The sequence below is a fragment of the Tiliqua scincoides genome, chromosome 8 (genome assembly GCF_035046505.1).
Source record: "Tiliqua scincoides isolate rTilSci1 chromosome 8, rTilSci1.hap2, whole genome shotgun sequence".
Taxonomy (NCBI): Eukaryota; Metazoa; Chordata; class Lepidosauria; order Squamata; family Scincidae; genus Tiliqua; species Tiliqua scincoides.
In genome coordinates, this window is record NC_089828.1 from 3,406,988 (window position 1) to 3,540,392 (window position 133,405).

At 45.6% G+C, this 133,405-nt stretch overlaps 1 protein-coding gene and 1 pseudogene across 1 annotated transcript; both read left to right on the plus strand.

Moving 5' to 3' along the window:
- Nucleotides 1-2,555: 2,555 nt before the first annotated feature.
- On the plus strand, nt 2,556-91,316 carry CHSY1 (chondroitin sulfate synthase 1). Its single transcript, XM_066635910.1, has 3 exons — nt 2,556-2,854; nt 12,972-13,467; nt 89,030-91,316. The coding sequence occupies exons 1-3, from the start codon at nt 2,556-2,558 to the stop codon at nt 90,620-90,622; spliced, it is 2,388 nt and encodes a 795-aa protein (XP_066492007.1). The 3' UTR covers nt 90,623-91,316.
- On the plus strand, nt 52,004-52,124 carry LOC136659799 (5S ribosomal RNA; annotated as a pseudogene).
- Nucleotides 91,317-133,405: the final 42,089 nt, after the last annotated feature.

The following is a 133,405-nucleotide window of genomic DNA, read 5'->3' on the forward strand; positions in this document are numbered from 1 at the left end:
ACACAGTGTCAAATCTAGGAAGAAACTGGCCTGTTACAGTAGCTCTTTGGTGGCGTGTGGATCTGCTAACCGTGAAGGAGTGTATAGGAGCTCAGGGACACAGCTGCGGGGCTACAGCTGCTGCAGATGTAAGTTCTGGTCCACACAGGACACTTTCCGTTCTAGTGGGAGCCTAAATATGATGGTGCTGATTTTCTGCAATGATTTTCTATATTTAAAATATTTTAGAGAGATATGGGAGTGTGTTTTCCATATGACTGTATCTAGCTGCCAACACCACACAGATAGGTAGACGTGGGCTCTGCAGTAGGTCTGGGCTCCAAATAGCGCTCTGGCTGTTGCCACCCTCTCCGTGTCCTGTTTCACCCTCTCCCTTTGGAAAGGGGACAACAGAAACTTTGTGCCCCATGATAAAATTGTTGTCTTAGAGGCTCTGGCTATTGCTTCTGGCTTGCAGCAATGAATATTTAGCAGTATGTCTATGGTCATGAGCAGTGGCCTAGCTGGACACACCATGAACACACCTGGCACCTGAACACACCATGCAAGCAGCCCCTGACTCCCTTTGGAGCCATTCTGGGTGGGGAGAGCAAAACAGAGGCATTCGCCTCCCTTGCATTGAATGTTCAGGCACCTGCCAAACTTAGTGCAGTGCTTCTCAATGTTTGTCCTCCGCCCTACCACGTCACATGGTTCACCTATTTGAAGTACCACCAGAAGTAACTGGTGATGACATCATCACCAGTTACTTCTGGGGAGGTCAGATGTGATGCAACAAACATCGGTAAGATGTTCAGGGTGGACAGGAGGGCTTTTTTGAGCACAGAAAAGCATGCTTTGGAGCTCTGCCTGCTGAGCCAAGCCTCCCACCACTGTGTCACATTCCTGGCCTTGTGCGCAACGGGTCCCGTGAGTACCACCAGACACCACCTCAAGTACCACTGGTTGAGAAACACTGACTCAGTGCTTCACACACACCCCTCTAGCTACGCTCCTGGCTCCTTGCCACAGGATGTGGTGATGGCGACTGGCCTGGACACCTTTAAAAGGGGATTGGACAAGTTTCTAGAGGAAAAATCCATTACGGGGTACAAGCCATGATGTGTACGTGCGACCTCCTGATTTTAGAAATGGGTTATGTCAGAATGCCAGATGCAGGGGAGGGCACCAGGATGAGGTCTTTTGTTATCTGGTGTGCTCCCTGGGGCATTTGGTGGGCCGCTGTGAGATACAGGAAGCTAGACTAGATGGGCTTATGGCCTGATCCAGTGGGGCTGTTCCTATGTTCTTAACTACAATTCCCAGGAAGCCTTGCAGGTCTCTTGTTATCTGGTGTGCTCCCTGGGGCATTTGGTGGGCCGCTGTGAGATACAGGAAGCTGGACTATATGGACCTATGGCCTGATCCAGTGGGGCTGTTCTTATGTAAGACTGAAGGTGGTACAGAACCCTCTTGGCAAACAGCTTTGAATAGGTTAGAACCCCAGCCTATGCCTGTCTGCTCAAAAGTAAGTTCCACTCTAGTCCATGGAGCTTACTCCCAGGTAAGCGTGGGTAGGATGGCAGCCTGAATCCTCTAGCCTTGGCGAATCCTTCCTTAAGCCAGTCAGGTTGCCATTCTAGTCCCACTTTCCCCGAGAGTAAGCTCCACTGAACACTGGGACTTGCTTCTGAGTAGACAAGCACAGGCTTGTGCTCTCAGGGCCTTCAAACTCCTGACCTGCCTAAGGTGACAATCCTAGCCACACTTTCCAGTCATTATAACGGGGTTTACTTCCCAGTAGACACATGCATGGAACTGGGTTTTTAAGACTGCCATCCTCTCCACCCTTTCCTGGGAGGAAGCCCCATTGAGCAGAATGGGACTTACTTCGGAGTAGACACATGCATGGCCCTGGCCTCTTGGGCTGCCACCCTTTCCTGGGAGTGAACCCCATGGACTGCAGAGGGGCTTGCTTCAGAGTAGACAGGCCTGGGCTTGGTGCGGCCCCGGGCTGCCTTGGGGAGGGCTGAGCGCTGCCGCGCCAAGGCGCAGGGCGGCCGCGGCCAGGCAGGGGGCGGGGAGGCGCGGCGCTGGGCAGGGGCTGCTGCTTCCTCCTCCTCCTCCTCCGCTCCGCCCCTCCACTCCGCTCCGCCGCGGGCCCCCTCCCTGGCGAACTGAGCGCGGCGGGGATGCGCGGGCAGCGTCCCCCGGCCGGGCAGGAGCAGCGCCAGCGCCGAGCGGAGCCCGCAGCAGCAGCAGCGCCCGAACAAAGCGCGCCTCCCCGGCACAGCAGCGGCAGGAGGCTGCCCATGGCCGCGGCGCGCGCCCGGAGGCTGCGCTGCCCTTCCCCGCCGGGGGAGCCCGGCCTGGCCGGCCAGCGGGGCTGAGCCGGGGCCGCGGAGGCGGGAGGGAGGAGCGCTCGGCGGGGCGCCCGGGACGAGGCTCCGGCAGTGCAGGCAGACCCCCTCCGGGGGCCCCGAGCGTGGAGGGCTCCCCGCGTGGGGGAGCGCAGGCTGGAGCCCGGGCGCTCCGGGGGTCAGGCTGGTGGGGGGCGCCGAGCCAGGGGGTGGGGCATGGCTGGCCGAAGCCGGCGCTCCTGGCTCAGCGTGCTGCTGGGACTGGTGCTGGGCTTCATCCTGGCCTCGCGGCTCATCCTGCCCCGGGCCTCGGAGCTGAAGAAGGCCGGGCAGCGGCGCAAGGCCAGCCCGGACGGCTGCCGGCTGCGCGGGGAGTCCCGGGGGGCTCTGCTGTGGCGCCCGCAGGACCCGGCCGGGGAGCGCCCAGCTGGCGGCCCGCCCGCCAAGAACTTCCTCTTCGTGGGGGTCATGACGGCGCAGAAATACCTGCAGACCCGCGCCGTGGCGGCCTACAGGTGAGGACCTTGCCCTGCTTGGGGGGCCCATCTGCAGGCACCCATCAGTTGGCTGTCTCCTGCCCTGCCCTGCCCTGCCAGCCTGCAGTTCACTTCCAGCCTACATTTCCTCCACGCCACAAGTGGGGTCGGGGTACCCCAAGCCACCCCATTGCGTGGCACGCCTTCCTCACTGCTGACTGATCTGGGCTCCTGGTGCTCGGGGAGAGATTCCCCCGCCAGCCTTGTTCTAGCCTCTCCCGCACCATCCAGGGCTTGTCTGCTCCTGTTCTTTATTCCTCTGTCGAGGCATGAGAGCCACTCCTCCTCTGCTGCCTTTTGTCAAAGAGAATTTTGTCCCTCCGATTGGGAACTGCTGCTTTAAGTTCAGTGCAGACCCCCCCCCCGCCCGTGCCCACAGCTCCCTTTCACTTGCTCTCTGTACAAGACAATTCTGTTGCCTGTCAGAAGCGCTACACACCTTCCTTCTCCAGGTGGCAAGGGGGACTGAGATCTGTGGAGGGAGTGGGGAGATGTGCTAGGCAGTTTTTTTCCTTTGTATATACAGCTAGCTTTCCATTTGTTAAGAAGATGAAGGCTTGTGTTAAGGAAAGAAGGAAGGGGCTCTTGCTGTATGTCTCCCTCCCCCTAAGCATGTCAAGTCTGGGGGTTGGGTGGGTCTGACTGCATACCTGCTGTTGCTGGTGCTGACAGATGGGAGGGGGGCTTGTCAGGACTGAGGGGGCCTTCTCTGTGTCCTGGTGTCTTAAGTGCTTTCCAAGCAATCTCTGCTTATGTGATCAGTATCCTAAAAGTTGTTGGAAAGGAGCTCATGGGTGCACGGCCCTTATTTGAGGCTTAATACCCCACCCCTTCTCTTGACTCATCTTTTAGTCTTGTTTCCTGGGTGTATATGCAGTGCTGTTTAATGGGAGGGGGGAAGTTCCCCGCTATCCCATTTGCACTCCCAAAGCTGGAAGGTTGCTTACTGTGATGTTCTGTAAGGCTGTTCGTGGATGTCTGCCTTTATGATGGGCAGCGTGTGTGTGGGGTGGAAAGCTCTTAGGTTTAGGGTTAGGGTTAGGACTAGGTTCAGTTAGGTTACTGAAGGTGTCTGTTGGTGGATGCCAGACTATCAGCTGTCAGTGGGCATATGAAAGCACGATGCTTATGTCAAATCAGTCTAACTCCCTATTGTCTGCACCGACTCCCCACAATTTCAGGCTCAGATAGGGCTTCCCTAGCCCTACATAGAGATAATGGAGCAAACTGGTGACCTTCTATATGTAAATCAGGTCTGCAACCACTGAGCTTCAGTGGAGTAATGCTGAATTAGACCATGCTCCTCCCTTGGAATAATGCTGAATTAGAACCATTGGCCCACCTAGCTGTGACTGGCAGTGGCTTCTCCTTGTGTGCTTCTGTCACCAAACTCCTCAAGCTTTGGTCCTCACTGTAATGTTGACCTGCAGTGCAGTACTTGGGTTTTGGCAGCCATTCACTTATATGGAGAAATGAATGGTAGATGCTCAAGGACACCAGTCACTTTAGACTTGTTTTTTGGAGGGGGGGGGGGGCTAATCCATTCAGAACCCAAGCAACTCCTGCCTGTATGGCATTGCTTCCTGGTTCTGTTTCTTGGGCACACCAGCACATAACGGAACATTGGCCATGTTGAGTCTTTGATTATATTGATTCGTCTTCAGTGCAAGATGTGTTTGGGGCTTGCTGCACCATCAGCCTTCCCCAAAAAGGAAGGATGGGTGCTATACATCAGAGCAAAATCAATTATGAGAGCAAAAATGGTGCCTTGTGATGCTTGACTGGCATTATAGTGAGGTGAGGTGGAGCATTTGCTTCAAGGGGTACGTTTATTAAGGTGGCACAATCTGCCACTCCTCTCTTGTTGCACTTTGCCATCAGCAGCCACCCGCAGCTTTCTGCAGTGCTGCTTCTACCCTGCCACGCAGAGAACCCCAGCAGAGACCAGCAATACCTGTGCCAGCAGCTCTCTGCGCATGTATGCCAGACCGGCTGAGTGGGGGAAATCCAGGAGAAGTGAGTGGGGTGTTTTTGCTGTGCCTCTCTGACTGGACATCAGCAGACAACACCTCCTTCCCTCCTCCTTCCTGGATGAACGACAGCACCTCCCAGAGTTCCTTTCCATGTGAGCAGCCAGATTTGCATTGATAGGATGCTCTGCTTGGCGTTCTTCATCATCCAGCACCCTTCATTCTAGAACTAGCCTGGCCAAGACAGAGGATAATGGAGTGGCCCTGCAGTAGCCATTGCTACCTCTCTGCACTGAGCATGCGCCTTGCCACTCTCTTGGCCAAATCTGGACCCCCTGAGATAAATGGCTTGAGGCAGGATGAGCTGCTGGTGAAGGGCTTGCTGGCTCACTCTCTGGGTGAGACCCTGCCAAGAGAGAGGGTAAGTGAGCATACCTCCAGCAGCCACCATCTCCAGGCTGAGCTGGTCGTCATTACTCCCAAACCCAGTAGTCTCTTCCTTCTTCTCCACGTTCTCCAGGAAGCGTATAGAGAGACAAGGCAGGGCAAGAAACTGTGGGCCACCACCTCTCTCCTCTTCCATATACCAGCAGGAGAAAAGAGGTGCTTGGTGGTAGGCTGGTGGGGGAAGAAAAGGAAGAAGGCATTAACACAGGCACAAAACAAAGCCAGCCAGAGGGATGGGCTGCTTCCCCTCCATCTAGGCTTGAGCTGGCATGGCTGCAATCAGCCAGCAATTTAAGATGCTCCTTCCCAGCGGATCACTTATGTGGCACCGATTAAGCACCCTTGTTCTTGATGAGTTTCGAAACAGCTAATGACCCTGTACTGAATTATAACTTTTGGCAAGGATTCTGGCACAAATGAGTCCATAATTGAAAACAGCGTGTTTTCTTTTTTTTTTTCCTTTCTAACAGACTGGAAGCTTTTAAATGTCATTGATTGGGAAATTGTTTGGTTCCCCACCCCCACCCCTCACCCCACTCCGTACAGAGAGGAAAAGACAGACTTATAGAGAAGCAATAACTGCTGGCTAAAGATTTTTTTCATGAACCTGAAATTGTGATGATGAAAATGAGGATTTCCATCTTTACGTCAATATGCTACAAGACTATTCACAGTGCTGTGCATAGAAACCTGAAGCTGCCTTAGTCTATCTAGCAGTGCTGGACACTGTGACTGTCAGTGGCTCTCCCTCCACGATCATCAACTGGAGATGTCCACGGTTGAAGGTGCAACCTATTCTTGCAAGCTGTGCGCTCTACCGCTGAACTTAAACTCTTCTAGTGGCCTGTATTAATACTCGATGGGGCCCATCAGGCAGCCTGTTACCGCCTGTCTACCACTGAAGTTTTCTTTAGGATTTACTGGCCCTGTGGCATGTTCTGGTTCTTTGGACATATACCTGTAGACCTGAACAGCGCAGCAGATCAGCCCCATGTCCTAGGTCCACATCACCTGATCCTCCTCACTTCCTGCACCCCAAGATAAATGTTGCATCGTTCAGTTGCTGCTCCCTCTTCAAATGATTTTTTATGTTTCTCGTTAAAGTGCTATTTGTCATCTTATCATTTGGAGGCGCAAGAAGCTGCCTCTCACTGAGTCCATCTAGTTTAGTATTGCCTGCATGAGCTGGCAATAGCTGTCTAGGTTCTTCCAGCACAGCGTGGAGATGCTGCCAGAAATATAACCCGGAACCTTCTACGTGCAAAGCTAGTGCTCTGTTGTTGAGTTGCAGCCCCGTTCCCGGGTGTGTGGTACTGCAGTAAATGCCTTCCTCTCTCCATCCCACCTCCTTAGTCTTCTTGGTTTGATCAGTAGTGTAGTTGAAACCACTTCATCTTTTTTCCCCAAAGGACAACCACATTATGTAACTCTTTTTAACGTCAAGTTTTTAGAAAGCACAGTCGGGAGATAGTTAGATGATTGTTGAAGAGCCACAGGGGACAAATGGATACAACTCTTCTTTCAAAGAAATATAACTGTCAGAATATGACCACACAGACCAGTGTGTGGTTGGTCTGTGGAACTCATTGCCACAGGATATGGTGATGGCATCTGGCCTAGATGCCTTTAAAAGAGGATTGGACCAATTTCTGGAGGAAAAATCCATTACGGGTTACAAGCCAAGATGCGTATGTGCAACCTCCTGATTTTAGAAATGGGCTATGTCAGATGCAAGGGAGGGCACCAGGACGCAAGTCTCTTGTTACTGTTGGTCGCTGTGAGATACAGGAAGCTGGACTAGATGGACCTATGGCCTGACCCAGTAGGGCTGTTCTTATGTTCTTATGACCTGAGCCAGCTAATGTTCGCAAGAACAAGCGCAAATGGCTTTCTCCAGGGTGGCATGCCTTACTTCTGTCCTGTTCGCTATATGTGGGGAGCGTAAGTGCCTTGTGTGCTTTTCTTCCCATAGGGAATGTCTTGAGCAGGGAAAGCACATGTCAGTACCCAGAGCTGCAGTTTTAAGATTTTTTTGCACAAGGAAATGCTTCTTGCATCTGCCTCTTCGTCATGCAATTCCAACAATCTGATTCTGGGAATCCTTCTGCTAATCAGCTCATGATTTGCATATGAAGGTGCCCTATCCTTAATTAGACCATTGGTCCATCTTGCTCAGTCTTTGACTGCACTGGTGCAGCTCTCTAGTGTTGAAGATGGAGGTATTTTGCAGCCCTGACTGGAAATGATTGAACCTAGAACCTTCTGCATGCAAAGGATGTGCTCAGTCACTGAGCTGTAGACCCTGCTCTTGGATCACAGTTGGCTTTTTGTCACAGAAGGTTCCCATGTGAAGGAAAAGCAGTCAGAGGAAGGGTTGCAAGTGACTAGGTAGAGGCTGGCTGGATCAGACCATGATATCCTTGGGCACTTCCAAGCAGTGCATGAAGACAATAGCCCTCCTTTGTTGCTTGTTTCCTGCACCCAATTACAATTGGGTATACCATACCTGTTAGGTATGATACCTAAACGGAAATTCCAGATACAGTCTACTGTATATGGAATTTCAGTTTAGGTATCTTACCTAATAGGTCTGTCCTCCATTAATTTGTCCAGAAACTTATTTAAAAGTTTCAAAACTAGCCCTCACCACAACTTGTGGCAGTTAGTTCCAGCATGAGGTTGTGCAGATGGGGGAAAGTTTGTTGGTCCCAAACCAACTGTCGACCAGCTTCAGTGGATGATTCCAAGGTGGAGTTAGTATTATGAGAGAGAGAGAGAGAGAGAGAGAAGGCGCAATCTTCATTCTCCCTCTGATGTGTGGGCTGAGTTCCAGACCACCTTCTTTTGTGTGTTTCTTGTCTCCAGCTTGGTAAGCTCTGATGTGGGCAGACAAAGAAGCCTGCTGGGCTGGCAGTGCCTGGGCGGGGCAGGGAAGGCAGAATCTCCTGTGGTGCTAGGGCAGTGGTTCAAGTCCAAGAGATCCATCTCTGGGCAACCGGGAAAAAAAAAAAAAAGATGAATGAGGCAGGAGCCAAGAGTATCGATGGCAGGCAAAGAGCAAAGGTAGAAGCGGAACACAAATTTGAGGACCTGGCTGACAATCACGTGCTTGGAATAAGGAGAAGGAGCAGAAGAAGTCACATTTCAAAGGAAGATGGTGCTGGGGGGAGGATTGTAGTTAAATGTCTTAGGGCGCAATCCTAACCAACTTTCCAGCATTGACCTAGCTGTGCCAATGCATCCTGCAGTGGGGAGGCAGTCAAAGGGGCCTCCTCAAGGTAAGGGCATGTTTGTTACCTTACCTTGGGGCTGCATTGCGGCAAGGTTAGTGATGGAAAGCTGGTTAGGTTTGTGCCCTTAGTTTGCCTGAAAATTTAGGGTTCTGGTAGGAAGGCAGTGATTGATCTTGGAGTGCAGCATGGCCTGAGAGGTGATCTTCCTCGCCCCCGCTACCCTTTTCTCCCAAGCAGACATAGGCAAAAAGGCTCTTTAAGTTCCTCCTCCCCAAAGCTGATAGTAACAGAGACCCTGCCAGAGTTGCCCTGGTGCACCTCAGCTGCTTACTACCACTGGTGAACAAATAGGAGTGAGCCGTTGAGGGAGGACGAGGGTGCGCTCTGCCGGAATCTCTGTTGCTGTTCATACACACATGCAGGGGTATGTCTGAGGCTGGCTTTCTGGAATTCTGGGCTTGCTCTGAGAACATCAACAAAGCAGGGAAGCTTCTCTGCGTGGCACAAATGAGGAGAGTTTTGGATGTGTTCCAGGGCATGCACTCATGTGGGGCAATGGTGCCCTGAGTCTTATTTTTATAATACCATTTTTAACTGTGCGGAGCACTTCATGTGTATTAATCTTGGAGTAGTAAGGTAAGGTAAATATAATTATCTTCATTGGAAAGTCTGAGAGGCTTGCTTGAGCTCACCTGCTAAGTTTTTAGCAGGGAGCAAGTATTGAAGACAAGGAAGGCCTAAGTCAGTGGCATAGCTAGAGGGGGTGCAAAGCACTAAGTTTTGCAGGGAGCCTCAGTACAGTGTGCAAGCGGCCCATCCCCTTTGAAGCCATTCCAGGCAGTGGGAGCAAAACAGAAGTGTCCGCCCCCTCCAAAGGGGAGGAGGAGGGGCTGCTTGCATGCTGTGGTGAGGCTCCCTGCAAAATTTAGTATTTGCACCCCTCTAGCTACACTACTGGCCTAAGTCATAGCTCAGTCGTATAGAGTGCAATCCTATGCACGCTTCCCTAGTCAGCTTTATGGAGATTTGAACTCGGGTTCTCCACAGCCATAGTCTGATGCACTAACCACTATGCCACACAGGCACATGAGTGAGTTGAGAGCCCACCCTTAAAGGTGAGGGTCGTGTGCAATCTCCTGTGCAGCATACGTACTTTTAGAAAAGGTTCCCCAAGGCAGGAACTTTGAGAAACGGCTGCCTTTGCACAGTACAACTGGGCGTCTGTCCTGCCTGCCTCACTGTCATGACTTGCAGTTAATCTTTCATGATGTGGGGAACAAGTAAGGCAATTAATTGGCTTTCTGTGAAGGGAAGTCATTAAATGGGAGTAGCTGGGAGAACCTAATCTTGCCACTTTATCAGATGAATCTTTTCTGGGGGCAGGGAGTGGGGGCATTGCTGCCTCCTTCAAGATGAAAGTAGCTTTACAGGGACGGATAAAAAAACCGTGGGATGCTCAGCCACGGATTATGGAGGATTCTGTTTTAAAACTGTTTAGAATTTGGATGCCAAATTGATCAGAAGTTCTGGCTCCCGGGGCTTGGTGGTAGGGAAGAAAGAGGAGGCATGTCTTGGTTCTGCTTTAGTGCTGGGAGTGGCCAGGAACTTATTTCATAGATGCGACCGCTGAGGAATGAATGAAGGATTCTTTTGTCTGGTTGCTTACTGTGAAACCAGAGGTGTGTCTGTCTTGCTTTAAGAGTAACTGGCAAGGGTAAAGAAAGGGCAAAGGGATAGATACGCATTTTCTTTCTTCTCTGAAAATATAATTGGGGAAGAACAACTAGGAAAAAGAAGGGATGCCAGTGTGCTGTTACTCTCTTTGTTTCTCCCTCGAAGGAGAGAGCAGCCCTTTCCTCATCAGACTATTGTCTAACCTTGCTTTACAGTCCCAGGTTCTGGACCTTTAGATTGCATTTCATTCCAGTTTCAAAGTAGCTTCACCCTGAGGGAAGGATTGCTTTCTGGATTTGATCTGAAGAGGGAACCTTGTCTCAGCCTTGAGGGTTTGAGGAAGAATTAGACTGGGATCTTAATGGGTGGGGTACTTCAAGCAAGTGGTGTGCCCCGCATCTGCTGCCTGGCCTCGTGGTTGAGCCAGTACTGTCAACCCTTGCCTCTGGAGCGCTTGGCCTGCTCTGAATACCCTCAGCCTGGAGAGCAGAGCTGGGCCTTCTGCTCATCAGGCTTCGGGTTCCAGATTTTAGAGCTAGACTAGAGTATGATCCTGGACTGAGCCTGAGGGACTCATCCTCCAGGTTCCAAAGGCCACTCACACCCCTTGTTAAAAATGAACGCTTGCAGCCACAGTTTGATCCTGCCCCTTCTTAGTTGGCCTTCTCAATAAACTGTGTTGACCTGCTCACTAAAATGCTGCCATGATAGATGGAAGCATGTCAACTAGCTTGCTTCGTCAGCCACCTCTCCTTTTAGGAGTCAAATTTGAACATGCCCACTCAGTTTCTAAGAAGCTCACCAGATCCTGTGTGTACATCTGGACCAACACTTTTCAACCAGTGTGCCATGGCACATTGGTGTGCTGCGAAAGGTTTGCAGGTGTGCCACAGTTTTTTGGAGTGCAGTGGTTGAAAATAGTTGAAGAACTCTTCCAGGTTCTGCAGCTCTGTTTCTAGGCCAGCAGTCTGTAGTAACAAGTTGTCCATCCCTCTTCCTTACTGGTAGAACCTGCAGAGCAAAAGGGACAGATAGTTCAATTACTGCAGACGGTTGCCCTAAAAATAGAACTGCGGAACTCACAAGAGGCGAAGACCATAGTGTGCCATGAGTGGTTGGTTGGCAACCTTCAGTCTCGAAAGACTATGGTATAAGCCTACAGCACCCGGTATTCCAAGGCGGTCTCCCATCCAAGTACTAACCAGGCCTGACCCTGCTTAGCTTCCGAGATCATGGTATAATCATGGTATCTGATTATGTCAGAATGCCAGATGCAAGGGAGGGCACCAGGATGAGGTCTCTTGTTATCTGGTGTGCTCCCTGGGGCATTTGGTGGGCCACTGTGAGATACAGGAAGCTGGACTAGATGGGCCTATGGCCTGATCCAGTGGGGCTGTTCTTACGTTCTTAAGCCTACAGCACCCGGTATTCCCAGGCGGTCTCCCATCCAAGTACTAACCAGGCCTGACCCTGCTTAGCTTCTGATAGAAAAAGTTGAAAATTGCCGATCTGGAAGGCAGATCAGTTAAATAGATCAGATCCGTTAGTTAAATAACTGCACTTTGTTCTATTAGGCTTCAGGTTAAAATATTATTATAAAAATAAAATGTTTTCTTTATTTCCTATCCGATTTGCTTGTTGTCCAGCTCCTTAAAATGGTTTGAGTTAGAAAATGGACAGAAGAAACCATTTTGTGCTTCCTTGATTTGCATTTAAGTTTGTATTCATGCGGGCAACCAAGATAATTTTTCCAGCTCCTCTGAAATAACTTTTTCAGATCCTCTGAGATTGATACAAAGCCCCTCCTCTACCCATTTTTCTAAATGAATCTGTAGTTTAAATGTGTGATTTTAAAAAAAGAAATCTTATGTATGAACATTTAAAATTCCACAGGTTGCGTAAAACAGCCAGACTTTTCGCCTCTTAATGCGTGAACAGATCCGTTTCTTGTCTGAAAACATCAGTGAGTTCCCAGTATAAAATGTCAAGGGTGCCTTTTAAGGAACTCTTCATTTTCACACCTCAGGAGTGTTTTCAGATCAGATTCTGTGCACAGATTATGCCTGGAACAAAGATACCTCACATGAATAAAAATGTGAGACCTCAGAGCAGGGAAGGAATAAAATCATCCAGTGACTGAGCAGAGTCGTCCTTTTCACACCTCCTCCTGCCAAAAACACACTTTTTTTGTTGGTGGCAATTTGAGGAAAGAATCCTGGATAGTTTGGAGTTTGTGGCTTTGAAAGCCCAAGTGTGAAGCCTGAATGTGTGCCTTGGTGATAATTGTCCCCTGGGTGACGGAGTTTGGGGGGTCTGGCTGGAAAGAGGCGTCCCGTGGCATACTTGTGTTATGGGGGCAATGGCTGTCTGGTACCATCTAGTTTAACTTGGTTCTGTCATTGCTGAGAATTTCTTCAGCCACTGGTGTACCCCTATCCCCTCCACCAGCTATTTTTTTCCTCCTTCTTAGAAGGCTTTCCGATGGCCAGGGGTTGTAATAATAAAACGGAGTTGGGCTTGGAGACCTGGCTTCTCCCTAGATCACTTTATAAAGAATTGCTGTGTAGAATTTGCCACTTTCTAGTTGTTCAGTAAGGAGGCTGGTTTTAGGGACAAGGTGCATGATTTTTGCATTTTTTTTTCTGTGGCAGGGAATCCCATCTGACCATGGGCACAGTTGCTTCTTGTCTCCTGACCTTCAGAAGCATTGTAGTTGCCGCCGATCAGCCAACAAAGCATCTTCCTAACAGGTTTTGGTGTTTTGTTCTGCAGGACATGGTCCAGCACAATCCCCGGAAAGGTTGAGTTCTTCTCCAGCGAGGGCTCTGACACCTCTCTTCCCATTCCCATTGTGTCACTACCCGGCGTGGATGATTCTTACCCACCACAGAAGAAATCATTCATGATGCTCAAATACATGCACGATCACTACTTGGACAAGTATGAATGGTTCATGCGGGCAGATGATGATGTTTACGTCAAAGGGGACAAACTGGAGAACTTCCTTCGGAGTTTGAATAGCAGTGAGCCCCTCTTCCTCGGACAAACAGGACTGGGCACCACTGAAGAGATGGGAAAGTTGGCCTTGGAACCTGGAGAGAATTTCTGCATGGGGGGTCCTGGAGTGATCATGAGCCGAGAAGTGCTGCGGAGGATGGTCCCTCACATTGGAGAGTGTCTTCGGGAGATGTACACCACACATGAGGATGTGGAGATTGGGCGATGTGTCCGAAGATTTGCAGGCGTTCAGTGTGTCTGGTCTTACGAGGTACGTTGGTGAAGGGGAAAACTTTTAATATGTTGAAGCACTCTTGCTTTTTTTGTTTGTTTGTGGCAAGAAGTACTGGCTTTCTGAGAGAAAATTCACATTTAGGCGACACAGTCATCAACAAATCTGTTTTTGTTTTGAAAGTCATGAATGTTTTGAAAAGTTGGGCTGAACATTTGTATTCTTCAAAGCAAGATGAACACTTGATGCTCAGCTTGCAATCAAAGCTGATGCTCAGCTTGCAAGTTTCGTTGGACCTGCAACGAAAATGTTGCATCTAATGCCCACCTCCAGGGTACTAGGAGCTATAAGAGGCCCACATAAGCCAATTCCCACATCTCCCCCCCCCCAATACTCCTGTGGTTTTTTCCCCCCTAATGGTCACCTTCATCATTCTTTGGCTCTTGGGAGCCATTGAGCATTCTAAGTCCTTGCCAGGTTACTTTTTTTCTTTTAATTTACAAACATGTTCTTTTGAGCATCTAAGAAGTCTCTTTCCCCCCCCCCCCCCCAATGCATGCCATGGTATGTAGAAACCACTTCCTTATCTGGGGTAATTCTGTTTTTAGGCAAAGATTGTTCTCCAGCCTAGTGGAAAAAAGATTTTATCATTCACCAACTGTTTCCCCCCCCCCCCCCGGAGCTTTTGCTCCTGGTTGATAAGACTGTGCTTCAGGCAAGAGTTCATTGCAGCTTAATAAGTGCCTAGATTGTCTTAAGCTTCTTAGCTTTCAGGCAAAACCCAGAGGATAACTGAAGGAGAAGCGGTAGTTTTGAAAGGTAACAACTCTGCCACTCGATAAGACTTTAAAATGAGTAATCAGAAATTCAGATAGAAAGTTTAGAAATGAAAGGAAAATTCTGGAGAATCCTCTAGGGCAATTCTGCCATGTTTGGCTTCTCTACCCACCATAGAAAATTCATCTCCAGCATTGCTAATAGAAGGACCCTGAGGTGGGCAGTCAAGAAGCTTTCAACCCAGGCAAGATCCCATGCTGAAAGCAAAATGCTTCTTTCTTTCATGGAGGGAACTTCCTCTTGTGGGTGGTTCTGGTAGAGAAAGCACTGTGGGATGCCACCGGGGCTTTTTCAGTTGTGGTGCCCACATTAGCTCCAAGGAGTCTCCTGAATGAGGAGCTTGGCATACCTCTTCTGGGAAATCAGTTCCATTTATTTATTTTATTTTTCACATTTTTATACCGCCCTTTCTCCAAAGAGCTCAGGGCGGTATACATAGCTGCTCCCCTCCTTTTGTCCTCACAACAACCCTGTGAGGCAGGTGAGGCTGAGAGAAAGTGACTGGCCCAAGGTCACCCAGGAAGCTTTGTGGCTAAGGGGGGATTTGAACCTGGATCTTCCAGGTCTAAGTCCACCTCCCAAACCACTACACCACCCTGGCTCTCCATTGCCATGGTGCCATGACAGAAAAGTCCACATCTCTCCTGCCTGCTAGCCTTGCATCTGTAGGTGAGTGGTGAAAACTTGTCTCTTTGGGAAGGTATTTGGAGTGGATTATAATAGGGCTGTAGTTGGTCTGGTTTGGGCTGGCTTTTTATGTCCCAGTGCGTGTAGAATTTCTTCCTTTTTTGATGCAGCTAGATTTCTTTTAAAGATTACGATAAGTTGTTTTAAAGTATTGTTTCTATGCTGCTTTTAATTTTAAGCTGTCCTAGAGGTCCTTTGGGACCAAACGTGTGAGATATTACAATATTGGGATGCATAAAAGCGTTTGGAGCTGTAGAATGAGGGGTGGTAAAGCGTAGGAGTTGGAGAAAGACATTTCCATGATCATCTTCTGACTATTAAAGTAAGACAGCCCATTTTTACACACACAGGGAGGTGTGAAAAAGAACTTGTCTGCTGGTAATGTGAGACTGGTAGATGCTAGTGTTCTGAAATAATTCACTATGGGCGAGTGAGAGTCTGCTAAGAAATGTCTGCCACTGGATCTGAACATAATGCAAGAGATGGCAGCAAACAGATGCCCCCGAAGTGCCATTTTGGCAGGGACCCATAATATCATTAGCTGGCAATTGCATCTCATTCAGCCAGCATCTCTGAGGAAGCAGTTCCCCCCCCCCTTTTCACTTGCAGTGTTCAGATAAATTGCACAGCTGCCCTTTGAGGTGGCTTGCTCTGCAGAAACCCAGCAGTGCCACTTTTGAAATCCTCCTGCTGTCTTGAGCGTGACCTTCATGGGCTGAAAGTGGGGAGGACAGAGCGCAAGCCCCGGCCAGCTTTCGTGAGAAGATGTGCAGTTAATCTGCTTCTACTTAGTTAGATGACCCCTCAGTTAGATGACTGCTGCTGGCTATTGAAACAGAGGGTGTCGGTGTGTATCAGGCAATGGCTGTTGAATATATTGGTCATGATCCGGTGCAGAGAAAAATAAAAGGCACTTTGCATTGTCTCTCCAATTTCCTTGAAAGTAGGTTTTCATAAGGATCCTTTGTCTTTGAATATCAGGAGCTTCCAGGATGAGTAATGTTCTTGCGTGTGAATTGGCAAAGGCTAATCTTGGCCTGCTTTGTATAATGAATTCAGATCAATGCTTAATCTCATTGTAAGGTTTTTGTTTACTAGACCACTCTGGTGCGAATGGGAGGGTCTTTTTAAGCTTGTGAAAAGCTCATGCTGGAGCTCTGCGGATTGAGCTGAGCCTTCTGCTGCTGTTTGTCGCAGTGCATTGCTGGTCCCTCTGGTGGTCCCCACCTACACCACCAGACGCCACCTCGAGTACCACCAGTGGTCCGAGTCCAACTGGTTGAGAAACACTGCTGTAGAGCTCTGGTGTCTTGAAGAGACTCTGGCCTCTCTTCTCTTCATATGAGTGCGTGTGCTCTTTTTACACGTTGAGTTTTTAAACTTGAAAGTGTTTTGTTCCTATTTTTGTATGCTAGATGTCTTCGCAGCAAGTACCTGTGAATTTTTTAAAATGTGTTTCTGAGGTTGAAAACAGAAACAAAAAGCTGGAACTCAAAGTAACCCTCAGTGCAGCTTTCAATTCCATTTCATAGACAAGAATCTTCTCTGCAGCAAGTGGCCTCAGTGCTGCGTGTCTGGTTTTTCAAACTCTTCTTTTTTCACTAACTGAAGAGGAGAAGCTGCCTTATGACTGGGATGGAAACTCTTGAGCATATCATCTCCTGCAAACCACAGGAAGCCTGCCAATATAATCCCATCCGTCAGTCTGTACCCATTCAGAATCCTTCAAGATTGCTTGTAGCCTTGGATAGTGATCTATTAGGTGCTGTTGTGTCAGGAGCTTAGAGCCAGAAACTCAAACTTCTGTATCCTTCTGCCTCTCAGAAGTAAGCCTAGAGAGTGAAGGTTGTAGCATTTCCTTAGGAGGGCAAGGAGTCCATTCATTGAAAATCTGAGGCTGGTTCTGGTTCATTGATTTTGTGTGTGTGTGTGTGTGTGTGTGTGTGTGTGTGTGTGTGTGTGTGTGTGTGTGTATATAACTCTCCTGTTCAGTTCCATTTGAAGGACTTGCTTTAAAAAGTGAACAGACTGAACCGGCTCTGATAGATTTCCAAGCAGAATCTTATCAAACTCATTTGCTTGTAGTACAATCCCATCCAATGGATTCAATATCACTTTTTAATTTGAGAAAAACTATTTAATTTTGGATTTTTAAAAGTTATTACAAACAAAATACATACTAAAAGATAATAAAATAGAAAAAAAGTTTAATCCAGCAACTAAATAGTAGATGTCTCCTTATCTTGAACTTTTGGTGCATGAGGGTTTGGGCTAATTCAACTTGAAGGTTCAGTTTTTGTTTCAGTTCACTAGAAAATTCCTCTGAAGCAGTTTTGGGTTCAGGTTTTGGTTTGACTCCTTCTGAGAATGTGAAGCCTTCCTAGGCTCTTAAGTGGTATAGTGGTTTGAGAGTTGAACTTAGCAATAAAAAATCCAGGTTCAAATCCCTGCTCAGCTTCCTGGGTGACCTTCGGCCAGTCATTCTCTCTGAGAATCACCTATCTCACAGTGTTGTGAGAACAAAAGGAGGGAACTATGTACACTGTTCTGAGGTCCTTGGAGAAAGGGTGGTGTAAACATATAAAAAATAAATATTAAAATTAAGTGCCATATTTTGCATCCAGCAGTGCCCAACCAGCTCTTGACCAGGGCATGAAGACAGTTAAGAGTGCAAAGTTAATGACCAGCTTATAATTATTTGGCGTTAGAAGGCAAGAAATGCCTATTGAACGATCTTAGCCAATATTAGACTTGTCCTTCATGAATTTGTTGCCTGCACCAGGTGCTTGCAAGGACAAAAGGGATGACAGATGTTTCTGTATTAACATTAACAGAGGGGTGTGAAAATCCAGGTGTGAAGGAGCTTCAAAAGACATATGGAGTGGGTATAGTGGCTAGAGAGCAATGCTGTTGTTGAACATGGGGGCAACATGGAATTAGGGAATGGGGCAGAAGATGTCTGGGGTGCTTTGGGGAATGGCCAGGGACTTTATTTCCCATCCCATGTTGCCTTTCAAGCTTGATGATGTTTTTAGCTAACAAGAAATAAGGGTTGGATTCTTTTGTTGCTTATTGTTGCTCTCTGATTTTGGCAAAGGAATCTAGGCTAGGGTATTGTTGTGCTCTCCTTAATTGAGCCTTAAAGTTTCTCCAGCAGTTAATTTCCTGTGGGTAAAAGCTTATCTGAACCCCCTGTTGGTGTGAATTTTCTTGGCGGTCAGCTGGAGTCCTCTTAAAATCTTGCCAGGAATCCTGATTGCCTTGAAGGGAGAGGGATTATCTTCTTGCCCTGCTTGGGGCAAAGTGACCTTTAAGATCTCACCTCAAAAGGCCGGAGATGCAACACCAGCTGCGAATATTGCTAACGTTGTTTGAGTTTGGGAAGGCGCTTAAGCATCTCGTTGGCTTTGTGTAGCGCAAAGAGGCAAACCTTCTGCAACAGTTCAACTTATTTTCTCTGGCACTGCCCTTTGAATCTGTTTCTTGTCAAGGGATCTGTTGCATGTTTTTCAGCAGTGAATAAAACTTCACATTTTCCTTAACACTTAAGCATTAGATAAATCCAGGACCTTCCAAAGACCTTCTTGTGTCTGATGCAGAATCCACCTTCCCCTCACTTGGTGACATGCCAGCCTCTGACACTCCCTGAACTGGAAAAGGAAAAGAGGGATGGAACAGGAGAGGAAGTGTAGAGGAGAGTGTTCTCCACACTTCCTCTTCTCCCCCCCCCCCACTTTTCAATATAGGGAGTGGAAGGTGGAGCATTGAAAGAAAGTGGCAGATGGAGGTGGGTATTCTGCATCAATCTGCTGCCGGAGGCAACCACCAGTTGGTTGAACGAATGGGCCGGCCCTGGAGAACTGTTTTTTTATAACTGATCTTGCCTCGTTCAGTGTTGAAGACTCTTGGGGGAAAAAAGCCTCCTTTTTCTGAATACTTCTGCTGTAAGTATTTTTAAACATTTAAATATTTTAGTAGGCCACCATATAGTTTTCTTAATTGCTTCCAGATAGGTCAAGGGTGCTTTGCCCAAGTTGTAGAATGAAGACCGAATTATACACTCAGCAGAATTGAGTCGGGGGGGGGGGGGCTAATTCAAGTTCAAGGTTCGGATTCTGTTTCATTTCACAGGAAAATTCCTCTGAAGCAGTTTTGGGGTTCAGGTTTGGTTTGACTCCTTCTGAGATGGTTGTCTTGAAGGGTCTTCTGAGGCTCTTAAGTGGTATAGTGGTTTGGGGGTTGGACTTAGCCATAAAAGATCCAGGTTCAAATCCCCAATCAGCCATGAAGCTCCTTGGGTGACCTTAGGCCGGTCACTTTCAGCCTCACCTACCCCACAGGGCTGTTGTGAGGACAAAAGGAGGGGGCAAACCGTGTACACCACCATGAGCTCCTTGGAGGAAGGGTGTTATAAAAATGTGGTGAACAAATTTATCATGCTCCCTTTCACCCCTCTCCAATGAGGAAAAAATGCACATTTTCATAGATCTGTTTTATTTAGAGCAGCTGTGTGAATAGTTAAAAGCAAACAAAGCAGTTCTCTCCTTCCTCTCTCTTATCTGTCCAGCATCCTCCCTTTCTTTCCTAGCCGCTGCACTGCTTTTCTCCTAGGTCTTTGTGAGTTTATAGCAGCTGTCTCTATTTAGATATCTGGAGTATTGCTGACAGTTCTGGTTGCCACTTCTCAAAAAGGACGTAGCGGAACTGGAGAAGGTGCAGAAGACAGTGACCAAAATGATCACTGGGTTGGGACACCTCCCTCATGAGCAAAGGCGACAGCGTTTGGGACACTTCAGTCTAGAAAAAAGGCGTCTGAGGGAAGACATGATTGAGACATACAAAATTATGCAGGGGGTGGATAGAAAGATGTTCTTTTCCCTCTCACACAGCCCCAGAACCAGGGGACATCCACTAAAATTGAGTGTTGGGAGGGTCAGAACAGACAACAGAAAATATTTCTTTACCTAGCATGAAATTAGTTTGTGGAACTTCTTGCCACAGTATGTGGTTCTGGCCTAGATGCTTTTAAAAGGGAATTGGACTGATTTCTGGAGGAAAAGTCCATCTCAGGTTACAGTTGTGATGGGTTTGTGCAACCTCTTGGTTTTGGAAGTAGGCTCCCTCAGAATGCCAGGTGCAAGGGAGTGGAAACAGGATGCAGGTCTCTTGTTGTCTTGGTGCTCCCTGAGGCATCTGGTGGGCCACTGTGAGGTACAGGAAGCTGGACAAGATGGGTCTTGGCTTGATCTAGCGGTTCTCTTATGTTCTTAGATATGAGTAAGCAAGGAGCACAGGACAGAGTCATGCAAATGAAGCAGCAGTCTGAGTTCCTAGTTATTATTATTATTATTATTAACTTTATTTCTACCCCGTCTTTCTCGCCTTTAAAAGGGGATTGGGCAAGGTTCTGGAGGAAAAATCCATTATGGGGTACAAGCCATGATGTGTATGCGCAACCTCCTGATTTTAGAAATGGGTTATGTCAGAATGCCAGATGCAAGGGAGGGCACCAGGATGAGGTCTCTTGTTATCTGGTGTGCTCCCTGGGGCATTTGGTGGGCTGCTGTGAGATACAGGAAGCTGGACTAGATGGGCCTCTGGCCTGATCCAGTGGGGCTGTTCTTATGTTCTTAACTACAATTCCCAGGAGGCCTTGCAGGTCTCTTGTTATCTGGTGTGCTCCCTGGGGCAATTGGTGGGCCGCTGTGAGATACAGGAAGCTGGACTAGATGGGCCTATGGCCTGATCCCAGTGGGGCTGTTCTTATGCTCTTATGTTCTCAAGAGAGGGAGCCATTCTTAAGTCAAGGGGAAGGGGCACCATAGCATTGGTGCCACTACTGAGAAGGCCCTATTTCTCGCCACTGCCCCACATACCTCCCTAGGCGGCGGCACTTGTAAAAAGGCCTTCTCTGATGACCTAAGAGGACGAACCGGATTGTACGAGGGTAGGCGATCTCTAAGATACCCTGGCCCAGAGCAGTTTAGGGCTTTAAAGGTCGAAACCAGCACTTTGAATTGGACCCGGAAACAAATGGGCAGCCAGTCCGCCGGAGAAGCGGACTGACAGAGTCAAACCGCCTACCTCCAGTAACTACATGGGCCGCCGCATTCTGCACTAGTTGCAGTTTCCAAACTGTCTTCTGGCCACGGTGATTTAATTCTGTTAGACAAAGCCAAGCAGAATGCAATGCATGAAACTACTGACGGGAGTTTGACTTGGTAGAAGGCAGATTTCTGTGTCCCACCCATCACACTGAAGCCCTAATGAGGTATTTTGTTCCATATAAGCCTGGGATGAGCATGTGATGCTGCCTTTCTAAGTCAGACCACTGGTCCATCTAGTCCAGCGTTGCCTGCTTTGAGTGGTAGCAGCAGCAAGTTCTGAAGCAGGGGTCTTTGCTACCTGAGATTTCTTTTTTCTGGAGATAGTGAGGATTGCACCTGGGACCTTCAACATGCGAAACAAATGTTCCTCTGCGGACCTACAGCCCCTCTTCCTCTCCTGGCACAGGGTCTGACTGCCCGATGTGAACACTGTTTCTTGCATCCTGCAGTCCATCAGAACACTGTTGCCCATGGTGCATGGTCGTCATGTGGCTGAGTTGTGCACCTGCTGGCACGCCACTATTACACAGCTGTGTTGCTTGCACTCGTGTCTGAAACGCTGGCGCCTGCCTCCCCTGAGGTGTGATTCAGCTAAACCTATCTTGCTTTTTGCATTTTAACTGGTGATAGATCTCTGAACATGAATCGAGGAAATGGTTGTCAACTTTCACGCACAAAAACTGCTTTTAATAATAGCCTTTGTTCCGAGCCCTCCTGTCCGAATTCCTTCCTGAAAGGAAGCCTGAGGTTTTCTCCTGAACAGCAGTGAAAGTTTTCCTGAGAGAAGGAGAGCTGAACATGATGGGGACTGAGTGGCATCTCTCTGCTGTGTGAATAGCACCATCAGAGCTAATGATGTTACGCAGCATTTGGCTGTGATTGATTGCTTGGCAAAGGGACCCTGTAAAAACCTTATTTGAATGAAATGCTTTGGCTGTGCGCATTGCCTTGTCATGTCAGTGTGCAGTGCCAGAGGGGGACCTTGCACGTCCGTGCTGGAGGTTGCTGGTGGCTTTTTGAGAGTGTGTTAAGCGTGGCCCGATTGACAACTGCTATGGTAGCCTCTTTGCAAGGTATGGGGCCAAGCTTTCTAGCTAAAGCCTTGCTTTGTTGGATCCAACTGTGTGCCAACTGCCAGATAGGTACAGATTGAAACAGTCCAGCTGCCCCTTTACAACAATTGTGTCTTGAAATATTGGCCCGTAGAGTGTGTTGGCTGGAGAGAGCCAAGGATGAGCTATGGCAAGAGCTCATCACGCTAAGAGGAGGTGGGGTTTGGGGACCTGGGAACTGTCCTCTTTCCCATAGCTCCTCCTTTCCTTAAGGCTCCATCCTGACTTCCAGCTACTTTCAACATGAGGTTCAAGATCCCTAGTCCTCATAGCTCATTGCATCATCCCAGTTGTATCTTATACTTTTATTCCAGCGAACGGAGACCGTGTCATGCAGGTGTCAATGAACTCTGGGTGCCACATCACCATAAATCTCAGAGGTCTGTTGCAGACTCAGAATTGCTCCCTGCCTCCACATTCCTCTGCCTCCGCAGGCAGACCACACATATGGTTCACACGGAGGCCTCAATGGCAGCCCCGTGGCAAGGAGTGACTCTGCAAAGGCAACGGATGTACCTCATCTCTGTTTCTCTCTCTCCTATAGTTTCTTTCTTCGCGAATCTCTTTCCATCCTGAGCTCCTTGGAGGAAGAGTCGGATGTAAATAATACTACATTTGCTCTCTGCTGAACCTAAGCCCCATCTGCTCTAGATCTTCTTCTCTGTTCCATTCTTCTCTTGCCTTAGAGCAGCTTCTCTAAGGGAAGTGAGAAAGAGATGGAAGAGGCAAAGCAGCTGCCTCCTGTTTGTTGCCCCCCCCTTCATCTTGTGCAAAATGGATCTTTTGACATCACTCCCAGTGGATACGTTCCTTTCTTAGGAGCTTTTTCCGAAGGCTGGTGAAAGTATATTCCCGTAGCCCTGACATCATCATAACATCCAAAATAATTTTTGCTGCAATGTGACTGAAGGTGCAGTGTCCCTGAAGCCACACTTCTCTTTATAACTACCAAGCCATTTCTCTCCTCTTAAAATATTCTTCCTCAAAATGCACCTCTACTTTATTGTTAATCCATTAGCCAACTCCTCCATCACTGCTTTTGATTTTGGTGAGCGAGTTTTCAAAGGAACTCTGTTCTTCCATTCCTTTCCCATCGCAAATATTGAAATATTTGTTTCATTTAGAACTTGCATGTTTAGGTCAAATTCAAGTCTGTCTGTCTGTCTGTCTGTCTGTCTGTCTGTCTGTCTGTCTGTCTGTCTGTCTGTCAGAATTCAAGGTGGTTTACCTGTGGAGTCTTAAACCACCATTTTTCAGTGGGGTTTTTACAAATATATTCTGTGAATCGCGTTCTGTGAATGTGATGCTCAGCCATGGTTTTCCTTTATGAAAATAGACCACTGCGGACTTTGCACTTCCATGGTTCCTCTTACCTTTTGAGCATGTGGGGAGGAGATGTAAATCTTCTCTTCCAGGTTGTAGCAAATCACAGTTTCCCGTTTTATCCAAGGGTAAAAAATCTGTTTGTTGTAGTTTGTTAACCAGTCGGGTCTTGATTTTCCATCCTGGTTTGTCAACTGACTGTGCTTTGTGCAAAACCACTATTTCTTGCATTGAAATGAAATAACAGTTTGTTTCTGAACTGGATGCTAGTTAGACTCAAGAAAATGGTTCTTAGAAATGCTACTCCCCCTTTTTAAAAATCAAAATATTCTCAATATCTTTATTGTGACTGAAGTAGCTGAGAGCTGGGAGGTGTCCTAGCCATGTACTGGAACAGTCTGTTAAACCTGCAAGAAGATCAGCTTGAGAGGACAGTCCAATCTCACATCTGCCTTCTGACGATTTTCAAGAGGAGGTAGTGTGTGTGATTGTATCTGCTTGGCCAAAAATAACTCTGACATTCCCCTGTCTTTAAAAGTGTGGGTTTTTAGTCTGAGCATGTGTTGAGGGAGAAGAAAAGTTGTTACAATAACAAAAATACAGAGGGAGTCTTTTGCTAAGAGCCTTTGAGAGCACAGTTTATTTTTATTATTATTTGTTGCACAAGATTAGATACTGCATCCATTTCCCAACAGTACCTCGGGAAAGCAGCACATTTTCTAGGCTTGGGGAAGAATGGAAGGCATGACCAGTCCAAGATGTTAAGAGCCATGGAATCATTGGTAGTCCCAGTGGCATTTTTAGCTTATGGCTTGGTAGATTCCATAGCTATGCATAGGTCCCATAATTTTAAGAATGGTTCAGTAGGCGAACAGTTGCAAGGTGACTTCACATTGTATACTTTTGCTTGCAGTTAACGATGACTAGCAAAATGCTACTCGTTATGATAGACCAGTGGTCCCCAAACTGTGGGTCGGGACTCACTGGTGGGTCACAACCTGATTTTTGGTGGGTCGCCAAAGGGTGATGGAAAGATAACTAATTGACTCAAACCCTGAAGCTATTAAAAAATCAGATTCTATAGCTGCTAAGTACCCTGCAACTTTCTTCTACTGCTATATGGGTTTTCCAGGCAGTCTCCCACCCAGCTACTGGCCTGAGCTAGACTTGCTTAGCATCAGCAAGGTGAGGCCGCAGTTCGTGTCTTCACCAATCCTGGCAGCATCAGGTGTGAAGTAACCAAGGCTGAAAGTTAGTGGATGACCTAAGACAAACTAAGAGCCCAGTCCTATGCATAAGAACATAAGAACATAAGAACAGCCCCACTGGATCAGGCCATAGGCCAATCTAGTCCAGCTTCCTGTATCTCACAGCGGCCCACCAAATGCCCCAGGGAGCACACCAGATAACAAGAGACCTCATCCTGGTGCTCTCCCCTACATCTGGCATTCTGACTTAACCCATTCCTAAAATCAGGAGGTTGCGCATACACATCATGGCTTGTACCCCATAATGGATTTTTCCTCCAGAAACTCGTCCAATCCCCTTTTAAAGGCGTCTAGGCTAGACGCCAGCACCACATCCTGTGGCAAGGAGTTCCACAGACCGACCACACGCTGAGTAAAGAAATATTTTCTTTTGTCTGTCCTAACCCGCCCAACACTCAATTTTAGTGGATGTCCCCTGCTTCTGGTATTATGTGAGAGTGTAAAGAGCATCTCCCTATCCACTCTGTCCATCCCCTGCATAATTTTGTATGTCTCAATCATGTCCCCCCTCAGGCGTCTCTTTTCTAGGCTGAAGAGGCCCAAACGCCGTAGCCTTTCCTCATAAGGAAGGTGCCCCAGCCCCGTAATCATCTTAGTCGCTCTCTTTTGCACCTTTTCCATTTCCACTATGTCTTTTTTGAGATGCGGCGACCAGAACTGGACACAATACTCCAGGTGTGGCCTTACCATCGATTTGTACAACGGCATTATAATACTAGCCGTTTTGTTCTCAATACCCTTCCTAATGATCCCAAGCATAGAATTGGCCTTCTTCACTGCCGCCGCACATTGGGTCGACACTTTCATCGACCTGTCCACCACCACCCCAAGATCTCTCTCCTGATCTGTCACAGACAGCTCAGAACCCATCAGCCTATATCTAAAGTTTTGATTTTTTGCCCCAATGTGCATGACTTTACACTTACTGACATTGAAGCGCATCTGCCATTTTGCTGCCCATTCTGCCAGTCTGGAGAGATCCTTCTGGAGCTCCTCACAATCACTTCTGGTCTTTACCACTCGGAAAAGTTTGGTGTCGTCTGCAAACTTAGCCACTTCACTGCTCAACCCTGTCTCCAGGTCATTTATGAAGAGGTTGAAAAGCACTGGTCCCAGGACAGATCCTTGGGGCACACCGCTTTTCACCTCTCTCCATTGTGAAAATTGCCCATTGACACCCACTCTCTGCTTCCTGGCCTCCAACCAGTTCTCAATCCATGAGAGGACCTGTCCTCTAATTCCCTGACTGTGGAGTTTTTTCAGTAGCCTTTGGTGAGGGACCGTGTCAAACGCCTTCTGAAAGTCCAGATATATAATGTCCACGGGTTCTCCCGCATCCACATGCCTGTTGACCTTTTCAAAGAATTCTATAAGGTTCGTGAGGCAAGACTTACCCTTACAGAAGCCATGCTGACTCTCCCTCAGCAAGGCCTGTTCGTGTCTACTCAGAAGTAAGTCTACTCAGAAGTAAGTCCCCATTAGAGTCAGTGGGGCTTGTTCCCCACTGTGGTAAGTGTGGATAGGATTGCAGCCTATGTTTGGGACTGGGTGAGATTTGAACTGGGGCTGCCACCTTAGGCACTTTGCTCTAGCAGCGTTTGCAGAGGATAATTGGTGAACGCCACAATGTCTCCAGGCAAAGGGATGGAGCCACTGCAGAGCTGAGGACCTGGGCAAACACTGAACCAGGCGCCGCTTCATCATGTCTGAAGCATGGTCAGAATACAAACAGCCCATTTCAAAATAGCACCAAGCAGAATTGAAGTTGGTGAGCAGAGGAAAAGAAGACATGCCAGTGGTAGCGCTGAAAAATAAATAAAACCTGTGCCCCGGTCAGCTCTGTTTGGGCTATTGAGGGCCTATTCCTCCTGCAGAAATAGCCTGGTTCCTCTGGGATCAGCACAAAGGCTCCTTTGTAACCACACTGCTGCACATCTGTTTTGATATCTTAGAATGGTAGAAGCATCGACTTTTCCAAGTTTTCTTCAGGCAGGTAAATTTTGCAATGGTGTTTGTGTCATATTTTCTGCTGTCATGCGCACACCAGGCAAGGAATGGAATTTTCAGAGGGCTGTGAGGCTGTTTGGGAGAAAATGGTGAGAGCAATTCCTTGTGTCTGATCCCAGGAATTGTGCACCGGGAATCAACTGTGTATAGCAGCATTTCTCAACGTTTGTCCGCCATCGTACCACTTTGCATGGTCCACCTATTGGAAGTAGCACTGGAGGTAACTGGTGATGACATCATTGCCTGTTACTTCTGAGTTGAGAGGCCAGACACAATGTGCCAAACACCAGTAAGAGACTCAGGAAGGCTTTCTAGAGCACATGAAAAGCATGCTTTGGAGCTTTGCCCACCAAGCCAAACCTCCTATCGATGTTTGCATCACGTCACTTGTCTCACTGCAGGGCGGCAAATGTCCAGAGGTTCCACAAGTACCATCAGAAACCGCCTCAAGTACTACTGCTGGTACCTGTACCACTGGTTTAGAAACACTATGTATAGCAATTGAATAATTAGAATGTACATTGTGCCGAAACACATCTTCCTTGAGCTTTCTGCCTGCAATGAACAACATTCACAAGCACAAGTAAGCCCAATGCTTGTTGGAAGCTGAATAAATAAATAGCATAATAGCATGTTTAACCACTTTTGGTGCACCGTCTAGGTTTGTTTCCCTGTAATTAATCAATTACATGTCTAGGAAATTATGCTTAATTTAAAAAAAAGAGGATGAAGTGAGCAGGCAGCAAACAATTGCCCTTCAGCTGCTGTCTCATCAGGTGTCTCTGGAGCCAAATTCATTTCTAGCCCCAGTAAATTGATCTGTAAATTGGATTGCCTTAACGTCTTAGGCTTTTTGTAAGTTACAGTATTTGTGATGCTATGATTTCTGTAGTGCCATCAGCATGTATATTGATAAAAATGTAGACTGCAGTTGAAGCTTTCTTCTCAGGTTCCTTGCCAAACCAGCTTTAAACCCTGGTCACAAATTCCGGTTTGTCAAAACTACAGTTAGTGTCGATGCCAACATAATGATTAACTACTGAGGTGAGAAGGCGAGATTTGAGGGGAGGAGGAACAAGGGCACAATCCAAAGTGTTTCTCAAAATGTGGGTCGGGACCTACTAGGTGGGTCACAAGCCAATTTCAGGTGGGTCCCCATTCATTTCAGTATTTATTTTAATGCTACCGTAGTATGTGACCATATTGGGGGAAATGTTTCAGATCTGTATTATTATTAATTATTAACAGTATTTACTTTTTAAAAGTACAGTATGTACTTTTAACAGGCTGCTATGTATATGCTTTTAACAATAATGGAGCTTACTCCTGGATAAGTGTGGATAGAATTGCAGTCTTTGGGATGTTTGGGGAGTTTTTTTAAAAAAACGAGATCAGCAACAGCTTGGGAGAGTTAGGAGGTTCTTCTTTATTTTAAATAAATTTTTAAACTTATTGTAAACTTTAAATTTACTTAATTCATTTGATCGCACGGGGATCTTAAAAATCCTCCTGCTTGATGATGTCACTTCTGGCTATGACATCACTTCCAGGTTAATGACATCACTCCTGGTGGGTCCTGACAGACTGTCATTCTTAAAAGTGGATCCCAGTGCTAAAAGGTTGAGAACTGCTGCTGTATCCAGATTGTGATTCAGAGTATGTGCGCCCAAGACCTGGCTGGAGAAAGCAACCTGGAAGTATGTCAGTTATAAGTACACACACAGAAATTGCCCTGATTGAAACTGAATGAAGTAGTGTGGATCTCATTGGTGGAGTAGAGGGAGAGGAGATGGAGGCTCATGAGGGGGGTGGTCCACAACATTTGATCTAATGCACAAAACCCGAGCTCTAGAGCTGTAAGTAGAGACAGCACCCGTTGCGATTTCTAGCTAACTGATTTCTAGGAAACATGACACAAAGGAGTCTTTGTCTATGTGGCGGCTGCAGAGTCCCTCTCTGTAGCCAATGCACAGTCATGCCAGCCAGTCGCGACGACGGGATGGGGGGGGATGTGTAAGTGTAACAGATCTGTTACTGTGCAAAACTCCCTGTCTCTGCCTCCTTGAACTGGAGCAAAGTCTCTGCTGAATTCTGAATGAATGATTGCTGCCCAGGCTATAATGCGCCCATGTGATCTGTGACACTGGCTGCCTCTTTAATGGCCTCTTTTCTCTGTTCCTTGTGATGTTCAAATACCTAGTAGATCATTGTGAATTTTCCAAGAATTGGCAAGCTTTTGAAATGCTTCTTAATGATACAAATACCTCTTTCTTGTGGTTAAAGGAACGTGTTTTGGAAAGCCCAGGGAACTACTGTTTAAGAATAAAAGAAAAATTCCCACCCCAACTTTAATAGAGTTGATAAATGTTGTCCTATGAGGTAAAAAAAACCCAAAAAAACAACCACAACCTTAGACCAGCATTGGGCAAAATGAAATTCTTAGGACTAGGAGATTCCTTTGGCGGGTTTGTACTTGAAAACTTTAGTTCATGGATTGATAGGTCTGAGGACTAAGGGCACATATGTTCAGTTTTGGAGCCTGTGGCTGTAAGCGCTTGCCAGTATTGTGAAGTGCATTTAAATGTTTGTTTTTTCAAAGCTCTATTTCATTTTGGTGGTGGAATTTTTATAAGTTGCTTCATTATAAAGTAGGATATCAAATTTTTAAAAATGAATAATTTAGGGCGACTAAATTTAAAGTATGATCAATAAGTGGTAGCTTTTGTTTTCTGGAACTTCAATTTGCAGAAACAGAATATCTCTGGCAAGTATGCACAATACAGAAAAGCTATTAACAGGAGAATGTGATAACCTTTGCACCCTGTTTGGGAGTACTGATTAGTAGTTGGTGTCCAGCTGCTAATTGAGGAAAGCAGAATACTGTAGTGGCCTAGATGAACTTTGGCGTTATTTAGCAAGGAAATTCTTGCTTAATCTTAAATAATCTTAAATCTTAAATAATCTGATTCTGCTTTCAATATTTCAAAAATGCCCTGATGTTGAGATTGTGTTAGTTTGCAAACCTATAATTTGCACAGGCAGGAGGGCAGGAGGTCTGGTCTAGAGGGTAGAACCTCCATTTGCCTGAAGATAACATCCAGAAGGTCGCCAGTTCGAGGTGACCTCGAAGCAGCTGACAAGCTGATCCGAGTTATTCCATCTGTTCTGAGCGTGGGAGGATGGAGGCCAGAATGTGAAACCAGATCAGAAAGAAACATCTGAATGTTGTGGTTCTTGAAAGGTAGAACCTTCTTTCAATTGTAAAAATACCTACAGGGATTTAAATAGCCTGCCTATGTAAACCACCTTGAATAAAGTCTTGAATAAAGACCAAGAAAGGCGGTATATAAATACCTGTATTATTATTATTATTATTATTATTATTAATGAGTCTTTTCACTGATTAACAGTGCAATCCTATGGAAGTCTCAGAAGTACTCAGAAGTACTCCCCATTGAATTTAATGGGACTTACTTCCAGCTAAGTGTGTATAGGATTGCAGTCTAATCCACTTAAAAGAGCCAGTGTAATGCCATGAATAGAGTATTTGGACAGGACCCTGGTTTCATCTCTTAGCCATGAAGCCTAGTGGGTGACCTTGGAACAGTCGCATTTTCTCAGCCTAGCCTACCTCACAGGATTGTTGGAAGGATAAACAAACAGTGTCTGCAAACCTGACTTGATGTCTGAGGCCCTTCTTTCTGTCATTGTTCTTCCCCCTCATCAAATGCATGGTAGGTGGGTACAAAGAATAGGACCATATTATAGAATGGCCGCCCCACAAGAGGTGTGGCTGGCCCTTTTGATCCTTGCTTTCAGGCAAGCTCTGGAAGCAATTTTAATTTAGTGGATTTTTTTAGTTCTGTCCTTTAGTGCTTTTTAAAATTTACTGCTGCTTTTACATAATTTATCTTGGCTTTTACTGCGGTGGTTTGTTTTGGTATTATATTCTATTTACACCCTTGTGAACTGCCCTAAATATTTCTTAGTATTGCAGATTTCATTGGAATCCTACTAGAAATCATCATCATAATTTGAAGATGGAACCTGCTACTCTGTCTTGAGAGGGACTAGGGCATACAGGCCAAATGTGGCTGTTCAAGGCAACTTTGAGTAACCACCTTGAGTATCTCTAGTGTGCCTCATTTGTATTCCACACTTCTGGAAGGGTGGGGAGGAAGGACTTCTGGATCAGTTGGTGCAACTTACAGTCAAACTTGTTTTGTGTGTTTTTAGTTATTAACCACTAGCAATAATCCTTCCTCTGAATCATCTGCCTTAATAAAACTTCTTAAAACACGCACAGAAAATCCCTCCCTGTACATTAGGTACCCTTTTAAGTAGCGATGCTCCTTTACAATCAGCCCCACCTCAGTGTCAGAAGGGAAGCATTTCTTGGCCTGAGGATTAGGGATGGGAAAAGCTTCTCCCACTCAGTTTCTGTGGTTCAGGTGCTTGCTGAAGGTGCAGCAGCCGGGCCAAGTAAACCAGGCAATAGCTTTGGTTTCTGTGGAGGAAGGAGAATTAGTTGGTCCCAACTTAAGGCATGAATATAGTTTCCTGTTCTAAGAAAGTGGTTGCTATTAAAATGTATCAGCCTGAAGTGTGGATTGCAAATAAATGCAAATTGTGATTTTTCTAGAAATAGGCTTAGCAATTTAGTGCATTCAGAGAAAGAGCTAGTCTGTATAATTAAAGACTTGACCTAGTGAATGCTTGGGCATGTTCTGTTAACTGTTCTGTCATGGGAGTGAGACTCGAGTGCTGTGAAAATGATACCAACATTGCTTTACTGGATCAGATCAAGATCCCTCTGGTACATACAAAGTTCCGGACTGGAAGTCCAATGAGTGGCAGGTTTTCAAGTCCATTTGGATATAGTGGCATTTTGCCCAGACAGCTCAGTGAAGAGACAATTGTCTGCCTGATACTCTCGAGTTGATGGGAACTGTAGTTTGTCTCCCTGTCCTCCTCCAGACCTGCCTATCCTGCCCACATGGGCAGATCATCAGAAGCTGGCCTGCACACAGAGACCAGAGTTGTGTTGTCCTTCCGCCAGGAAAGACTCAGTCACTGGTTGTGTAATTCTGAACTTGGCCATCTCCTAACTATCAGTCCTAGGCTGCCATGTCAGGTGAGCATGGAAACAGGGTTCCACACAACATGTTTTTCTGGGGGGACACGTGGTCTGAAAAAGCCCAGCCGGTTTTAAAATTATGTTCTAGGGAACTCCTGAAGTTTGGCAGGGATCTTTGGCAAGATTAGTTACCGTAGCCTTGGTTCCCCCAAAGACAGCTTGCTCAACACTGCTCATTTGCTTCTGCAAACATCTAAAAAGACCTTCTCTGATGACTGGAGAGGGCAAGCTGGATTACAGAAGGAGGCAGTCCCTCAAATATGCTGGCCCCAAGCTGTATATGGCTTTTAAAGGTCAAGACCAGCACCTTGAATTGGACCTAGAAATGAACCAGCAGTCAGTTCAGCCACTAGAGCAGCAATCCAACAGAGCTGAACCACCAACCTCCAGTGACCACACAGTCTGCACTAATTGCAGTTTCCGAACTGTCTCCAAGGGCAGGCCCACATGTAGTAAATTAGAGGAGTCTTACCTTGATGTCACTACAGCATGGATCACAATGGCCATGTTCAAATGATTCTGGTACAGCACAGCTGGCATGCCAGCTGAAGCTGGGCAAAGGCCCCCCCCCCAGCCACAGCTGCCACCTGCAAATCAAGAAGCAGTTGCGAATCTAGAAGAACCCCCACCCCCAAGACTGCAGACTTGCTCCTTCAGAGGGAGTGCTACCCTGTTAAAGATCAAGACTATTATCCAATACCTTAATCGTGAATTTCCTAAACAGGAGAGCCTCTGTCTTGTCCAGATTTAATCTGAGGTTGTTCACCTTCTGCCAGATCCCAGTCTGAAGCTTTACTTCATTCCTCCAGTGCATCTAGAACAGCCATTTTCAACCACTGTGCCGTGGCACACTGGTGTGCTGCAAGTGGTCCACAGGTATGCCACAGGAATTTGGGGGAAGGTCATTTGTTAATAGGGCCAATGGGAGATGTGAGCCCCCACTGGCAGCTTGGTGCGCCTTGTCAATTGTCAAAAACCTGGTGGTGTGCCTTGACCATTTTAGTGCCTTGTCAGTGTGCCACGAGATGAAAAAGGTTGAAAATCACTGACCCTAGAACCTTCACTCCACAATCGTGTGAACATTATAGCTATTTGTGTAATCCTTGTCCCACCAGAACTTTTCCATATTGTTTGCTGATCTGTTGGCTTCCAAAACATACATTTTGTAATCAAGAAATACTGTGTCAAACTCGGGCTTCTGGCATGGAACGCACATCATTTCTGTTTTAGATCAACTTCCTAATCTTGGAAGTTAGATTTCCGTTACAAAGCACGCCACTAACAATTCGGTTTTTCTTCTCTTCTCCTTTTTGTTACACTTCAACAGATATTACTGGTGATGACAAAAAGTTCAATCAAAATTGCAAATCGTACTTCAGTAGCTTACTTGGTAGATTTTATTGGGGGATTTCAAAATAGGAAGAAATTACAGTTTCTCTTTCCTGTGTGTTTTCTTTGAATGAATGAGTTTAAAAAAAATCTCTTTTCTTAGAAAATTGCCAGCCATGATTTACGTGCTTGCTTGTGTGTTAAGAGAAATGTCCTAGTTTCACCAATTACTAAAAATCTGTTCTATCTGTGGTGGGGGACAGGAAGCAAACACTGATATTTTTTGGATGTCCTTTTCTAAAACTGTCTCCTGTGTGTTATCTTTTTCTGGTTTCTTTTAAGTTGAAACCACAAAGAATCATCTGTCTTATGTGCTTGTATCTTCTTTTTTTCCTTTTTGTAAGGGCCAGTCATTTCCTGCACTTAGAGGGTTTTGTTAAATCTTGATCTCCAATGCAAGGAGAGGAAGAGAGAATTTTGCGTCAATCCGCACAACTCTTTTTTTTTTTTGGTTGTTGATTTTGAAAACTGCTTTGAAAAAGTTTCCCGTCTTAGAATATTTCATAATCAATTTGATAAGAAGCACCCAACAGTCAGGGGATCCAGCTTCTTCCACAGAATTCAGTGCATTCCTGAAACTTGTAAGAATAATAGTTCTGTGTTTATTAATAGGCAGGTCGTAATCTTTGGCTGTCCTTGGTAGCCAACGGAAAAACTTGTTGCCAAAATCTTGCCCTTTCCCTTATCTTGTGACTCTGCACATGGTCAGGGATGTGTGGGGAACTGGGGGTTTTGAATTGGAGCGACAGCAACTGTTACCCTGCACATGCCCAATCTGATCTTGGAAGCTAAGCAGGGTCAGGCCTGGTTAGTACTTGGATGGGAGACCGCCTGGGAATACCGGGTGCTGTGGACTTATACCATAGTCTTTCAAGACTGAAGGTTGCCAACCATCTCTAGGAGCAGGGTTCTGGAACCAGCACAGAAACTCCCAGACCCAGTACTGCTGCCTTTCAGCTCTTTAGCTCAGAGAGTCTGAGGAAACAACAGTGGTCTTAGCCCTATCCTGTTTTGACCAAGGATGCTGCCACCAACCTTTTTGACCTTCTTCTGTCTGCTCTGCAGTCAGACCCACCCAGCAGCAGATTGCCTTCGAGCCAAGCCAAGATCTGGCAGGACAATCCCCATCCCTTTCTCTAATGTGAGGAGGGGAGATGGGGATCTTTGAGGGCAGTTTTTCCCAGACTTTTTTTGACCACAACCCTAAAAGCAGTCTTTCTTTCAATACCCATGGAGTTGGTACTTGTTAATCATCCTCAGCCTTTTGCTCTTTCTCTGAACACAGGCACAAGGACTTGTTCGGACACCCCCTCCCTCTCCAGATTGCTGCTCGAGAGGGGGCCAGAGATCTTTCCCAGCTGTTGAGCTGTGCTTCTGACAGCAGTCCCTACCACAGATCCAAGCCACCCAGAAAGGTTGGGGCATCCTCACATCATGTCTGGGGCATCACACTTCATGGATTTATTTATTTCAGTATTTATCTGCCACCTTTCTCATAAAGTCTCATAGACTCAAGGCGGTTTACATAGATAGGCTGGCCATAAACCCTATTTTTTTTTTTCAAATTACGAGGGTTATTCTATAAGAGAAACATCATAAGATTTTCCATTTCTCCAGATACTTCCCGTCATGGTGCGATTGTCCTCCTGGCTGTCTTGCATTTTCCAAACTTCCACAGGGCAGCTGCAAAACATGCCTTAGGCTGGCTCAGGATGTGATCCATTTCTTTCCAGCTCACATTCCTTGGTCTCTAGCCAGTGGCTTCTGGTCATCCATCCAAGGCAAGGCCCAAGCTGATCCCGCTTAGCTTTTTCAGGCAAGGCGGCAGCCCAACCTCCTGCCTGACTGAAGGTGGCAGAGTCCTCCCAAAGCTGGTAAAACATACTGTACCATTGCAGAATGGTGCCATTCTTGAATGCTTCTCCATGTATAAAGGAAAACCCCCGGCAGCTAGCAAACTATGCTAGAAAACTAGCATAGTTTGAAAAGGGCCATGCTAGTACCTTTCCCTTCTATGTTAATTTTCTGCTTATGGGAAGTTGTGTTGTTGTTTTTTTATACAAGAAAGCTTTAAAAAATAGCCTTGTGCACTACAGTACATCACTTGATCCAGTGCTTATGTTTTCTGGGAAGTGGCATCATTTATTTTTGCTTCAAATACATTTCCTTTGTCCTCTGTAAACCCAGTGATTATGGTTGATGGTCTGTTTTTTTTAGGTCTTTTCAATCCATTTTAGTCATGTGGTTAAAATTAAAAAAAAAGAAAAAGCACAGACCACAGAAGATGAGATTTTAAAAACTTGCTAAAGTGTTCCCCATTCCCCTTTTTTTCTTCCTGTTCAATTCTCTTGAATCCTAGGTTTCAGAACAAAATTCATTCCGGCAAGAGTGTGGCTGATGGCTTTTCATAAAAAAAAAAGAAAAAGAAATAGTTGCCTGGAATTTGTAGGAAAAAAACCTCTGCTTATAAAATGGCAGCAGAAAAAAACCCCAAACAAAACAAGAAGAAACCCTTAGCAACTTGTGACCATTTGCAAGGAAAATGGCCTCTGCTGGGCCTCCTTGCCCTTTAAAAGGCCAGGATCCTGGTCAGGAGAGGGGTCAGAAGCATTTTTGTCTCCCCCATGCCACTATGCAGGCTTTCAAAGGTAGACCAGCTTCTCCCTTTGCAAATGTAGCTTAGACCAGTTAATTTTGATGGATAGGACACTAAAGGAAACTGTAAATCTTCCTCCCCCCTTAAATCTTAAAAGCCTTGGAGAGCCACAGTGCCCATAAAAATGTGGTGACTTTATTGCCCAATATTTGTGACTTTTATAGAGGGCTTGTGCGGTAATGTTACAGGGTCCCTGGAAATGGACAGTAAACTAATTTCATGTATTGTCATACTATATATTATTGTTCAGCAGAAATGAACTTTGTAAATTTAAGCCACCTGGTTGGATGAATGCATGAAGCTGTCTTCTACTGAGTCAGGTCTTTCATCCATCTAGTTCAGTAAGTTCTCCACAATCTGGTAGCATCTCTGCAGGGTTTCAGAAAGGGTTCTTTCACAGCCCTACCTGGAGATGTATTTGTTTGTTTGATTTCTATCCCACCTTTCTCCCTGAAAGGCACCCAGAGCGGCTTACAATAATATTAAAATACATGTAAAAACTATAAAATAATTATTAAAAATATATATTGTGAGGCCTTGGTATCCGCAGGGGATATGTTTTGGGATCCTGCCCCTCATGGATTCTGATTCCTGTGGATAATGAAATCTGCAGAAGGGCATCAAGGACATCCTGGATGTGACCAGATGGCAGCAACTGTTACCCTGCACATGCCCAGTCTCGTCTGATGTCAGAAGCTAAGCAGGGTCAGGCCTGGTTAGTACTTGGATGGGAGACCGCCTGGGAATACCGGGTGCTGTAGGCTTATGCCATGATCTCGGAAGCTAAGCAGGGTCAGGCTTGGTTAGTACTTGAATGGGAGACCGCCTGGGAATACCGGGTGCTGTAGGCTTATGCCATGATCTCAGAAGCTAAGCAGGGTCAGGCCTGGTTAGTACTTGGATGGGAGTCCACCTGGGAATACTGGGTGCTGCAGGCTTATACCACAGTCTTTCGAGACTGAAGGTTGCCAACCATCTCCCTATACTGAACACGATCTCCCGATCTTGTCTGATCTCAGAAGCTAAGCAGGGTCAGGCCTGGTTAGTACTTGGATGGGAGACCGCTTGGGAATACCGGGTGCTGTAGGCTTATACCACAGTCTTTCGAGACTGAAGGTTGCCAACCATCTCCCTATACTGAACACGATCTCCCAATCTTGTCTGATCTCGGAAGCTAAGCAGGGTCAGGCCTGGTTAGTACTTGGATGGGAGACCGCTTGGGAATACTGGGTGCTGTAGGCTTGTACCATAGTCTTTCGAGACTGAAGGTTGCCAACCAACCAGGATGTGAACCAACTTCCAGATGTGTCTAGGAGGCTTTCTGAGGCTTGAGGAGGCCACGCACAGCCTCGCCATGCCTCAGAGCATGTCCCAGATGCAATCATAAGGCGCTTCTGTTCACATCCAGGAGATTCTCAAGGCTCTCCAGGTGTGGTCTTGGCACCCATGTTGAGTCAAATCCACAAGTACCAAACCTACGGAAAAGGAGGCCAACCGTAATACAGTATTGAAACCAACCTGTTATCCAAACAACAATAAAACCACCCATCAGTAATTAAGAAAACCACCAACACAGCCAGCAGGTGTGTTCCAAAATCTGCCTTGCTGAGGTCAGAAGGCTTTCTGAAAGAGGAAAGTCTTTGGGCCTTGCCATAAGAATTCAATAGAGGGAGCAGTTCTTAACCCAAATAGGAGGGCATACATAAGACTTCAGATAAGGCCCTATTTCAAATACCACCCCCCTGACATCTTTCAGTGGTGGCACATCCAGAAGGGTCCTCGCAGATGACCGAAGATTATTCTGCTATGGATGGAACCTGGCCTGTTTTGCATGCAAAGCACATTTTCCATCACTGACTCCTGGCCCCTAGCCATGACTCATTCATCACTCTGCACTCTTTGGAGTGGTGAGGCCTGAGGCATCCCTCTCTCTCTGCCAACAGATGGGCAGGAACATCCTCCTGAATGAGTAAAGAGCAAATCCATCTATACCTTTTGTAGTGCTTGAGTGAAGAGTGCCTCTGACTTCAGTCTCGAAAAGACCCTGTGCCCCAGGTGTTAAAAATTAGAGACCCTCCAGTTTGCAATATTAGCTGCACATAAAACCTGCTTCTTTCCTTTCTCTTGTTGCCTTCTGGAAATTTCAAAGAGAAAACTTTTAATTCTTTCAAGTTCAGGGTCTAATCCTGAAGCCTTTTTGCAGCTGAGAATTGGTTCAACTGTTCTGAGTGTTTGGCTGCTTGTATAAACACGAAATGTTTCATATAAACACGAAGTGTTGTCCAAGCATTGGAAAAATGTTAAAACGGCAATTTAAGAGCGCTGTTTGAGGAAAATGGACTTTGAAGCAATCAAGAACAGGAAGTGGTGTGGCTCTTCCGCAAGATATGGGAACTTGGTTTCGTGCCTGGCTATCTTGGCAGATGCCGCAAGCAGTAAGTTACTTGCGGTAGTAGGTTGCACTACCTTTCCACATGCGCTGGAAAGGTTGAACGCTTTCCACATGCGCTGCCTCCGGCGCATTCTCAGCATCACCTGGCAGGACAAAGTTCCTAACAACACAGTCCTGGAACGTGCTGGAATCCCTAGCATGTATGCACTTCTGAAACAGAGACGCCTGCGTTGGCGCGGTCATGTCGTGAGAATGGATGATGGCCGAATTCCAAAGGATCACCTCTATGGAGAACTCGTGCAAGGAAAGCGCCCTACAGGTAGACCACAGCTGCGATACAAGGACATCTGCAAGAGGGATCTGAAGGCCTTAGGGATGGACCTCAACAAGTGGGAAACCCTGGCCTCTGAGCGGTCAGCTTGGAGGCGGGCTGTGCAGCATGGCCTTTCCCAGTTTGAAGAGACACTTTGCCAACAGTCTGAGGCAAAGAGGCAAAGAAGGAAGGCCCATAGCCAGGGAGACAGACCAGGGACAGACTGCACTTGCTCCCAGTGTGGAAGGGATTGTCACTCCCAGATTGGCCTTTTCAGCCACACTAGACATTGTTCCAGAACCACCTTTCAGAGCGCGATACCATAGTCTTTCGAGACTGAAGGTTGCCAATAAAAAAAAAAAAGGTTGCACTGTCCCCCTTCCCAGAAACCTCACCTGTTTGGCAGTCATCACTCACCTTTAGGATTCACTTTTTGGCCCAGTTGCTTTCCTGAGCCCCTATATTTGCTTTTCTTTCACCCTTTTTTTTTTGCAGGTGCATTTATACTCTGCAGCAGGTTCTGAAGTTCCATCATGCCAGATTATGGTCTCCTCTCGCAATGACACTGGATAGCAAATTTTTGCAAAGATCACGCCCCCAAGATTGATTAGTCATTTCTTTGAGGTGTGGAACACAAATGTGACAATGAAAATGCAAAATTGGCTGCGGTTTCCGAGATATCCACAATAATTGTTCCAATAGACATGTACTGGCAAATGCCTGCCTTTTTCTCACCACTGATGTACACAATGCATTTAGTTTCTCCTAAACTAGAGCTGATTGACAGATTTCATTGTCATTTTCATGTTCAGAAAAAGAGGGGAGTGGACCGAGGTTTCCAGGGTAAGGAGATACAATTCTTTGAAAAAGAAAACAGCAGAAGAGCCAGTCCCAGAATTCCCACATTCAGTTTGGCCTTGTAGTGGTGACTGGTGGGGGAATCTGTGACACTTGTGCAGCCATATTCCAAGCAGTTCTTCCAAATTGCAGTGGTCTGTGGCAGCAGCGGACCTACCATTGCGTGAACAGAGCAAATGCCCTGGGTGCACATCTCTAGGGCCATGCGGGAAGCCTTCTGAGATTCCCAACACAGTTGGAAACTGTACTGGAAGTACAGTTTAAGACTGCAGGGAAGCCTCAGACGGCTTCCCCGGTCAGTCCTGGAGCCACACAAGGCTCTGTTGCAGTTCAGGTGGGGGGGGCAGCTTTGCATGGGGGAGCACCATCACGGACCTCTGCCCCGGGGCGCCTTGAGGGCAGGTCCGCTACTGGTCTGCGGGAAGTATCTGTGGAAAGTTTCACACCCTCTGTTTAGGTTCAAGAGCTGGGAAAATACGGAAGCAGGTGACAGCCCTCCCGTCCCTGGACCCCCTGCAGATACTTAAACCTGTGGATAATCATATCTACAGGTCAGGACCATCAGGGGATCTCTGGACATGACCGGGCATCTCAGTAGTGGAAGTCTCAGCATGGAAGTCTTGCACCTCAGAAGGCCTCTGAGAAACATCTACAGTTTGCTGAGAAACTGGAAGTGCTTCTCAGAGGCTTTCTGAGTCTCAGGGAAGTCTCATGCAACCTGCAGAAGGCGCTTCTGGTTGCGTCCAGAGGTCCTCTGTGGGTCTTCCAGCCGCAGGTTCAGAAACCATGGTGAGTCAAATCCATGGGTTCCAAATCCAAGATTAAGGAGGTTCCACTGAACTTCCCAGGGAGAAGACCTGAATCTCCTGCAACTTTGCAACACTTTAATAGGCAGCCTTGGAAAGCTGGGGCTGCGAGTCCTTGCCTCTTGGGTTTTGATCCTTCAGCATCTCTTTCAGTTTTTCTCTGATTCTGGGAGAACTGAGGGGGAAAAGGGGGGGGGGAATTGGGAGTTCTCTAGATTCTAACAAGAGTTTGAGGCATCATAAACTGTGTGTGCGTTTGTACCTGGCCGAAGAACTAGAATACTTACCAGTTACCTGCAGCCTCAGATTTTCATTTTCATGTTTGTTTTCCTGTCCCGAACGCTTTGCAGTTTGCGTGTGTGTGTTTTTTAATATCCTGTTTTTATTTGAAGAGTGAACTTATCCCAGAAAAATCCCATTGCTAGTCACTGCTTTGTTATGATCACTGAGCTATTCCCTTTGCATCTTGCTTGCCTCATAAAGTCCAAATTTTATGGTTTTTAAAATTAGTCCTGCATATTCCTGTGTTAAATCCCCTATATCCATGTTTGCAGGACAAACAGCACCAGCATAATTTAATAGAAGCGTAAATGCAGACATTATTAGAAGCATGGTTAGCCCACATCATCTTTTTTTTCCCTCCTTCCTGCCACTCAATAGCTTTAGAGTTCAACACTGGATGTGTTTCTGCTTGAACATGATTACACCGTGGAAAATTAATGATCTGAGCTGATTATCTCCACTAAGATGGAGTTTGACTTCCTGTACTTTATGGGTGTTCATCTGCCCTGGGGCTGTTAAGACCTTTCGAGAGGCCTTGCTTTCCATCCTGCAAATGGTGAGCAATTGGGGACAAGTCTGGACAGCAGATGGAACAGGCCGACTTGCCTGGCTTTGCACAGGAGTTAATCAGCAGAGGTAAGACTCCCCAAGAGTTCAAAATCAGGTGGGCTGATTTCAGCCTTGCAGTACCTGGTGTTTTTTTTTTTAAATAAAACAATCAAACAGCGAGAATCCCAGTGGCCCACCAATGTGTTTTAAAAGATACAAAGCAAGAGCACATCCTCTAGATCTCTTAAAAATGAAGGCATTGTGGGAAGATAGCCATAGTTTAGACACATGCAGCTGGACCTAGATTTAATCCCTGGCATGCACAGGTAGGGCAGGGAAACACCTCCGTTTGAGAGATACCTTGGGGAACTGCTGCCAGTCAGTATAGATCTGAGCTTGGCTAGATGGCCCAGTGGTCTGACTCGGTTTTGGGCAACTTCAAGAATATCCTTACCTCTGTGGTGCAGCACATACTAGAAGGTCCCATGTTCAGTCCCCCAAATACTGCTTGGAAAACTTATGGTTTCAGTTAGGTCAACCTGCAGCAAATGTCATTGACAAAAAGAAGACAGAATGAGCAAGCAAAGCAAAGAGTTTCCAGCCGCATCCACGTGTCTCCTTCTGAACACACCCTATGACTTCAGGCATTTCATTCCATGCAGCCTTTGCAACATCTGATGCACCAACATTCTTGATGGCAAGAGGGAGCGGAGAGCCAGGAGATTCCAAATTGAAGCCTCCTCAAGATTAAAGTCAGATGCTTGACGTTAATTCCCAAGTATTGTGCATTTTGTTCTCTTCCTCTTTTTCTCCCCTTAATAAGCCAGTCAGGGTTTTAAAACACTTTTGGCAAATGGTTTGTCTAGCCCTGTAAGGGCTTTTTCTCTTCTTTCTTTTAATCTACAATCTTTCCCACACAGTCCAATAGAGGAAGGCAGTTTTCTTCACAAGTACTTCCGAGTACAGTACAGCAGCCTGTCCACGCCCTTCTTGCTTTGGCAGAGAGAAATTCTTAGATTGCAAATGAATTTCTGCTGCGCTCACGGTCTCCAGCTGGGAATGTGTCCATTCTTATCCTCTGCAGGCCCAGCCTAGCACTGAGTGGATTGCTCTGCTTGCAGCTGTTTCTCGGGAAGTCCTGCATAGTGTCTGAGCCACTGTACTGTTTCACTGTTCACATCTTCCCCAGCCTGACACTCGAAATGTTGTGGTTGGGGGCCTAAAGATACTCTACTAAGAAAGGAGCACTTCATTAGTTGATTCAAAGTAACAGAACCTTAAAAACAAGCACAGTGTTGTAAGTGTGTTTTCAGTGCAGTGAAATGTAATGCCGTGCATTTTAATGTTACCACAGTCCTTTATCACTTGGTTCTGTTCTTGTTCTGCAATGGTTCTCAGATTCCTCAGGAAATCTTGTGGTCACAGCGATGATGATGATGAACATAAAAACAGCCCCACTGGATCAGACCATAGGCCCATCTAGTCCAGCTTCCTGTATCTCACAGTGGCCCACCAAATGAAGACGATGCACTGCTACTTTCTCAGTGTCTTTCTCAGAGCCAACCAGCCAGACATTTGTTAATACAGGCGGCAATCCTAACCACACTTTCCTGAGAGTAAGCCCCACTGAACAAACTAGGACTTACTTCTGAGTAGACCTAGTTAGGATTGTGCCCACAGTAATATTAACATTCGATTTTTATTAATGTTTTTATGACTGATTGTTTTTATTGCTGCTGGTTGACTTTTAACATGCTTTTATGCATGTATTTTATAGTTTTATGTATTTTAAATGTATTATTAACGTGTTGTGAAGTGCCTTGGGGAGAAAGGAAATAAATCCAGTAAGTAAAGACACAAGCCTAACCAGGTCTACTCATAAGTAAGTCCTGTTTTGTTCAATGGGGCTTACTCTCAGGCAAGTGTGGTTAAGGATTGCAGCCGAAGTAAGTGAATAATATTGGCAATTGACATTCAGTTCCTCCTGGTGCTGATTAATCTCAACCATCTCTCCAAGACAAAAATAAATAAATAAAATAAAAAGCTCAAAGTATCAGTGGCTGTCAGCCATGATTGTGACACACTCTATGGGAGCTCCCCTTCAAGTTGGTTCAGGAGTGACAATACAAAGTGCTGCTGCCAGTTGACCTCTTGGGGCTAGGTATATGGAGGTATACATCTCTCTAACACTGAAAGAGCGTCCCTGGCTTCTGGCCCTTTCCCCAGCTCCATTCAAAGTTATCACCTTGAAAGCCTTAAATGGTCTGGGTCCAGGATACCATAAGGATCATCTCCTTCCACACCCCAGATGTAAGATCTGCTTCAGAAGCACTGCTCTAGCCCCCTCCCCATCTGAGCTGAACTCAGCAGAGACCCACAAGAGGGCCTTTTTTGTGTTGACATCTCATCTCTGAAATGTCCTTCCTAGGGAGGCTTTTCTGGTACCAAGTTCATTGTCCTTCTGATGCCGAAAGAAGACCTTTCAATTTTAGATTTGTTTTCACGAATTTTATTATTTTTGTGCTGTTCTTCCAGTGGTCTTGTTTTTTTTACTGTTTTATTGTTATATTGTCCATACTGAGAGGGTTTTGACTGGAGGCATAAATGAAAGAAATGACTTTTGGTTGCCACTGGTGCTGGGAACAGGAGTGTGCTGCTGCCTTCATGGTCTGTGTCCCAAAAGCATCTGGTTGCCTACTGCTGGAAACAGAGTGCTGGGCTAGAGGGGCCTTGGGGCCAATCCAGTAAGATGGCTCTTCTGTTCTGCACACCCCTTTCTAAACTGAGTGATATAGTGCAGAAAACATTTCAGTGGCTTTCAGGGTTTGATTACTGAAAATATATTTCATCTGGACGCACAAATAGCATTGGTGGCCTGTTAAATGTCCTGAGCCAACCCTGTTTTCAATTTTTTTTGGTCTTTTCTTCTTTTAACAGAGGACTCATTTCCTTTCTCAATCAGAGAGAGAGAGAGAGAGAGTGCATGTGAGTTTGAGACCTTCCATTGATTTCCAAAACCTTTTTGCATGAATACTGTATACTGAGACATCAACCAACATATTTATGTTAGACATCCATGTGTGACTTTGGAAAATGGCAGCATGCTGGTTTTCCAGCACTGCACTATCTTTCTTGAATTGTGGCAAGCAGAACTGTGTTCCAAATTGGAATATGGATTTGCATAGGAGCTTTATAATATTAGCAGTCTTAAACTCACTGCCTTCCTTGCAGACCCCTAGCATGGCATTTGTTATCTTTGCAGCTGAAATGCACTGGGTCAAAATTTTCAATGCACTTTCCACCACGACCCTAAGATCTCTTTCTGGTCTCATCGCCAACAGCTCAGACCCCATCAGTGTATATATGAAGCTGGGATCTTTTGCTCTGATGTGCATCATGTACACTTTTTGACATTGAACTGCATTTACCATTGGCCTCAGAAGACTGCCTGGATTTCTGAAACCCAGTTTGCTGGCATGGAGCTCCCCGCGAATTTCACTATCTGTGGAATTCTGTGTCTGCAGGGGGTCCTGGAACTGTATTTCTGTTACAAGATAGGCAGTTTTACATTTAAGTTCCTTTAGAACTCCTGGGTGGATGCCAAGTGGGCCCTGTGATTCCTTAATCTTTGTCAGTGTGTTCTGGAACCTTTGTCATTTCTGTTTGACTCAGTTCATTGGACTGTGAAAGTCAGTTCAGGTTTCTGCCCTACTGCTTCTATTCTGCTGGTCTCATTGCCCTGCAGTTCAGTTTGCACAGATGTTTAACTCATCTGTGGCAATTAGTTATGATGATGATGTCAAATCTCCATGTTCAGGGACAGTGTACCTCTGAATACTACTTTCTGGGAGCACAGCAGCAGGGAGAGACTTGTGGTTTGATCCACCAGGGTTTTTCTTCATTTCTTAAAATTCTCCACTGGTGTTAAAATGTCCCTTGCTACAGACTGAAAACTTCCCTGTAGGTTTAGCAACTGTGAGAGCTTTAACCGCCTTTTGTTGTGGAAGGCACTGTTTAGAAACTCTGTGACGCAATTAATGGTTTCACAGGGAGGCAGTCTGCTATTCCTAATCTTTACAAGTCTGCTGGCTAAAATATGACATAATGCATTAAACGTTTTTAAGAACACATGGACTGATTCAAGCTGCTCTGGAGTCCATCTGAGAATCCTTCTACTATACGTTCCTGGTCCTTTTCTCTTTTTCCTGGGGATGCTTTTTGAGCTAGATATGGGCATCACTGTAGGCCTGGCTCACATATGTCCCTGCTCTATATCCTTTCCCTGTGAGTGTTGTGAGAGTGTAGGACAGAATGAATGTTCTTATTTGGGCACAAGGAGCAGGAAAGTGGAGTAATATCTAAACAGGCCTACATGAGAAGGACATAGGGAGAAATGCAAACAGGTTTAATTCTGTTTTACAGTTAGAATTATACCCTTCCGCCTCTATCTCTTCCTTTAACGATGGTTCACCTTGGTGGAAAGTGGGGGGAGAGGAGGAAGTAGGGAGAAAAATAGTCAGATGCATTGATACCAGATTAAAAACACTTGCCCTGGTGAGACATAGTGCTCTATAAATTGCCACAGTTTTACCGCACATCTCATTTAGTCAGTAAACAGCTTTGCATGCTACAACCGTCAACAGTCTCACACCAGCAGAAGTTGGTCTAATAATAAATGCCCCTGCACAGTTTGGTAGTTAAGGTTATGTGTTTGTGCGCTGGAAATTCTTTGCAAATGTGCACGCTTTCAGTTGTAAAATAAAAGGAATATTTCCCATGGAAACCCTATTTAGGGAATGTTTTGGTGACAGACCTGTAAAGCATCGTCCCCAAGCATAGACTGTTAGGCTGCAGTTTTCTGCACCAGTGGTTCTCAAACTTTTAGCATTGGGGCCCACTTCTTAGAATGAGAATCTGTCAGGACCCATCAGAAGTGATGTCATGACCAGAAGTGACTTATCAAGCAGGAAAATTCTTAAGGCTACAATCCTACCTACACGTACCCAGGAGTCAGCCCCATTGGCTATCATTCTTAAAAGCATATATATAATAGCCTGTTAGAAGTACAATTTCCCCTGGGGGCTGGGGATAAGAATAGGCCCTCAGTTTGGCTGTACTTGTTGTAAGAGGCGACTAAACAGCCACCGGGTAGATGGGGCTTGTCAGCCTGGGAAGGCAGCTCATCTGAGAGAAGGAAAACTCTGATCCCAAACCTCCACTGCCTTGTGGCTACATCCAGTTATGGAAAAGGCTTCAGGAGTCAACCTCGAGGCAAAATCCAGACCCGGAGTCCCTAAGGCAGTTCATGGCTGAACACAGTCACGTTCTGGCAACTCCTGCGACGCCGCTGGAACCAACCGTATTGGCCTCTGCCTTTCCATTGGACCATTTCAGCGACGTGGAGAGGGGGGATTTGCTGCATGGGTAACAGCCTATCCTCCATACCTACTTTACCCAGGCTTTGCGCACTGGAGAGGACACTGTTCCAGAACCACCATTCAGAGCGTGACACCATAGTCTTCCGAGACTGAAGGATGCCAACTCAAGAAGTACAATTTGTCACATTTCCCCAAGTGCAATCACATATCAAGGGAGCATCAAGTCTAACATATTAAAAACAAAATATTGAAATGAGTGAAGACACACCTGAAATTGGCTCACAACTCACCTTGTGGGTCCTGACCCACAGTTTGAGAAACACTGCTCTACACACTTACGTGGGCGTAAGTCCTACTGAATTCAGTGGGACTGAGTTCTGAGTAGATGTGCATAGGATTGGGTTGTTTCGCTCAGTACTATCTACTGACTGGTTGCAGCTGAAGAAAAGCCACCTTGGAAAGCCGCATCAAAATCCCTCTATATTGGACACCAGGCCAAGTCTGTCCCTTTCTTTTGGACTCTTGATACCATTTAATTGCTACTGACCAGGTTATGGGTTCCTGCCTTTTAAAACTAGATATTCATTTTGAAGTTGATCATTGGCTGTAGCTACCTCTTGGTTTGATCCTGCCTTTTTGGCATGGTATTTTAATATTATATCTGTTTCAAATATTAATTGTGGGATAGAAATTCTTCAATCAGTAAGTGAAACTGCACCCCCCCACTCCCCCACACACACACCACCCGGTAACAAAAGCCAGATGGCCACTTTTCCAAGGCCCCTTCAAGAGGACGTGACTTCAAGAGGAAGTGAAGAGAGGGCTGGGAAGGGAAGCTGTTAGAGGGTGCTTATTTCTTTCTCCAACCACTGCTTCTCTAAGCCATTTTCCCAACAGGGCTTCCAAACCCTTTATTATTGTTAAGAATATGTAGCCCCCCCCCCTCTCTCACACTCTCATTCACTCACACACACATTCTCAAACACAAGGGAGGAGATACCAGCAACAGCCAGTGGAACAGAGAGGGCTGACCTGAGGAGTTGCAAGGCCCAATGCAATACATTTTCATGCCCCCCCACCTCCCGCAGGCCCCCCAATTCACCAGGATGAGTAGCAGCTGCCAGGCACCCAGCAGCAGCATCACTACCAACTACTTGGGGGTGTGTGTGATTTCCAGCCATTTGAACCCAGACCTGGGCTGGAGGGACTGTCCAGCGGCAGTGCTCAGTTTGCCGTGATCTCCTTGCGACGCCCTGGCATGGAAGATTCAATGCCAGGGCATCAGCTACAGAGCGAGGTGCTGGATGTGGCAGCGGGTATACTGCTCACCACCCCAGTGTGGGGGCTTTCCAGGCATGAGGCCCAATTTGACCAAATTGGGTCAAATTGCCCTAAGGCTGGCCCTGGGAACAGACACCATACTGGGATGAATAGGAACAGTGGAACTGTTCCCCCACTAAATGTAGGGGATGATTTTAAAATGTGCCTTCTTGCTTAGTTGGCAGGGCAGTTGTATTCACATGTAGTGTGTACTTGGGTCTTCTGCATGCAAAGCCTATGCTTGGTCACTGAGCTCTACCGACCTCCTCATTTTGCCTGTGCTGTATGTCTGTCTATTAAACCAAACACTTTCCATCCCTTTATGTATGACCTCCAGGCATTCCTCTAATTTGTTCCAACAGCAGACAAGAAAAACATGTTCTGTGGTGGCTTTGGGAGCAATGGACATTGCTTGATAGAAGCATAAATTGGAAGACCCTTATTAAAATCAGCTCTGGAGCTGATTTCTCCAACAGCCTAAGGAAGAAATTATAGCTTTCTCACCGAGTGGCTGATGCAAAAGGTAATTCGGTGATTGATGGAGTTGGTGGCAAGACTATATACAACAGGAGGATGGAGAAGCCTCGGTTTCATTGATGTGTTAAATCCATGCCTGGGTTTTGCACCTTCAGGCCAAAAATCATAGACTCACAGAGTTGGAGGTGGCTTTATGCACCATAAGAACATAAGAACAGCCCCACTGGATCAGGCCATAGGCCCATCTAGTCCAGCTTCCTGTATCTCACAGCGGCCCACCAAATGCCCCAGGGAGCACACCAGATAACAAGAGACCTGCATCCTGGTGCCCTCCCTTGCATCTGGCATTCTGACATAGCCCATTTCTAAAATCAGGAGGTTGCGCATACACATCATGGCTTGTACCCCGTAATGGATTTTTCCTCCAGAAACTTGTCCAATCCCCTTTTAAAGGCGTCTAGGCTAGACGCCAGCACCACATCCTGTGGCAAGGAGTTCCACAGACCGACCACATGCTGAGTAAAGAAATATTTTCTTTTGTCTGTCCTAACCCGCCCAACACTCAATTTTAGTGGATGTCCCCTGGTTCTGGTATTATGTGAGAGTGTAAAGAGCATCTCCCTATCCACTCTGTCCATCCCCTGCATAATTTTGTATGTCTCAATCACGCCCCCCCTGAGGCGTCTCTTTTCTAGGCTGAAGAGGCCCAAATGCCGTAGCCTTTCCTCGTAAGGAAGGTGCCCCAGCCCCGTAATCATCTTAGTCGCTCTCTTTTGCACCTTTTCCATTTCCACTATGTCTTTTTTGAGATGCGGCGACCAGAACTGGACCATCTAGTCTTGACGTCTGTTGCAGGCAGAAAATGCAAAGCTAGAATATCCCTTACAGACGTTTGTCCAGTCTCTGCTTGAAGACTTCCTGTGGGTGAGTCCATTCACCCCCTAGATATAATTGGTCCCATGTTGTCTCACATTAAGAAGCTTTTCCTAAAATTAAGCAAAAATCTATAAGGTCGATCTCTTGTAACTTGTCCATTAGATCCATTAGATCTGGGGCAGAGGACAATTTGTTTGATAGCCCTTCAGATATTTATTCTTCACATTTTTATACTACCCTTCCTCCAAGGAGCTCAAGATGGTATACACGGTGTTCTTCCCCTCCTTTTGTCCTCACAACAAACCTGTGAGATAGGCAAGGCTGAGAGAGTGACTGGCCCAAAGTCACCCAGGAAGCTTCATGGCTGATATTTGAAGGGTGCAGTCATGTTGCAGAAGGGTGCAGAAGTTAAGACTTCTGTCCTCCAGTCTTAAAACACCCAGTTCCTTCAGCCTTTCTTAATAGGGCCTGTTTCTCAAACCCCTGATCACATCTTCCTAAGGCAGTGGCATACCCAGGGCAATGGGGGAAAATACCCCGAACATCAGGCTTGGGGGGTGGCGCCATGACCCACTCCCCCTGCCACTGGTTTGGAGCTGCCTCCTTTCCTCCCCTTTTTTTACAACGGGGAAAAGGAGGAGGAGGCGGTGTGGAAATAATTGCAGTGATGATGACATCACAGCAATTACTTCCCGGTCAGAGGGGCAGCAAATGGGGAGATGGCCCCTGGTGGGAAAACTGCCAGGACCACCACCACCATATGGTACTATTCCTTTAATACCCTCTGGTCTGCAGACCAGCCCATAGCAGTAAACAGGGTCTCTGATTTTTTTATATGCAGAAAGGGGGAGGCATTATAAATCCCTTAAATATGAAGGTACTGCAGCAGAAGTTCCATGTTCCTGCTTCTTGGGTAGGCTGCAGCATGGGAAACCAAATGCTGCTCTCCAGCATAAGAATTTCTGCCCCACCAGCACGTGTCAGTGGTTGAATTTCCTTTCCATATTTGGCCCTGCACACTGCAGTAAGGTTGGTTCCACATGGCCTGCTAAAACAAGCTGCTCTCTGGCATTTTGTCTACTTCCTTGAAAATACTTTCAGTTATTTCAAACTGAAAATTTGTACAAATCAGCAACAGAGGCAACAGACATCCACTAAAATTGAGTGTTGGGAGAGTTAGAACAGAAAAAAAGAAAATATTTCTTTACTCAATGTGTGGTTGGTCTGTGGGACTCCTTGCCACAGGATGTGTTGATGGCGTCTGGCCTGAACTCCTTTAAAAGGGGATTGGACAAGTTTCTGGAGGAAAAATCCATTATGGGTTACAAGCCATGATGTGCATGTGCAACCTCCTGATTTTAGAAATGGGCTATGTCAGAATGCCAGATGCAAGGGAGGGCAGCAAGAGGCAGGTCTCTGGTTACCTGGTGTGCTCCCTGGGGCATTTGTTGGGCCGCTGTGAGACACAGGAAGCTGGACCAGTTGGGCCTATGGCCTGATCCAGTGGGGCTGTTCTTATGTTCTTACGAAAATAATGTTAGATAGACCATTTAACATTATTCTACTAGCTGTTGATTTTAGATTGTACGGTCTCTGCCATTTTATTCTCAATTTCTCTGCCTAGGGAAGCTGCCTGTATTGGTTCTTGGTAATCATGATTTCTCCACAAATCATGTGGAGAACCTGAAGAAAGCAAATGAAATACACCGAAATAAAATGTTGCTTACCTGAAAGCTAATGTTGGGCTGATCTCCTCAGGTGTGCTTTGTTAGCATCTTGGCAAGTGGAGGCTGGTATCCAGAGAGCTTATGGTATCCAAAGAGCTTATGCAATGTGTTTGGTGTTTGGACTTGGGAAAGATCCATTGTTTCAAAAGTGGTCTGATGTGTTGTTGGGTAAGGTGTGTACATGCCTGTGTGTTGGGGAGCACATCCAAAGTGCTGTTGGGCGAGGGGAATTAGTTACACTGTTCTTTGGATCCTGGCTGGGATTTCTCAGCTTTTCCACAGAAGCCACTCAAAATGCTTCCTGTAATCCAAGGGAAAGGCTCCAGTGAGTGAGAGAGGGATTTTGAAATAGTCATTACCTTAGTGAGCAAATATGGCTCTTAATGATGTCTGGGTGATCAGCCATTCTTGGCAAGCAGTTTCATGGCTTCCTAAACCTGAAGCTAAAGCTGTCTTGGTTAGCCTTGGACCAGAACCAAAGCCCTGAATCTAAAAGGTAACAGCCAGCTCAGAATCAGCGGATCATCATGAATTAACTTTCCCAATTGCATGATCAACATTTTATTGTTGGTGTTTCTTAATCCTGTTTTAGATTGTTCATAAGACCCTTTGAAATAAAATAGTTTGAAATAAACTTGAAAAAGAAAATGCCTTTTCTCAAGTTGTATCTATCCTCACCTTCACCATTTAGGGGTCCAGTCCATTGCAAGCAATCAAATCTGACATTGTTCAGCAGGGAATACAGTATATCAAAACACGTTGAAAATTTCTGAATCAGTTACTGAACTACTTTCTAACCATGGTGTCCGAATTGGAATTGAATTGGAGAGTTTAAAAAAACATACCAGTGAACTCATAGTTTTAACAATTTGGCTCCTGGAGTGGCTCTGTGTGACCGTAAGCATTTATGTACTCTGTGACCCAAAACTACTTATGTAAATCACGGAAATAGGTTATTTCTCTTTTTTAAAAATATCATTCTGCCATTTTTACTCTTGTGCAGTACAGGTAGAGCCTATTTATCTGCGTTAGTTCCGTTCTGTGACTCAGCACGATTAACAAAAAATGCGTTGTGCTGAGCAGCAACTGTTACCCTGCAGAAGCGCGATCTCGTCTGATCTCGGAAGCTAAGCAGGGTCAGGCCTGGTTAGTACTTGGATGGGAGACCGCCTGGGAATACCGGGTGCTGTAGGCTTATACCATAGTCTTTTGAGACTGAAGGTTGCCAACCAGCCATATGAGTCCGTGGAGTTAGAGTTTGTAGAGCAAATAGGCTGCAGCCTGACACTTCTGGTTGGAAGGAAACTAAGGCAGCTGTTCTCAATCCCCTCCCCTCCCCACTCAGCCCTCCTGTTGCCAGCTATCCTGCTTCTTTCAGAGTTGGAATGGTGAGCTTGCTTGGGAAGCCTCTGTGTCCCAGGCGGCCTCCCAACAGCAGGTACTTCTCCTCCTCCTCGCTGCTGCCGCTCCTGCAACCATCCCAAGCACCATCATGGAAACTCCTCTGCCCTGGAGCATTCTGAGACTTGTAGTCCAGCTCTCTGCTCACCATCACCTGTCTCTCCAAGGCTTCCCAAGAGCCTGCATCATGGGGGGGGGGGTGCAGAAATTCAGCAAACACTCCCTGGGTTTTTTTAAGCAATCCCCTCTCCTCCCCCTCTTGAGCCATCCTCATTGCCAGCTGCCCAGCTTCTTTCACAGGTGGGATGCTGATCTTTTAAGAGTCCAGCCCTATGCGTTTCTACTCAGAAGTAAGCCCCATTCCAGTCAATGGGGCTTACTCCCAGGAAAGTGTGGACAGGATTGGGCTATAAATAGCATGCTTTGCTTGGTGGGAAGGCTTTGTGATAGCCTGCACCATGGGGGGGGGGGAATTTGGCAAACACTCCCTGGGTTCTTTAAAGCAATCCCCTCTTCTCTTTTAAAGCAATCTCCTCTGTTGCTACAGCACCTGCCCCTGTGTGTGTGTGTGAGAGAGAGAGAGAGAGAGAGACCTCCACCTCCATGTGTTCTGGCTACAGAGGTTCTTGCCCCCCCCTTCCCCTCTTCAGCCTCAGCTGGCTCAGGGGCTCCAGGAATGTTACTATTCCTTTGCAAAAGGAGCCTCTTTAAGGGCTCCAGGGCTATTGCTTGCCTGGGCGAGGCTGAGCCTTTTTGTGGTGTTTTGGGCTGCCTGGAAAGGAGTGAGTTGCCCTTCGCAGGGCAAAGGAGGCAAAGGTGTGTGTGACTTTCAGTACCCCCACCCCATTCTCCTTGGGACAAATCCACAGATAAAAAATCCATGGATAAATAGGCTGCACCTGTATTTAGACTTGGAGATGGGCAAGCAGCTATCCAAAGCACTTCAGTCTCACCTCCAACCACTGGTACTCTTATTTTGTTACCACAGTGGCTTCTTTGCTCACAGAGTTCCAAGAAAGTTTTGGCACTCTTAAGGACTAGAAACTTGTTACTTTGTTAGCTTTGGTGATTATACCTTTCCAGTTCTTTCATCCTTACCCTATGCCACATCACCAAAACAGTACCCTTCGATCTTTCCTTTGCTCTGGTTTCTTTAAAAAAACAAACCAAAAACTCACTCCAGAAACTACTGTCCAGCATTTACGAGTTCTGCTGGCCATCAAAGCAGTGGTTTTCAGACTTTTTAGCACCAGTACTCACTGTTTAGAATGGCAATCTGTCAGGAACCAGGAGAAGTGATATCATTAACCTGGAAGTTATGTCACGACCAGAAGTGACATCATTAAGCAGGGAAATTTTTAACACCTACCTACAACAAAATCAAATCAATCAATCAATCAAGTAAATTAAAAATATAAAATAAATAAGAACCCTCCTAACCCTCCCAAACATTTGCTGATCTGTTTTTTAAAAAATCTCCCAGACATCCCAAAGGCTACAATCCTATCCGCACTTACCCTGGAGTAAGCCCCATTGACAATCATTGTTAAAAGCACATACATAGTAGCCTGTTGAAAGTACTGATCTGTAACATTTTCCCAAATGCAGTCACATACCTTGGTACCGTCAAGACAAAATAAAATGCAACTTGAAATGAATGGGGACCCATGTGAAATTGGCTTGTGACCCACCTAGTGGGTCCCAACCCAAAGTTTGAGAAACACTGCATTGGGAGAGTTAGGACAGACAAAATAAAATATTTCTTTACTCAGCATGTGGTTGGTCTGTGGAACTCCTTGCCACAGGATGTGGTGATGGCATCTGGCCTAGATGCCTTTAAAAGGGAATTGGAAAAGTTTCTGGAGAAAAAATCCATTACGGGTTACAAGCCATGATGTGTATGTGCCACCTCCTGATTTTAGAAATGGGCTATGTCAGATGCAAGGGAGGGCACCAGGATGCAGGTCTCTTGTTATATGGTGTGCTCCCTGGGGCATTTGGTGGGCCGCTGTGAGATACAGGAAGCTGGACGAGATGGGCCTATGACCAGGGCTGTTTGTATGTTCTTAATACTAGGAGCATCAATGGTCTGACTCAGCACAAAGCACCTTCAAATGGGTAGGATGGGTCACAGCCCACTGACAGACATGTGCTTTGCATGCAAAAGGCTCAGATTCTATTCCCGACATCTCTAGTTAAAGGATCGTGTAGGAGGACTGGGAAAGACCTCTTTCTGAGACCCCAGAGAACCGCGGCCAGTCAGAGTAGGCAATACTGAGTTAGACGACAGGCCAATGGTTTGGCTCAGTGTATGGGCACATCACGTGTTTGTATGCTGCTGAATGCGGGTGGAACGGTATCAAAGAGAGACTCTCCAGATGAGGCTGGAGCCTGCCAGCAGAGTCTACAGCAGCCCCAATTTTTCTGCTTGTTTAAAGGACGCTGCCTGCCAAGCATTCCTTCTATGTGGTAATTTTATGTGTGGTTTGCTTGGAGCAATGCTCTGTGGATTGTGCTCAAATTAATAGCCTTGTTAGGCTTTAAAGATGAGCTCTTCTGCCCGTAACCGATCGCTGTGAAAGGCCTCATACGGCAGTCTTTCATTTGGAACATGGCTCGCCAATTTTTTTTGCTCATTCTCCACGATGGCCCTGGCTCGTTTCTGCTCTCGAGGCTGAGAAATTTGATTGCATCACTTTGAGCCCCTGGCACAAGTCAACCCAAGTTGCCACAAGTCAACCCAGCACTTGAACCCAAGGGGCTCAGATCTGAGTGCAGCTTTCTATATGCACATAGTAAAATAACTTTGGTAAGTTAGAACATTTCCAATGTGTTCTCATTTAGGGGGAAAAAAATTTCAGATCAGATCAGAAACCTTTATTGGCATCTCAGACAACAAATTAAAAACAAGCAGAAAAGAAACAGCCAATAAAATAGCCTCAAAAAAATCACACATCTTTCAATTCAAATAGAGGGGAAAAAAATTGATTGTAGCTTACTTTACAATCTTAGGTGTGTCTACTCAGAAGTAAGTCCCATTGAATTGAGTGAGACTTACTCCCAGGTAAATTTGCATAGGATTGCAGCCATAATAGCTGAAGATAATCGTTCCCAAACTTTAGCACTGGGATCCGCTTTTTTAAGCAACACTCTATCAGGACCCACCTAGATTTACCAGACTTTAAAAAAGGAGATCTAAAAAGAAATATTTTATTTATTTATAAGTAATAATAACCAGAAAAAGACCCTCAAACATTTATCTCCCGATATTTACATGTGCTTGCAAACTTCAGGAGCTCAGTTCCTTGCAGGGCATCTGTTGGCAACCTTCAGTCTCGAAAGACTCTGGTATCGCGCTCTGAATGGTGGTTCTGGAACAGCATCTAGTGTGGCTGAAAAGGCCGATTCGGGAGTGACAAACCCTTCTACACCGGGAGCAAGTGCAGTCTGTCCCTGGTCTGTCTCCCTGGCTATGGGCCTTCCTTCTTTGCCTCTTAGCCTCAGACTGTTGGCCAAGTGTCTCTTCAAACTGGGAAAGGCCATGCTGCACAGCCTGCTTCCAAGCGGGCCGCTCAGAGGCCAGGGTTTCCCACTTGTTGAGGTCCACTCCTAAGGCCTTCAGATCCCTCTTGCAGATGTCCTTGCATCGCAGCTGTGGTCTACCTGTAGCAGCTATTTTGCAAACTGCAGGGGCTGAGCTCTTTGCAGCATAATCAGCAGTTACAGCATCTGCTTTTTGAATAACCTCAGGGCGTTAGGCAATTAGTTATCTGATCTTTCCATCAACCTTTGGCAACCCACCAAAAATCAGGTTGCTACCCACAGTTGGGGAACCACTGGTTTAAGATCATGAATTGGGAAGTCCCTGGTTCAGACTTCCTCTTGGCCATGAACTCTTTTGGGAGGTCTTAGCAAAGCGTTCTCTCTCTGCCTTTAGGATGACTAGAAGGATCAAAGATTTTGTAAAGCAGGGTCATGAGATAACAACAGGATGGTAGAGACGTGGAGCTAAAGCAAAGAGGAGCCCAGGAAAACATGGACCAGCAGCAAAACCGGGATGTAGGCTGGAGGCTGTGTGCCCCTGGCAGAAAGGAAGTGGATAGGCAAGTCTGGTTTGGAAGATTGGGGAGAGTGGGCCAGGGAGCCAAGAAGCCATATGGATGCCAAGCTTTGGCCCTAGATCCTGTCAGTGAAATTCTGCCAGTTGTGGCTTCCGCAGTCATTGTAGCAGTGAGTTGGCAAGGGGATGAGGGCCTGAATTTCACACATTAATTGGAACTGTAACCCAGCCTCCTCTTTGATTCTTCTAGTTGCAATTTGATTGCAAAACAATTGGCACGTACATGCAGCAAAACGTTCTGTGTAAAAGCAAATAATAAGCATGACAATAATTATGAGCACCATGTAAGGCTGTATGGAAAAATTAAACAGAGCAGATGACATGGGGTGATGCATTTCCCAGACACCAAGAAGGGGTTATTCAATACAAATTGCATACAGTTTTGCGGGGAGAGATGTTTGCAAGTTGCTGATTAATCCCAAATATGTGAAATCCAACGAGGATGCTGTTGTGTAATGCCAGATGCACGGAATGGGCCACAAGTCAGCCTCTATGGCTTAGCAGTGGTTGACAGTAGAACCAAAGCCATACATTGTTCACCCTATGTCAATTTATATGGGATTGTTTGGATTACAGGACTAGTGCAGAACTAGTATTTTGGACATGTTTTGCCTTGGTTTTTGCTGCTGTCGCATTCAGTGAAATTGTTGCTTGCAGGAATTTTTTTTTTATTGTCCATCAAGTGCACGCTTAGCTTATGCTATCAAATAGGATACCCTACAACCTGAGGAAGGTTGGAATTATATAGGAGAAGGGTGTGGCAGAGGTTTCTTAGGGCTGAGAGTGATTATTCACCACTTTGAAGGCAAACAAATCAGCTTTAACGGCAACTGTGGTCTTGGGTTTAGGACGGTCAGAACTGCTTTGCTTGTAAATGTTGGCACTAATTAAAATAGGTAACTGAGGGCCCAATCCTATCCAATTTTCCAGCACTGGTGCAACTGTACCAATGGGGTGTGCACTGCATCCTGTGGTGGAGAGGCAGTCACAAAGGCCTCCTCAAGGTATGGGAGCGTGTGTTTCTTTCCCTGGGGGCTGCGTTGCGGCTGCACTGGTGCTGGAAAGTTGGATAGGATTGGGCCCTGCGATGTCACATTTTTGTCTACTTTGACTCCCTTATAGGAAATGAGTTGTCACCACGGGTTAAGCTCAAACAAACAAATGCTTTCTTTTTCTTTGGGGTTTCCCCCCTAGCAGCCTCAAATGTTTGACAACCTCTGTAAATTAATTGACATTGATGACACTTATGGGCTACTAACTAAATTGCTTTTAATACTTTTATGCTGCTCTGAGCAGAAACTTTGAATCAGACATGCTTCAGTAAGTTGATAGTGGGAGTGGGGGGATGATAAACAGTTTAATTTCAAAACTGTAGTATGTATATTGTGGGAGGGGGTGAGTCGTTGTTTCAACTTGTCTGTGGAGCCTTTTGGGGTTTCAGACTTTTATCTTCGAACATGATCTTCACAACTCTGTCTCACAATTTGTCACTAGTGGTGTGGCCTGCCTTCTGCCAATCTGAGCAGACGCTGACCTCAAAGGGCAGGGTCATAGCTCCCTGTTAGAGCATGTCTTGCATGCTGAAGGTCTCTGGTTCAGTTCCCAACACCTCCAGTTAGAAAGAATTCTTAGTAATAAGAGCCAGCAAGTGTGATGTAGTGGATATTGTGTTGGACTTAGAGAAGACCTGGCTTTGAATCTCCAGTCCTCCAAGTCAGTTCAACCTAGTTCACAAAGAAAAGGAGATCTTGTTAACTGCCCTTAGCTCTTTGGAGAACGCTTGGGAAAAAATCTAGTTAATGTTAAGTGCCATCATGGCACTCTCTCTAGAATTTTCAACTTGTGGGCCACAAATGGTCTGCAGGTATGCCATGGGAGTTTGGGGGAGGGCCATTTATTCGTAGTAGGGCCATTTGGGGATGTAAGCCCCTCTACACTGTCAGCTCAGTGTGCCTTGTCAGTTGTCAAAAAACTGATGGTGTGCCTTGACAATTTTAGCACCTTGCCTATGAACTGTGAGATGAAAAAGGTTGGAAATTGCTGCTCTAGTAGTTAAACAAACCGTGGTTTTACATTATATCCAAATTCAATCAATGTATATTTATGTATTATCAAGAAAAATCTTTTTTTAACTGGGAACAAGGACAAATCCTAGTTTGCAGACCATTGTTTACAGGCTGCCATGCTTGGCTGACATGTGGTGCCGTGCTTTAAAGGAACCACATGCACACCACTAACAATGGTGTAAAGCCATTAGAAGAGCTGTAAGGGTGTTCATCTAAGGTGTGCTATCAGGCCACATGGGACAACAGTGTAGGGCCCTTGAGAGTTCTTCTTGGGAATTTTGGAGCTCCCTTTTCCCCTTCTTTAACTCTGTAGTGGAGAATGCTTTTCCTCTTTTTGTGCCTGACTTGCAACAAAGCAATTATCTTATGTTCCTGTACCTTTCTCTTTTATTCTGAAAGACGAACATCTTCTCCAGCAGAGGGTGAGTCATACTCACTTCCTCCACCAGCCCCAGATTCCAAAGTAGCTTCACAGTCATGTCCTGTGAGATGGTGGTGAGAGATAATCACACCTTTTGGGGAGTTTCTATTTGTGGAGTGCACATCTCTCATGTCTTGCAGTGGCTTTCATGATGTGTTGCAACCAGTGGTGTTACTAGAGGGGGTGCAATACAGTAAGTTTTGCAGTGAGCCTCATCGAGGCATGCAAGTGGCCCTTCCCCTTCGGAGCCATTCCAGGTGGGAGGAGCACAAAGGATACGTACATCTCCATCTGAAAACATTGCAACCAAGGAAGCCAAATGCAGTTAAGTTGCTACTGAGTTTATAAAACTTGACTTTTGTTTTTAGTTTTATTTTTGTATTAAAAACTTCTGTAACACCCAGCCAACAATGCTTCCAAAGTATGGTTTACAAAAATGGAACACATGAAATCATAATATTAAAACAGCAATTTAAAAGAGCAGGTTAAAAATAGCCGTTCAGTATCGTAGACACTGTTTCTTTCAGTTCCTTATTTAAACCACAGTGCCACGTGAAGCAAGTTCTAATCTAAAGCATCGTAGGGCTTGGTAAACAGAGGCCGGCCCTTAGGCTCGCTAGATTGTTCAGGCAGGCTGATGCTGTGACTTAGATGGCATTCTTGAATCACAGAGCTTAGTCTACCAAGCCTGTGGTGATATCTGAGCCACTTTCAGCAGGCTTGCATGGTCTGCTTTGTTTCTTACTAGAACCCCACGGTCAGGGTGACCAGATACAATGGAGAGCAGAGGGCCTCTACCTTTCACCACTGTATAGAAGAGGGAATTTCGTCAGGTGCAGCTTTTTAAACCTTTCCATGTTCATCTACACCTGCCAAAATTCCCTCTCCTAAGCAATGGTTAAAGGTAGAGGCACTCTGCCCTCCAATGTATCTAGTCACCCTGTTTCATCTGCCTAAAAATAGTGCAAGGGGCAGTGCCTTCCTGTATGGCTATTGTAAACACTTGGGAATCAAATGTATGCTGATCTATTGCAAACCACCCAGATATCTATCCCTGGATCAATTCTACTGAGGTTAAGTACTGGCAGGACACTGGCATGTGCTGTCAGAGAAATTGGTTCAATAACGCAGGCCTACAAAATTGAGGGTCAGAAAAGTTTTTCCTAAACTTTGTGGTGGTTTAATATGCAGGGGATGAACAGAGTGGATAGAGAGATGCTCTTTACACTCTCACATAACACCAGAACCAGGGGACATCCACTAAAATTGAGTGTTGGGAGGGTTAGGACAGACAAAATAAAATATTTCTTTACTCAGCGTGTGGTTGGTCTGTGGAACTCCTTGCCGCAAGATGTGGTGACGGCATCTGGCCTGGATGCCTTTAAAAGGGGATTGGACAAGTTTCTGGAGGAAAAATCCATTACGGGTTACAAGCCGTGATGGGTATGTGCAACCTCCTGATTTTAGAAATGGGCTATGTCAGAATGCCAGATGCAAGGGAGGGCACCAGGATGCAGGTCTCTTGTTATCTGGTGTGCTCCCTGGGGCATTTGGTGGGCCGCTGTGAGATACAGGAAGCTGGACTAGATGGGCCTCTGGCCTGATCCAGTGGGGCTGTTCTTATGTTCTTATGAATTTGGGGTGCCAGTTCCAAAAATGGCATCCGTTTTGCCCTATCACGTCTAGTTTTGGAGAAATAGTATAGCCTCATTAGTGAATGGTTCAAGCCATAGTGTAGGCTTCCACATGAGGAAGCTGCTTCAACCATTCACTAAAGAGGCTGTGCCGTGTCTCCAAAACTAGACGTGATAGCGCAAAACGGATGCCATTTTTGGAATCGGCACCCCAAATATACCCAGGAATTGGTGTAACATTTAAGGAAGCAAAATGTGTGTTGGCCTGTGTTATGGGAGCTACTCAGTTTTGTGAACTTTTTTTTGCAAGGCAGCAGTGGCCTCTGAAATCTAGAATTGGAAAGGAAAGAACCTGACTTTCTTCTCCTTCTAAAATTAGGATCTTTGTACCTGGTGCATTTAATTGGCTTCCTTCAGACTGTGTCTGCTGGAGGGATTAAGTGAAATGCTCATAACCCTGCCTGGTCATAGTACAGATGCATGGGGTGCGCATGAGTCTGGATGAAACGGTGCTCTGCGGTTAAGCAGTATTTAAAAAAAGAAATGCAGACCTATACGTGGTTTTCCATTTGTGCTTGTCTGGGTCTTCCAGTCCTACCCTTTGGCCGTGCTTGTAAGCACCTTCCCTTTCAAACCATAACTTGGGAGTGGGCTATGTTCCAGCCTCTGCAACTTCCTTGACTTTTGATTGACTATGGTTGAGGCTGTCATGGTGTGTGTGTGTGGGGGGGGGGATATAACATTGGCCTAATCACTGGTACAAGCTTGATATCTCTTATGCATAGCCTTGTGAAAGTCATCCAGGTGGTGAATGACTTGCAAGAGTTTGCTGTCCACTTGTTCAGCTCCAGTGCTGTTTTGAGAGCCTGACGTGCTTTTATAGGCTCCCCAAAATAAGGCCACTGCAGCAGTGGTTCCCAGGGGAGTTGGGAACCAGGTAAGTCTTGGCAGGGGTGGGGGGGGGGAGACAATGGTGCTGCAGCGATCACGGCACTGCCATGATCAGGGGGCTTTTTAACTCTGCGGGCTTCCCCACTGCTCCAAACAGCTTTCTTTAGTGATCGCAACCCACTTACTTCCAATTGCAAAAAGGGAAGATGGTCATAATCGCTGAAGAGAGCTATTTGGAGCAGTGGGGAGGCCCACAGAGAGGGTTGCAAACCCCCCACAGCCTCCAGATGGCTGGCACTACTCCCAGGTAAGGTACTCCCTTGATCGAGGTACTGCTGTGATAGCTGTGGTGCCATCACTATGGTCATTTCTTGGCCACTCCCCTTAAGGGGGAATAACCTGGTTTCCCTGGTGGGTCATGACCCACCATTTTGGGAACCACTGTGCTACAGGATCCAGTGAGTCCCAGGGCATGAAGAATTTTTTGACACTTTCCCCCTGTGGCTTTAACCCCTTTCCTCCTGGTTGAGACACCCTCTGCACTTGTCCTCTGGCAGGTGGTCAGTTCTTTCCAACCTTTGGGTGCTGAGTATGCCATAAGTCCTGCCACCATTTAGAGCAGCCCAGCTGCATTTGCTTGTGGCAACAGAGGCAAGAGGAAATGCCTAGCCTCTAGAGATGACTCCCAATTTTTTTAACTTCATGTGCAACTCTAGGTTTTTCAAAATTTTTCTTAAGACCTCACAGCAGTCAGTGAAGGGGCACGGTGGCTGATGCTGTATGAAAACCAAATACCCCCTTACATGTATCTGGGTAGGCCCTCCCTCTGCCGCCAGCCCTGTCCCCCTGTCACCTGTGTTCCTTCAATCTAGGTTTGAGCCCCACAGCCCTTCTTCTTGGAACATGTGTTAGCATCAACATCTCACACCACTGCTTTTCCTCTGATGTGATAGATATGTCATCATCTGTCAACAGTGCTATTCTGCTGCCTGCACAGGACAAACATTTCAGTCTATTCACGAGAATAAAATAGCTGCAAATGTACCATCTGTAATGGCAACAGAAATGGCAACAGAAATGAATGGAAACAGAAATGGCAACCCTCAATGGCAACAGAAATGAGTAGAAATGAGTAGAGAACAATTCAGTCTCACAGGATGCTCTGCTGATGGTATCTTTCAAGACATTCATCAACAAAAGATCTAGAAAGGAAAACTAGCTCATAGTTCCTGAACTAGAATAAAGAAGCAAGTCAGGACTCTATCTAACTTCAGAGATTTATAGGGCAATCTTAGGCATGTCTACTCAGAAATAAGCCCAGTTATGTTACTGGGCTTATTCCAGGGGAACCAGGGGACATCCACTAAAATTGAGTGTTGGGAGAGTTAGAACAGACAAGAGAAAATATTTCTCTACACAGCGTGTGGTTGGTCTGTGGAACTCCTTGCCACAGGATGTGGTGAAGGCATCTGGCCTGACGCCTTTAAAAAGGGATTGGACAAGTTTCTGGAGGAAAAATCCATTACGGGGTACAAACCATGATGTGTATGCGCAACCTCCTGATTTTAGAAATGGTCTATGTCAGAAGGCCAGATGCAAGGGAGGGCGCCAGGATGAGGTTATTTGGTGTGCTCCCTGGGGCATTTGGTGGGCCGCTGTGAGATACAGGAAGCTGGACTAGATGGGCCTATGGCCTGATCCAGTGGGGCTGTTCTTATGTTCTTATGTTCATTGTGGCTTAGGCTGCAATCCTATCCACACCTACCTGGGAGTAAGCCTCATTGACTATAATGGGACTTACTTCTGAGAAGACATACATAGGATTGGGCTCTGAGGCTGCAATCTTAAGCATACTTACCTGGAAGAAAGCACCACTGAACAAAATGGAAATATACATAGTTGTGTGTGTCTTTCTCTCTCACACCGTAGGATTATAATTTTTTTTTTTGTAAGGTACAACTTCATGTATTTGACGAAGTACCCCTTAGGCTAAAAAACAGATGTCAAAAAAAAATATGTTGGCGTTTAAAACACAACAAGGCTCTCTCTTTTGTGTACGTAATCCTTGCCAGGACAGGGGAGGTAAGCATCTGTTCCATCCTGGCAAATGACTTTCCATAGAGAGAAACTAAACCTGCAATCTTGTGTATACTTACTTGGAAACAAATCCCATTCAATAAAATTGGGTTTACTTGCAGGTAAAATGCATGAGATTGAGGTCTAAGGCTGCAAGCCTAGACAAACTTAGCTGGGAGTAAGTTGCCCTGAAATCAGTTGGACTTAGTTCTGAATAAACATGCACAAGATTGCACTGTAAATCTTCCATTCTGTCCCTTTCCCTCAAAGGGAGGGTGTCTAGACAAAGATGGTAAAGGTTTTCCCTCATGACACAAGAAGTTGGAAGCTGGAAGTATGTCAATGGGAGAGGTGAATGCTTCAGTACTGTAGCAAATTGGCAGCCTTTCCAAAGCAGTCGCGAATTTTAATTCCTTCTAAGTGAAAGCTTTACATGGGTGTAACTTTTTAAAGCTTGCTGGCAGCCAGTAAGTCTTACTGCCTTGTTTCCAGATGATGAAATAAAGAAGAAAATCCTCTATATACCAGTTGCGGGATTGGGGGAGATCTCAAAATAGTCAGTTTCAGGGGCAAACCAAATATCAACCAAGGATGCAATCTCTGGAGTGCAAAAATGGATGGGAATCCTTCTGGTGCTGAATGCTAGATCGTCATGAAGAAAGTCAAGTCTTACAGTCAGCTTTGCCCATTGTGGACACCAGGCATGAAGTCATTCCTGGTAACAATCTTGACTGTAAAAGCCATTTTTGGTCCAAGGCTGTGGCTTCTTGATTGTGCTGTCCTTTGCCCTTGTTTGAAATAGAACACAGTGCCTTGCAGGCTGGTTGCGTGCCTGTCTCCAGAGAATTAAATCCTATGAATTAACACACATGAAAAAAATTACATCAGAATTACACCTCTCCTGAAACCAAAGCAGAAGTGGAGAGGAAGGTCGAGGGTCTTCTGTGAGGACTAACAGGTTGGAGGTGAGCTGCAGGCTCCTGCCAGATTTTGCTTGGCCTTGGTATTTGTTGTTTGATTGAGTCCAGATATGTCAAAATGCAGGGCATGTGCAAAGGACGTAGGAAAGTGTATGACGTAAATCCATCAGTGGCTCGCATCTGAATGAGCTTTGAAGCATGAGAACTTTGAACTCCTTGCCATGGATTGTGGTGATGGCCTCTGGCCTAGATGTCTTTAAAAAGGGATTGGATAGATTAAAGTAGGAACAGTCCATCACTGGTTACAAGCCACGATGGATACATGCAGCCTCATGGTTTTAGAAGTAGGTTACTCCGAATGCCAATTGCAAGGGAGTGTCACCAAGATGCATGTATCTCATTGTCTTGTGTACTCCCTGAGGTATCTGATGGGCCACTGCAATACAGGAAGCTGGACTAGAGGGGCCTTTGGCCTGATCCAGCAGGGCTTTTCTTATGTTCTTAGAGATTGCACTGCTCTGGAAAGTCTCCTAGGTCCACCTTGAAGTGAAAGACTGACTCACCCCCCCACCCCATTCTCTGAACCTTTTAGAGAAATTGCATGGGGGCAAGATCTGCTTCTTCCCTGCAATACTGCATCTCCTACCTCCAAGTTGCCTAAAGTGCATGGAGTTTCACTTAGAGCGCAATCCTAACCCATTTTCTAGCACCGATATAAGGGCAATGCAGGTCTGAAGTAAGGCAAGTAAACATTGCCTTACTTTGAGGAGTCCTCCGTGAGTTCCACCCAACTGCAGGATGCAGCACAGGCCCCCAACACAGCTGTGCCAGTGCTGGAAAGTTGGTTAGGATTTGGGCTTAGTGTTGTGCAATCACAGGCAGGTAGTTGCCGCAAGTGATTTGTGACTGGCAACTTTTGATGCAAAAGGCAATGGAGAAACAACAGTAGCAGTGACTTAAGAATGATGTGGCTGACCCCCCCCCCATAGGAATACCTTTTAATCTTTTTTTCCCAAAAGACAGTTTTAGTTAACTATCTCTTAGTGCAGTCCTCAGAAGTGCGGTCCTCATTGTGTTCAGTGGGGCTTACTCCCAGGAAACTGCATGTGGGATTGCAGCCGTAGGGCCCAATCTTATGCAATTCTCCAGTGCTGATACAGTTGCAATGCAGCCCCAAGGTAAGGGAACGAATGTTCCCTTACCTTGAGGAGGCCTCTGTGACTGCACCCATCATCACAAAATGCAGTGCACACCCCGTTGGCAAAGCTGCATCAGCGCTGGAGAATTGCATAGGATTGGACACTTAGGGCACAATCCTAACGAACTTTCCAGCACCAAGGTAAGGGCAATGCAACTCCGGGGTTAGGGAATAAACATTGCCTTATCTTGAGGAGGCCTCTGTGACTGTCCCCCCCCCCCCAACTGCAGGATGCCCCACTGGCACAGCTGTGCCTGTGCTGGAAATTTGGTTAGGATTACATCCTTAGTAGCTGTACCAATCAATCTCTCTTTGAAGAGTGGAAAATTGTCCGTCCAGTTCTTGCAATCCAGAACTCTTGTGTCAGGAATATATATTTTCCTACTGCATTTATCAGACCATCTTAACATGTTAAAGAAAGGAAAAATTAAGTTGCCAGTGGTTTCCTTTTGCAAATGGGCTATTCTAGTTCATTGAGTATGTGTCTCACTTGTCTTATTCTGGCCTGTGAATCACCAGTGGGCAGACTGGTAATTTTGGAAGACTAGCAGACATGGCAAACTGCTAGTTTGGATTTGGTGATTTGCCTGCAACCCGCTGGAAGTGAAGAGAGTGAATTATAGACAAAAATAGCAGTAAAGTTCTCCTTCTCTTCCCTCCCCCAGCCCTCAGGAAAACATATAATCTACTGTATTGCCACTTTTACTCCTTTGAAGAAGTGGAGGGGAGAGCTTGAATGCAAAACGTTAAAATTAAGAAACCCTCAATCTTTAATGGTTTGTCCAGTAATAGAAATATAGCATAAGTCTGAAAGCCACAAATGGCTTTGTACGGAATGTATGCATAAATCTTTGACTGACTTGGAAGAAGGAGAGTGAGCAATTCAGCCAACATCACAAAATTCTCCCTGCCTGCAGTGTTACCTCTGCCTATTGCCGTAGGCTGTGGTGAAGCTGGTGGCCCCACACTAGGCTTGCACTAATGGAAAGAGGTTTGAAAGTTTTGTAGCCTTGGGCAGGCAACTTGGAGACAGTATAAAGCAGCGGTTCTCAAACGTCTTAGTACAGGGATCCACTTTTTAGAATGACAGTCTGTTGGGAAGTGATGTCATGGCTGGAAGTGACACCATCAAGCAGGAAAATGTTTACCACCCCCCATAGAACAAAATCAAATTAATTAAGTAAATCAAAAGTTTACAATAAGTATAAGTTAAAACATTTATTGAAAATAAAGAAGAATTCTCCTAACCCTCCCAAGTAGTTGCTGATCTGTTTTTTAAAAAAATTCCCCAAACATGCCAAAGGCTGTGATCCTATCCACACTTACTCTGAAGTAAGCCCCATTGACTATCATTGTTAAAAGCATATACATATGTTAAAAGTATAGATCTGTAACATTTCCCCAAATGCAGTCACATACTATGGTAATATCAAATCTATTAAAAATAAAATATTGAAATAAATGGGGACCCAGCTGAAATTGGCTTATGACCAATCTAGTGGGTCCCGACCTACAGTTTGAGAAACACTAGTATAAAGTGATGGTGAAAGAGTGTAAGCAGGGAGGTCTCCAATTCAAATCTGGCCTCCCTTGTGAAGCCCCTAGACTATATCCACAAGGAGTAGGGTTACCAGATGCAAAGGGGGAACCACTGAGTAACCATTGAATAGTAGAGGGAATTTTGGCAGGTCCAGCTTTTCAAACCGTGTTGAACTGCACCTGTCAAAATTCCCTCTTCTATACAATAGCTGAAGGTATAGGCACTCTGTCCTCCTTTTTAATCTGGTTACCCTACCTAGGAGCACACATTTGAGCAATGCTGGCTTAGGGCCCAATCCTATCCAATTTTCCAGTGCTGGTGCAGCTGTATCAGTGGGGTGTGCCAGTGCATCCTTTGGTGGGGTGGCAGTCACAGAGACCTGCTCAAGGGATGGGAACATTTGTTCCCTTACCTCGGGCTGCATTGCAGCTGCATCAGTGCTGGAAAGTTGGATAGGATTGGGCCATTAGGCACTAGAACTTAATGGGTCAGGGCTTACAGAGCAAACATTCTGGGAAGAGCAGGCTTAGAGAACAAACAGTCGGGCTTACATACAAGCTACTTGCTACGTCCCCTAGGAAGAGAGGCAGTGGAACACTATCTGCGCGTATAGGACATGGGGAAAAGCACCTTTATTAAAAATAGTACAACCCTGGATTTGGTTTAATTTGGGACTGGGGCCACCCTAAGGAATTAAGCCAGATGTTTTATGGAAAAGGTGGGGTAGAAGAGGGATTTAATAACAGGTCTTAGCATAGGACTGCATAGCATAGCATCTGCATAGGACTTTTAAGTATTCAAAATACTTCACATACACAATGTTGCTATTATGTTTCCAACCCTGTAAGATAGTCCTATATTGCTATTCCCTTATTGGAAGGGAGGCTGAGGGGCTTGATGCCACTTAGTGAGTGCATGATAGAGGTGAATTTAAACTAGGGACTTCTGATTCCTCTCTCTCTCTCTCTCTCTCTCTCTCTCTCTCTCTCTCTCTCTCTCTCTCTCTCTCTCTCTGTGTGTGTGTGTGTGTGTGTGTGTGTGTGTGAGAGAGAGAGAGAGAGAGAGAGAGAGATTGTCCTCTCCTCTCTTTAACAGCAAGTTTAATTTATTTTTGCCTTTTGGTTACTTTACAAGGCAAAATGGTCAGTGTCACATTAACCCTTTTCAAGGTAAAATGGTCAGTGTAACTTTAACCCTTAACAAGGCCAAGTAGTCAGTATCACTATGACACGATCTGTCTGAGCAGCTCTGCTCCTTTTCCCTTCTGTAGTGCTTGCACAGGATGAAACCTGGTTTTCCCAGGGTTAATTTTCATTGTTCAGTCCCCTGAATTATGGAACCTAATTTGCAAATGTAAGCATTGAGGTCAGTTGTTGAAATCTGAGAGAGAAAGAAAGCGAAATTTGTAGCATTCCGAGGGTTGATTTCTTTGTTCTGTGCCCTGAATTATGAGGCTTAATTTGAAGCTGATGTAAACTTTGAGGTCAAATATTGATGTCAGAAAAGTGAGGCAATTCTGCAGAAGCTCAAAATTTGGCCCATCCGGCTATATTTTTGAGTCTGCTGAGCTTAACCTGAGCCATCAGAGTTTATCTCCAGAAACTATTCTTGGTGGTGGTACTCAGCCCTGAGTTTGTACAGAGAGGGTACATATCATGTACAGAGAGTCTTTACAGTGTAACTGCAGCCAGCCACTGGGTATCTTGTATTTCTTCCGGAACTGACGGTGTAATTGCTAAACCGACTTTTTCCTCACATGTTTACCCCAGTATGTCCCATTGCTATAAATTAATCTGGTTGGCAGATGCATCTCATCTATAGTTTGCTGAGACCAGTGAACAGCACAAGCTCCATGCTCAATTCAGGTTTCAGTTATGTTGTAGGTCCATTTTAGCTAAGTAACAGTTCACTGATTAATTGCTTAAACTACAGTCTGGCCAGCTAGGACAGCTGGATGCTTGGGAAGGCCACTTGTACAGCTCCCTGTGCCTGATTTCCAGCCGTCACATGATTGTCATACTTCTTCCCCTTGCGATTTATATGCAAATGATCAGCATCCTTTAAAGGGGTTAACGGACTTACTGGAATTTGTACGAGATTCCTTTTCAGTGTGCTTCAAGATAAGTTTTGATGTTGATTTCCTCTTCTTCATTAAGCGTGGAAACTGACAACGTTGTGGTGCTTGCTGCTAGCAGTTAAGGCAGGCTTACTTTTAATATCCTGATCTGTATTTCTTAATATCCTGTAAAGCATTTTTTTGATAATTCTAATGCCAAACAGACTGTGGTGCATCCAAGGCCTCAAGCTACTTTGGAAGATTGACATAACAGATTCCATCTTACCATGACAATTTGCTGTCAGCTCTCTCGCTTTCTCTCTCAATCTCTCTCTCTCTCTCTCTCTCTCTCTCTCTCCCCCCCCCCCCCCGCCTTTTCTGGCAAGTTCATCCCTACAAATAATATCCAAGTTATACTTGTAGGGAGAGAAGGGTATGAGTTGGCTAGTTCATTGGGATTCTAGGGTCTCCTTCTTCCTGGAGAGCTCAGTGGTAGATCACCGACTCTGTACGCAGAAGGTGTCAGGACAGGCCTGAGCATCCTCTATGGCAGTGGTTCTCGCACATTTAGTACCAGGACCCACTTTTTAGAATGAGAATCTGTCAGGACCCACCGGAAGAGATGTCATGACCATAAGTGACTAGTCAAGCAGGACTGTTTTTAACAATCCTAGGCTACAATCCTAACCACACTTACTCAGGAGTAAGTTCCATTTACCATCATTGTTAAAAGAATATACATAGTAGCTTGTTAAAAGTACAGGTCTGTAACATTTCCCCAAATGCAGTCACAGACCATGGTAGCATCAAGTCTATTAAAATTAAAATATAGGGATGAATGGGAACCCACCTGAAATTGGCTTGCAACCCACCTAGTGGGTCCCGGCCCACAGTTTGAGAAACACTGCTCTATGGTACAGCTAGGAAAGGCCTTTTATCTCAGACAGTGGTGTAACAGATAATACAGGAACAGCCCTGCCAAGACTGTGACTCAGTAAAAGTCTGCTTTATATGCTCAGTAGGCACAAGACCCAATTTTGGGGAACTGGGTTGCTTGATGATTATTATCATATTTGAAGACACTTAAAATAACCTTAACTATTGCAGAAAGAATTAAGAACATAAGAACAGCCCCACTGGATCAGGCCATAGGCCCATCTAGTCCAGCTTCCTGTATCTCACAGCGGCCCACCAAATGCCCCAGGGAGCACACCAGATAACAAGAGACCTGCATCCTGGTGCCCTCACTTGCATCTGGCATTCTGACATAGCCCATTTCTAAAATCGGGATGTTGCACATACACCTCATGGCTTGTAACCCGTAATGGATTTTTCCTCCAGAAACTTTTCCAATTCCCTTTAAAAGGCATCCAGGCCAGATGCCATCACCACATCCTGTGGCAAGGAGTTCTACAAACCAACCACACACTGAGTAAAGAAATATTTTCTTTTGTCTGTTCTAACTCTCCCAACACTCAATTTTAGTGGATGTACCCTGGTTCTGGTGTTATGTGAGAGTGTAAAGACCATCTCCCTATCCACTCTGTCCATCCCTTGCATAATTTTGTATGTCTCAATCATGTCCCCCCCTCAGGTGCCTCTTTTCTAGGCTGAAGAGGCCCAAACGCCGTAGCCTTTCCTCATAAGGAAGGTGCCCCAGCCCAGTAATCATCTTAGTCGCTCTCTTTTGCACCTTTTCCATTTCCACTATGTCCTTTTTGAGATGTGGCGACCAGAACTGGACAGAACACTCCAGGTGTGGCCTTACCATCGATTTGTACAACGGCCTTATAATATTAGCCGTTTTGTTCTCAATACCTTTTCTAATGATCCCAAGCATAGAATTGGCCTTCTTCACTGCTGCCGCACACTGGGTCGACACTTTCATCATCTTGTCCACCACCACCCCAAGATCTCTCTCCTGATCTGTCACAGACAGCTCAGAACCCATTAACCTATATGCAAAGTTTTGATTTTTTACCCCAATGTGCATGTCCTTACACTTACACTGAAATGCATCTGCCATTTTACTGCCCATTCTGCCAGTCTGGAGAGATCCTTCTGGAGCTCCTCACAATCACTTCTGGTCTTCACCACTCAGAAAAGTTTGGTGTCGTCTGCCAACTTTGCAACCTCACTGCTCAACCCTGTCTCCAGGTCGTTTATGAAGAGGTTGAAGAGCACCGGTCCCAGGACAGATCCCTGGGGCACACCGCTTTTCACCTCTCTCCATTGTGAAAATTGCCCATTGACACCCACTCTCTGTTTCCTGGTCTTCAACCAGGTCTCAGTCCAGGAGAGGACCTGCCCTCTAATAAATAAATATTTTGTAAATAATTGGCTTGCAGGCTACCAGGCTGCCCGTCCTTGGCGCACTGTATTTCCAGGGAGTTAAATTTCACTCCATTCAGTCAGATTTTCTTCTGAGTAAGCTCGCCAGAGATCAAGCTAGAAAGAAGGTAAGAATGTTCCATATATAAAATTTTTCATCTCCATAAAAAGAGAGAATTGGTGAGCCCATACAGGCAATCGCACTGCCTCAGGGTGAGATCACTTCTCTGCAGTGGTTTAGTTATCCACATCAGGCTTCCAAGTAGTGGGGAGGATTCTCTATCACACATCAGCTACCAACGTGTGCTTCAAATGTGTGGTAAAATCGCTGTTGGAGCAGGGTTATGGGTCCCAAACTACCAAGAGAGGTTGAATGTGTCTGTTCCCTTCCCTGCTGTGGTTGTGAACCTGCAGTGGTCTGTTGTTATTGCTTATTTTAAAATTATTTTATGTTGTTTTACAGCTGTGTTGTTGATATTTTTATTGATGTAAACCCTTTTGCCCTGCATGGGAAAGTGGCATAAAAGCATCATAAATAAGTGGTGAGCAGAACTTTACCACACTTCCACCCACTCACACATACACACCCTGCCAACATGTGGTGAATGGTCATCAGTGTGGACTCCTAATTACTTGTCAGATGAAACTTCCTGCTAGAAGCTTGTAAATAGAAAACAGAGAAAGATTTCAGGAAGATAAAACAAACAAATAAAAATAAGTGAAGACTTTAAAAAAGCATTTAAAAGGAGAGAAGAAGTTAGGTGGCCAACATATGAGAGCAGAAATGTGAATGTCTGTGGAAGAAATGAAAGAGGCCAAATTCTTGTGCATCTTATAATTCCCAGTTTTCATCTTCCTTAAACAAAGATAAGTTCAGAGATCAGGTGGCTACTTGCCTCCTCTTTTTCCCTTTCTAAAACAATCATGATAATTGAAAACAGTCCTCAGGCCCACTCTTTAGAGCCCTGGACTTCAGGTGACACATCTGAGTTGAAAAGCAGATAGTGGACATCTGTTTTTGCCTAACTGGGTTTCATTTTATGGTAGCGCACTTTACGATTCTTATAAGGAGATTTACAGCCACTGTTCTAATGTACTGTGTTCGACTACTGAGTGGGGAGAAATTAATGCACATTGCACAATGCGTGGCGTGTTTAACAGTCTGACCCTGTGCCAATCCAAGGAATCACAACTTTTGAATTGCTTAAAAGTTGTTGTGGTTTGTCTGGTATGTTCAGTATGTATTTATGTGCAAGAATGTATTGGTTGTTTTTTTAAAAAAAATCAAGGCACAGTGGTCAGCAATTTAATAAAGCATTCATTAAAAAAAACACTTTAAAAAATGAAATAATTGTCCTAAAATCAGCAGTGACAAAACACCATGGTAGCAAATGTAACTGAAACTCCAGCAGCAGATGTAACTAAAATGCCCTTGCAAATTAAAAAAAAATGAAAGCAAAGTTTTCAAGGATCTTACTCGGTGTTCAGGGCAGTGTGTCACCCCTAAATCTGAACTAATGGGGAGCTTCATTATGGGAGAATGTGGTTTTCTGTCTCAAGTGATTTTGAACTTCTCTTCATAATTCTTTGTAATTCACTTTTCTTTTAACACAAGAATGACAATTAACAGAATACTTCATGTTTCTGTGGCGCTCATGACTGTTCAGAGCACTTCACTTACATTTTCTCGATGTAATCTTTGTGACAACCCTGTAAGCCAGTGATTTTCCAACTTTTAAGTCTCAGGGCATGCTGACAAAGTACTAAAATGGTCAAGGTACACTATCGGTTTTGATACAATTGACAAGGCATACCATACTGCTGGTGGGGGGCTTACATCGCCCAATGGCCCTTCTAATAAATGACCCTTCCCAAGCTCCTGTGGCACACTTGTAGACCATTCATGGCACACCAGTGTGCCACGGCACAGAGGTTGAAAATGGCTGCTATAAGCCAAGTAAATATCATCTTTAAAAAAAATTAAATGCATATTATCACCATATTGCAGTTGGAGAGCTTATGCTTGCCTGAAGCCCCCTAGAGCAGTGATTCTGAAACATTTTAGTGCCAGGACCCACTTTTTAGAATGATAACACAGGCCTACAAAATTGAGGGTCAGAAAAGTTTTTCCCAAACTTTATGGTGGTTTGAAATGAATTTGGGGTGCTGATTCCAAAAATTGCATCCATTTTACCCTATCATGTCTAGTTTTGGAGATATAGTACAGCCTCATTAGTGAATGGTTCAAGCAGCTTCCTCATGAGGAAGCCATAGTGTAGGCTTCTTCATAAGGAAGCTGCTTGAACCATTCATTAAAGAAGCTGTACTATATCTCCAAAACTAGACATGATAGGGTAAAATGGATGCAATTTTTGGAATCAGCACCCCAAATTCATTTCAAACCACCATAAAGTTTTGGAAAAACTTTTCTGACCCTCAAAATTTCTGACCCTCAAAAGTGGGAAGCCTGGTCTCCAAAACTAGACATGATAGGGCAAAACGGATGCCATTTTGGGAATCAGCACCCCAAATTTACTCAGGAATTGGTGTAACGTTTAAGGAAGCAAAATGCGTGTTGGCCTGTGTAATCTATCAGGTCCCATAAGAAGTTATGTTAATCTGGAAGTGATGTCATGGCCAGAATTGGCATCAACAAGCAGGAAAATTTTTAACATGCCCCTATACAACAAAATTGAATCAGTTAAGAAAGTAATACATTAATAAGTAAATTAATTGTTTACAATAAGTATAAATGTAAACATTTATTTAAAATAAAGAAGAACCTTCCTCAGCAGTTGCTGATCAGTTTTTTTAAAAATTCCCCAAGCATTCCAAAGGTTGCAATCCTGTCCACACTTTCCTGGGAATAAGTCCAATTTTCTGTCACTGTTAAAAGGGCATACATATTAGCCTGTTAAAAGTACAGATCTGTCAAATTTCCCCAAATTCAGTCGCATACCATGGTAGCAACCAGTTTCATATATTAAAAATAAAATACACGTTGAAATAAATGGGGACCTATCTGAAATTGACTTGTGATCCACTTATTGGATCTCAACCCACAGTTTGAGAAACACTGCCCTAGAGATTTTGTGGCAGGGGCAAAATTGGGAAATCCCCGATTCACTATGGAGTCTCTTTGCCACTCTGTGCTACACCAGCTCTAACCTTCCACCTGTCCAAGGATGCTATTTGTATATCTCCATCACAGCAGGTTAATTGACTACCCTTCCTAGGGGACTGTGGCATGAGGACAGGTGTGAGGTGAATCGCAGCCACCTGGCCTCCACCCAACCATCACTGAACCTGGTTGAAAAGAAATGGATCAGGCAGGTATTACCTGTGGAGGATATGCAAATGAATTTTATTTCCTTAAAAGCAGAATTGGGCCCGTGGCTAGGTAAGGCAAAGCAGTGTGACCGCAAGAGGTAGACTTGAAGGTAATGTTAAAAGGCAATAGGTTGCCTCGTTATATTTTTGCCACCAAGGCAGGAAGGATGTAATGATGAAAATTTGAATTTTCTGCCTGTGTTTGGCGCCTCTGGTTAAAAGGTCCTTAAGGCAAGAGTGGGCAAACAGAATTGGAAGGAAGTAATGCAGCCTGCAGTTGGAGGCATCCCGGGAGCCCTACCCTTAACCATATTCTGGAGACTGCTGGCCTGCATTGACGAGGCAAATAAAATGTCTGTGAACAGGAACAAAATGGAAGTGCAGCTTTCTAGATCCCTGTGATCCGCCGGTCTCTTCAATCACTGTGTTTGAGGAGCAGGAACCATGCATTAGAAAGAACACAGGGCACTGCCACAGACTACAGCCCTGTGTCCATCCTCCTCTCTCCATAATGCCTACTTCTGCTTGCTTACCTTGGGACTGGACGCCAGCGTTAATTTTCCTTTTCTTTCCTGCCAATACTGTAGAGCAGGAAAACTCACACCGCATTTATGACATTATATGTTTGTCAAAATACACGCGTACCAAACAGTTCAAAGCAGTTTAAAGTAGCAGGGGAAAAAACCACATGTTAAAAAAATAAAAGGAATAAAATATGGGAATAACTTCAGCAAGACAAACAGCCACGGAAACAAACTCAAAACCCTTCCCTTGCTTTACATTCCTGGGAAAAAAAAACCCACGAAAGCTGTACATTTCCTGATTTCTTCAGGAAGAGAGCACCACAAAGGTGTAGCAATTTCTGCATAGGAGCAATTTCTGACAGTTGCTGGAAGTACTTGCTGTAAAAGTCACAGGCGGTTGGGCTTCAGTTGGTGAGTGAGCTCAAAAAGGGAAAGGAGGTCCTTAAATGGTGGAAATCCTGGGTTGCAAAAAGCTTTAAGGATTAAAAACCAGCTCCTTGAATTAGACCCAGAATGGTAACAATGCACGGTTTTCCCCATTTTCTGTCTTAGGGTGCAGTCCTAACCAACTTTCCAACACTGACTTAGCTGCAATGCAGCCCCAAGGTAAGATAACAAACATGCCCTTATCTTGAGGAGGCCCCCTTGACTGCCTCCCCACCTCAGGATGCATTGCATGCCACATTGGCACAGTTAGGTCAGTGCTGGAAAGCTGGTTCGGATTGTGCCCTTAGTAGTATAGCTAGAGAGGGGGCAAAGTCATAAGTGTTGCAGTTGCTGCAATGGCCCTCAGAGCCGTTCACCCTCAGAGCCATCATGGGCAGTGATGGCAACTGTGCTGCTGTAGCTGCCCAGAGTGGCTCTGATGGCAAATGGAAGGGCCGCTTACCCAGTGTGTTGCGGCATCTGCAATATTTATCATGCCCCCCCCCGTAGCTGCACTACTGTTCTGACTAGATATTACAGAGGGAGAGATAGGAGCTAGGCACCAAACTGCCATTTTTGGCAGCTGCCCCTCTGTTCTTTGTACTGTGTCCAGTAGTTCTACCCTAGAGGAGTGGTTGTTTCTTCTTCCTCTTCTTCTTCCTCTTCTTCTTCTTAATTTCACACACTCCAGCACAAATTTTACTCTTTTTAACTTCTCAGTGTTGTAAGGACATCCTGAATTTCACAAGGCAGTGGCATTACAATGTGTAAAATGGTAATTTTATTCCAGCACCCAGCAGAAGCCAGGGGGGGGGGGGAATGATTTGGCCTGCCTTTATGATACACATTATATTACCAGGAAAGGAGGGGGGGTCAGTAGGGCTTTGAAAGAAACCTCCACCAAGCGGGTGATGAAGTGTGTGGTTTTTACACACAATGCAAGTGTGTTTTCCACTTAATGTGTGTCTCTCTCTTGGCAGTTCTTAGACAGTGCTCTTGGCAGGGTGCACATGTGCCTCCTTTAAAAGCGGTCCAGAAGGCAGCCAAGATTCTTTGGTGATGGCTGGGTGCTCTCTCATCTCTCATGGCACAAGACTGGTTTTGGAGCCCTTGATCTAACTGGGGGGTGAGTGGGGAGACACCATGCATACCACTTCCAGAGCAGAGATACAGAATTGTACTCCCACTCCTTCCTTCCAAGTATATATCTGTGTCTTGCTGTTTGGATTCCAGATGTTAAAAACTAATTAGTTGGTCTGTCAATTTCTCTGTTGGTACAAACCGTGCATGACTTCTGCCTTACACAGAAGTCTAACATGTCAAATGGAAAAGTAGCTACGATAATTTTTATGGCTGTTTATGAAGTAGATGAAGTTTGCCATGTTGGATGCAAAGTATAGAAGGTAAATAATGGATAGATAATCATTTCTTGGCTCAATTTAGGTTGCTGACAAGATTGTGAGTTTGTCAGAATTCTTTTATCTAGATCAGGGGGTCTCCAAACCCCTGCCCGGGGGCCAGATGAGGCCCGTGGCGAGCCTCTATCTGGCCCGTGGCCAGCCTCTTTTCCCCTGAAAGCCTCTGGCCCACAACTGAACATGGCCATAGCTGTGCTCTGGTTGTATCTGGAGGGTGAGAGAGGTTGAATGAATGAGCCTGTTCATTCATGTATTCCCTCATCTAAGTTCCATCTCTAATTTATTTATTTAAATTTTGTATTTAAATTTTTTTCCGTCCCTCAACACCATGCCAGATATTTGATGCGGCCCTCTGTCCAAAACATTTGGAGACCCCTGATCTAGATTCTAGAACAAATTTTTTTTTTCCCCTAGCAGCTCTTCCTTCTTTTCCACATCAATGATGCAACATGGAACTAAGAGAATAGAAAACTACCTTGTATTCTGAGAAGCCTGAGATGTTCGGAGTGAAAGGCAACGCAGGCCTTTTTTTAGCAACCTTGTGTTGGACTGGGCTGATTAGCAAGGCATTTGTCTTGTTTTGGGTAGTATGTGTGTGCCAGAGAGAGAGAGAGAGAGAGAGAGAGAGAGAGGCTTATAATATCCATTTTCTTCTTTTAAACTCCAGTTCTAATGGTCAGCTCCTTAGAGATGATTCTTTCCTGTCCACTTACTTATCTGCAGAGTGCTCCAGTTGAGCTCTGGAGGGGAAGAGTCTTACTCCTGAAAGTGAATGTAGAATTTTTCTAGATCTGGAGATGCAAGCCTCCCCCCTTCCCCAGTCTCCGAGTGGCTAATTAAGTTAAAAATGAAATGTGAATATTGTGGCTTTGCTGCTTATTCATTGAACAAAAAAAAAAAGGAGACAGTCACATAATGAGATCATTGCATGATCATGTAAACGAAAGATTAAACTGGAGTGCATGCAACTCCTCGGTTTCACAGCTGGATTTGAAACATCTTGGGAATTGCGTGACCTTGGATTTGCCTTACTGTAAAGTTTATCTTTGGAGAACTGGCTTCCTTCAGTCTCTGGGGTCCATAGCTACATTGAGAATAAGGGGGCTAGGAGGAGCAGAATTCTGAGAGACACTTTTGCAGGCACCAGGAAGAAAGCCACCAGTATAGTTTTATGGCAGACTATTAAATGTGGTTTATGCTGCCAAGTACTGTAGAGCTCACTCCTTTCAAACACCAAGTTTGCCTTCCTTTAATAGGTTATTGCTGTATAATATAGATGTTCATGTGGCTCATGGCCCAAAATCCTCTTATTAGAACATAAATGAATTTTTCCAAAACTTGCTAGCAGCGAGATCTCCTTGTGTTGGAGACTTGTCCGTATTCAGTTGTTTTATGGACACATAAAAATGCTACCTGTGCAATATAGGAGGCCTATGAAAACTTCTCATCTGTCTGGCATTTGGACTGTGAGCTGGTATGAAGTTTGGTATCTGGCTGCTTGAATATCCTTGGTGATTGTGATCTAGTGCTGCACTTTCTATTGCATTTTAATAGGGTTTCATGCATTTTATTGTATTATTATGCCTCTACCCGTTATTCAGAAAGCTGATTGGCACATTTTAATACAGTGGAGTCTTGGTATCTTTGTATCTTGGTATACCCATTCCTGGGTGCCCTGCGGATGCTGAAATCTGCGGATAATGAAATCCGTGGGGTCCAATCTACACAGCCTCCAGATGTGACCAGAACATTGTTCTGGTTACGTCTGAAGCCTTCTTGAGGGCCCTACAGGCTGCACGTGGCCTTTGAAGGCTTCAGAAAGGCCTCTGGAGATCCTAGAAGAGAACTTATGGTTTCCATAAAACTAAAAAGTGCCCTTCTAGGAACTCCAGAGGACTTTCTGAGGCCCGTAGAGGCTGTTCTCTGGGATGTGATCTAAGAGCAACCAGACCATCACACAGGCAGGGTGCCTCTGGGTATTAAAGCTCCCGATCTGCTAATACTATGCATTTTATAAGAACTTGAGCATCTACATTTTTTTCGTACCAGGAGTACCAGAACTAAACACCCGCGGATATGGAGGGCCCACTGTAAATGGACTGGAGTCTGGAGCATAGCTGGGAGCAATCAAAACCTCCTTCTTATGCCATATCTCAGGAGTGAAGAACAGGTTTACCACCACCCAAAGACATCTCAAAATGCTTGCCTTTACTTTCTTTCGTACAAGTGAATAAAACTCTGCGCATGAAGGTGTGGGGGGGACAGGCAGGCAGCAAGAGTAACAACTCCTCACTCTCTTTATAAGGCTCGTTCTCTCCTAAAAGCAGCTCTAGGCCAGTGATAGAAGGATCCATTTCTGATGCTCCTTAGTTTAGGGAAACGGTGGCAGAGTTGGGTTCGGTAAAGCTGTCCTGGCCCCTCTCCCTTGTCTTGCCTGCAGCAAATGGCCTCAGTGAGGGAGGTGAGGTTGGGAAGAAGAATAGTCCCTCTCCCCCTCATCAGAATTGGTGAGCCTTTTAGATAGTCAGTAAACAAATAGGAGAAGAGCATAAATCCATATGTTGTAAGTTAAAACATCTGTGCTTATTAAAGACCTGGTTGCATCTGGACCTAAGGATGACAATATGGTTTTTCCTTGTCAGATTTCATTACCAGAGTGTTTCTTACACAAACAAAGAAGTAAAGTTTATCCCTCCTGCTTAATTTCTATTCATGAGGATTTTTTTAAACTGTCTTTTTGTCCCCTGCCATTCTCCTTTTGTGGGAAAGAGCGGAGTTTTCCCTTGCTAGTGAAATCTAGCCACTTGGCTGCCAACAAATTGGATGGTCTTTGTATCTCTGTGTGATACAAGCATGTCACCTGTGGTGAGTGAAGATTGACTCTAGGCCAGGGGCGTCCAAAGTTTTTGGCAGGAGGGCAACATCTTCTCTCTGACACTGTGTTGGGGGCCGGGGAAAAAAGAATTTAATTTACGTAAGTTTTCATGAATGAATATATTAAAGATGAACTTATATGAATGAATGAAGGTCTTGCAATAGCAAAGCAAGGCTGGCCTTTCCTTTGCTGCTGCTACTGCATCACAGACGTGAAACAGCAAGCAGTGGAGGGAGCCCTCGTCCCACAGCTCACTCGAGAGGCCAAACAGTTGCCCTTACGCTGAGAGCAGTTGCGTCGGGCCAGTGTGGGCTCCAACAAATCTCCAGAGGGCCAGAGGCTCATTGGAGACTAGGGGCTCCCTGAGGGCCTCATTGAGGGCCGCAGGTGGCCCCAGGGCGGGGGTTTGGGCACCCCTGCTCTAGGCAACCAAACAGGGAAGGTTTTTGTAAACTCTGACAAAGTTGGTTGCTGATTTCTTCCTCTTTTTTTCCTTTTCTTTTGAGATTGTTAAGTGTGCCACGAATGGCTAACATAGCTGTGAGTAGGCAGGTAGGCAGGTAAAAATCTGCAGGATATTAACTTATCTGCAAGGCTTATATATTTATTTATAGTTCTTATATCAGTGTTGCACTCCACTGTAGAACTCGAGGTGATATATGTATATCTGTAGTTTCTGGAGTGGTCCAGTTCAGATCTGCTTTCAGACTGTGCCCTGGGTGCTAGTTAGATATCTCTTGAGCAGACCCAGTATCAGCATATGTCACACCTTGGCGGTTTTGGGGGCTCAGGTATCCTGGGAAGCCGCTGTTGTGTTGTAGCCTGTGGCAGCAGCTGACTGGCTCAGTACCCCTCCTCTCCCCTTGCTGGTGATATGTTGAGACAGCAGCAGGACAACAGCAGCATTCTAAGAGGTACAGCACACCTGCTGCCAAAAAGGACCTTTGTCACGGGCTTCAAAGTAAAGCTTTAGGCAGGGTTTGCAAGTGTGCTGCAGAACCCTAGTTGTCCAAAGGAATTGCACCCTTTGCTAAAGGTTCAGAAGGCAAACTCCAGAACTGTGCTGGTGGAGCTCCTGTCCTGGGGCTCCTCTTCGGCTGCCTGCCAGTTTCAGTATAAACTGACTTTATTTTTTTTCCAGGCTATGTTTTCTTCAGCGCATTAAAGGACAGGCAGAGAAAAGCTTGCAAAAAGATTTTGTGTTGGAAATGAACATGACACACAAACTCTTTTCAGCAAAACCTCCTGGCCCTGAGCCAGCTGTTCCTACAATGGCAATATTCAGTTTCCAGTGCTGGGGAGGAGAATCTCAAGGGGGGAGGATGGGACGAGGAAGGCTCTGCATGCTAAGAGTAAACATTAGGCTCGTAGTTTTTCAAACTGTATTCTGGAGATCCCTGTGGTTCCAGAGGTTCCAGAATGAGAAGCTCTGTAACAGCAGACAAGTTTCCCTGAAAGACAACTCACAATCCATTTCCCCTTGGAACACACAGCCACCGGGGAGAATTGAGGATGTTCCAAGTCAGTGTTTCTCCATCAGTGGTACTAGTCCACCAGTGGTACTTGTGGCAGTGTCTGGTGGTACTCACAGGACCCCCAGACCCTTGCTGCCTGGTAGCGAAATCAGCGACACAACGCAGCGAGCTGCGTTACTTTTTGTGTGCTTGAAAATGCTCTCCTGTTTGCCCTGAACTTCTTACCGGTGTTTGTCACATTGCCTCTGGCCCTCCAATCTGGAAGTACAGTACTCCTGGTGGTATTTCCAAAGTGGATGATGGAAAGTGGTACAGCAGAGGACAAATGTTGAGAAACTCTGTTCTAGGTCCCACTTTTTTGTACAAGTGGGACAGCAGTAAGGCATAGATAGTGCAGTGAGACCTAGACAGAGTTTGCACCCTGAACACACACCCCAAAATCCCCTTAAAAACACACCAGAGTTCCTGGGCAGCTGAGTCAATAGCTCTCTTCAGGCGTTCACCTGCTCATTGACTATATGGAGGGGCAGGAGGTGGCACCACGACCACTGACTCCAACACGTGCTCACATGAGGGCCCCGTTCTGCATACAGAGGGTAAAAGGAGATTCTAAATGTGTGCAGCTGCAAACACCTGAGAACGTCACACAAACATGAAACCTGTGTGACCATTGTTCTCAGATGCATGGAGATGCACGTACACCTGTATGGACATAGAAGTCCCTTTCACACCATACACCCATTCCAAGCCCAGATGTTTAGAGCAGAACCATAAGGCACAATCAGACCCCCCCCCCTTTCATGCAGTGGAAGGGCACGGGGAGAATATATGAAGGTTAAAGTGGAAGGTGTACCCTGAATGTAAGCAATTTGAAAAGCACTCTATTGAGACCCCTGGCAGGACTGTAGTTCTCCGTTGTATCTATGTGCTGTTTGGAGTCTCTGTGTTGAAATAAAAGCTCTACTGTGCTAATGTGCAGAAGTCTTTTAAATGTGTGCTTCAGAGAAGTGTGTTCATGGAAATGTGCAGGGCTGGCAAATGCATTGCCTCAGAAGGATCCAGTATCCAGCCGGCCATGCACACCCACAGAGAGGTGTGCATTCCACTTTGCTGAATATCATCTGCTGGACTTAAGGGGTCAAACGGTGTGTTTGTGGGTGGTAATAAAAACAAGCATTTCCCCTTCCAGAAAAAAAGAAAACCCTTTGCCTCTGAGTCACGTTAGTTCCTTCATTCTGCTACCTCTTAAGAAATTAATTCATTCTTATTCTCTCTGAATACAAATCTTAGACCTAAGGTACAACTAGGGACTGTGCATATGACACAGTCCTGCAGAAGCCAAGGGGCTGCCCAGGCCCAGAATTTGGCTTCCTGGAAATCCCAACTGTCACATAAAGTCCAAAACCAGGTTGATGGTGCTGATGGCCGCAAAACAACACTGGCATGTGTGTGGACAGCGCCTCTTGTAATCTCAGAGGGGTGGCTGAATAGGATTGCTAGTAGTTGATGGACGGACTTCTGTGTGCCCTGCATAGTCTATTCCTCACGAACACAAGTAGCAGAACCAGGCTAGAATTGCAAAATAAACCCACCCACCCACCCCCAAAAAAGGAAATGACCAAAAAAAAGTGCAATTTGCAGTGTTTCTAGATGCAACATCAAGGGATACAGAGTCAAAGCCTGTGATCCTATGGACGTTTGCTTGGTTTGGAAGAAGTGCCGTTGAAGCTCCATCTTCGCACCAACCTTTTCAAGAATGTAAAAGGTGCACCATTTCACAACCCTTTTCTGGGTGCCGCAGCCACCAATATGCAGGATGACCCTTTGCCATTACATGTGTTTATGTAACAGGGTTAGTTGGTCCTGCACTGAGCAACCTTTTCCACTGGTGTACAGGCACTAGAGGTTGGGGGAGATGATGTCACCTTCCTCTGCCTCTCCAAATTCTCTTGCATTATGCTTGGGTTTCTCTGAAGGCAACCTCCTGAACTCACAGCTCCATTTGTTTCTCTGTGACCCTACATAGCATAGCAGTTATCATTCATAAGAAAGGAACTTTCTGCAAGCAACCCGTACCTAACCTTGCAGTTCTGTGTTTCGTAACTTCTTTATCCGTCAAGGGCTTGTTAGAATACAATTGTGTAATCAACAAGTGTGTTGTCTTTTCTTAATTTCCTGTTGGGCTGTTTTGAAAATCCTATTGAAAGCTTACTGGAAGCAAAGCTTCAGGGCTGAATGGATTTGATTTTTGTGCTCTCCCTTTCTTTCACATGCATGTGCTTTCTAATGCAGACCATAAATTGCGTTTCAAAATAAACTTTTAGCTTAAAATGTTACTGAACGTACTGCAACTTTTAAAGCAGTGAATGCATCTTGGAGTCCATGATGTCCCATTGACGCACAATTCCTTACTTCCCTAATAGCTGCTGTGGGCCGCTGTGGGTATTTGTTTCTTTACATACTGCTGTCATTAGATATGGTACCTTCCACATTACAAAAAAAGTCTCAGCCCCGGGACGTTTCAATCCAGAAAATAGTCACTGGGGAAGCAAATGGGGGAAGGCAGGAAGATGGCAGTAGAAGTATGTGGGAGAAGTAAATGGGAGGAGTAAATGGTTAGTGCAGCGTTTTGTACTTACAGCTCAGTCCTTTGCTTATCTACCCAGAAGTGACTCCCATTAAGTTCAGTGGGACTTTCTTCCAAAAAAGTATGTTTAGGATTAAAGCTTTAGGCTTAGATATTCTGGGCATGCATACAGTTTTCACATAGGCCCAAAAACATACTTTATTTTTAGATCAGCGGCAAGTCAGGCTTTCCAGTGTCAGGTATTCTACCCGCTTATTTGGAATTTTTTATTTAGGGCAGCATTTCTCAAATTGTGGGTTGCAAACCAATTTCAGGTGGGTTGCATAGCATCTAGCTTAGTCCCTGTTGAAAATAAAGAACTGAAAATACAAGGTGCCTAGCAGAGCAGGAGAGAGGCATGGTGTTTTGTCCTGAATAGGTGGGAAGACAGGTGGGGGTCTGTGTGGTTGTCGGAGAATCCAAGCCTGTGTTCTGCTTTGGCTTCCGAGCTGGAATGCAGCTTTAAATGCAGGGTTTAATGTAGGGTTATCTGGTGGTAGGGTTAAATGCAGCAGAATGTAGGGTTATCAGGTGTGCTCCCTGGGGCATTTGGTGGGCCGCTGTGAGATACAGGAAGCTGGACTAGATGGGCCTATGGCCTGATCCAGTGGGGCTGTTCTTATGTTCTTATGGAATGTTTGAATTCTGAGCTATGCCAAATAATAGCACAAGCATGCTGTGTAATGGGACCTTTGGCTAACTGCAGCTTAGATTTGAAACCTAAGGCCCAAATCCTAACCAACTTTCCAGCTCTGGCATGGCGATGTCAATGGAATGTGTGCTGCATCCTGCAGTTGGGTGGCACTCATGGAGGCCTCCTCAAAGTAAGGGAATGTTCGTTCTCTTGTCTCGGAGCTGCATTGCCCTTAGGTCACTGCTGGAAAGTGGGTTAGGATTGCACCCTAAATGGATGCTGTCACTTTCAGCCATGACATCATTGCAAGATTAATGATATCACTTCTGGTGGGTCCCAACAGATTGTCATTCTAAAGATGGGTCCTGGCGCTAAAAAGTTTGAGAACCGCTGATTTTGGGGATTGGAAATTTGGTTGGTACTTTGAGCTGAACAGGTGTTAATTGTTGTTGTTGAACCCACAGTCATCCAGTCCACCCATGAAAAATTGACCAAGCTCCATTCAGATGAAATCCTGTCTACACCCAAGTATTTTTAAAATCATACATTGGCAACCTTACCTGCCAGGCAGTCACTTGATATTTTATTTAATGCAGTTTGCCTCACAGCTCCCTGTCTGGCAGAGTTTGCCAGCTGTGGCTTAGCAGGTGTTTAAATTATTTGAGTCATAAATATTTATGCCTGCTGGACTTAACCTGAGCCCCCATTCTGATCTTATCCCATCAATATTGCATGGGTTTGAGATACCTGCGCTTCCCTTTTCTGTTTCTTGATACCAGCAGAAAACACTTGATACATTTTTGAATGGAATGTAGAGTACAGCTAGATAGGTTCCTTTTGGTATTTGAGACCATCTTCAGTGAAGGCTCCTCTTCCATCCTCTGCCCTGTCCAGGTCCAATCTAAAGCCATCCCTAAGGATCATTTTAAAAGTGTTTAACTGTTGCAACATCTCCCAGATTTACAAAACCAAGCTGTCGTTTTCTTGTTGAATGAAAACGGGAGGCAACAGTCACTCTTAGGTTTGCTATTTTAACGTACAGGAGTTAGGAGTAATCAGTTTTGGTTGCCGCCTCTCATATAGGATATTGTAAAGTTGGAGAGGAGGACAGTCAAAAATACATGGGGCAGGAATGCCTTCCCTCTGAGAACATTTGGAATCTAGAACAAAGGTGCCTTAGCTAGGACATGATTGAGGCTTATAAAATTATAGTATGGAGTATTTTTCTCTCTCTCTCATAATAAGAGAGATCATCATGTGGGGTTATCCAATAAAACTGAAGGGTAGCAGCTTCAGGTCAAATAAAAGAAACTACTTCCTATGTGCAACACATAATTTATGGAATGCACATGGTTATTCAATGTATGTGAAGATTATTGTTGAATTTATGAGAGATATGGTGATGGCCTCTGGTTTAGATGGCTTTAAAGCGGGATTAGACCAATACATGGAGGAGAAAACTATTAGTGGCTATTCATCATGGAATTGGCTTATAGCTATCATATTCAGAGGTTGTATAGTTCTGGACATCATTTGCTAGGGGCAGTAACAGCCTGTCACCTTTATACCCTATTTGTGGACTTCTTGGAGCCATCTGGTTGGCCACATTGGGAAACAGGGTGCTAGGCTGGATGGACCATCTTACGTTCTTGTGATTTATGGACATGGCATTTGTTTGAAAATCCAGGACAATCATTCATGCAGAGACACAACTTTCTTTGAAATTATTCTGTGCTTTAGTTTTTGGAATCAGGGGCAGAGCCAGTCACACTCAGTGCAGAGAGACCAGAAGTTACACACCCACCCACAAAGAGAAAGAGAGAGAGAGCTAGCTTTGACTGAATAGAAGGAGTTAAAGCCAGATCAGTGACTAAGACAGAGGCAATGGCCAACTTTTGTTTATCAGATGGTACTTTGGGTTCATGGAGACTATTAAAGGCATGGTTAGTTTTGTCTCTTTTCAGCACTCCAGAAGTCATCTTGTGGCTCATGGCAAGAGGCCTTTTAGTAGAAGCTTGGAGATCATATAGCTTAGAACTCGTTAAAACCAAACGAGATTCCTAATGAGCAATTTGCCTCCATTTAGTTGGAGAACTTCCAACCCCCCTCCTCAAGTGTTCTAAACTGATTTGTAATGTTGGTTGCACCATATCCCATTATCTTCAAATGTCATCCAAATCACAAACACAGCTCAGACCAAACTCAGCTACAGGCTGTTTGGTTTACGGACATTCACAGAATTGATTAAGCAAGTTCAAGGACTGCTCAGCTCCATTTCTCCAAACTTCTCAGGGCTTGCCTACAATTCTTTGGAGCCTGAAAAGTCCCCCTTTTGGAATGGTTGCTTAGCTGAGTCTGAATTGTAACTTAATACAAAACTTTCTGTCCCATAAGTCTGTTGATCACTCTGTCATATGGCCAAGTGGCTTCATACTCATAGAAATACCCCCAGAAGCATAGAACCTTTTCCCTATCAAGATTCAGTGTATTGCCATCTGCCTTTTTATTTGGGAACTTCCAAAAGTTTCCATATTTAGACAGATGTTGTCCTTGTAGGCAGGATTGTATTGAGACAATTGTTCATACTCGCCTTTCTTTTCATGAGGAGGTGCATTCGAGAAATTTGGACCCTGTGTTGGGAAACGGGATGGCATTCATCAACCCTGCTAAGATTCACCATATTTTGAGTGATTTTTCTGGAGAGAAAACTGGGAGAGTGGCAGCTTTTCTGCAACAGGTGATGGAATTGCCATGGAGAAAACCTAATCTGCCTCTCTGATGTTTGTGAATGTGCTATGATGGAATCTCCGCTCTCTTTTTCTTCTTCTGTATGCCGTTGTTTTATGCCAATAAAGGATGATTGATTGATTGATTGATTGATTGATTGATTGATTGATTGATTGATTGATTGATTGATTGATAACTTAGTGTTTGGAACTGAGATAAAAAATAATCTTAAACCAAAAGTGCATTCTTCACATCTACGGAGTCTTGCTTTAAATTTCAAACTGAAGAACTTCTTTAGGGGGCAACAACATTCAGATCACAGTACATTTGAGTATTTCAAAATGGGTAAATTTGTATTCCAAGCCAGAAAATGTGATTCATGGAGCCCTTCTACTCTAAATACAGGTAGTTCTAGTTCCTTCACATGTTTATTTCAAAGTTGCTAGCTTAAGTCTTCAGTCAATTCACTGAATGGTCTATAAAAACAGGGCATCTTCTTTTGCTATCATAGCAGCTGTTGCACTTTGTTTTACAAGCGCTTTAGGATAATTCCTTTTTGCCTTGACATATGCTACAAACATAGTCTTTGGAACAGAACAGGGGTGTCCAAAGTTTTTGGCAGGAGGGCCACATCATCTCTCTGACACTGGGGAAAAAGAATTAATTTACATTTAAAATTTGAATATATTTACATAAATGAATATATTAAAGATGAATTTATATGAATGAATGAAGGTCTTGCAATAGCTCAAGACCTATAAAAGGTCTTGCATAAAGCAAGGCTGGCCTTTCCTTTGCTGCTGCTGCTGCTGCATCATAGATGTGAAACAGCAAGCAGTGGAGGAAGCCCTCATCCCACAGCTCACGCGAGAGGTCAAACAGTCGCCCTCATGCTGAGAGCAGTTGTGTCAGGCCAGTGCGGGCTCCAACAGATCTCTGGAGGGCCAGAGGCTCATTGGAGATTGCGGTCTCCCTGAGGCCCACACTGAGAGGCCTCAAGGGCCGCATCTGGCCCCAGGGCTGGGGTTTGGGCACCCCTGGAATAGAAGAACAGTAATTTTATGCCCTGAAGTTTTATGCAGAGATGCAATTTGTGTTGAGGTTATTGGAAAGTGACTTTATGATAGGATAGGTGTACAATTGCTGGGATGGCAAGCACTTGATGCTGTCTCTCAAACCCGTCATGGTAATCTCCAGTCTGTTATGATTATTTTTTTTTCCTGGTATTTAGTCTGTAATCCTCTTAATTCCTCTATAGAAGCAGCTCATATTGCTAAAACCTGTGCCCAAAAGGCAGAGAAGAGCTTATTGCAAAAGCCCTTCTATTCATGTAAGCATGTGTGTGGGGTGATTGGATGTTTAGCCATTCTTATATAGTAACATTCTTCCCCACCCCCTTATTTTTCCTTAGATGCAGCAGCTGTTTTATGAGAACTACGAACAGAACAAAAAAGGTTACATCAAAGACCTCCGCAACAGCAAGATTCACCGGGCAATCACCTTGCACCCAAACAAGAGCCCACCCTATCAGTATAGGCTCCATAGCTACATGCTGAGCCGCAAAATTGCAGAGCTGCGTTACCGGACCATACAGCTGCACCGGGAAATTGTCCTGATGAGCAAGTACAGCAATACAGAAGTCCACCGAGATGAGCTTCAGCTGGGAATAGCCCCATCCTTCATGCGGTTTCAGCCACACCAGCGCGAGGAGGTTTTAGAGTGGGAATTCCTCACCGGAAAGTATCTTTATTCGGCCGCGGATGGGCAGCCACCCCGCCGAGGGATGGACTCCTCCCAGCGCGAGGCGTTGGATGACATTGTGATGCAAGTCATGGAAATGATTAATGCAAATGCCAAGACCAGGGGACGGATTATTGACTTCAAGGAGATACAGTACGGCTATCGTCGAATCAACCCAATGTACGGTGCCGAGTATGTTCTCGATTTATTACTTTTGTACAAGAAGCACAAAGGAAAGAAAATGACCGTTCCCGTTAGAAGACATGCATACTTGCAGCAGACCTTTAGCAAAGTCCAGTTTATGGAGCAAGAAGAGATAGATGCCAAAGAGCTGGCCAGTCAAATCAACCAGGATTCAGGGTCCTTGTCTTTTCTGTCCAATTCTCTGAAGATGTTCGTCCCATTCCAACTAAGCAAGTCAAAAGCAGAGAAGAAGGAACCCAAAGACAAGAAGATCAACATCTTGATTCCTCTCTCGGGACGCTTTGATATGTTCGCCCGCTTCATGGTGAACTTTGAAAAGACTTGCCTCATTCCAAATCAGAATGTCAAGCTGGTTGTCTTGCTGTTTAACTCCGACTCTAACCCCGACAAGGCAAGGCAAGTAGAATTGATGAGAGATTATCGCTTGAAGTATCCCAAGGCAGACATGCAAATCCTACCAGTGTCTGGTGAATTCTCCCGTGCTCTTGCACTAGAAGTTGGCTCCTCCCAGTTTAACAACGAGTCTTTGCTGTTCTTCTGCGATGTTGACTTAGTGTTTACAGCAGAATTTCTTCAGCGGTGCAGAACCAACACAGTGTTAGGGCAACAAATTTATTTTCCCATCATCTTTAGCCAGTATGATCCAAAGATTGTTTATAGTGGGAAAGTTCCGAGTGATAATCACTTTGCCTTCACCCAGAAAACCGGCTTCTGGAGGAACTATGGATTTGGGATTGCCTGTATTTACAAGGGTGATCTTGTTCGAGCAGGCGGTTTTGATGTTTCTATCCAAGGTTGGGGTCTTGAGGATGTGGACTTGTTCAACAAAGTTATTCAGGCTGGCCTAAAGACTTTCCGAAGCCAAGAGGTTGGCGTAGTCCACGTACATCACCCTGTCTTTTGTGACCCTAATCTTGACCCTAAACAGTATAAAATGTGCTTGGGATCCAAAGCATCCACTTATGGGTCTACGCAACAGTTAGCTGAGCTGTGGCTTCAGAAAAATGAACCAAGCTTTGGGAAAAACAGCAATGCTAATGGTTCCCTGAGGACAGCCTAATATCCAGCTATGCTGGACACGAACTACCTATTGCATTTTTTTTAATTGCCCTAATTTATTTTTTTGCAAAACATTTTGATAGTTGATTTTTTTAAAAGAAAAGACTGCACAAGGGTATATTTTAGAAACCATCATTTTCTTATGACAACCTTCTGAGCTTTTTTTCTGAACAAAACTGTGATCAATCTATTGCCTTTTTGAACAAAAATCCTTGGCTGAGTATTATGACCTGCCTGGTTCCGACTTCTGACAACTTGAAATAATATGTTTTGCTGATAAACAGACTTTGTTCTTTATTTAAAGAAAGATAATATTTTCCCCAGCCACCCCCACATTACATTGCAGTCCCTTGCGCATTGAGTTGCTTAGGACCATCTAGTAACCACTTAATGCAAAGGGGGAAAAATAATTCAATTAAATTGTTTTCCTCTTGTGATTGTAACAGAATAAATTATTCTTCATTGTGTTTTTTTTAAGATGTTTTAGAACAAAGAAAACCATATTCCGGTGTTAGGTAATGTTCTTGCAAGAATCTCTCAATCCGTTGATATTCACTCTCCAAATGTCTCTTTCTGCTCATTTTTTTCTTGGGGGGGGGGCAACCAGAAAAGAAGGGGGAAAATAACTGAGCACAACCATTAGTTATTTAATAACCTAAAACAACTCTCCCCTCCCACACACACACACACACACACAAACAAGCATGATGTCCCTTCTTACGTGGTCCGTACGTGGATCTGACATTAAAAATTCCATAGCTGATACTGAGTTCTTTTAAATTTGGTCTCCTGTGCAGATGACTTGATGGGAAAGGGCAAAATGTTTCAGCAAACAGAGTAAAAATGACAGTTTTTTTGTTGGGAAAAACTGCAAACTTTAAGACCTTCAACACTCCAAATTGAACACGTTGGGGGAAATTCATTCATTTTCTTTTCAACCATTTAACAGTATTTCAACTGGGAACAATTTATAACGTTTCCTTTGCTTAATTAGCTCATTTTTGCTTTCTGTATTGGCTAGGCCTCTAATTTATTTAATATCCTTTGTTTTAGGTTCCTGTCTTTTTTATTTTTAATAACTGTTAGTCATTAATATTTATATATCTTAGGAATGTATTGCATTTTCTTACTGTTAGTGTACAACTTCTTACTTTGCAGTAAAATGATCTCCAAAGATTTCTTTCTGAAGTTTTAGTTTTCTTTCCTTTTCCCCCCCTCAAAGTTACTTGTTTTTAAAAAATTAAAAACTTGAACATTGTTGTTGATACTCCAAGATAAGCATCATGTTTGAGGAGGGGTCTGAAACTGTGGAGAAATCCTGCAACAGAAACACAGAGCAAGAATGTAACATGCACACGGAGTGAGATAAAATGCCTTGCATTAAATAAAAATACAGGTGTGCCCCCATATCTACGGGGGTTCCATTCCAGAACCCCAGCAGTTAAGTGAAACTGCAGTTACAGGCAAACACCTTCCCCCACCCTCTGGAGCCAAGGGAAGCTCACCTCACCTCAGGAGGAGGCGCGCATGGAGAGGACATATGTGGGGAGGCCTTGTGGACCCGATCTGTGGATATGGGCTATGTCCCCATCCCCCCCCCGGTAATCTCTTTTGCCTTGAGCCTTACAACAGTGCCAGAACTTGTGTTCAAAGCACAGGCATATAATAGCACTTAATCCTTTGTATCTATCTTTCTCCAAAGGAAAAATAGAGAGTGAGGTTTGCTTTTCTACCGCACTTCAGTACCACACTGTCTCCTTATTCCTGATCGTGCTCCAGTACACAGATACCAAACTTGCAGAAGTGGGAAGGTCTATAACACCTACTTAAATCTGGTGTCCTGAATCTGAAACTTAAGACAGCCTTGCAATTAGCCACTTGCTGGGTCATCTGCATTGTCTCCGGACAATTCTTGGCCACTATGCAGGGAAACATTTTTGAACTGGTGTTCTCTGTTTCTTTCTGACTGTCATTACGTCATAAATGGCCATGGTAGGTACTTGCAGGCTGCTGGGACAAGAAGAATGTTGGTGTGCTGGTGAGTTTTATTAACCTATTTTAAAAGCATTTCCACCTTGCCTCTCAGCATGAAATTCCCAGGGTGGTTAACAGCATCACTTACAAATGTTTGCGATCAAATAACAATAAAACCAAGAAACATGAAAGCATCACAAATGACAGTAAAAAGGTTCAAGAAAGCTTTCAATACCCTGAGAAATGAAATGGTCTTTATCCAACATCTGAAAGGGGTTAGGTGGGTGTTCCAGCACATCCAGCCCAGCCGTGTGGGCCCCTGATGTAGGCTACAACAGCAGCAGATTGGTAGAGATCCAAGGGGGTGGCAGATTTGGGGTGCCGTCACCTGGAGTCTGCCACCATTGTAGCCTTCCTCCAACCTTCCACCAACTCAAGCTGCAGTGGTCTTCCAACCCAAGCAAGAAGCTGATTATTCCGTTCCTGACCATGTTACTCCCATGTTGCTGACAAACCTGGGAATATGGGACTTCTGGGTTTCACAGCAACATGCTGAGGGCGTGGTATGAGTTTGGGGTTTTTAAAAATGTAGCACAGAAGTGGCAGACCCAAGACAGCATCCAGCACTGTCATGCTGACCATGAGTTGCAGAAATGGTGTCACTGAGAAGACTCAGCCTCCAAAGCCCCTCTCTTTACCACTTAATTCTCCTGTTCATATAAACCGGCCCCAGACCATGTACATATAAGGTTTTGGTTTCACATTTCTGTTGGGTTCACAGCAGACGACTGACTGCCTCCCTCTAGTTGAGATCCAGCTCACTGAGTCAGAGAGACCAAAGGGAGATGGTGTTGGCTACCTTGTTCCAGGAATCAGAGGCTGTAGAAGCTGATGTGCTTTGAACAAGCGTCTTTTGGCGGAGCTAGAGATGGTGAAATGGGAAATGTGATTAGTCTGGCCTGCTGACAGCTTTGAGAAAGTAGGAGAGAACTGATGAGTCAGACTTCAAGTAAAAGAAAGGTCAGGGGAAAGAGTATGTTCTGGGGTAATCTTTTTAATCAGTGACAGAAGCCAAGAACAGGGATGAAGGAGATGGCAGGATAGTGCTGAAGGGGGGGGGTCAAGACCGCCTCCCAGCATATCCAGCTTTGAAAGGCTAAAGAAGGAACGTCTTGTCAGATGCTCAAATTGGCTGTTGCAAGGACAAGCATCAAGACATCTTCTCTAGAATTAGGGTTCCCAACCCATGGTCCGTGGACCACCGGTGGTCCGCAGCGTCCCCCCCAGGTGGTCCGCCATGTCTCTGGTGAAAAAAGAAAAAAAATGCCCTTCCAGGCAGAAAAAAGCCTCTGCAGCACCAGCAGCCAATCAGAGCATAGCCTTTCTCCGTCTCCTGCCTCCCCCCTCCACCTCCACCTGAGTGCCCAGACAAGCAAAAAAGTGAAGCGCAGGCTCCTTGTAAGATGCACTGCGTTTGTGCAGCCTCCTGGCTCAGCTGCATACAGAGGAGAGATGCCCTGCCGCCCACTGCCTCCAGCCTACTGCCTCCATTCCTTGCCCTGTGCCTTCAGGTGAGCCCTGGTAGCCTGGTTTCTCAGGAGTCAGATCAGGACTCCAGCCAGCCTGGGAAGTCCCTTTTGCGGGTGGGCGGGTGGGGGGGGCCTGAGGGGGGAGGAGGAGGAGAAGGGGGGGATGAGAGTAAGGAGGAGCAGGCTCCCAAAGGCATTGCTGGCTGGCTGGGGGGGGGGTTTCCCTGGGAGTGGGTTTCTCTGGCTGCAGTTTCCCTGGGAGTCCAGACTGCAGCTGGCCAGGGAACACAGAGGAAGGGAATTGGAGGCAGTGTGGCAGCAGGAGAGGGGAGAAACAATATGCTCAACCCCCGTCCCTGGTACCCCCTCCCCAGTTGGCAGGATTGGGCCCCCTGGATGTGCTCTTCTAACACCCAGGGGTGGAGCAAGGGATCCAGGCAACCAGGTTTTGGCACCCCTTTCGGAGAGGGAAACAGGCAGCACCTCTGCTGTCTTACTGCAAGCTGCCCGCCTGGGGAGAAGCAATCCCAGAAGTTGCAGAACAGGCACCACCATAGCCAAGTACAGCAGGTGCAACTCCTGACTTTTCCTCCTCAGAGAGCAGCAGCAGCTTTGTCCATGGGGAGCCCTCCCCCACCCCACACTTGGCCAGTTCCCCACCTCCTCAGATTGCAATCCTATGCATGCTTACCTTGGAGTAAGCCCCATTGACTATAATGGAACTTACTTCTGAGTAGACATTCCTAGAATGGGGTTATTAGTCACACTGTGGCTGTGATGGACTTCTCCAGAAATTTCTCCAATCCCCTTTTAAAGGCAGCTAGACACCATCATCGCATCCTGGGGCAAGGAGTTCCACAGACTAATGGCAGAGTAGGCAGCTGTTGTTTTGTGGCTGCAGCCTACCTATAGGCTTGCTCACACTCTCTTAGCTCCAACCAAAGTAGTCCACAGCTAGAGCATGACAGCAATTAGAACAGGAAGTGAAGAGAGGCTTTCCCCTCCCTAAAGTCCTTGCAGTGCACACCAAAAGGACTTTTCTTCCTGAGACATGCAGCAGCCATTCTGAGATGTCGCTCTGAACTGGTGCTTCTCCTTCAGGACCGACCTGCCTAAATTGTGTTGAACACTTCCCTAAGGACTCTGGACTCACAAGTGGGGGGAGCAGGGCCAGGGATGTGTAACAAAAGGAACTGTAGAGGGATGTGTGTGCTTTCTGTTGGCTCATTTAACTACCTTGCATGACTTGTCTATAATCCCCTTGTGCTCCCTTTTTGAGGTGTTTTTCCACGCTTAAAAGAGGCAAGGGCTGTGCGTAATGTGGTCTGGTGTGGGGGAAAAAGAGACTGGATTGAATTGGGTGGGTATGAAAACCTCTGAGTTGGGGGGGGGGAATTATTTTGTGTTCCATGTAAACCCAAGACTTTCACAGCTAGTGAAGCAAATGCAAGCACAGCCATCACATTAATTATTAAATAATCTTCTTATGCATTGCAAATTTAATTGTATTTTTTGTGTGCGAGGGTGGTGCGGTTGCATGTGGTCCCCGCTGTCTCCAAATTTCGCCTTAGTGGTCCCTGAGCTCCTAAACGTTGGGAATCACTGCTCTAGAGAGAGGAAACTGGATCTTTAATCATGTTGACTGTTCAGTAGGGATTGCATGAAGTCCTATGTAAGCATCCGCATTTGAAAAAAAACCAGCCTGCTGAAGGGCAAGCTAAAGGCTGTTTGTTTTTTCTTGCCAGGACTTCTTTGAGTGAATGGATGGGAAAGAGAATTGCATGGACTTTTCCATGGCGAAGCAGCTGGGGGCAGAGTATGATGAGGTCAGGGACAGGAAGGGGGGCATTTTGGCTGGGAAGAGTTTGACCACCCAGGTTTAAGGAAGTGACCTTTGTTTCTTATCTTACTCATTTTCCTCAACAGCCCTATGAAGGAAGGTATTTATGAGAAGGAAAGGGATGCAATTGTGGGCTGGCCTGCAGAAGGCCACCCACCCGCTCCTTGCCCCCAGCTATTCTGTGCTTGAATCCCAGCACAAATCCAGATCATTCTGTCCCAGGAAAATGATGTTGTGTAGCATGGCCATTTCTGACTGTTCAGGCAGGAACGATATATTTTCTGGGATGCTGTGACTGGTGTGTATAGGGGGAAAAGGTTCCTTTTATTCACAAAAAGATATAATGGCTGGAAGTTTGAAATCCCTCAGTTAGTGGCTGTAAAATTTTATGATTGATGCTGAAAATTTTTGGATAGTATTGAAAAATGGGCAAACAAGCCCTAGCCTTTCTTCTTCTTCTTCTTCTTCAATTATGTGCTGCTGTTCCAAAAACTTATCAAGAAATTGTGCAAGTGGTTAAAGAGGGGGATGACTTTTTGATGCCAAATATTCAATAGCCAACATTTATACTTCCAGGCATTTTGTCCTGGTCATATTCTTGTGACCACATTTGTACGCTGGTGGTTTGTGTTTGCAAAATCAGTCAATAGCCAATGCTGATAAATGCTCTGCTTGAATCTATTTCTGCTGTGCGGGAGCCAGTTACCGCCTCCCCTCTTGGAGACCCGGTGTCAGTGCAAGGGAACAGCCCATCTCCTTGCCATCCGCATGGGAACCCAAAACTCTGCTCTGCATTGGCACAGTATCAACTTTCGGTCCAGCTGTATGAATAGGCTTAGACAAAGCTGAGTTCTTCCATCAAATGCTGTCTTTGTTATGCAAGAGAAAAGGGATGGGGAGCCAGAACTTCTTATAGGTCCATTCTAGCCCATAAAAATTTAATTCCTCCCCCAAAGCAGGCAACTGCAATGGAAGCTGTATCCTTGCTCCTGACCACAAAATAATTTATCACCTTTTTCCTGTACACTTACAGTAAACAGCTCTGAAATCTGCTAAGTGCAAAAGGCAAGTGTTTTATTATGTGCTTAGCAGAGCTCTCCAGTGACTGATAATGCAAAAAAAAAAAATTGTGTGCCACAAGTAACACCTTAAAATTTCCCATGGTTCCCACCTACATATGAGGCTCTTTGCCACATCTCCTTGCCATTTGTGATCTACTGGGCATCTCTCAATTGGCCTCCTCTAGAAAGATTCTGCTACAATGTGACTGAATCATCAGACAGCAACTGTTACCCTGCACATGCCTGATCTTGTCTGATCTTGGAAGCTAAGCAGGATCAGGCCTGGTTAGTATTTGGATGGGAGACCGCCTGGAAATACTGGGTGCTGTAGGCTTGTACCATAGTCTTTCGAGACTGAAGGTTGCCAACCATTGGATTACTCTCAGTGCAGACAGATAGCAGAATTATCTCCTCTTGGAGGAGGTTGTCTGTTGTACCTCTGCATGGGAGGGGAGATAGGTGAAATTTCTGGGCAAATACACAACTCTGCTCAGCATGCCTCAGTGACACGGGTTGGCTGCTCTGGCTCTTTCTAGAGTGCCACAAGAGCAACTGACCACATCCATGTCTACTCAGAAGTCATTCCCATTGTGTTCAGTGGGACTTGCTCCCAGGAAAGTGTGCATAGGATTGCAGCCCTAAGAAAGATATTGGTGATTGCTTCACAATAACAGGACACCTTTGGACTGATATCCAAAGCCGCAGTTCAAGGATGTTTTGTACATACTTACCTGAGAGTAACTCCCATTAACTACATGTATAGGATTGAGCCATAAGACTTTCTCAATAGTGCTGAAGCTCAAGTCTCTGTTGAAGGAGTGTGGCTTATGGTATTTCATTTAAATGGACTCTCTTTGCATTGTCCTGGGACTTCATATTAAGGTGGCTGGTATATAAAACTGGGGCTTGGGTGTGCATGTCACATGAGTATTTGCAAAGTCAGAATGGCCATCCTGATATACAGTAGTGACCAGCCCAGTAGTGTAGCTAGAGGGGGGTGCAAAGCACTAAGTTTTGCAGGGAGCCTCACCATGCTGTGAAAGCGCCCCTCCCCTTCAGATCCATTCCCTGCTGCTATAGCAAAAACAGGGAGGGGGTCGCTTGAATGGCATGGTGAGGCTCCCTGCAAAACTTAGTGCTTTGCACCCCCTCTAGCTACACTACTGGGCCAGCCCGTTGCAGACAGTAAGTGGACAGCTACCTTGTGCTTTAGTGCAGCCAGAATCTTCTCCATGTAGATTCCCAGCATGAAGCTGTGCATTTGCAATTTCATTGCTTTGTTTGAAAACCTGCCGCTGTGAAGGCCAATCTCTGTGGAGCCCAAGGATGAATGGACACTTTGCTATGAGGCACAAGGATGAATGGACACTTGGGTTTGCAGGCAGTGATTCATTTTCAGATTTAACTCTTTAGTGAGGGCCATGGGAATGGAGATTTGCAGATGGAAACAATCCCTGCCATTAATTAGGTCAAGAAAAGCAAGGCAGGCAGACTAGAGGAGTACTTAATTCTGAGCAACTTAACACTGTCGCATGGGGTTAATAAAATATGACCTTGGGTGACCCCAATGCAAAGGGGTGGGATCTGGGTGAATTAATCTGGAATTGTCACTCCCTGGTTCTGCATTTACTATCCCTAACACAGATTGGTATCCCTGTTTCACCTCTGTAATCCAGCACTGAAAGAAGTTTAAAAATTGAGAAAAAGAGACAGGGTAACTCATTGCAACCAAGCAAATAGAACCACTTTATTTTATTTGCATATATACCACTTTATTTTATATTAATTTTATATTAATTTTATTTATTATTTTATTTCAACCAATGTGTGTGGTTCTTTGTTTAAAAAATGGGTATCCCACCTTTCTTTTGCCAAAGGCAAATGCTAAAGGCGGCTAGCAAGTTTTACAGACAACAATGAGGCTTACAAAAGAAACAATAAATGCAACAACAGAAAGACAATTAGTAAAGAAAACTCAGTTTAAAAAATGTCAGTTCAGTTATTTAAGTGAACAAACAAAAAATGTTCCTGCAATAAGGCATTTATAGTGTAAATTTACCTGCACTCTCCAGCCATTCTGACTGCGACACCAGCGGAGGTGAGGAGGGTAGCAGCTAGAAATAGGACCTTCTTGGTGGTGGCTCCTCATCTGTAGAATTCCCTTGCCTTGGAATTAAGAATGGATTCCTCTCTGGAAACCTTTTGGCAGGGCCTGAAGACTTTTTTATTCAAAGAGGCTTTTAACTGCTGACACATTGGGCCGGCACTTTTTAAAAATGAATGTGATTTTAATGGGTGATCAATTGGGGTCTGACTTGTTTTATTGTGTTAGGATGCAATCCTAACCTGCTCTGCATGCAAAATATCTTGGGTTTAATTTCCAGCACTTGTAGATGGTTCTCTGATAGGACAATTGGGAAAGAATTTGAGCTGAGACCTCAAGAGAGCTGCTGAAAATTGAAGCAGACTATTGTACTGTAGATGGACTAGTGCGCTGTGTAAGGCAGCTCCTTGCTATGAGATCTTGGACTTGCTTGGATCCACCAGGTCTTTTCTTTATTAGCAGCTATTACCCACAGAAGCTCTGTGAAGCCTCCATGTTCAGAGGCAGTGTACCTGAGTGTTGGGTGCTAGGAGCAAACAAAGGTGGGAAGCCTGTGACTTCCACACCCTGATCCAGTAAGGCTGCTGTTATGTACCAGAATAGCCTTCCAGTACTAGCCTCTCTTTCTCCAGTTGGTTTTGTTAAATGTTACCATTTTCCAGTTGGGTCCCACTATCTGAAGCTAGCTGGTGGTGGTGATGCTGTTTTTATTCCTCATTCAGAGCTGTAGACACAAATAGAGAAAAATCCAAAGAGCCATTGCTCTTAATTTTCACGCTGGAAGCAAAACACACAGTCGGCATTCATCTTCTACCCATGAACATGGAACTTGTGACTAGCTCCACAAGCAAAGGGTAGCATTTGAAGGTCGCATGACCCTGAGATGTTTGCTGTATATCCAGATTTTCAAGATGTTTTATGACTATTCCCTTTATGAAAAAGCTATTCTCCAAAATAATCAGCTTTTTCATTTTATGCTGGGCATTTTTTTCCTTCTGTATCTATTGATATATTAACCACCTCCCAATCTCATTTTTTCCCCTTGAATTTTAAAAAATAAATGCAACCACATTGACCTACAGAAATGTGGGACAATTTGAGATAACGTCAATTTTTCTTAACAAAGACTCTCAAACCTTTTCGACTGGCGGCTCCCTTGAGTTTGGCAGGGAGAGAGCACTCTCCATGGCAGTTCCCCATTAGTTACAATCCTATACATTGTATAGGGCGGAGAATTTTTCACAAGGGTTCCACAGCCCCTCTGGCTCACAGTTTGAGAGACACCACCTTAGAGTTAAACAAAATAACACAAATGATTTTCCCATTTATATTCTGCTACCAAAAAACACAAATAATATTGGTTGGCAACCTTCAGTCTCGAAAGACTATGGTATAAGCCTACAGCACCCGGTATTCCCAGGCGGTCTCCCATCCAAGTACTAACCAGGACTGACCCTGCTTAGCTTCTGAGATCAGACGAGATCTGATAAAGCTATGTATACGTTCTTATTTTAATCTTTTTTTTTTTTTTACAACTAAAGGGAATTACAATGTTTCCTTAGCTTGCCCTGTGTATGGAAGCATTCCATGGTGTGTGGTGGTTTGAGACCCGCTGGCTTAATCTGCGCTCCTAGGAACTCTGAGGCTCTCAGAAGCTTAGCAGAGGATCCTCAAATAGGGGTGCCAACCTTTCATCTGCCAGGGCCACATCACTCACCCTTGTTCTTGGTGGGCGGAGTGAGCCAATGATACAAAATAATATATATAGACCATTCTTTACGCAACTAGGAATTTTCAAAGCTGGAAAAAACATGCACACTTTTTACCTCTATTTGTGGGTTTGTGAACTTGTGCAAGGAAAGCGCCCTACAGATAGACCACAGCTGTGATACAAGGACATCTGCAAGAGGGATCTGAAGGCCTTAGGATTGGACCTCAACAGGTGGGAAACCCTGGCCTCTGAGCGGCCCGCTTGGAGGCAGGCTGTGCAACATGACCTTTCCCAGTTTGAAGAGACACTTGGCCAGCAGTCTGAGGCAAAGAGGCAAAGAAGGAAGGCCCATAACCAGGGAGACAGACCAGGGACAGACTGCACTTGCTCCCGGTGTGGAAGGGATTGTCACTCCGAATCGGCCTTTTCAGCCACACTAGACGCTGTTCCAGAACCACCTTTCAGAGCGCGATACCAGAGTCTTTCAAGACTGAAGGTTGCCGGGGGGGGGGGGGTAAAAGTAAGCAAATACTAATGTGATGCTTTTCCACTACTCTCTCCCTGCCAAAGAAGACCCCAAGCCAAGTAGCATTGCCCTTTGGAACTTCTCACCATGCAGGGAAGTGAGGGGCATGCAACAAGATTGACTCTGTTTTGCAGATGTGCCAAAGCCTTTCTTTTCCAAAACTGCCACCAGCAGGGAAAAGATCCCACGCATCTTCCAACACCCATTTCCTAGTGACTGATGGCTCAGCCATCCGACAGCCGCTCAAAGGGGCTGCCACTTGTCTCCAGGAAAGAAAACCACCTACCCGCCCACCCCCTGTCTAATCTGCATTTCCTTGTGTACTAATTGATGTCAACGTGGGATGGGTGCCAAGATGCCAGAGCTGTATGGAAATGAAAATCCGAAACAAACGGGGTGGCAAATGTAACTGAAAAAATCTATGGAGCAGGCAACCAGGTGGCTGATCTCCTCCTCAATACATTAGAGGCCCTTGTGCAGTTTCCCAGGGGGTGTGCGGGACACAGAATGCCACTTGGGAGGTGGCCAAAGAGAACCATCTTTTGCAAAGCTTCCTTGATTTTCTGATTGAGCTCATGATTCTTATGGGATAAAAGTTTGATGGGATGGTGGGAGAAATGAGGGCAGCTGGGAAGGAAGGCACATCTTCATGTTTTTTTCAAGTAATATTTATTCCTTTTCTGTATTTTGTGTTAAAACACGTTGCTTTGATGCAAGCAGCCTCTCCTTGCCTTTTCCAATGACAACATCAATGCCTTTCCTACTTTTATTATTTATTACATTTGATATTCCATCTTTCGTCACAGGTGTGCGGATCTGAAGAAAGTGTGCAGCCAAAAAAAAGTTCGACTTTACGCAGCACACAACTAATGCATGGCATTTACATTTGCCTGTCATGTGTGTCTATCCTATTGTGTCTTTTGACTCTTTTGAGACCGGTCAGATTGGAACTGTTTATATTTTATAAACGTGACTCTGGGTTGTGCATGCATGTGACCAGTGGCGTAGCTAGAGGGGGGTGCAAAGCATCAAGTCTTGCAGGGAGCCTTGCCGTGCAAACAGCCCCGCCCCCTTCCCTTTGGAGCCATTCCAGGATGCTAGAGCAAAACGGAGGCGTACGCCTCCCACCACCCAGAATGGCTCTGAAGGGGAGGGGACACACACACCGTGGTGAGGCTCCCTGCAAAACTTATTGCTTTGCACCCCCTCTAGCTATGCCCCTGCATGTGACTATGTGTGGGATCACAGCACTTCATCATGTCGAATGGCTCTCAATTTTATTTGACCCCCCGCCCCAAATGCCAAGTGTTGACGTGCAGATATTTTAATTTTAATTTTAGCCTACAATTCATGTCAAGGTCTAGGAAGACAGCTGCCTTGAAATCCAAGAGAGGAGGTATAAGGCGCAGTACATTTTCACCTGGCAAGCATCCATCCCACAGTCCCTTGGGGCTTCCATTTGTCTCTCCTGGCCATTGGCTGGGGAGCCCTTTCGCCCTTGTGGCTTTACATTTATGCAGCTTTCTTAACAATGAAACAGAGCAGAGCAAAGAAGCTGTCTGTGCAGTAACTGATGCTGCTCACCCACAGACAAGATTCCTTCTGCATACTAATGAACCCAGCAAGGTAGCTTTCATGGGCTCCTTCGGACTTGTTTCTAGTGAGCATGTCTGTGAGCCTGAGTGTAGAGACAGGCCTCTTGTGCTGCCACAAAAGTGACCTGCCCCTTCACTTTTCTCCAAGCAAGAAAATGAGAACTTGCAATCCGATCTGCGCACGCACGCGGTGAGTGACATGAGCTGCTCCCAGAGTATCGGCAGTTCCCCCCTGGGGTTTCTGTCATGTCTAACAAATGTACAAGATTTCCCTGGGGGTATCCAGAGAAATGACTGTCAACGGCACAAACAGTCTGGTAAAGCACAAACCTCTTTGGTAAAGAGGATTAAGAGAAGAAGAAAAGGACACTTTCTTCAAAATGAAAGGAGAGGGAAAGACATTGTTTCTACTCCATTTTTACTAAGAAAATAAGGAGGTGAGTTAGAATAGACAAAATAAAATACTTCTTTACCCAGCTTGTCGTTAGGCTGTGAAACTCCTTGCCACAGGATATGGTGATGGCATCTGGTCTAGTTGCCTTTCAAAGGGGATTGGACAGATTTATGATAAGTCCATCACAGGTTACAAACCTTGATGGGCACATGCAGCCTCCTGCATGTTCGAAACAGGCTACCTTAGGGCGCAATCCTAACCCCTTATGTCTGTGCTTTCCAGCACTGGCATAGCGGTGCCAATGGGACGTGTGCTGCATCCTGCAGTTGGGTGTCACTCACGGAGGCCTCCTCAAAATAAGGGAATGTTTGTTCCCATACCTCAGAGCTGCATTGCCACTGGAAAGCACTGACATAAGGGGTTAGGGCTATGCCCTTAGAATGCTAGATTCTAAGAGAGTGGCAACAGGGGTGCAGGCATCTTGTTGTCTTGAGTGCTCCCTCAGGCATCTGGTGGGCCACTGTGAGATCCAGGATATGGGAAGCTGAAATAGATGGGCCTTTGGCCTGATCCGGCGGGCCTGTTCTTATAAGAAGAGGTGGATCAGAGGATCACACTGGGCAGCAAAGTACTTGTGGGAATCCCATCAAAGCAACAACCCTCTTTACATAAGAACATAAGAACAGCCCCACTGGATCAGGCCATAGGCCCATCCAGTCCAGCTTTCTGTATCTCACAGCGGCCCACCAAATGCCCCAGGGAGCACACCAGATAACAAGAGACCTGCAAGGCCTCCTGGGAATTGTAGTTAAGAACATAAGAACAGCCCCACTGGATCAGGCCACAGGCCCGTCTAGTCCAGCTTCCTGTATCTCACAGCGGCCCACCAAATGCCCCAGGGAGCACACCAGATAACAAGAGACCTGCAAGGCTTCCTGGGAATTGTAGTTAAGAACAAAAGAAGAGCCCCACTGGATCAGGCCATAGGCCCATCTAGTCCAGCTTCCTGTATCTCACAGCGGCCCACCAAACGGCCCAGGGAGCACACCAGATAACAAGAGTCCTGCAAGGCTTCCTGGGAATTGTAGTTAAGAACATAAGAACAGCCCCACTGGATCAGGCCATAGGCCCATCCAGTCCAGCTTCCTGTATCTCACAGCGGCCCACCAAATGCCCCAGGGAGCACGCCTGATAACAAGAGACCTGCATCCTGGTGCCCTCCCTTGCATTCTGACATAGCCCATTTCTAAAATCGGGATGTTGCACATACACGAGACTGAAGGTTGCTAACTAACTTATATTATATTATAACTTTCCGGAAAGTGTGGGTAGGATTGGGCTGTCCATAAGACCATAAGAACAGCCCCACTGGATCAGGCCATAGGCCCATCTAGTCCAGCTTCCTGCATCTCACAGCGGCCCACCAAATGCCCCACGGAGCACACCAGATAGCAAAAAACCTGCAAGGCCTCCTGGGAATTGTAGTTTAAGAACATAAGAACAGCCCCACTGGATCAGACCATAGGCCCATCTAGTCCAGCTTCCTGTATCTCACAGCGGCCCACCAAATGCCCCATGGAGCACACCAGATAACAAGAGACCTCATCCTGGTGCTCTCCCTTGCATCTGGCATTCTGACATAGCCCATTTCTAAAATCAGGAGGTTGCGCATACACATCATGGCTTGTACCCCGTAATGGATTTTTCCTCCAGAAACTTGTCCAATCCCCTTTTAAAGGCGCCCAGGTCAGACGCCAGCACCACATCCTGTGGCAAGGAGTTTTGCAGCAACTGGTATTCTATATGATGTTCTGCCTCTGAACCTGGAGAGTCCATGAAGCCATCATGGTAAGTAATCATTGAGCGTCTCTTCCACTCTGTTCCTCTCTTCCTCATCAAATCCAGGAGGAGAAGTACCAGAGTGGCAACTGACACACCCCCACCCAGTAACTTGTCTTCTGGGCAAGCTGCCTGAGACACCAGCAGGCCATAGGGTTGGACCGTTTCGCTTTTCAAATTATACACATACACTACAACTGCAGCATCCTGGTGACACAGATGCCAGCGGGCAAGAATGAACTAGTATTTAGGGAATGACTAAACCATAGTCGGCAAAATGGAAATCAACACTAAAAGAGAACATGCACTCTTAAAACCGGCAAAACGATGCATAGCAACCAAATTCACCTGCAGGAATGTTTTGAAAAGAAAAAATCAACACAGGCGCACAGTTGTGTCAGTTGTTTTTTTTTAGATTTACCCTATGATACATCATAAGATGCATCACCAGAAAGATAAGACTTTCTAAAATATTCTCCTTTAGAAACACTCCTCTAGCGATGCCACTGATTTCACTTCTTGCCTGCCGGAGGAAGAGAGACGATTTAACACGTTTGAACTATCATTTGTTTTCAGCTGTTTCCGCATTTAGGAGAATCAAGTTGCGTCTTTCTTCATTTCCTGGAGACTAAAGAAGTGTAAATATTTGCCACTGGTGAGTTTAATTAAGCATGTTCATTCTAATATTATTACAATACATTCCCTAAAGGGAAGATTTTAAAAATCAGATTGTGTCACTCATACAGTTAATAAAAATCTTTGTCATAGAGGCTCTTTCTCCCCATTTCCTAGTCCTCAGCTATAAAAGCAATGAAGTGTTTTTCAATAAATCTGGAGCAAATACTGATGCCATCAGCACAAAAATAATAACCAGATAAACTGCTAGATTGTTTACAATAATTTATCACTTTGCAGGAAATAGGGGTTTATGACCCTGGTTTCTGATTGACGACAGCTGTATAGTACATGCAGTGCAGAATTGCAAGAAAGAACTTGTACAAACCTTTGCAAAATATGTTAAGGTAGCCAATGAACCAGCTGATGCAGAAGGCAAACATGGTTATATTAAGTTCCATTCTCTGCTGTTTCTTTACATGAGTTGCTTAAAACTACACTGACATCAGTTATGCACATAATGTCAGTCTTGAAAGTTTTAGAATTATAGAATATTGGAGTTGAAAGGGTTCTCGGAGGTCATCTAGTCCAACCCCTGCTAGGTCCTGAGGGCCCAATCCTATCCAATTTTCCAGTGATGGCACAGCCGTGCCAGTGGGGTGTGCACTGCATCCTGTGGTGGGGAGGCAGTCACAGAGGCCCCCTAAAAGTATGGGAACATTTGTTGGTATGGGAACAAGTTTCTGGAGGAAAAATCCATTATGGGGTACAAGCCATGATGTGTATGCGCAACCTCCTGATTTTAGAAATGGGTTATGTCAGAATGCCAGATGCAAGGGAGGGCACCAGGATGAGGTCTCTTGTTATTTGGTGTGCTCCCTGGGGCATTTGGTGGGCCGCTGTGAGATACAGGAAACCGGACTAGATGGGCCTCTGGCCTCATCCAGTGGGGCTGTTTTTATGTTCTTATGTACCTTGGGGCTGCATTGCAGGTGCACCGGTGCTTGAAAATTGATAGGGTTGGGCCCTGGGGGATTCTAGACCAGGGCTGGACACAGTTCATGTCTGCAAGATCTAACGTGTGGTCTTGAAAAATAAAACCCTGAGGTCTACCAACTAGAGCTGAATACAAAATAGTGGTTGGGTAGAGGGGGAAACCAGATTCAAAATGGTGGTCCAGGGGTGAAACCAATTACCACCTGCAATCTATGAGCTAAACACAGTACAAATCTATCTCTGAGTGAGTACAGATCAGGGATTTTTGACACAGAACTCCCAAACTGGTTAGCGGAGCTGCATAAAGATGTGGTCAAAGGAAGCCAAAAAACACATTATTTTTATGTGGGGATCATCTAAACTTGAGAGTGGAGCACATAACACAAGGCCAATGATGGCAGATAAATGTTTTTTTACTTGCAATTGCTAAACTATTAGCAGTCAGAGGGCCTTGCTGTTCAACTGCAAATTTTCCAGACATTTACCAGTAGATTACAATTCCCTTCTGCCTGTCTCTGGTGGTGGTAGTGTAGCAGGTCACAGTAGTAGTAGTAGTAGTAGTAGTAGTAACTTTATTGTCATTGTGCTGTAGAACAATGAAATTTATGCAACTTTGAAATACAAGCATAAATATATACTACAATTCCAACAATCACACTCTGCACACTCACCCACACATTCTATACAACATGCATCATAATATAATATATAAACAGTGCGCGAAGCCCAGAAGCATGGTAACAACTCTATAGCCTTATTCAACGTAATTATGACTGTGGGATAAAAACTGTTCAGGAGTCGTGTGGTGCTGCACTAATAGTTCTGTATCGTCTCCCCGAAGGCAACAGTTCAAAGAACTTATGAGCCGGATGGAAGGGGTCTCTCAGAATACTATGTGACTTCTGCAGACAGCGAGATGTATAGATGTCTTCCAAAGCTGGTAGATGAAGGTTGATGATGTGCTGCGCGATCTTAATAATTCTCTGCTGAGCTTTTTTGTCCCCTGCAGAGCAATTTCCGTACCACACCAAGATATCATAGGTTAGGACACTTTCAATGGTGCAACGACAGGAAGGCAGAAGCAGCTGCTGTGACATTTAACATCCCATGCTTCCTCAGAAAATATAACTGTTTTTGTGCCTTTTTTAATCAATATGCTGGTGTTAATAGTCCATAAGAGGTCCTTTGTGATGTAAATACCTAGGCATTTGAAACTAGCAACCCTCTCCACCTCCTCACCATTTATGTATAATGGTGTGTGTACATCCCTCTTTTTCCGGAAGTCAATTATAAGTTCTTCAGTTTTTTTGATGTTAAGTGAGAGATTATTTTCTTTGCACCACAATAACAACTCCTGTACCTCCTTCCTATAAGCAGACTCATCCTTCCCACTAACAAGCCCCACCACTGTAGTATCGTCTGCAAATTTTATAATTTCATTGGTGTTATGTGATGGGGTACAATCATGTGTATACAGGGAACAGAGGAAGGGGCTCAGCACACAGCCTTGGGGAGCTCCTGTATTTAATACCAGAGTGGAAGAATGATAAGAGCCCATCCTAACTCACTGTGGCCTATTTGTCAAAAAGTCCTTTATCCACAGACAAATGTCTTGCTGTATGCCCAAACTAGTCATTTTAAAAAAACTAGAGCGTTAATAGGCTGTAGCCTAAATGGAATTTAAATCTAGCACTGGATTCCCCAAGAATGGGTCTCTCTAGAAAATTAGTCGTTTTTGAAACATTGGTATATATGAACTACATCCTGGTTGTAACAGATACATTAACTTACTGACAGATCTGTAGCATTCTCCAAAGGGTTCCCACTAAGTACATTGTTGTCACTATAGATGTGCATTTGATTTGGAAAAAAAGTCACACTCCAGAGCAAATCACCTTGCTTCAAAGTCACTTCAGAGAGCCCTAATTTTTTCGAGACTGAAGGTTGCCAACCAATTTTTGCAATATTTTTTTAAAGAAAGTACAAACATTGCCTGCTGAATTAGTATTAATATTGACAACCTTAAGGATAGCATTTCAAAAGTATACCTTGGAGGGAATCAGCTTTTAGATATTTAACTTTTAGATGTTTAGGAGTCCTGTTCCCCTCCCCCCAAAAAGAAAAGTTAGATAAAATTAGTCAATATAACCATACGGATTCCACAGGAAATTAAAAAGATTAAAACAGATGAGACGGACAAAATTAAACGTGTCACGAACAGAAAGAATGTCGAGCATTAAAAAAAAAATTTAAGGGTATATGGTGGTGGAATTAAAGTGGCTACCCTGTTGCTTCTCCTTCATTGCAAGCAGATGCGAAGATGCTTCCTTGGCCTTCTTAGCCAAATCGTGAGAAGGCTGTTAAAAGTTAGGACTTCTCATGACATCAGCTCCGCGAGTTAAGTCATATGTGAGTGTGCGTATAAATAAACAGAAAGGAAGCCAGCTGGCCTAGACAGACTTAGGCTGTGGTAGCAGTAGCAAGCTGGGCCATTTGCCCAATGACACTCTCCTCAAATCGCATTACCGGAGACATTGGCCTAGAGAGGAAGCCAGAGGATAAGGCAAGCCCATGGGGCAGCCGTGGGTGGTTGGCTCGATCACGGAAGCTGTGAGATGCTTTGGACTTGACGATTCTCCTAGAGCAATGTCTCTGTGCATGCTCGCTTCATGCCTAATAAGACAGACACCATGACTCTCTAGTTTGGGTGCCCCAGGTACAAACTCCCAGTGGGGCTTGTGCCTGTATCTGGCAGCAGAGGCTCCTGTATCCTCCTCCTTGGTTGGGCTGTGGCACAGCAGTGGAATACCTGTGGAAGGTTCTAGATTCAATCCCTGGTATCTGCAGGTAGGGCTGGGGGAAGAATAATAGCCCTTGCATGAAATCCTGGCTAGCTGATGCCAGTCAGGGTTGGCAAGGCCAGGTAAGATGGATCACGGGTCTGGTGCTATACAAAGCAGTGTCATATACTCATGTCTTCTCTCCCATTTCAACCTCATAATGATCCTGTGAAATAGCTTAAGTTGGGAGATAGTGATGGCCATAGCGCGGGCATCGAGTAAGCTCTTTGGCCAAGTGGAGTTTTGAAGGCAGGCCTCTCTGGTGGAAGTCCAGCACTCTAACCACTGCGCCAGACTGTTTCTCCATGCAAAGAAACCTGCAGCCACAACATTTGGTGTGACTGTTTGTACACTTAGGGATGTGTGTGTTTTCTACCTTGCATGCCTGCTTTTCATACACTTGCCACTGGCCATTGAGAAAGTGTGGTGTATTTAGACATGAGTTCAGTATTATAAGAACATAAGAACAGCCCCACTGGATCAGGCCATAGGCCCATCTAGTCCAGCTTCCTGTATCTCACAGCGGCCCACCAAATGCCCCAGGGAGCACACCAGATAACAAGAGACCTCATCCTGGTGCCCTCCCTTGCATCTGGCATTCTGACATAACCCATTTCTAAAATCAGGAGGTTGCGCATACACATCATGGCTTGTACCCCATAATGGATTTTTCCTCCAGAAACTTGTCCAATCCCCTTTTAATGGCGTCTAAGCAAGGAGTTCCACAGACCGACCACACGCTGAGTAAAGAAATATTTTCTTTTGTCTGTCCTAACCCGCCCAACACTCAATTTTAGTGGATGTCCCCTGGTTCTGGTATTATGTGAGAGTGTAAAGAGCATCTCCCTATCCACTCTGTCCATCCCCTGCATAATTTTGTATGTCTCAATCATGTCCCCCCTCAGGTGTCTCTTTTCTAGGCTGAAGAGGCCCAAACGCCGTAGCCTTTCCTCATAAGGAAGGTGCCCCAGCCCGGTAATCATCTTAGTCGCTCTCTTTTGCACCTTTTCCATTTCCACTATGTCTTTTTTGAGATGCGGCGACCAGAACTGGACACAATACTCCAGGTGTGGCCTTACCATAGATTTGTACAACGGCATTATAATACTAGCCGTTTTGTTCTCAATACCCTTCCTAATGATCCCAAGCATAGAATTGGCCTTCTTCACTGCCGCTGCACATTGGGTCAACACTTTCATCGACCTGTCCACCACCACCCCAAGATCTCTCTCCTGATCTGTCACAGACAGCTCAGAACCCATCAGCCTATATCTAAAGTTTTGATTTTTTGCCCCAATGTGCATGACTTTACACTTACTGACATTGAAGCACATCTGCCATTTTGCTGCCCATTCTGCCAGTCTGGAGAGATCCTTCTGGAGCTCCTCACAATCACTTCTGGTCTTCACCACTCGGAAAAGTTTGGTGTCGTCTGCAAACTTAGCCACTTCACTGCTCAACCCTGTCTCCAGGTCATTTATGAAGAGGTTGAAAAGTACCGGTCCCAGGACAGATCCTTGGGGCACACCGCTTTTCACCTCTCTCCATTGTGAAAATTATTAAATATATTAATAATTAGGGATTTATTATTTAAATAAATAATTAGGGATTAATAATTTAAATAAATTAAATATATTAAAAATGGGACTGTAGATTTCCTTTTTAAAACATCAATCACACACGTATACTTTTTCAGTTTCAGTACCTTTACTGGCATACAGTTACAATACATACACACTTACATATACAAAAAAAACCAAAAACTTAAAAGAGCTGACTAGAGAACCATAACATACCAAACTAAAATTGACAGTTATAAACCAGGGACTTCAAGAAGTAGGGACACGCTTCAAGTTGGACACCACTATTTGTGAAATAAATGTAGCTATCTGGAAAATGATGTTAGGGTCAGTGGAGGCTAATAGAAATTGCAATATAACAGAAACCTCAAAAGAGGAGTTAAGATAAGATTGAAGAACTAAGCATTTTCTCCTAGCCACACTATGAAGCGGGCAATGAAAAAGGAGGTGATCTAGTGTTTCTGCAACTCACTGCATACGTATACTTAAATTTCCATCACATCAAAGAAGCTTGCTTGACTTATTTTAAACTGTTCTATTCTGTGGTTTGAGTCAAGTCAGGGTCTTACAACAAAGAAACAAACATGTAGTAGGCCACATTCAAATAAATTTTATTTTTAAAAAAATTAGGTGCGGAGATCTATTGTCAGAAAAGGATTCAGAAACCTCCTAGGTCCTACCAAAAGCCCTATGAAGTCAAAAGGCCTGCAATCAGAGAGTGCAATCCTAATACCACACTACACCGGCGCAGGCCCCCTGCACCAGCCCAGGAGTGTCATGTATGTACCTTAAAGCACATTCATGACTACTCTGGAGTGGGCTAGATCAGCGCAGTGACCTGCGCGGGCCCATATGGCCAGATTGAGCCTTCAAGCCACTAGGACAGGGTAAGTTTGCACTGGCCTGGGCAGGCTGCCACAGGGGGTGAGAGAGGATGGTGGGAGGGCAGAATGAAAGCAGGAAGGGGCTTTTTGGATGGGGTGAGGGCAGGATGGGAGGTGGCTCAGGCACGGGGGGTGTGTGGGATCAATGGCAACAGCCCATGCCATATCCTACCCCCAATCCTGGGCCCTACAGCCTTACATGGGCTACTTGTATTTGCACCAGCAATTTTGCTGGCATAGAATCAAGTAACCCCATAAGGATGGTTGGTACATTACTCCGGGTAAGTGGAAAAATATCCCCTTACTAATCTGCGCTGGATACTAATATCCACTTACTAATCTGCACTGGATACTAATATCCACTTACTAATCTGCGCTGGATACTAATATCCACTTACTAATCTGCGCTGGATACTAATATCCACTTACTAATCTGCGCTGGATACTAATATCCACTTACTAATCTGCACTGGATACTAATATCCACTTACTAATCTGCACTGGATACTAATATCCACTTACTAATCTGCGCTGGATACTAATATCCACTTACTAATCTGCGCTGGATACTAATATCCACTTACTAATCTGCACTGGATACTAATATCCACTTACTAATCTGCACTGGATACTAATATCCACTTACTAATCTGCACTGGATACTAATATCCACTTACTAATCTGCGCTGGATACTAATATCCACTTACTAATCTGCGCTGGATACTAATATCCACTTACTAATCTGCACTGGATACTAATATCCACTTACTAATCTGCACTGGATACTAATATCCACTTACTAATCTGCACTGGATACTAATATCCACTTACTAATCTGCGCTGGATACTAATATCCACTTACTAATCTGCGCTGGATACAGCGCAAGCCACTTGGCCTGGCTGTTCCAGCGCAGGTTTGGATTGGGCTGCCCAACGCTAAAGAGAGCTGGGTTGGGGAAAGCTTGGAGTGATGTTTCCAAGTGTTATATTCCTTGTGCCTTAGAGCAGCAAATGACTTTGTTTCCATTACACCGCTAATGAAAGACTCCTAAGATTCCCCAGGAGGTTAAAACAGCTCTTCGTCATATTATTACAGAATTAGCAGCCTGGCTAAGGGCCAGAAGTGGAGTGGAGGGAGGGGGGGACGGAGTGGTAAGTATGGCAAAGTACCATTGCCGCCCTGAATGGCTCTGATGCCAAGGGGGAGGGGCGCTTACACAGTGCGTTGCAGTTCCTGCCATATGTACCACTTCCCCCCAACTCTGCTTCTGCTAAGGGCTGAATTGCTATTGGTGAAGCCCAAGGATTTCTTCGCTTTCTCCTTTGGCTTCTCAAACTTTCCCATGCTGATTGATTGGAGATTCCTCCCCTCCCCCATGCAAATCCAGAGATTTAATTCTATCAAGGCAAATGGATTTTTGAATCCCCCTTATTCTAAGCCATATTGGCTCTGTGTGTAAAAGTGATGCCTCACCATGTTCGTACCGTCATATTCCAGCAGCGTGACAGGAGCCACTTGCCAGCTGGCGGGACATGCTGAATGCAAATGACATTGTTTCTTTTCAGTTGCACCAGCCATGCAAAATATCTGGCTTAGCGGACTCCTGTGAGGAAGGGAAGCAAGTGGCTTCCCACATGATTGCCCCACACAGAGGTAGCAGGATGTGCTGAAATTCTTTCCATGCTACAGACCGCCGATAGGTAATCTCCACAACAGTTGGTCCTGATCTGGATGTTTAATCTGTTTGTAACAGAGCACCTGCTTTGCAAGCAGAATGTTCCATCCCTGGAGAGCCATGACTCATCAGTATAGATGAGATGGAGCTAGGTGGATCAATAGCCTGATACAGCAGAAGTCCTCTTCAGGTGGTCTTCAGTAGTACCCACAACACAGAGGTGCAGCACATCCTCAGCATGCAGAAGGGCCCAAGTTCAATCCCCGGTATCATCTTCAGGTAAGGTTAAGAACATAAGGAGAATTTTGCTGGATCAAACCAAGGGCCCATGTAGTCCAGCTTCCTGTATCTCACAGTGGCCCAGATGCCTCGGGGAGCTCACAAGTCAATCCCTGCATCCTGTTGCCAGTTCCTTGCATCTGCCATTCAGAGACAGCCTGCCTCTAAAACCAGGAGGTTGCTTGTAACCTGCGATGGACTTTTCTTCCAGAAATCTGTCCAAACCTTTTTAAAAGGCATCCAGGCCACAGGCCATCACCGCATCCTGTGGCAAGGAGTTCCACAGTCTAATGACACAATAGGTAAAGAAATATTTTCTTTTGGGTGTTCTGACACACAGTTTTAGTGGATGCCCCCTGGTTCTGGTGTTGTGTGAGAAGGAAAAGAACATCCCTATCCACTTTATCCACCCCCTGCATAATTTTGTATGTCTCAATCAGGTCCCCACTCAGGCACCTTTTTTCTAGACTGAAGAGCCCCAAACACTGTAGCCTTTCCTCATAAGGGAGGTGACTCAGCTGAGCAATCATTTTGGTCGCTCCCCTCTGCCCCTTTTCTGCACCAAAGTTTAGAAAGACCTCCCTCTCTGGATCTCTGGAGAGCCACTGCCAGTTGGTTTAGTGATCCAACAATGTGACTCTTACGTTCATAGCTCTATGGGATTTTTAGGTGCAAGAAGGGGCGCTGCGTGTCCTGAAAAATGAAACTAGCAGCTTTGAAAGGGTGAATGGAAGAGTTAACCTGGTGCAGGAGATGCCAGAAGAGGGGATAGTCTCTAACTTGCTTTCCATCGCTTGGAGAGCTTCCACCATCCCAGATGGCATGCTTCCACCATCCTTTGTGGGCTAAACCCAGGATCTTAGGAAAAGAGGTGGCACATTCCTAAGCCATTCTGGATGTAAATTGGCAAAGAGGAGGTTTGGGGTGGGGGAAGGGAAGCCCATCTGGATGCAGCCAGTGGTGGCGGGCAAGGAAATTATTTCTTCCTTTACATCCAATAGAATTAAGTGGGAAGACTATCAGTGCTGTGATTTATGGTGTGCTGGCTTGGGAGCAGCCAAACCGGTGGAGACTGATGATTTAGCAATTTCTGCTGGGACGGCAGTGATCATGGTAATGATGTATGGGGGAAAGAGTAATTTATTTGGCATAGTGCCTAATACCAGCTCTTTGCAGCCAAGCTTTGCAACGGAATCATTGCTTGCAAATGGTGCACCGTGAAAAATCAATGGATTAAACGCTCCTAGGAGGAGGTCAAGGTTTCTCATCCGCAAATGATGCTACCTGCAACATCTTGGGGTAATCTGCTGCGCAGGCCTGACTTTTTTCCTGTCAGCTGCTGCTGGTGGGGGAAGGGGGGAGAGAGATAGAATGAAATGCTGCCCTGTCTTTGCATGTGGTGTAAGGGGATCGCTTCCAATGCAGCACAGTTACTGGTCCTCAAGGAATATGAATCCAGTAATTAGTCTGTGGAACTCCTTGCCCCAGGATGTTAGGGGGTTCTTTATTTTAAATATTAAAAAAAAACTTATTATTGTAAACTTTTAATTTACTTAATTTAATTTGATTTTGTCATTTGGGAGGGGGGTATTGACATTTTCCTGCCTGATGTCACTTCTGGCCAGGACATCACTTCTGGTGGGTCCCGATAGACTGTCTAAAAAGTGGGTCTAAAAAGTTTGAGAACCACTGCACTACAAAATACTGCCTTGCAAGACAGCCCACAGTTAAACCAAAAACTCTCCTTGTTGCAGTGGTTGGGAATCCAACCCAATTCTATCAACAGAACCACCAGTTCTCATATTTTGCAACCAGGAGGCAAAGGTACAAAATGCCATGAGAATAGGGTGGGAGCTTCTTGTCTAACAGATTGTTCCTGCAGGGCTTGAGTTTCCCGCCCCCCTAAGATATAGCTTTTGACAAGGAGCCTTTGTCTTCCCCCAGACAGCTCAAAATCAGCCTTCTTCAAGGCTAACCATTAGCAATTAACAGCAGGAGACAGACGGACAGCTTTATAACCACTGGCTGTTGAGACTGAAAAAATGGCATAGATCATATGCGTTTTCCTTCCCTGCTGAAGCGGCAAAAACCAGGGGCTGTGAGACCTCGCCCTTTCATGCCTTTTTCATTGCAAAATGAGCTTTTAAAAAAGTACTCAGTGATCAGCATTTTCGACCCAAGGTATTATTATTAAACGACATCAGCCTTGGATTTTCAACAAAACATCAATTCATATGCCATTGAGAAGGTAGCTCTGGAACCCCAAAATTCTGGATTTCACCCAAACTAAACAGGGCTGATACAGTGCCTAGCCTGGAAGAAAAAAAACAACAACTTAAAAGTAAAACCATATGTGAGGTTTTTTTCCCCCCAATATAGTCTGTCCTACCAGGGATGTAACAGCTGATTGCACTGAATGTGGCCTTAATAAGTCTTGGGGCCCACCAGAAGTTACCCTCTTAGAAAGCATTTTAGTGCAGTGACTGAGCCCAGAATTGTGTGGAGCAGGAGTCAAGAGTCCAGTACATGCAGAGTGCATTACGTATCCGAGAGAGCCAGCGTGAAGCTCACTGGTCTTTCTGTCACTGTACTAGTCTTGCTATCGCTAATGTGCTTTGCAAGGCTGGTGCAGTAGCGTAGCTAGAAGGGGGTGCAGAGCATTAAGTTTTGCAGGAGCCTCACTGCACCGTGTAAGTGGTCCGTCCCCTTCCTGTTTGGAGCCATTCCGGCCTCCTGCTTACACCTGGAATAGCTCCAAGGGGGAGGGCCCGCTTGCACGGTGTGCAAAACTTAGTGCTTTGCACCCTCTCTAGCTACGCTACAGGGCTGGTATGTGGATAAAATGGAGCTGGGGAGAGGAACCACACATGCTACCCTGAGCTCCTTGGAGGATGGGTGGGGTATAAATGTCATGCATTCCGTCCTTTGCTAGTCCCAAATGACACTTCTGCCAGTGTCCACTAGCTTCCCATTCTTCCCCTATAACTGCCTTTCCAGATTGTTGTTGGAAGTGTTTGGGTTGCAGCTGTTCTGCGGTGAGTACCATCAGATCCACGGTGGGATTAAACATTCTATTAAACCGCTTTACCTTTGGAAGTTTTCTTTTTAAAAAGTAAAAATAAAACAGGAGGCTGCTCTGCTCCTGAATCACCATTCCTCAGCAGAAGAACTTCGAAGGGAGCCTCTGACTTGAAAGTGCTGAGCTGGAATTGATCAGCAAGTTTCAGTGACGTCACTTGGGATTGCATCAGTCGGTATGGGAGGCCAGCATGTCACCCCCCACCCCCTATGATGGACCTCCTCCCATGCAGTGGGCATGGCAACACCCCAGCGGTAGGCATGGTGATGCACCATTGCCATAGTCACTGGTGTTTTTTTTACTATAATAATAATAATAATAATAATAATAATAATAATAATAATAATAATACAGGTATTTATATACCGCCTTTCTTGGTCTTTATTCAAGGCGGTTTACATAGGCAGGCTAATTAAATTCCCGTAGGAATTTTTACAATTGAAAGAAGGTTTCTATCTTTCAAGAAACCACAACATTCAGATGTTTCTTTCTGATCTGGCTTCACATTCTGGCCTCCATCCTCCCACGCTCAGAGCAGATGGAATAACTCGGCGCAGCCTGTCAGCTGCTCCAAGGTCGCACGGTGCCGGTGGCCTCGAACTGGCAACCTGTGGATGTTATCTTCAGGCAAACGGAGGCTCTACCCTCTAGACCAGGGGTGTCCAAACTTTTTGGCAGGAGGGCCACATAATCTCTCTGGCACTGTGTTGGGGGCCGTGAAAAAAAGAATCCATTTACATTTCAAATTTGAATAGATTTACATAAATGAATATATTCGAGATAGAACTTATATGAATGAATGAAGGTCTTGCAATAGCTTAAGGCCTATAAAAGACCTTGCCTAAAGCAAGGCCAGCCTTTCCTTCACTGCCACTGCTATAACATAGATGTGAAATAGCAAGCAGTGGAGGAAGTCCTCGTCCCACAGCTCATGCAAGAGGTTGAACAGTCACCTTCATGCTAAGAGAAGTTGTGTTGGGCCAGCACGGGCTCCAGCAAGTCACCAGAGGGCCAGAGGTTCATTGAAACTGGGGGCTCCCTGCGGGCCGGATTGGGAGTCCCCGAGGGCCGCAAGTGGCCCCCGGGCCGGGGTTTGGGCACCCCTGCTCTAGACCAAACCTCCTGCCCAAATCATAACTATAACGTCAGATAGAATAGAGATATTTCAGTGCAGTTTGTTTCATTGCATTCTGCATCAAATAATAAATAACATGATTGTATTATTCAAAATTATCAAGATTTAAAAATTTTTTGGCCAGTAATGGTGTCACTCCCCTCCTGCACATCACCCAGTATGACCCACACCCCCTGCATCCCATTAACAACGCCACTGGCAAGTTTGATTCTGTTCGTTTCACACTCAGTCAAGACTAGGGTTTTCTCTCCAAGGACAGATGTGACATTAGCATAGCAAAGCTAGGAAGTTTGCACTGTCACCTTTTACTGCAAATGTATACAGCTGTTGGGTGTATTGGTATAGATTGATCTTTACACAGAAATGTCATAGGTTGGGCCTCTTTCATGATTTGGACAGTTCTACTATTTTCTTCCTTTTATATGTTTATCTGCCCATTTATCTCTCCAGCTGGCTGGAGGCAGCTAACCATCGTCAAGGGAGGGCAACAGTTCATATCCCCAATGAATTCCAATTCAAGAAAGTTTATGCCACCATAAATCTGTTTGTCCCAAAAGTGCCACAATACTTTTTAGCACACCTACTCCTAAAGCAAATGTGAGAACAAGCTATTGCAGGGAGAATGGATACCTCAGCCAAGAAACAGCCTTCGTCAATATGTGATATGGCCGGACTGCATAATGTAAGCAAACAATTGAATAATCCAGATTGCCCCCCCCAGTTGCTATTCCCCCCTTCTCCCTCTAATGCCAACTCCTGTTGGGGGAGTCCATCATCCAACATCCATTTGGGGGAACAATAGCAGCTGGGAGCTGGCCCCAGATGAGACCATGGTGAGACCAAAGAGGTGAAGCCTCCCTCTATCCTGCTGGGATGCTGGCTCATATTGCTCCTTCCCACAGCTAATTTTTATCAACAATAAAAAAGCACACAAGAGCCAAACTATGTGCTTAACATTATGCATGGTCTGGCCCTAAGAGCGTGAGCCAGAACTTTTCAAATTAAAATCTCACTGAAAAGCCTTTGGCAAACCATTGGCTCTCAGCCTCAGCCCTTCATCTGTAATACGACAATAATCATGATAAATCTTAGAGCAGAGCTTTCTCAAAATGTGGGTCGGGACCCAATTTCTGGTGGGTCCTAAACAGCTTCCAATGGAAAAAAAGGGCAATAGAAAGATCAGATAACTAACTGCTCCAAGCCCTGAGGTTATTCAAAAATCAGATAGCTGCTACCTGCCCTGCAAAGAGCTGGGCTCCTACAGTTTGCAAGGTAGCTGAGCTCCTTCAGTTTGCATGTTTGTGTAAATACAGGGAGATAAATGTTGGAGTGTCTGTTTTTCTGGTGTGTTTTCTTCAAAATCTATCAATGACAGGTAGTGGGGAGGCAGTTGAAAGCTGAGTCACATAATTAGGTTCCACAAGTCTTGAGGCTGTTCATTAGGTCTGCCTCATTATGAGCAATGGATCGAGTTTTTTTTAATAAAGAAATAAAATATTACTTGTAAATAAATAAATATTATTCTTTCTAGATCACCTCTTTTTTAAAGTCCTATAAAGCTAGATGGGTCCCAATAGAGTGTCATTTTAAAAAGTGGGTCCTGGCTGAAAGGTTGTGACCCCACTGCCTTACAGGATCATTGTAAAGGTTTCCAGCATTGCGTATATGAATTGCTGTGAACACGACATATAAATCTTAAGTTGTATTTGCTGTTGTTAAGTGAACACAAGGGAGCTATGGTAGTCGAAGCAGGATTTGATCCATGTCCCTCCATTTTCCTCAAGGAGATGTCTGCTTGTGTCACTCCCAGAGTCCAAAGTTTCTTTCCAGGAGCTTGAATGGTCTTGATTAAGTCCTAATAGAGGCAAGGAGTGAAACAGCAAGTCGCTACTGTACAAGGTCTTCCAAGTTGTCATTGGCTCTCAGATGCTGTTTGGGGAGACTTGATTTACGGGTGCCAGTGGATAAAGGAGGACTTGGCACAATAAAGGAGGGACCTAAAGGGGAAATCGACAAGTAAAAGAGGAGAGAATCTGTAAGGGGAGAGCTCTGCTGTTGGAGAAGGTGACACAATCGTGTGCTACTGAGATCTAACTGGATTCTGAGCTGTAAACACTCTCTGTCCCAGCGGAGGTGGATGAAATATACCATCCTGGGAATCTAATTTCCGATCCCAAGTTTCCAGCCATCATGCTTGTGTAGGATGGCCTGCAAACCTCATGCAGGAAAGAAGAGGGATCATGATAGCTAGATGGGATTATCAGATTCAGAGGGAAAACCCCTGAATGTCATATGCTTGGAACAAACAATCAAAAAAGAGCAAGGCGGCTTTGGCTGTAATACCCTGTTTATCGGTTTCCTGGAGGCATCTGGTGGTCCACTCTGGGAAAAAGTGCTATTCTTCCATGAACTCTTGGTCTGGTCCAGAAAGGCAGTGCTTTGTTCAACAGTCCCATCCGTTGTCACTCCAAAATATCACATTCTTTGGAAACCTGATACATGAAAAGCATGCAAATTAGATTTTGCAGATTTATGCAGAAGTCCTTCATTCTCATTAGGTGACTGGTAAAAACAGACCATCCATGGCTTTGACACAGAATAACACTTTGCTGCTTGGCTGCAAATCATTCCTTTCTAGGTTATTGAGACGTTCTGGCTTGACTGCCAGGCCTATTAGGAAGTTATCACATGCCATATAGGGGGATAAGATAAACTGACTTCCATTACAGGGCAGCTGGGTCCATCTGGGCTGATTGCAACCTGGTAGAGGAATCACTGGGGTCTTTGTTTGCAACGCACACCTGGCTGGAGCAATTTCAAGCATTCCCACAGAGAAGCAAAATCGCGATGAAAGGATTTTTCAAGACTTTCTGCATGGGCTTATTCTGACCCCAAATAATTTTTATGGTGTGCCTGTCCAGACTAACTACCCTGTGTGTGTGTGTGTGTGTGTGTGTGTGTGTGTGTGTGTGTGTGTGTGTGTGTGTGTGTGTGTGTGTGTGTGAGTGAAAGGATGGAAGCATGGCTTTGGGGAGGTTGTAACTGAGGTTGCCTCCTTTCAAGAACCTACTTCATGATGATTGTGTGATCTCAGTCTGGAGTGCTTGTTCATACTCCATGATTTGTCATAAAATAGTAGCTTTGAACATTAGAAAGCAGGAGCCAGGAGTATGCTCAGGTGAGTGGGTGGTAGGGGACACGGGCTTGCAAATTTGATAATGGGGGGGCACAGGTGAGTGTGTGCCTGTTATTCATGTAGAACATTTCAGGTTCAATCCCCTGGAGAGCTACTTTGGCAACTGCTAAATCACCTGAGGCTAGATGGGCTGCTCTAGTGTTTGCCCTGCTCTCAAGCTAATGCGTTGTGGACTCCGGCACTCGAGCCCTTCTGTTTTGTTTTAATGCAACTGCTTTGTGCTTAGAGGGTTGCCCAGGTGCAAGCAGAGGGTGTACTGGGGACTGAGGTCATGGAGGGCTTTGGAAGAAAGGATGATGAGTCTGGGCTGCAACTGGGAGTGCCCAAGAAGCCAGGGCAGGAGTTGAAGGAATGGTGTCAAAGCCGACGGCAACAACAAGCCTATGTTAGGTAGGAGGGCTAGTAACTTTCCAAGGTTACCAGACAGGTAAGGCACATCTGTGTTGAACACTGTTCAACACAGTGCCTATCTTGGCTCTAAGATCTTGGTTGCCTATCTTGGCTCTAAGGCTCATGTAATTATGTTTTTATTAAAATTCCACAAAATCACAAGAAGGACTTTATCAGAAGGAGGATTTGTATATATTCACAATAAGTATGTATTTCTGAGAGCACAGCTGCTTCTGCGCCATCATCAACCTTCCATTCACATGTGGGGAGCTCAGCTCTGTGCATAACTTCCCCCAGCCCCTTCCCTCTGCCCTCCCTGTCTGCGTTCAGCCTCCACACTGGAGGACAAAGGCCCCTTGTTGCCACTACCCTGGAGTTAACCATTTTGTGGCTCTCCCAGCCTATAAATGTTGCCAGCTGACAAAAGCTCGTTTGAAACATCTGCCAGCGACGGGCAGATGGCATCCAGAGGAGGAAGCGGCTGCAATTAACAATGTGGGCAATTCCCAGGAGCAGGTTAATTAATCCCAAGGTGATCCCCCAGCTGCCGACCGGCCTGTTTCATCGCCCGTGGGAAGCAGCTCTTGCAAAGGCCCAGCTGCGAGGAAATCTCTGGCTTCAAACGAAAGCCACTCGGAAAGGGTTCTCTCACTGGAGCCTGGAGTTGGCCCGGGTTGCAAGGAAGAATGGGGGTGGGTGGGGGTGAGAGGCGGGGCAGGAAATGAAACCCAGCGAGTGCACCCAAGAGGGCAAGATTGCATCCAGTTGGCCAAAACGGCAGCTTCAGTTTTTTGGGCTGTCTGTGTAGTGACAGGGAAAAGCAGGCTGCTGAATGAGTGAATGAAGGAAAAGGGACTGGTTCCAGCCTGCCGTCGTTGGTTCACACCTGTGAACGACTCCTGGCACGTCAGTGTTCCCGGCACAGTGGCTGAAAATGGCTGGTCTAGATTCTATGAAGGGTATGGGAACTGTTCTGTTTGTGCAGATTAAGCCTCCAAGAGTGAGGCTTGGCAAAACAGTTAATCCAATTAAATTATCGTTTTCTCTTCTTTCTTTTTTCCTCCCGCTATCTCAAGTTTGGATTATCAAGACTGATACAAGCAATAATAACATCTTTATAGCCTAATCGCATTACTGGTATTTGGGGGAAGTGGAGCAGAACCCGGAGTTACAATGAGACTAAATCACTGGATTACTGGACAAAGGCACAACTGCAGCAAATTTAATCCACCTGCCTTTCCACACACGAACACACACACACACACACACACCCAGATGTTTGCAGCGATACGGCCAAGGCATGGGCTGACTGCTGGTTTCCACTGAAATGATGCTGCAGGTTTGGGCTGCCTTTAAACTCCCTGTGTTTCATTTGTAACCCAGCTTGCTCTGCCAGATTAGTATTTGGACAATCACACACAAAACATCCTCCTGTTTCACCCCGCAGGAATGATTGACTGATTTGGGTTTAAAGCAGGGGTGTCCAAACTTTTTGGCAGGAGGGCCACATCATCTCTCTGACACTGTGTCAGGGGCCAGGAGAAAAAAAAGAATTAAGTTACATTTCAAATTTGAATTAAAAAATATTGGCAACCTTCAGTCTCGAAAGACTATGGTATCGCGCTCTGAAAGGTGGTTCTGGCAGAGCGTCTAGTGTGGCTGAAAAGGCCAATCCGGGAGTGACAATCCCTTCCACACCGGGAGCAAGTGCAGTCTGTCCCTGGTCTGTCTCCCTGGCTATGGGCCTTCCTTCTTTGCCTCTTAGCCTCAGACTGTTGGCAAAGTGTCTCTTCAAACTGGGAAAGGCCATGCTGCACAGCCTGCCTCCAAGCAGGCCGCTCAGAGGCCAGGGTTTCCCACTTGTTGAGGTCCATCCCTAAGGCCTTCAGATCCCTCTTGCAGATGTCCTTGTATCGCAGCTGTGGTCTACCTGTAGGGTGCTTTCCTTGCACGAGTTCTCCATAGAGGAGATCCTTTGGGATCCGGCCATCATCCATTCTCACGACATGACCAAGCCAATGCAGGCATCTCTGTTTCAGCAGTGAATACATGCTAGGGATTCCAGCACGTTCCAGGACTGTGTTGTTTGGAACTTTGTCCTGCCAGGTGATGCCGAGGATGCGTCGGAGGCAGGGCATGTGGAAAGCGCTCAGTTTCCTCTCCTGTTGTGAGCGAAGAGTCCATGACTCGCTGCAGTACAGAAGTGTACTCAGGACGCAAGCTCTGTAGACCTGGATCTTGGTATGTTCCGTCAGCTTCTTGTTGGACCAGACTCTCTTTGTGAGTCTGGAAAACGTGGTAGCTGCTTTACCGTGGTAGCTGCTTTACCGATGCGCTTGAGCGCAACCTGCAGGTCCTCCAAACTGCTCGCAGCAAAGTCCAACAGACTGCCAGGAGATGTGCTAACGACTACTGGCTCCAGCTCTGTTCCGAGATACAGATAGCAGCTGACACGGGCAACATCAAGGGGATGTATGACGGTATCAAGCAGGCCCTAGGTCCAACACAGAGGAAAATTGCCCCTCTGAAGTCTGCCACAGGCGAGGTCATCCAGGATCGGGCGCAGCAGATGGAACGCTGGGTGCAGCACTACTCTGAGCTATATTCCAGAGAAAATGTAGTCACCGAAGAAGCACTGAACAACATTGAGTGCCTGCCTGTGCTGGAAGAGCTTGACAGTGAACCAACCCTAGAAGAACTTCACGTGGCCCTGGACTCCCTTGCCTTTGGCAAGGCACCTGGAAAAGACAGCATCCCTGCTGAAGTCCTAAAATTTGAATACATTTACATAAATGAATATATTAGAGATGGAATTTATATGAATGAATGATGGTCTTGCAATAGCTCAATGCCTATAAAAGGACTTTCACAAAGCAAGGCTGGCCTTTCCTTCGCTGCTGCCACTGCACCACAGACGTGAAACAACAAGCAGTGGAGGGAGCCCTCATCCCACAGCTCGCATGAGAGGTTGAACAGTTGCCCTAATGGTGAGAGCAGTTGGATTGGGCCAGCATGGGCTCTATCAAGTCTCTGGAGGGCCAGCGGCTCATTGGAGACTAGGGGCTCCCTGTGGGCCAGGCTGGGAGTCCCCAAGGGCCGCAAGTGGCTCCCGGGCCAGGGTTTGGGCACCCCTGGTTTAAAGGATTGAATTCTGGTCCTTGGCAGTGGCATTACTAGGGTTTGCATCACCTGGTAAGGGAGGCCAGTGTGTCACCCCCATGATGGACCTCCCCCATGTAGTGGGTACAGTAATGCCCCAGGCAGTGGGATGATGATGCACCATCGCCCCCAACCCTGTTGGTTTTTTGGCTATAACTTTTGATCATTCCGCATGGTTTGTTTCATTGCATTCTGCATGAAATTGCACATTAATTGATATATGACATGAAGGTGTTATTCAAAAATACAGAGATCTTCAAAAGTTTGGCCAGTAGTGTTGTCACCCTCCTGTGTGCATCACTTGCACCCCTCTAGTGACACCGCTGTTCCTTGGGATGAACTCCTGAGAAATTAAGCCAAATATTCATGGATTAACAATAGCATGAAACAAATCAGGTTCGAGAGCAAATGGGGAGGGATGGCAAAAAGCCACCCTCAAATGTCTCATCAAGTGTTTGAGTGATGTGCGCTTGATGTGCTACTGGTTGCCTCCTGTACTTCTATAGATTCTCCTATAGATGCTGATTTTTTTTTTTTTTGCAGTCCCCCTAGTCTTTATTGTTGTATTTCTTGTAAGTAAACCATCTTCATGGTTTTTAAATTAAGCTTGTAAACAGCCCTGAACCTTTGCCTTGTCAAAGGAAAGGTGGGATAAAAATTTCTTAAATACCTGAGCATCAAACTAAGTGTGCGCATGAGGAGATGTGATTGAGCAATACTCTGGCCCCAAAGTGCTTCTTCTTTCATCAAAAGCAGGCAGGAGGAGCCCTCATTCTGCGTGGGACTGTGGCAGAGGGGAAGGTTAACGCTTGATATTATTTTCCTGTTTAACCCCCACCCCCTGAACTGCAGTTTTTCAGACACAGGGATTTGGGGCAGGAAATTCAGATGAGGGGATTTGGGACCTTTCCCTGTGGAGTGGAAATCTTGTTAGGATTGCCTCCTCTCCTGGAAATGGCTGCTTTTAATGAAACAAGGGGTACGTCTGATTTGGACCATGTCTCTTTTGCAAATGTTTGCATGATAGGCTTTGGGCAATGTGTCAGCTTGCTTTCCTCTTCCTTCTCCATCCCATTATCCTTTGTATCAAGTCTGTGAGATTGTCAGTCTACTCTACTGGCATGCCCTGTGTCTCTTTTTAAGCCACATTCAGTACCTAGAAAATTCTAGGCATCCTATAAATCAGGGGTGCCCAAACCCCGGCCCGGGGGCCACTTGTGGCCCTCAGGGGCTCCCAATCAGGCCCTCGGGGATCCCCCAGTCTCCAATGATTCTCGGGCCCTCCAGAGACTTGCTGGAGCCCATACTGGCCTGATGCAACTGCTCTCAGCATGAGGACGACTGTTCGACCTCTCACCTGAGCTGTGGGACGAGGGCTCCCTCCACTACTTGCTGCTTCATGTCTGTGATGCAGCAGTGGCAGAGAAGGAAAGGCTGCCCTTGCCTTTGTGCAAGGCCTTTTATAGGCCTGGAGCTACTGCAAGACCTTCATTCATTCATATAAGCTCCATCACTAATAAATTCATTTATTCAAATTTGAAATGTAGTCTTTTTTTCCCCAGCCCCGACACAGTGTCAGAGAGATGATGTGGCCCTCCTGCCAAAATGTTTGGACACCCGTGCTATAAATCACCATAACTCATAAAAACGCCCTTAAAATACTCTGCTGTTCTGGAAATTAATCTTTAATCCTACATCATATCTAACTTTGTCCTGTTCCTTGATGGCACACGGTCTCAAATACTGTACTGATGAAAGGGGAGAACCTCCCTCTTGCCCTTCCCTAAACAGGAAGTGGCATGCCAAGTGCTGCCTACCTTGCCTAATGATATACCAGCCTCTGTTCCTCCTGCTCTTCTTTCTCTAGTGCAGGGGTCTCCAAACCTTTAGGCCAGAGGGCCGCATGAAATATCTGGCGCAGTGCTGAGGGCCAGAAAAAATTTAAATATAAAATTTAAATAAATAAATTAGAGATGAATGAATAAATGAATGAGAGGGCTCATTCACTCAGCTTCTCTGGCCCTCAAAACACCCTCCAGATGCAATCAGAGCACAGCGCTGGTCATGTTCAGTCGAGTGGGCCAGAGGCTTTCAGGGGACAAGAGGCTGGGCGCGGGCCGGATAGAGGCTTGCTGTGGGCTGCATCTGGCCCCCGGGCCGGGGTTTGGAGACCCCTGCTCTAGTGCTTGCAAGCCTTTTCAGATGGCTTCCAGGCCATTCGGCAGAGTCAGCTTAGTGAACCACAGCGAGAAAAACCTTAGCAAGAGGTCAGGCACAGATGGAAGTGAGAAGCATAAACTGCAGGTGAGCAGCCAACCGAGTGGCTCATGATACAAAGCTACCGAGAGGGGGAACATCACCATATGTCATCTCAGTGGGACACCGAAGGAATCCGCCTAGCCTGTTTCAGGCGCATGGGATCTGCTTTGTTTCTTAACATGACTCCAACCAAAGTCTGCCAACCAGGGTCAGATGCAAATGAGATGACCAAGAGATGTGCAGGATCAAACCTGACTGAGACTTTCTATATGCAGAACCTGGGCTCTACCACAGAACTACAATCATGACATAGTCCAGATTTCTGATTTGTCCCTCCAGAGGGAGGGAACCTAAACCTTTGCAGATGGCCATAGGGTCTGGCTGGTGGGAAGGGTCTTCTTTCCAGAGAGAGGGGACAGAAGAAGCTTCAGAAGGACTGCAGGGCTAGCTAATGGAAGATCAGCAGCCCAACCCTGTTTCAGCATGCACCAGGCAACTTATCACAGCCCTCACCAGCCCTGGCCTAGTTGTGGTGCTGGATCTAGAAAGAGGAAGAGAAAAGGGTCTTCAATGGTCCCTAACTACCTTTAGAAGTGATACTTGCTGCAGGTGGAGGTGTGCAGGAAGAGCCCAGCTGAGGCCTGTGTGCCTTGCACCTCGGTTTTCTTAGAAAGGTGTAAATACACCTGGGCCTGTGGATGGTGTCGGTGGTGGTGAAGTACCAGTGATTACTGATTTGCAGAGATCTTTAACTTGGAGTTTTGATGGTGGATAAATACCACCGCCACCTTACCAGGCAAGCCCTTTGATCTGTGTAGTCCTCCTTGGTGCCCAACCTCTGCTGCTTTGCATGAAGAAGGTCTTGGGTTCAACCCCTGGCATCTGCAGGTGGGACTGGGAATGACTCCTGTTGGAAACCTTGGGTAGATACCGCCAGTCAGTTAGTAGCTAGGTAGACTGATGGTTGGGCTCCTTTGGGAAGAAAGGTGGGGTAAAAATCAATCAGATGCAGCTGTAACAGCTGGCAACTATCTTTCCAGCCAGCTAGTTATCCCTGTGTATCTTCCCATCTTTAGGGAACTGTGAGGTTTCTCACAGGTTGGTTTTCCTAAGAAGTTGAGCTACAAACTCAACTTGTTATCTGGGGTGTTCCGTGGGGCATTTGGTGGGCCGCTGTGAGATACAGGAAGCTGGACTAGATGGGCCTATGGCCTGATACAGTGGGGCTGTTCTTATGTTCTTAAACAAATGATCCCCAATGTCATGGTCTGAGGTGACATCATCAATTTAGGCTTCAAACCTAAACTGCAATCAGCCAAAGGTTCCATACACAGCACACTCAGGCTGTTATTTTGCATAGCTTCGAATTCAAACATTTCAGCTTGGAAGTTAAAGCAGAACTCAGACTTGGATCCTTCTCCAACCACACAGCCCTCCCCCCTTTCCAGCTTCCCACCGTGTGTTGGCAACCTTCAGTCTCGAAAGACTCTGGTATCACGCTCTGAAAGGTGGTTCTGGAACAGCATCTAGTGTGGCTGAAAAGGCCGATTTGGGAGTGACAATCCCTTCCACACTGGGAGCAAGTGCAGTCTGTCCCTGGTCTGTCTCCCTGGCTGTGGGCCTTCCTTCTTTGCCTCTTTGCCTCAGTCTGTTGGCCAAGTGTCTCTTCAAACTGGGAAAGGCCATGCTGCACAGCCCGCCTCCAAGCGGGCCGCTCAGAGGCCAGGGTTTCCCTCCTGTTGAGGTCCACTCCTAAGGCCTTCAGATCCCTCTTGCAGATGTCCTTGTATCGCAGCTGTGGTCTACCTGTAGGGCGCTTTCCTTGCACGAGTTCTCCATAGAGGAGATCCTTTGGGATCCGCCCATCATCCATTCTCACAACATGACCGAACCAACGCAGGCATCTCTGTTTCAGCAGTGTGTACATGCTAGGGATTCCAGCACGTTCCAGGACTGTGTTGTTTGGAACTTTGTCCTGCCAGGTGATGCTGAGGATGCGTCGGAAACATGAAACAGCTTCCCACCTATTCAGGGCAAAGCACCAGGCCTCAATTTATTTATTTATTTTTCACATTTTTATACGGTGTTAAGAGAAGGCTCTGAAGAGGAAGAAAAAAGATCCCCAATTCTACAACGTCCCTCCCATCAAGGAAGCAATCAAAATCCCCTGGAACACCAAGTCAGCTGCTTCCCAGACCTGTGAATTCCCAGGAAGTCAAAAAATACAGCTCAGGGAACTGAACAAGAGGCTGTAATCAAACAAGCACGGATGCACTTTGAAATGCCCTGATGTTCTTGATGTCAGAATCTCTGCGCATCAGGGAGGAACGAGAGAGGGGTGTGTTTCAGTCCTCTTATCCTTGGAACAGGGACACTGAGCTGAGACAGACTTTTGCTCCCTTCAGCTTCAGTGCAGATGTCACTGACTGGTAGCAATTTCCCAGCACTGCATGTTCAGCCCTGCAGCGTTAGAGCTCTTCAGTGGAGAGATCGCTTCAGTGACCTCTTCGGGGATTTGGAACTGGGACATTCTGCATGCAACGCAGGTCTTCTGCCACTGAGCCACACCACGTCCAACTAAAACCTAGCTCAACCTGCCTGCCTATGGCTGCAATCCTATCCACCCTTACTTCTGAGTAGACAGGCATAGGATTGGGCTCTATGGCTCCATATTTGGCTGCATCGGAAGAAAGGGTGTTCATCCACGGTATAAAAAGCCCACATCCCCAACCCATGGAAAGTCAATGTTCTTAACGCAGCAATGTGCACCTGCAGTTTGTTACATGACAGGGTGTTTAGCTTATGCCTAAAAGGGAGATTTTTTGACAAGTAGTGTTCAACCCTTCTCATTCCAGATCTATAGGGTGGGAGAAGCTGCCACTGATGAAATTTTTCCCTTTTGTAACAGTTGCTTTCATGCCCTGCTTCCTAGAGCACCTGTGGAAAACAGGTGGGTTTTGAATCCGAGCCAGGACTACTCTTTTAATGTTATGGGGGGGGGGGCGAATAGATGGCTAGCCTATGTCATCTCTTGATTGCTTATGCTGTTTTCTAATTGTACTATTTCTAAAACCAGATCTTGTTTCTCTTGTTCTCTTCTTTTTTCCCCCAGAGGGTCCAACACCAACAAACAGACTGTTAATAGTTTTAAAAGCATCCCAGACAATATCTAGCTTTTCTACTACAACCTTTAATCTGAGAAATATGTTTATCATCATTTTCCCATTTCTTTAGTCTAAGCAAGTGCCTCAGAGATTGAGCTATTTTTTATCCCCCCTTTCCCCCCTTAAACATTTTAAAGTCATTCTGAGTTCATTTGTCCTCTTTTAATCCCAATTTTTTCCCCTTTAGGAAACAGATCTGCTAGCATGTAGGGGAAAAAATTGTAAGCCAGTGGTTCTCAAACTTTTTAGCATCAAGACCCACTTTTTAGAATGTCTGGAGCCACTGGAAGTGATGTCATTAACCTGGAAGTGATGTCATGGCTGGAAGTGACATCATCAAGCAGGAAAATTTAACAGCCCCATATGACCAAATTAAACCAATTAAGTAAGTAAAAGTTTACAGTAAGTATAATTTTAAAAGTTTAAAATAAAGTACCCTCCTAACTCTCTCAAGCACTTGCTAATCTATTTGAAGAAAAAAAAAATTCCCCAACCATCCCAAGGGCTGCAATCCTATCCACACTTATCTGGGAGTAAGCCCCCACGGTCTCTTTGTTGAAAGTATAGACATAGTAGCCTGTTAAAAGTACAGCTCTGTAACATTTTCCCAAATGCTGTCGCATACCATGATAGCATCAAGCCTAATCTATTAAACATAAAATACACATTGAAATGAGTGGGAACCCGCCTGAAATTGGCTTGCAACTCTCCTAGTGGTTCCCGACCCACAGTTTGAGAAGCGCTGGTGTAAGCCACGCCGAGCTCATGAGGCAGAGTGGGACATAAATTGAAATATTGTTGTGAACTGCCTGAGAGCTCCTGTGGGAGCAGAAGGGTGGGGTACAAATGTATTCAACAGTAAGCTGATTTCCAATGATGCTCAAGTTTGTCCTCTAGCTTCCCAGTTCCAGGTGAGCTAAAGCTAATTGGTGCATGGTCTGTACATGAAGCAAGGCCTGTATGTGCAGGGAGATGGCCGGAAGGGGCTGCGCCTTGCACATGTTCATGGATTTCTCTGGAATGGTAGCAAGCATGACTGCAGAGATCTTGAAATGATGCCAGGCTTGGTAGGACTGGGAGAATGCACAAGGTGTGTTGGAGACGCATCCTCGGCATCACCTGGCAGGACAAAGTTCCAAACAACACAGCCCTGGAACGAGCTGGAATCCCTAGCATGTATGCACTGCTGAAACAGAGACGCCTGCGTTGGCTCGGTCATGTCGTGAGAGTGGATGATGGCCGGATCCCAAAGGATCTCCTCTATGGAGAACTCGTGCAAGGAAAGCGCCCTACAGGTAGACCACAGCTGCGATACAAGGACATCTGCAAGAGGGATCTGAAGGCCTTAGGAGTGGACCTCAACAGGTGGGAAACCCTGGCCTCTGAGCGGCCCGCTTGGAGGCAGGCTGTGCAGCATGGCCTCTCCCAGTTTGAAGAGACACTTTGCCAACAGTCTGAGGCTAAGAGGCAAAGAAGGAAGGCCCATAGCCAGGGAGACAGGCCAGGGACAGGCTGCACTTGCTCCCAGTGTGGAAGGGATTGTCACTCCCAAGTCGGCCTTTTCAGCCACACTAGACGCTGTTCCAGAACCACCATTCAGAGCGCGATACCAGAGTCTTTCAAGAGTGAAGGTTGCCTACTTAAGGTTGGAGAGAGGGGGTGATGGAAGATGTTGGGTAGTTTGAGAGAGAGACTTTGGGGCGGGCCAGGCATTCGATGGCTCACTTCCTTGCTATAGCAACGGGAGGAGGGCTTGAGTTACATCTCCTTTTGCTCTTGCTTTCTTTCTTTATGCAGACTATGGTCTACCTGGCTTTACATCTCCCTGAACAGCAAGCGCCCTCTGGTGTCTTGAGTTTAGGACATTGCAAACAAAGCCCATCCCTGAGCAATGCTTGTGTTGGGGTGGGGGAGTGCACAAATGACTTCCCAAAGGGAGAAGGACAGGGATTTTCTTGCCTTGGGTAGTGGGACGGGACCAGTCAGTGGTAGGGGGAAAATACCATGCCCTTGAACAGAGGCACAGTATATATATATATATATATATATATATATATATATATATATATACATACATACATACATACATACATATACATACATACATATGTATGTATATGTATGTATATGTGTGTGTGTGTGTGTGTGTATATATATATATATATATATATATATATATGTACAGCCAAACTTGTTGTAACAGGCGACTAAACAGCCACCGGGTAGATAGGACTCGTCAGCCTGGGAAGGCAGCTCATCTGAGAGAAGGAAAACTCTGATCCCAAACCTCCACTGCCTTGTGGCTACATCCAGTTATGGAAAAGGCTTCAGGAGTCAACCTCGAGGCAAAACCCGGAGCCGGAGTCCCCGAGGCAGTTCATGGCTGAACACAGTCACGTTCTGGCAACTCCTGCGACGCCGCTGGAACCAAAAGCTGGCTTCTGCCTTTCCTTTGGACCATTTCAGCGACGTGGAGAGGGGGGATTTGCTGCATGGGTAACAGCCTATCCTCCATACCTACTTTACCCAGGCTTCGCGCACTGGAGAGGACACTCTGTTCCAGAACCACCATTCAGAGCATGACACCATAGTCTTCTGAGACTGAAGGATGCCAACTCATATATATATGAGGGGAAACATAGTATATTTAAAACAAGTTCATAACTGAGCAACAGGTAGGCATTCCCCATGTGGCAGCTTTCCAGGCACTAGGCAAAACCCTGGTTATGCATCGAAGAGACCGGAGGATGGAACCGTCAATAAAAATCAATAGAAGTGGACCTACCTGGTATACGGAAGGCCTCGGGATTTGGCAGGATTTCCAGGTCTCAAAAAGACCCCTCTGTAACATGGCACCGCTGCTGCCAGGCAGTGTCAACACTACGGTGCCAGCTGGACTAATGCCTGACTCCGGGGAAGGCAGCTTCATAGGTGGAAGCAGTGAGACTAGGTGTACCA

What these genes read in the sequence shown, in the direction of transcription:
- CHSY1 (XM_066635910.1), top strand. Translation starts at nt 2,556, where the DNA reads ATGGCTGGCCGAAGCCGGCGCTCCTGGCTCAGCGTGCTGCTGGGACTG. An exon ending in CGCGCCGTGGCGGCCTACAG is followed by an intron (nt 2,855 to 12,971) that starts GTGAGGACCTTG and finishes TTTGTTCTGCAG; the next exon opens with GACATGGTCCAGCACAATCC. An exon ending in AGTGTGTCTGGTCTTACGAG is followed by an intron (nt 13,468 to 89,029) that starts GTACGTTGGTGA and finishes ATTTTTCCTTAG; the next exon opens with ATGCAGCAGCTGTTTTATGA.